This window comes from Octopus bimaculoides, chromosome 2 (genome assembly GCF_046866305.1).
Source record: "Octopus bimaculoides isolate indiv1 chromosome 2, ASM4686630v1, whole genome shotgun sequence".
NCBI lineage: Eukaryota > Metazoa > Mollusca > Cephalopoda > Octopoda > Octopodidae > Octopus > Octopus bimaculoides.
This window is the reverse complement of record NC_142929.1, coordinates 154,010,822-154,155,000: the sequence shown is the minus strand read 5'-3', so window position 1 is coordinate 154,155,000 and position 144,179 is coordinate 154,010,822. Positions and strand designations below refer to the sequence as shown.

General features: G+C 35.3%; 1 protein-coding gene and 1 long non-coding RNA gene across 2 annotated transcripts; one reads left to right on the top strand and one right to left on the bottom strand.

The window, feature by feature from the left end:
- Positions 1-37,508: 37,508 nt before the first annotated feature.
- LOC149137260 (uncharacterized) lies at positions 37,509-38,769 on the bottom strand. The gene is made up of 2 exons (XR_016240796.1): positions 38,429-38,769; positions 37,509-37,756 (listed from the first exon to the last, which is right to left on the bottom strand). It is a non-coding gene; the product is annotated as an uncharacterized LOC149137260 (long non-coding RNA).
- A 4,225-nt stretch (positions 38,770-42,994) lies between these two features.
- On the top strand, positions 42,995-111,479 carry LOC106874332 (zinc finger C3H1 domain-containing protein). The gene is made up of 33 exons (XM_014922023.3): positions 42,995-44,355; positions 57,037-57,395; positions 59,246-59,438; positions 63,858-64,099; positions 64,812-64,979; positions 66,497-66,955; positions 67,743-67,865; positions 68,375-68,515; positions 71,653-71,786; positions 71,909-72,083; positions 73,052-73,222; positions 74,278-74,649; positions 75,562-75,651; positions 77,189-77,298; positions 77,881-78,012; positions 79,129-79,250; positions 80,084-80,185; positions 85,275-85,397; positions 85,489-85,672; positions 86,032-86,224; positions 87,319-87,498; positions 91,542-91,709; positions 92,693-92,874; positions 94,364-94,484; positions 98,086-98,163; positions 98,278-98,378; positions 101,445-101,555; positions 101,669-101,773; positions 104,123-104,380; positions 104,549-104,650; positions 105,432-105,471; positions 109,473-109,535; positions 110,365-111,479. The coding sequence occupies exons 1-33, from the start codon at positions 43,671-43,673 to the stop codon at positions 110,476-110,478; spliced, it is 5,901 nt and encodes a 1,966-aa protein (XP_014777509.1). The 5' UTR covers positions 42,995-43,670; the 3' UTR covers positions 110,479-111,479.
- Positions 111,480-144,179: the final 32,700 nt, after the last annotated feature.

The following is a 144,179-nucleotide window of genomic DNA, read 5'->3' as shown; positions in this document are numbered from 1 at the left end:
GGTAGTTATTGAAGATGAAGTAGTGCAACATTGAGATATTTCGCAACTGCATTAATGATGTAAGAGGAAGAAGACAACTACAGCTGGAAATCGAAGGTATTTCCTGCATTCAACCAACAGGAAGTTTAATATTTATCAATAACATCGGTAGAGGGTCGAACACTAATTTTGGATATTTGGTTACTTGCCTTTTAATTTTCTGAATCTGTAATATCAATACCACTCAAGCGTTAGGGTCCATGCAATACATTACAACTTCCCTCAAGAAGTTGTAGCCTTATACCAAGAAATAATTACTGATTTCTAATATTAATCGAAGGCATCAAACGGCAGGTTCAATTTATTCATATATATATATATATATATGCACATATACGCGTGTGCGCATGCGCGCGCACACACACACACACACACACACACATATATATATATATATATATATATACATATATTGTTGTTGTTGGCACTCCATCACTTACGACGACAAGGGTTCCAGTTGATCCCATCAACGGAACAGCCTGCTCGTGGAATTAGCGTGCAAGTGGCTGAGCACTCCACAGACACGTGTACTCTTAACATAGTTCTCGGGGATATTCAGCGTGACACAGTGTGTGACAAGGCTGACCCTTTGAATTACAGGCACAACAGAAACAGGAAGAAAGAGTGAGAGAAAGTTGTGGTGCACCATCCCCTGCCGGAGCCTCGTGGAGCTTTTAGGTGTTTTCGCTCAATAAACACTCACAACGCCCGGGCTGGGAATCGAAACCGCGATCCTATGACCGTGAGTCCGCTGCCCTAACCACTGGGCCATTGCGCCTCCACATATATATATATATATATATATATATATATATATATATATATATATATATATATATATATATATATATATATATATATATATATATATATATATATATATATATATATATATATATATATATATATATATATATATATATATATATATATATATATATATATATATATATATATATATATATATATATATATATATATATATATATATATATATATATATATATATATATATATATATATATATATATATATATATATATATATATATATATATATATATATATATATATATATATATATATATATATATATATATATATATATATATATATATATATATATATATATATATACATTACAACATTATGACTGGGTGTTGAGGCAGTTACTCAACAACTCAAATGTGGACGTAATATACCTTGATTTTGCAAAAGCTTTTGACAAAGTGGATCATGGTGTGATATGCCACAAACTGCGTGATCTTGGCATAGCTGGAAAACTTGGAGAGTGGTTACATGACTTTCTGAAAGATAGAAGTCAGGCAGTAGTGGGTAATGGAGCCACCTCTATGAAAACACAAATAATGAACGGTGTTCCACAGGGCACTATTACATGGTCCAAACTCGATAAGACCTGAACTAACTATTATAGTCAAAAACAGAATTAAGTTATCGACAAGATTATTTCAAGGTAACATTCTTGTCTGCAATTCTTTTTATTCTAGTAGTGAACCCTTTCTCATCTATGGTGAAGAAATTTAAAAGCTACAAGTTAGGATTTACAGAAGAGAGAAAAACTAATGTTTCCTACAACTTGTGAATGACGCTAAGCTGTATTCAAGTTCTATTTATAACAGCAAGAGACAGTAAGTACTGGTCAGAATATTCTCACGAGACACAGGAATAGATTTGGCCAGAATAGCGTTTCATATTTAGTAGTCAATCGATGAAAGATTGTTGTCCATACTTGGAACATTATTGGGATGTCTGTCTCCCCAATCTCTAATGATGAATGCAACAAATTCTTGGAAGTGACAAGAATATTACATTCATTGATTAGAGAAATAAAGGAATATTTTAACAAGCTACGGAATATATGGAAGTCAGTGCTACGAGCATTCAATAATGATAGTACAAACATTCGAGATAGAATAGACACTTGAAGAGATCTATAACTTTCACATTAAGATAAGGAAGATACTAATCTCTACTGGTAAGCTCAATATCAATATTGACATTGACTGGATGTATTCTAAGCGGTGGGGTGGGGGCTGAAGTAGAGGCATAATGCCAGTTCAAGCGGCCTTTGAAGCTGTATCTTATCACTCAGATAAAACTAGTGAAGAGTAAAGGGGAAAATAATACATCTTATCTGATTCAGTAGTGGTAAAAAAATTACATTATGCGAGTTGGTGAAGAACTCGTGAATTGGCACTCTGTGCACAGCGCTTAAATGTGTACCAAAGGTAACTAGTTTAACTTACTTAAACAGAAACCTAATGAAGAAACACTCAATATATCAGTAGAGAGTTATACAAAGGTGTATGTCCCATAGGTTAGATACCAACTTTGACTGGATGGGAAGCATCTCCTTCACCTGACATAAAAGCATCACACCCAACCTAGAAGGATCAAGGAAAAATCACTATTTTCCTGGTCGATCAGAAGAATAAAATACCTTCAAATCTTCTCGCTGTAATAGAAAATGGTGGTTGTGCCATACCAGTGTAGAGGATATTCACACAGTCGGCAGCCGTCAAATATTATCAGCAAAGTACGACCTTCTTATGAGACATGACATCGTTGCCAAAACAATTTACAGTGCTAAGCTTAACAAGCGCACGAAAGAACTAAACTGTACCCCCAACTTTAAAGGTATATATATATTATTGTTGGAATATTCCTATAAAAACAGCTGTCCTGATATTGTTCTATGGAACAGAGAACAAAATTTATATACTATTTTAGGGGTCAGCTATTCGGTGGGTGTGAATGTCTCAGCTAAAGTCGGGGGCAAAAATAGAATCTCTTAGGTGAAGTTACAAGAAACTGATAGTGCATGTATCCAGGTTACAGATTTTCATTTGTCCTATGTGAAAAAAGATTTGCATTAAAGTTTCTAAATGATGAGATTTTCCAAGACAAAAAAAAAGTAAACTGACTTGTGTCCTTCTAAATCTATCTGATTAGTGATACAGCGAAGGTTTGAAAAATAATGAAAAATAAAAAACATTTTTCATTCCCTTCGAGGTTTATCCCTAATAGTGGTTCGGATTTTGGCTGTTCCTTCTAGCGTGCCAGGAATCCTATGACGGACACCACTTATGTGTTTAAATGTACACTGTATTTATATGAATAATATATAGTCTATTGACTAATTTTTCTACACACTAGGCCACAGGTAGTAGAAATTTCTAAAATTTTTATTTCCCTGATATTATATATATATATATATATATATATATATATATATATATATATATATATATATATATATATATATATATATATATATATATATATACATATATGTATATGCATCATATTAGGAAACGTATATGTACATATGTAGTTATAATCACATACATTTTTGTTTCTATACAACATTCATAAACATTTGCAACACACATATATGTATGCGTGTGCATGAAAATACGTGTGTGTATGCATTATATAAGAGGAAAGTAAATGCAGACTTTTATATTTATCTGTTCTTCTGACCAATTAAGTCAAGTGTAAGATGAAGCAATCTTTATACTTCTGGAGATAAATAACAATCTGTGGTCAGTGCTGCTGACAGGGCTAAATGCGGGAAGTATCGGTTATCGCTGACACTTCCTCTGTCCATCAAATAAGCAAGAATTTCTACACGATTAACTTCAAGTTCATTTGAAATTATGCCTTGAACTTCTCACCATCAAGCAATTTAAATAATTACTTTAAAATGCCGGAGGCTGGAAAGTAAAGCCATCTGCGTCATTTTCCAATATCGTAAATGTAGTTTTTACTGTGGCTCTTCTTCTTCTTCTTCTTCTTCTTCTTCTTCTTCTTCTTTTCCTCCTCTTCTTCTCCTCCTCTTTCTTCTTCTTCTTTTCCTCCTCCTCCTCCTCCTCTTCTTCTTCTTCTTCTTCTCCTCCTTCTTCTTCTTCTTTTCCACCTCTTCTCCTTTTCCTCTTCTTATTCTTCTTTTCCTCCTTCTTCTTTTTTGTCTTCCTCTTTGTCTTCTTTGTCTTCTTTTCTTCTTCTTTCACATTATGTTGTAAATGGTGGTAGTGGTTATTTGCGTTTATGGCGGGGGGATTTATTGTTTAATCTTCTGCTACTTTGAAATAGTCACTAAAATTACTGATTTTGATCAATAGCTTAAACACGCAGGTACGTAGATTAGTGGGAATTCAAAAGAGCCATTTGACGACTTGTCATGTTTTCTACGTACGAACCAGTACTTAAATATTTTAGCATAGTAAAGCCATTTACTGAGGACTCCACTGCAATTACTAATGATTGGCATTACCAACACTACCGAACTGCCACCATTACAAGGTATTCTGGTGCGGTACGAAAATCTCTTGAAAAGTGAAAGTCACGTACACATATACATATATACTTAAGTATAATTGCGATAGCTTTAAATTTATACTGGCAATCGTAGACATCATCTTTTATGATGATTATCTATTTTATATTGACATTCACATAAATCAGAATAACTACTCCTTTCTCATAAGCAAGAAGCAATGTCTTGGTTAATTATAAATATTAAAACACTCGATTTTCTTCGAGACATTTCGTTAAGAGATTTTTAACAACCGATTTCTTTTGCATTTATATTGGCGATGCAGATGGTATCGTTAAATTTGTATCGGCAATGAATTCGGGTGCAAAGAAAACAAACAACACTATCAAAGACCATCAAGCTTTACTTGTTAGTAAATATCGAAATTTGTACAACCATCTCGAAATCCAGTAGAACAAATCTTAAACAACTGTCTTGCTCTTGATTCCAGTAAACTATTCAAAGAACTGATTTTGTATTTAGATTTATATGAATCAAAATTATGGCCATGTACATGAACAAAAGCGGCGAAACAATTCGCCTGGAGATAGGATTATTTCAAATATTCAAATTTAATTTTAAATTAAAGAATTGTAAATAAAACGAACTTGAAAATATTTCATATTTCAATATTTAGACGAGAAGATTCTCACAAAAATACTACAGATAACAAATTATATTCCATACCATAAAATTTTATTTAGCGACAGTTACAGGCAATTTTGTTTTTAATATCATCGACGTCGTTACTCTAGTCATTGTAACAATAACAATAATAATGCTTTCTACTATAGGCACAACGCCTGAAATTTTGGGAAGAAGGAGTACCTGTACTCAACTCGTACTTAGTTTATCGAACCAAAAAAAATGAAAAGCAAAGCCAACCTCAGAGGTATTTAAATAAAGAACGTAATACCAGAAATTCAGCTAAGCATTTTATCCGGCGTGTTAACAATTTAGCCAGCTCGCCCCTTTATTAATAATGATAATTATTTCTAATTTTTGTACAAAGCCAGCATTTTTGATGGGCAGCGAAAATCGATCACATCGATCCCAGTACTTCACTGCTACTCTTTTTATCGAACTTTGAAAAATGAAAGGCAAAGTCAGCCTCGATGGAATTCGAACTCAGAACGTAAAGAGCCGGAAGAAACACCGTTAAGTGGTTTGTCCAATGGTGCTCCAAGATTCAGCCAGCTTGCCGCCTGAAGAAGAAGAAGAAGAAGAAGAAGAAGAAGAAGAAGAAGAAGAAGAAGAAGAAGAAGAAGAAGAAGAAGAAGAAGAAGAAGAAGAAGAAGAAGAAGAAGAAGAAGAAGAAGAAGAAGAAGAAGAAGAAGAAGAAGAAGAAGAAGAAGAAGAAGAAGAAGAAGAAGAAGAAGAAGAAGAAGAAGAAGAAGAAGAAGAAGAAGAAGAAGAAGAAGAAGAAGAAGAAGAAGAAGAAGAAGAAGAAGAAGAAGTCTATTATAGGCACAAGGCCTGGAATTGGAGAGTACTTATTTTATCGATCCCGAAAAGATGAAAGGTAAAGTCGTACACTGATGTTGATTCAAGGATTGCAATCTATCCTTGGCCAGTATGCATTTTATTCAGGTTTGTGTGCTAGTAGCATAGGGCTTGGAATTTTCCAGCATTAAACCGCATATTATTGTCCTCAATCCATCTGTATATTGCGTCCAACTCATGTTGCAGGTGTCCAACATCTCCAAGGCTTTTTATTCTTTGGGAGACTTTTGTATCGTCTGCATAGCTAGCAAGGGTGGGTATCTGTGCAGCTAGCGGCATGTCTGAGAGGGCCATTATAATTAGCAGTGTCCCTGAGATAGTATCCTGTGGACGCCACTTAATTTCTGTATTTCCTGAGAAGTTGCTCCATCGCCTGACTTCTATCTTTTAAAAAGTCGTGTAGCCACTCTCCAAGTTTTCCGATTATGCTGAGATCACGCAGCTTGTAGCAAACCGTACCATGGTCAATTTTACCTAAAGCATTTACAAAGGCGAGATATATCCGTCCACATTTGAGTTGTTGATCAGCTGCTTTAACACTTTGTTGTAGTACTGTAAGAGCTGTGTCTGACAGCTTCTACTTGGTTGAAAATTATGCTATCAGTCAGCATATCATTTTCTTCAAGGAATGCAAAGATATGGATTCAAAGAATCGTGTGGCTAATTCAGTAAGCTCCTCCTACTTAAGGTTTAACTGTTAATGTAACCAAGATATGTTGGTGATCTGATTAGCTACCTTTCTTTGAATATAAAATTGCTTTGTATAATGCCTCGCATTAACGCAAACATGTATGCATAAGTTCTCGCATGCTGAAATTAATATATGAAGATGGTTGCAAAACGGCTGTAACGCTATGGAAGTCATTTGGTTAAGTAAATCTATATTCACCTCTCATAACTCCTACTTTATGCTTTGTGTGTGCGCACGTGTGTGTGCGCGCGCGTGTATGTCTGTGTGTGTGTGTGTGTGTGTGTCTGTGTGTGTGTGTGTGTATTAATGTGAACAGTATTATTATAAAGTAAAATTCAGTTTCTATTACTGTTATAAAGTCAAATATTTCATTGCCATCTTCTAATTGGAAATAATTAATTTAGATTGAAGGTTTCAATAAGACTTCCGTAATTAAAGCCCATGTGCGCTTCTTTCTGGTCAGACATGAAGCGGAGCAAGGCAGGAGGATCAGTTGGTAGTGGATGACCGATGCGATGTAGGCATTTGCCACCTTCGCCCGACCCTTCAGAGTAGTTTACTTTCAGTCCATTTCTGTGTGACTCTAGCCACTCTGTTCGTCACATCTTCTCAATTCTTGTCCACCTAAATGTCTGAACCAAGCCCAATCGCAAGCAATTGAACAGTACTGTCTTTCCGTTAGCTAACGACGTTTGTTGGATGTTTTGGACCTACCTTGCCAGGTGCTGAGTTGCAGACATAACGACTTCTCCTGGTTAATTTTTTGCCCCTGTCACTACTTCGTACTCCTTTAGAGTAGATCACCACGATACATTTGGTGTCCGACACTATTACGGCGACGTCGACCGAATATGCAAACGCGAATCTTCCACATTCTAATTCTCGCGGTATACCCCTCAAAATCTCCAACTTCTGCAGCATTGAATCTAGATTCAGTACATTCAGAAGAGAAGAGATGGAGTACCCTTGACGAGCCAACTGAATGATACTGCGCGATTCCGACAGGTGGCCATTTATTCTGACCACCGAGTAAATGTCACTGTACATTGCAGCGATTCAGTCATAGAAGACGGGACCGAAACCAACCGCCTTCAGGACAGACGCCAAGAATTGATAGCCGATCCTAACCAAAGATTTCAACTGATCTAAATCGATCAAGGACCCACCCATGTCAGGTTCTTTCTATGATGTACAGCGTGAGATGGAGTTTATCGTTGATAGATTTGTTTGCTATGGCACATGTCTGAAGCTAACCCACCAGAGTATCGATGGCGATGTAGGCATTTGCCACCTTCGCCCGACTCTTCAGAGTAATTTCCTTTCAGTCCATTTCTGTGTGACTCTAGCCACCCTGTTCGTCGCATCTTCTCAATTCTTGTCCACCTAAATGTCTGAACCAAGCCCAATCGCAAGCAATTGAACAGTACTGTCTTTCCGTTAGTTAACCCACCAAAGTATCGATGGCAAGAACCAGCCTCTAAGTTGAGCTTTAGTCAAAATCGTCGACTTTGCATTTAGCTAAATTATGAGCCTGAAGTTGTGAAAATCTCCCCACTTCTTTCGGTTCTTTCTTAGCAGTGCATCTTGTCGTCACTTCCCGTATCCATCAGCTGTTGCTTTTCGAAAAACTCCACATCTCCAGTCGAAAGCTATGGCTAACAGTCGAGGTAGACGGTAATGTCCACTACTACCTCCAGACCACTGCCCACCCCGAACAATTGAGCAAAGTTCCTCTGAAAATCCGCGCACATCTACTTGGAAACGAGTAGCACGCATATGTCCCGATCGTTAAAAACCGACTAGTAGCCTTGTTGCAGCGATGCGACTCTGCGACTCTTGCCTTCACTCTAAAAACACAACTTTTGAGCTTAGCGTTAAAGAATTTTTCAAGAAGCAATCTCGTCACTAGCACGTCAATCACAATACCTTCTTGGAGCCCATCTTCTAGGTTCTGAGCTAGCTGTCCCTCTCCTCTAGAACCTTCTATCTCTATTTCCTAACTAAATTTAATTGATTCTAATTTTATAGCTTTTTTCAGCGCAGAGGTTGACTTTGCCTTTCACTTCGGAATGTGCGAAAATTTGAGACTAATATATGAAACACTATAAATGCCATAACTAGTTTCTCCCAATCAACAACAAATCGACAGCTTCCACAGTGCACTACATGCAACCAGCCAGTGTATGTCATTTGCACGATATATTTATTAACGAGATGTAGGTACGGTATATAGGGAACTATGGGAAGCGCAGGATGCACTTTGTCGTCTGGCAGACTACCAACTTAATAAGGGTCTACGCAATATTCATTTCAAATTTTGGCACAAGACCAGCAAGTTCGGAGAAGGGAATGAATCAATTACATAGACCTCAGTGCTCAACTTGTATTTATTTTATCGACCCTGAAAGGATGAAAGGCAAAGTCGACCTCGGTGGAATTTGAACTCAGAACGTAAAGACGGACGAAATGCCGCTTAGTATTTTGCCCCCCCCCCCCCCCCGTGCTAACGATTCTGCCAGTTCGCTGTCTTAGGGACTATGCAATATTAACAAAGAATAGCATTTATAACAATACAGTGTTTGAAATTAACGTGTGTTATTAAAACTGTTTTCCCCCTCTTTCGATTTATGTAAAATTTAGTAATGAAACATTGGAACTGTAAACACGAAGGAATATGAAAAACCAGCCAAGCAACTGAATTCCCACTTGCTTGGGACAGTTTCTAAGTAGTCGAAATCTGGAATTTAACGAGATATCTGTTAGATAGTAATTTCCATTTTTTTTTTTTTAACCCCAGCATAATGAGTAAGGCACTAAAATTGTCACGTTTTACCATCAGCTTTTTAAGAAAAGCGAATATTAAAATTATTTTAAAAGAAAGACAAGCACACACATAGCAGTTTGCTGCAAAGGAAAATACATACACAGGTGTGGTTTAAAAGACTCAAGTTTTCTTAATATCCTGGAATTTTCTGAGTAACCTGAAATAACCGCGATAAACGTGCGGCTGTTACGCGACACACTGTCTGTAAACGTGTTTTATACTATTGTTGCTTACAAAACATCTTTCTCAATACGTGATATAACTGCTCAAGAGAAATATTAGTTATTAAAAGCATTTGATTACTTCGTAAATGAAGTTTTAAAACGTCGATCACTCTTTTGAATATTAATTTGATCGGTCACAGCTTAACTTCAGTGGTCCGTTGTAAACTGTTATTTTCGGCGCCAATTGGCTGTGAGACTATGAAGTAACTAGTCGCCTATTTCATGAATAAATCGATCGATGGGTGATCATTATTTGCTATTTTGACTTGTTCGGTGTCGATGACCTTTGCCAAGAATTTCACCCCAGCCAAAATATACTTGAATCTATTTCTCGAAGAAACTACTAACGTTTATTCGCTGTCATACTAATTTATTTCCGATCACTTGCATCTCTGTGCAACTTAGGTGAAGTCTTAAATTTATGCTATTTCGTTTCAACGGAGCTGAACGTCTGCTGTCGTTTATATTGTTATTAAATAAGAAATGTAGCTGATGTGTCATTACAGATACATAATTCTGTAACTTATCAATTCTTTCCGCTTTTGAGCAGCAAATCTCACTTATGTAGACTCATTAAAAGAAGTTAACCCAGTGGAAATTATTTTAAAATTTTGCATTCGATCTACAGAATTATAAAATTATTCGAGATAACACCACATATTTATAATTTTTTCAGTTATTAATAACTATAAAGCTCCTCTAATATCTCCAGAGAATGTTAAACAGTCTTAACTGTGTGCTTCTAGTGTCAATATCTACTTAAATATCTACTATTTACAGCAATTTATCGAATCGTCAACATAAGTGGAGCGGACATATGCAAATCTGAAATGTCAATGTTTCCAGACGACTGAATGTCATACCTTTTGCAAATATGTTATTTCACAACCCACTTTCGTGAGTTTGACATGTTTCATTATCTAATTTATTTATTCATTTTTATCATTTTGGTTTTTTTTTTTAATTAATGGCTTGTTATGAAAGCATGTTTAAATGAGCGTTTTGAAACTAAACTAATTAGGTTCAATGTTTCCTTAATTAGTTCGGTATAAATGTTTTCATTTTAATTAGACTAATTTTGACACCCACCTTACATTATGAAATATTCAATTATTGGAGATTATATGCATTAAAAGTTATAATGGCATTTATTGAACTATTTATGTAGATAACTTAGTGACTAACTGAAGAGGTTGTTATCATTCTCTCGTCTCATTGTTCATGAGTTCGATCTACACTTAACTTGTTGCTTAGTCTCACATTAGCCTTGATTAAGCAGACCTATAGCCAAAGTACAGCTTTCTACATTTCTACCTTCCCTCGCTGCTATCAACAATAATCCTTTCTATTAAAGACACAAGGCCCGAAATTCAGGGAGAAGGGGCTAGTCAATTGCATAGACCCGAGTGTTTGACTAGTACTTAATTTATCGACCCCGAAAGGATGAAAGTTGACCTCAGAGGAATTTGAACTCAAAACGTAGCGACAGACGAAATACTGTTAAGCATTTCGTGCTGCGTGCTAACGCTTCTGCCAGCTCACCGTTGTACTACCATCAACAATAATATAAACATTATTACTTTCTGCCAAAGTTGGTTGCATTTTCTACGAGAAGGGTTCGTAATTAATAGGTCACGAAACGGAAGGCTCCTTAGACCGGAGCTTATCAGGATTTCCATGGAGTATAGGCGACAGAAAATGTACAATACATACTTTTCCACCCACCCGCGAACTGGACGCCGTTGGGCTTCATTTTCAGCAGAGTGGACGAGAACAACATGAAATATAGTAGGATTTTTTTTTTTGTTTTGCTTTTTCTGAAGAACACAAGGCACTGTCCAGTCTAGAAATCGAAACCAGAAACTTAAGATCGTAGGTTTAACACCCCTAACCACTAGACCATGTGCTCTGTAGTTAATAAGAATTACTATACAAAACATAAGGTGGTATTTCAGAAAAATTATGAAAGTAAATGTGCGCCAATACTCGATTCGTTTAGTAGCAGTTATGGTCGTTGTCCATGATGACGGTTAATATTGACGGAAGGTGACTTGAAAGAATTTAGAATCAAAACTAAAGTTACAAAAACAATCAAAAAACAAACAAAATGATTTACTGAAAAGGGGTTGTAAGGAGCATGCCCAAATTGCGGGACTAAGTTACTATTAGTAGTGCTGCTACTGCAGCTGCTAATAATAATGGTTTCAAACTTTGGCACAAAGCCAGCAGTTTTAGAGAAGGGCTAAGTCGATTGCATTAACCCCTATATTCAGCTGGTATTTATTTTATCGATGAAAGGCGAAGTTGACCTCAGCGACCTCGGCGCAATTTGAACTCAGAATGTAAGACGGACGAAACGCCACTAAGCATTTTAGCCGGCACGGTAACGATTCTGTCAGCTCACCGCCTTAATAATAATAATAATAATAATAATAATAATAATAATAATAATAATAATAATAATAATAATTTGGTGTAAAAGATGGGCTATTTTGCTCAATCCCACTGACTTTTTGTTAGTTGCTTGATATTAACCAATTGAGCATTGCCCCTTGGTGGCCGACAATATGTGCATCTCTGACCATGAGCAGGAGTAACTGGGGTGCATCATATCCATGTGTTGAAAGGGATTCTTTTGGGTTTGAATAATTCACCTCTGGAAACATGGACGTTTCGTTCATCATCCTTAGAGAACCCTTATTCAAGGACGTTTTGAACAGGATGAACTACTCGACCTGAATAAAAATCAAACAGGGTCCCCACTCGCAAGGTCATGCGCTGTTTATCTTGATATGAGATCTCCATGTCCGCACATATGATTGGGATGCATGTTCTTGGTGTACCCTTATCAGACGGGTAGTCGTGATGGGTATATTAGGTTTGGTATATTTGTACCCCAGTGTCACTTTGATGGTATGCGCTACTCTATTACTCAATAATAATAACAATAATAATAATAATAATAATAATAATAATAATAATAATAATAATAATAATAATAATAATAATAATAATAATAATAACTAGAGAGATAATTTATAAGTATAAGTGTAGCAAGTTTACGAAAACCAACTTGCGTATTTATGAATTGATTTCTATTATGTGCGCAGATGACATAATTGCTCTTTTTTAAATTAACACTAGAAAACTTTAATGTACAATTGTGACTTTTCATTACACGTTAGTGTCATTATACAGATGCAGCATTCTTAGTAGTTCATGACAAAGCAATATGTAATTATCCTGTTATCGCGTATGGGTGAATGGAAGCTCTAAGTATTTTTCAAAGTCAAGATGAGCGTGACAAGCAGACAAAGTATTATTTTGATTATAGTGCTATCTCAGCTAAATATATTTCACATTTTCTGGCGATATAATTTTCCTCGTTAAATTAGTATGGTCGTTTAGTGATAAGCTACTCTATAAAATGAGTTCTGGATCCAAGTTTGGTGTCTTAACCGACACCGAAAATTCAAGGAAAATATTATAATTGACATTGTATTTTCTTGTAAGAAATTGTATATCGAACATTGAAATATTGAACTTCTTGACACAAATAAAATGAAAATTATTTTATGGATCAACAAGTTTGTTGTGGGTTAATAATAAAGACTCGAGAAACTAGTAAGTATACTGTCACTTCTACAAAAACAAAAGACTGAAAACTTGTCTTTAGTAATCTTATATATGAAAACTGCATTTATTTACAAATTTGCTTCGAGTTATGAATTAATTGGAAGAATCTTCATTTCGAGTGGACTATATAATGTTTCATTTTACATCAAGCATATTTGGGAAGATCCATTGTATTCTAAGAAGATTATAATCATATCAAGGTTTGTAATCTCGAAGAATCGTGTTAGCTTGAAACAGTAATAGAAAGGTGATTATTTATTTGTTCCCTAGAGATGAAAAGATAATAATTGTAAAGAAGGTGAAAGATTAAACTTCTATTCTAAACTTACTAGAATAGTTAGATTTAAATTAGATTTAATGGTTGTGGGTGCTGATCCGTTTAAGATAGTAAGGGTTATAAGGAGGTGAATAAAATTGTGGCACTGAAGTAGCGGCGAAAGAATAAATGAATATTCATAACATGATAAAATTGATCGTAATGTGTTCTAAGACCAGGGAATTAAGAATGTTTGCTTCAGTAGTTAAAAGTATCAGAAGACGTCAACATGCAACTCGGGTAGTTGTTTAGCCCTACATCAAGCCTGGCTGAGCAGGCCTATGATCAAAGGCAACCAAGCCATGACCATCCCATATGTTTCGAATGTTTCGTCAAGCTGAGATCAAAAGAACAAAGTGCATTAAATTCCGATTTTCTTGCAACTAGTATTTTTTTTTTATAGAACTATATTTTCATATTCGAACACAATAGTAAAATGGAAAACATTCACTGAAAATATTCCTACTGTCTTTGTTACCTATGATAATAAAAACGAAATCTTGTCTGTCCGTCTGGGACATCTCAGTCTACATATGCTCTACATAGACATATACCTTTTTTTCTTTTTTTCATTTTTTCTACTCTAGGCACAAGGCCCGAAATTTCGGGGGAGGGGGCCAGTCTATTAGATCGACCCCAGTACGCAACTGGTACTAAATTTATCGACCCCGAAAGGATGAAAGGCAAAGTCGACCTCGGAGGAATTTGAACTCAGAACGTAAAGACAGACAAAATACCGCTAAGCATTTCGCCCAGCATGCTAACGTTTCTGCCACCTTTTTGGAATCAGGATGATCCTAGGCTTGAAAATCTGCCCTTCATTTGGTTCTTGAACATCCAGCATTGGGATCTGATTTAAAAGCATTTGTGTTGCTATTTCTAGCAGGTAAAGCTTGGCTAATTTGCGCCATCTTTGTTGGCGTTTGTCAGATGACGTCAGAGATCAAGGGGGAGATAAATGACATTTGCTTCGTTAATTTTACGTCACGATGAGAACTTTGGGACAAATTGACCAACAGTTGAAATTCATCGGGGATTTAAACAATAGAATGCCTAGCAAATGCTCTGATGTAGAGATATAGCAGAAGTGCAATAGATTTTAGTGAAACAATATCACGTTTATTATTAAGCTCAAGATTAAAATTAACTCGATAATCAATATATATGAAAACTTAAAGATAGATGAGTCAACAATGTCTCATCTAACAGAAACACTGTCAAGAAAATGAAATTTATATATCAGCAGAAATATGCAATTTATGTCTCGCAGAGAAACATAAGATACAAAGTACATCAGCTTGTATTTTAAATAGAAATAACTATTCATTTTCTTCATGTATACAAAAGAAAATTCAGTCTTTCATCCTTTAAACATACCACTTTATAGGATCCTTTTGAAATACATGTGAAATCATTATTTCTTGAAATAAGCCATTACAATAAGTGGAGAGCTATCTCCGCTATAAAACATTATGGAGAGCTATCTCCGCTATAAAACATTATGGAGAGCTATCTCCGCTATAAAACATTATGGAGAGCTATCTCCGCTATAAAACATTATGGAGAGTTATTTGTTCTGAAATATAAAATTGCAAAACCATCCCAAGCTCTGTGTAAATTGGGAGTTATCTTATTTCGTAAAAACTCTCCTATTAAGTAATGAATATTATTCAGACAACATGACCTGAACTAATCACCAGCTACGTATAAGTAAGTTAATTACACTACACAATATGCATTTAGTACTTCTATCGATTACTAAAAATGTATGTGTTGTGTGTGTATGCGTATTTGAAGTGTATGTGTGTATATGCGTACATATGTATGCGTGTGTGTGTGTATTATACACATGTGGATGTATGTGTGTATGTAGGTATGTATACTATAATCAAGATAAAATTAGCCGAGCAAGCCTTCATTTACTCAACTCCTTAATTGAATGGGTGTTCAAAACACACAATGATCGAGCTGTCAGCTGTAAACGTAGGTCATGCTCGAATAGATATGATAGAATCTCATTGTTTTGACAACCACGTCATCATTATTTAAGCGTGACTAATATAGAAACCATCGCTCTCCAAGCAATATAGTGTAACTGATTAGTTAAAATGCTGATAGATGTCTGGCATTGGCTCCATAAAATTCTTCTGCTGCAATTAATTGGTAATATTTCAAATCAACGTGGAGTCCTAAGTGGTGTCTCGATCAACTAGTAATAACAGCTAAATCTGCTTCAATTGATATCGCATTGTTTTTTTTTAAACTGATAGAAACCATATTAGATTTCTGAGTCTTAAATATATTATGTGTGAAAAAGAAAGTTTTTTGGGGGGGGAGGGGGGGTTATGTCTGGAATGATTTTGATGATAGGTTTGCTGAATCAGAGTTTACTTGTCGTTAATCAGTAACAGAATCAACCCTGCATGCCGAGATCTAGAGGATATTTGTATGTGGGGAAAGTGCTAAAAGTCATAAATAAACATGTTCACACAAAGAGAAGAAAATAATTAGTGGTAAAGTCAAGTAGGAGTCATATTCATATTTTAGTCGGTAGCCAGCGTATAATCACTATTCGAGAGCATAATTCCACAGTCATTAGGATATTCGGCGTAATTAAAGTTATCTTAAGAAAAGAATAGATGTGGCGTTACTAACGTGGCAGTCTTCTCATATCGCCGTCACTGATAATAAGAAAAAAGGAAATGATTCAAGAGATATCTGCAATTCAATTGTAGATGTAAAACATTTCATAAAAAGAAAAATCAGAATAAAAAGATAAATATTATCGCCCATAATGTTTCGTTTCTCAGAATATTGACGACAGCAGACGTTCAAAAATAACTGGCGAATTAACTAATAGTAGACATTTTCAATAATTTGGCTAGCAGACAAAGAGTTAAAAATAAGGCTAGAGAGAAAGTAAAACGTTGGCCATCGGCTGATAAGTTATGTAGAATATTGAAAACTTAGTAAATATCAGCTAAAGCCATTCAAGTCTTGCATCACTACAAATATAAAATTTTCATTCGCCTATAACTTGCCGTTATTCTTTATATCTGTCATTCACTTTATTTGACGTTTCAGTTACAATATATTACCTCTATATCTCTCTACATCTCTCTCCTTCGTGCATACAAACGCACGCACACACACACACACACACACACACACACACACACACACACACACACACACACACAAACACACACAAGTGTTCGCACGATAGAATAATGCACATGACGTTGTATTAATTACACACCCAAACATTCTAAAAGTGCATTCGAAAGACAACCACCTGACGAAATAACAAAAACACCACTCAACAAAACTCCACAATCTCTGACTCAAAGACGTGCTTTTGTCACACGCTGCCGGCTCTATCACAATTACGATAACTTCGGTTCGTCCTTCTGCAGAAGAAACTCTTCCCTCTAGAATTCCCATCTTGCCCACGTTTTCTATATAAACGTTGACAATTATACAAAACCGGATTTATATGACCATTCTTAAAGGGCCTAGGTCTGCCCCATCCACTATTTCAATTCTTTCCAACGATTCTTATGGATTAATCTTACATATATATATACATACATATGTGTGTGTGTGTGTGTGTGTGTGTGTATGCATGTATGTATGTATGTATGTATGTATGTATAATTTTACTAGTTTCAGACATTTGAATGCAGCCATGCTGAAGCACCGGCTTAAAGAGTTTTTTTAGTCAAAGAAATCGACCCCAGAACTTCATCTTTGTAAGCCTTATACTTATTCTATCGCTTCTCTTTTGCCGATCCGCTAAGTTACAGAGATGTAAACACATGAACATCGGTTGTCAAGCGATGGTGGTGGGGGGGGGGGGGGGGGGGGGGGGCAAACAGACACAAAGACACACTCACATGAATATGAATATATACGACGGGCTTCTTTCAGTTCCCGTCTACCAAATCCACTCACAAGGCTTTAGTCAGCCTGAGGCTATAGCAAAAGACACTTGCCCAAAGCTCCATGCAGTTAAACTGAAATCGGAACCATGTGTTTGGGAAGCAAGCTTCTTACCACACAGCCATGCCTGCGGCTATATATATATATATTATGAATGTGTGTGTGTATGTATATATATATATATGTATATATATGTATATATATGTATGTATATATATATATATATATATATATATATATATATATATATATATATATATATATATATATATATATATATATATATATATATATATATATATATATATATATATATATATAGTAATAATAAATCTCTGAACGAGGTATAAACAGTAGCTGCACGACCACGTGAAGTATATTTGCCACTTAAATGCGGCTAACCCCTAAGGATGAATGCTACTGTAGCTTGTAGCCCCAGGAGAACATCTCCTCCAGCTGGCTATTAACACACTGTCTGTGCCTTGTCGGTATTTGCAAAGGGAAGTCACCCTTCCCATCGTCGATCTGACGTAATACGCACGGACCCGGGTTTCTGGGTATTTACCCTTCGTCAGCGTACGACAATCACCGATCTTCCATACCGATACAGTTTGGAACTTGTGTCATTGCAGGTGCTGCTGTCCGAAAACATTTTACCTTACCCTCAAACAGTTCCACCAAATCTACCACTTTGGACATAAATATTTTATCGACCCCGAAATGATGAAATTCGGCGTAGTGTCAAATGCGAGCGCAGACTCAGGACAAATAGCATGAGGCATTTTATCCATCACTCTAAAGAATCTGCCAAATCACCTTGTGTGTGTGAGAGAGAAAGAGGGTGAAAGAGAGGGTGAGTGAGAAAGAGAAAGAGAGAGAAAGAGAAAGAGAGAGAAAGAGAGAGAAAAAGAGAGAAACAGAGAGAGAGGGAGGGTATGTGTGTATGCGCACATCTGGGTGTATGTGTGCGCGCGCGTGTGCATGCGTGCGTTTGTGTGAATATGTGTGTTCATGCGTGCGTGTGCGCGTGTGTGTGCGCATGTGTGCGTGTCTGTGTGTGTGTGTGCATATGTGTGCGTGTGTGTGCGCGCGCGCGTGTAACTTTGCAAGTTTGTACTTTGTTTGAATTCCTGAGGTGAGGAATTATCCTTATTAGGAACTGATATATTCGGCCTCGTCTTCATATCATAGTTTTTAAAATCCCAACGTTTTGGCCGCTGTACCTTTCAGCCCTCTTCAGATGCCTATCGCATTCGATGATACTCCCAAAATTTCGAATCAAACCCTATATTAAATATATATTTGCAATTCACAAGATACAGGAATTCGCACAAACTTTGTATGGACAAGTGAAGGCGCATGGCTCAGTGGTTAGAGCGTCGAGCTTACGATCGTGAGGTTGTGAGTTCGAATCCCGGACTGGGCTGCGTGTTGTGTTCTTCACCAAGACACTTTATTTCACGTTGCTCCAGTTCACTCGGCTGTAGAAATGAGCTGCGATGTCACAGGTGCCAAGCTGTATCGGCCTTTGCCTTTCCTTTGGATAACACTGTTGGCGTGGAGAGGGGAGGCCGGTATGTATGGGCGACTGATGGTTTTCCATAAACAACCTTGCCCGGACTTGTGCCTCGGAGGGTAACTTTCTAGGTGCAACCACATGGTTAGTCATGACCGAAGGAAGTCTCAGTATATGGACAATCACAGACAGACCACCAACAAACGAAAATTTAGTTAAGCTCTGTGACTTCTGCCTCACGGAAAAACTCAATGTCATCGATCACCCCATCCTAGTCATGAACGAAAGATACACAATCATCTTAAATTTTTTACGAACCATCTACAAAGCATACGGATACCTGATGAAAATAACGGACGCTACCATCAACACGACTAATCACAAAATCAATCACGTTATGACTCACATGATTGTCACTAATATAGAATTACCAGCTGATATCTGGCGAAAGGAAACGTCATAGACAATCCTCTCCAGCAAGTGATTAATCTACATGAGCAATCGAAAGACATTGATCAACAGATTGTTCTACTTGAGAGAAAATCACGTGACTCGTAGCGTGACTGGACATGTGATTGGTCACATGACTGGCTGTGTTGATGGTGGCTTCTGCTATCTTAGTTATGTATTTGGAAATATGTGTGCTTTCTCTATAGTTGATCGGCAGAAACTTTGGAGAATTTTGGTGCATTTTGGTATTTTAGTATGAGTTAAGATGAGTGCTGATTTATTATAGCTAAGATGTCACATTAGCGATGATGATCTAGCATAAAAGAAGATAAGATTTTTTTTAAATAAACAAAAACCATTTCAAGAACACTTAAAACACATTTCTCCTTTTTGTGTGAGTGAGTGCGTGCGTGCGTGTGTGTGTGTATGGATGGATGGATGGATGGATGGATGTGTCATTTTTATAACCCTAATTATTCAGTTTTGTAGTTGTCGCTTACATTTTTGCCACCTTTTCTGAAATATCTGTTAACAAAGCGGGATGAAACAACATAACCAATTATACTAGGTCAATACAACGCAGGCGTAGCTATACAGAGCGTAGGTATGGCTGTGCGGTAAGAAGCTTGTTTCGCAATCACGTTTCTACTTTCAGTCTCACTAGGCAAGTGTCTTCTACTATAGCACCGGGTTGATCAAAACCATGTGAGTGGATTTTGTAGGTGAAAACTGAAAGAAGCCTGTCATATAATGTGTTTGTGTGTGTGTGTGTGTGTGTGTGTGTGTGTGTGTGTCCACCACCACTGCTTGACAACCGGTGCTGGTTTGTTTACGGCCCTGTAACTTTGCAGTTCGACAAAAACCAACCCGATAGAGTAAGAACCAGGCTTTAAAAATAATAAGGAGTGGGGTCAATTTGTTCGACTAATCCCTTCAAGGCAATGACTAACGTGGCCGCTCCCCAATGACTGAAACATGTAAAAGATAAAGGAAAAAGAAAAAGCCATGTGAAAGTAACTTATATTTATAAACTTATATTCATAAACTGAAGTGTACAGAAAAAAATTACACAAATACTGATTCGTTAAAAATAATCAACAAGACTTTTCTTAAATATGTTCCGAAACTACGTCCCTACTATGCCATACACGTTAGTAATCGTGTGATTGATGCTGTTAACTTTGCACTGAACTTTCGTTGCCAATTATTCTTAACGTTATGTATAACAAGAATGTCAAACAAGATACATAACTTTGACTTGTAATCGTTAGGGTTACTTCCCTTGATAAAAGCAACGCGTCGTTTATTGTTACATAAATTGATAACTTATTTAATAACGCCAAGCTTTTGCGATTAAATTTTAATAGACAGTGATACTTCGTTAGGCTATCGTATGACCACATTAACTGAATAGCAGACATTCGGGCAAGAGATCAGTTGTTCATGTCTTGTCTGCAGCAGAGAGTCGTCTCACTGTCACAATATTTAACTCTCAATATGGCCTATTCCAAAGGCGGCGAGCTGGCAGAAACGTTAGCATGCCGGGCGAAATGCTTAGCGATATTTCGTCTGCCACTACGTTCTCAGTTCAAATTCCGCCGAGGTCGACTTTGCCTTTCGTCCTTTTGGGGTCGATTAAATAAGTACCAGTTACGCACTGGGGTCGATTAAATAAGTACCAGTTACGCACTGGGGTCGATGTAATCGATTTAATCCCTTTGTCTGTCCCCTCTGTAGGCAATAAAGGAATAAGAAATAAGAATCGTTTGCACGCCGGGCGAAATGCTTAGTGGTATTTCGTCTGCCGTGACGTTCTCAGTTCAAATTCCGCCGAGGTCGACTTTGCCTATCACACACACGCACACATAAACACATACACACACACACACACACACACACAGAGAGAGAGAGGCTAGCATGAACGTGAACAGAGAAAATGATAACAAGGTATACAAGGGAAATATAAACCTAGAAATAATCAGAGAGAGAGAGTGGGGGAGGGATGGAGAGACTGTGTGTTACAGCAAAATCTTAATTTTATGTTGACACGAGAGAAAAATTATAAATTGGACAAAGATTTTTATTTTGTGTGCGAGCATCAAAAAAAAAATGTTACTAACGGAGTTGTTTCCCCTGCATTTTATTTCTCATGGTATTTTCTGTCATGATGGGAATACTCTTTTACTCTTTTATTTGTCCGTCAGTTGAATGCGGCCATGCTGGAGCACCGCCTTTACTCGAACAAATCGACCCCAGAACTTATTCTTTGTAAGCCAAGTACTTATTCTATCGGTGACTTTTTGCCGAACCGCTAAGTTACAAGGACGTAAACACACCAGCATCAGTTGTCAAGCAGTGGGGGAACAAACACAGACACACACACATATATACATATATATATACAAAGGGCTTCTTTCAGTTTCCATCTACCAAATCCACTCACATAACTTTGAGGTGCCACGCAGTGGGACTGAACCCGGGACCATGTGGCTGGAAAGCAACCTACTTACCACACAGCCGATGGTAATTAGTTAAAATATCTTGACTTATTACAGCAATTATATTAGTTTTCTTTTTCTATGTGGTGTAAAATTGATGGTTAGTATGCAAGACAGAAGTTAGTATATAGCACCGACGTAGAATACAATTAATATCCAGCAGAATAACAGGATAACAGCTGGATACATTTTGCTTCAGAATCTTTCTTTTTTTATAATTTACTTGTTTCAGTCACTATATGTTAACGATGCTGATGTACGGTCTTGAAGGATTTAGTCGAACAAATCGACTCCAATATTTACATTTTAAGCTTGGCATTTATTTTATCAGGTCAGTATTTGCTGGACCGCTAGAAGGCGAGGATGTAAACAAACCGACACCGGTCGTAAAGTGATGGTGAGGAGTGTTTGCGCGTGCACGCATGCGTGCGTGTGTGTGTATGTGTGTGTGTGTGTGTATTTGTTTGCGCTTGTCCCTTCACTTTCGCTTCACAAACAAATGGCACTCCGTGGGTTACGACGACGAGGTTTCCAGCCGATGCGATCAACGGAACAGCCTGCAAATGAAATTAACGTGCAAGTGGCTGAGCATTCCACAGACATGAGTTTTCTCCCCTGCATTTCATTTATTTAGCCAATATTCTCTGTTATTTTTTTATGTGTTTTTTTTTTAAGAATTGTCAAAATACCTTGGGTTACAGCCCTCACTTAACTAAAGGTACTCAGAAGAAAAGTGGGATCTTTTTTAAAACGGGGGCCACATCTTTCATTAATGTTTTACGTAGTGTTTTTGGTACCGAAAGACTTTCAAACTTCGTATACTTATTTTGTGTTATAGAACAGAAAAATATTTTTGTATTCGAATTTATTTCATGTAAAAAATTGTCTTATTTCTATAATTTCAACCAATCACTGACAAGTATTCAGTTGTTTATATTTACTCCTTTGGCTGATTAAGTCATAGCTTCATTTTATTTGCTTTTTTCATTTTAAATTTGCTTTTTTCATTTTCTTCGTTTTATTTGCTTTTTTCTTTTTAAATTTGCTGTTTTTCCCTAACCCTAACCCTAACCCTATCACCGATAGAATTGTTTCAGAATCGTTTGTTTATGTAGTCGGCACTTAATGTATATCGGCTAAATGGACGTCAGTGATTGATTGAAATTACAGAAATACGACAACTTTAACATGGAATAACTTGGGGATTTCTTTTTTTTTAAGAAGACTAAGAGAAAAAGATGTTTTATATGACACATTCTACCAGTGTTCCAAGTTTCAAAGTGTTTCGTTAATGAAAAATGTGGACCCCGTTTTAAAAAAGATCCGAAAAGTGTATGAATCAGCTGCATTTCTTGCAGCATATAAATCTTAAGTCTTATTCATAAGTAAGAAATGAATATATACATATTGGCAAGGCTAAGCGGAAGCTTGACTATGTTGCAAGATGTTTGCTTTCCAACCACATAGGTAGTCCCCACACGAGGCATCTTCGGCAAGTATCTTCTAAACCTTGTGAGTTGATTCGGTAGACGAGAAATGAAAGACGACCGTCGCTCTAGAACAAATACCGAGGTTTAAAAAAATAAGTACTGGCGACGATTAGTTCGACTAAAGACCCATTAAAGGTGGTTCCCCAGAATGGCCGCTGACCACTGACTAGAACAAGTGAAAAACAAAATATATGTATCCACCTACCTACTATGTGACCATACACGTGGTTTTCTTGGACTTTTTTCTTTCTTTGGGCCTTTCCTTTCCCCTCTTTCTGACGAAGAACCACGCTCGAAACGTTATACACCCCTTTTATACCATCTTATACTGAGCGCCAAAAGTCAAAAGGATGTATACATGGGATGTATTAGGTTGGCGCTCAGTATAAGATGGTATAAAAAGGGTGTATAACGTATATATATATATATATATATATATATATATATATATATATGGGTGCTACTTTGATATGCGATCTACGTATCATCAAACTGCTTTGGTATGCGATCTACACTTAATATTTTGATTTACAAGAAAAGTTATACTTATTAAGTATAAATGTATTAAATAATAAATGTATTAACGATAAATTAGTAAACTTGTTTCAAATTTGCTTCATTCTAATTTCTTTTAAATAATAAATGTATAAAAAGTTTAATTATTTATCTTTTACTTTTCTGGCTGATGTTTGTTCAATTTGCCCATAATATTTGTAAACTTGTTTCAAATCTGCTTCATTTAAATTTTTTTTTAATAAATTTGTAAAAATGTAAAAATGGCATAATAAATAAATGAAACATGTAGATTACGTTGGCTACGTAGATCACATACCAAAGTAGCACCTACGTATATGTGTGTGTGTGTGTGTGTGTGTGTGTGTGTGTGTGTGTGTGTGTGTGTGTGTGTGTGTGTGTGCGTGCGTGTGTAACTACATGTGGATTGTTGGCGATTTTTTCCTCCATCTTCTTTTTCTCTTGGACTCTCCTCTGTCTCCTGTTTCTGAAGAGGAGCTTTGCTCGAAACGTAAAACACCCTTTCTTTCCTTCTCTGAGCGTCTTTTAATACTTTGCATGTACCACGTCCTTGCGTTGTTGTTTTTTTCTTGTGTTTTTTCTTCATTTTTTTGTGGGGGCGGGATTATATATATATATACATACATATGTATATAATAATATTATTAGGGACAAAATCCAAAATTACAGGTAAAAAACTCAATTAAAATCAATTTATAAAAAATTAAAATTAAATTGAGCCTCATTTATTGTGCTTTTAATTATTAATTTTTCTATATGTGATAGTGGATTTTCATCGATGAGTTCTTGAAAATTGATTATTTTCCCTAAAACTATACATATGTATATATATATATATATATATATATATATATATGATTACGGATTTAAAGCAGCTCTAGTAATGTAAGCATTATTGATCTCACATACACAGATGTATTTTGTTTATTCGCCGTATTTGCTGCAGGACAGCGTTTAAGGAAAACTCCCTAATAACGCTGGGTGTTAAAACACCTGAAAGTCATAAATGAGGCGAATTGTCACGCCTTGGATCGAACCAAGAGTGGTGATACCAATATTTCACCATTACTGTGGCTTATCAACACCACGCATTTGGCTCGAACTGAAGGCAGATTGAATATCTGATCTATAAATGCCTGTTTTTAATTCGTAATTTACTTTACTTCACGTGTACATCGCTGTAACACATCAAATAATTCTTACATGATTTCTATATACACCAGTCATTGGACGGCATATGGAAGTTAAACAAGTGGAAAAGCAACTTCATTTGTTTTCTGACGAAACGCAAAGTGTACAAGTCCCTGATGACTTTGATCCTTTCGTATGTAGGTGACAGCTGGCCTCTTACAGCTGATATGGAAGATTCCAGAAAGCTTATCTGATATGGTCACATATCCCGCCACAACTCCCTGTCCAAAACCATCCTTCAGAGCACAGTTGAGGGAGGTAAAAAGAGGGGCAGACCGAGAAAGTCCTGATCTGACATCAAGAAATGGACAGGTCACAACACCATAACCCTGCTACGCATGACAGAAAACAGAGACCAGCAGTGATGGCTGAGTAACATCCAAGGATTGGTTGCACCAGTTAAGGGAACTTGATGATGATGATGATTGACACTTTGATTGGCTTGAAGCAAGAGAACAGCTGCGGGTACGTGCTTCTGCTCAACAGAAGTCATCAGCACAAATGTTCTACCTTGACTCCAGCAGACGCTAGAGCTAGATATACGTAAAAGGAGTTGAACACATTTGTGTTCTACGCAATTTTGAAAATTTAGATAAAACTGTCTAAATTTCATGTCAGTTACAGTGGATATAAAACAAATGCTGCACTAATGTCATCAATTAAAGCAAAAACACGTGTTCACAGCTGTCCTCTTTTCTCCAAACAATTATACTCTCTTTTCTTTAACGACAATTCAGAAGAATTGTTGATTCTTGAGATTATCTCTCCTCTTCAGTCAGAGTTGGTTGTAATTGCCATGAAGCATTTGTTTACTTTTCTCTCGAATGCAAAACTTATCTCGTATGCTATTTAATATAATTTTTTTATTCATTTTTTTTCTTGTGTGTGTGTGGGGGGGGGGGTCTCAGTTAATGATACAATCAACGGAGAGGTATCAGAATAAAAAAAAAAAAGTATTTAATTTCTACCAAGTTACACTGACAATCCCTTGTGCTTCTCAACGTAAAGAATTCAGTCATTTGACTGTGGCCATACTGGAGCACTGCCTTTAGTCGAGCAAATCAATCCCAGGACTTATTCTTTGGAAGCCTAGTACTTATTCTATCGGTTCTTTTGCCGAACCGCTAAGTTACGGGGACGTAAACACACCAGCATCGGTTGTCAAGCGATGTTGGAAGGACAAACACAGACACACAAACATATACACACACATACATACGTACATATATATATATATATATATATATATATATATATATATATATATATCATCATCATCATCATCATCGTTTAACGTCCGCTTTCCATGCTAGCATGGGTTGGACGATTTGACTGAGGACTGGTGAAACCGGATGGCAACACCAGGCTCCAGTCTGATTTGGCAGAGTTTCTACAGCTGGATGCCCTTCCTAACGCCAACCACTCAGAGAGTGTAGTGGATGCTTTTACGTGTCACCCGCACGAAAACGGCCACGCTCGAAATGGTGTCTTTTATGTGCCACCCGCACAAGCCAGTCCAGGGGCACTGGCAACGATCTCGCTCGAAAATCCTACAGGAGCCAGTCAGGCGGTACTGGCAACGGCCACGCTCAAAATGGTGCATCTCATGTGCCACCCGCACAAGAACCAGTCCAGGGGCACTGGCAACGATCTTACTTGGCTTGCCGGGTCTTCTCACGCACAGCACATTTCCAAAGGTCTCGGTCAGTAGTCATCGCCTCGGTGAGGCCCAATGTACGAAGGTCTTGCCTCACCACCTCAGCCCAGGTCTTCCTGGGCCTACCTCTTCCACGGGTTCCCTCAACTGTTAGGGTGTGGCACTTTTTCACGCAGCTATCCTCATCCATTCTCACCACATGTCCATACCAGCGCAATCGTCTCTCTTGCACGCCACAACTGATGCTTCTAATGTTCAGCTTTTCTCTCAAGATACTTACACTCTGACGGGTATTCACATTGACATTACACATCCAACGGAGCATACTGGCTTCATTCCTTGCGAGCTTACGTATGTCCTCAGCAGTTACAGCCCATGTTTCACTGCCATGTAGCATGGTTGTTCGTACACATGCGTCATACAGTCTGCCTTTTACTCTGAGTGAGAGTCCCTTTGTCGCCAGCAGGGGTAAGAGCTCTCTAAACTTTGCCCAGGCTATTCTTATTCTAGCAGCTACACTTTCAGCGCACCCACCCCCACTACTAACTTGGTCGCCAAGATAGCGGAAGCTATCGACTACCTCTAGTTTTTCACCCTGGAATGAGATAGAAGTTGTTTCCTGTTTGTTTACAGTCTTTATTGCACCTGAACATCTGCCACAAACAAAAACTAACTTGCTAGTTAACCTGCCTTTGATGTTGCTGCACCTCTTATGTGTCCATAGCTTGCACCGGGTACATCTTATAGAGTTACTACCTACTCCCTTTCTACATACTGAGCAGGGCCATCTACCTGAAGGGGTTTGTGTTTTATCTACCTTCCTACTTATTAGGATTTTGGTTTTAGCTAGGTTGACTCTAAGGCCCTTCAATTCTAGACCTTGCTTCCACACCTGAAACTTCTCCTCTAGTTCTGATAGTGACTCCGCAATTAGGGCAAGGTCATCAGCATAGAGGAGCTCCCAGGGGCAACCTGTCTTGAACTCCTCTGTGATTGCCTGGAGGACTATGGTAAATAAGAGTGGGCTGAGGACGGAACCTTGGTGGACCCCTACCTCTACCCGGAATTCATTGCTGTACTCATTTCCAACCCTCACCTTACTGGCAGCATCTCTGTACATGGCTCGCACAGCTCTCACTAACCATTCTTCTATCCCAAGTTTCCTCATTGACCACCAGATAAGGGATCGGGGGACCCTGTCAAAGGCTTTCTCCATGTCAACGAAAGCCAGGTACAGAGGTTTATCCTTAGCTAGGTATTTCTCCTGCAACTGTCTCACTAGAAATAAGGCATCAGTAGTGCTTTTACCTGGCACGAACCCAAACTGCATCTCATCTAAATTGATTCGCTCCCTAATTAGTTGGGCTATGACCCTCTCTGTAACTTTCATAACCTGATCTAACAGCTTGATGCCTCTGTAATTATTTGTATCTAAAGCGTCACCTTTACCTTTGTAGCAGTTGACTATGATGCTGCTACACCAGTCATTGGGTATGACTCCTTCGTGTATCACCTGGTTCGTAATACGGGTGACTAGGCTATAGCCAACACTGCCAGATATTTTGAGCATCTCTGCAGTGATTCCTGATGGGCCGGGGGCTTTCCCGGTCTTCATACTCTTAATTGCTTTATCTACCCTGGTACTATCAACTCGGATAGCTGGTCCCTCTATTGGGTCGACATACGGCAGGCTCTCTTTCTCCCATTCATTCTCTTTATTAAGCAATCTATCGTAGTGGCATCTCCAGACCTCTTTCTTTGCATCCTCATTTAATGCAAGCGTACCATCATCCATGCGAACACATTTCTCTCCTACAACATCACTATTCTCTCTCCTACACTGTTTTGCAACACGAAATACCTCGAGTCTTTGGTCCTCACGGCGCAGAACATTGGCAAATCTTTCCTTATCTGCTTCCCCTCTGGCTAAATAAACCTGTCGCCTAGCCTCCCTTCTGGCACATTGGTACAATTCCCTGCTACCACCGTTCTTCCAGTCCTTCCAAGCCTGTTTCTTTTGTCTAATAGCCCTGTCTACCTCCTTGTTCCACCACCACGTTACTCTGGGTCGGGAGGGGACCTTACACCACCCACAAATCTGGTCGGTGGCTTTCAACAGGTTGTCCCGCAGAAATCTCCAATTGTCTTCCAGGTTGTATGATGCTATATCCCCTTCTATTTCGTTAAATGCTTCAAGTAACTTGTCTCTAAGTCTCTGTCCGTTTGCAGGGTCTTTAAGCTTCCACACCCTTCTCCTCCAAGCCTGTCTAATTCTGGGCACCCATTTTGCCTTGATCCCAAAGTCGCTAACTACTAATCTATGTTGTGGGGTACATTCTTCGCCAGGGTAGGTTTTGGCATTTATAAGCCGCCCTCTTTCCCTATTTCTGGCGAGGATGTAGTCGATTTGGTTAGAGTGTCTGCCGGAGCGGTAGGTGACTAGGTGACTGGCAGGTTTCCTGAAGTTGGTATTGCAGACCATAAGATCGGTTGCATCACAGAACTCCAGCAGTCTGGTTCCCTCCTCGTTGCGAGAACCGAAGCCATAGCCTCCATGTATGCCATGGAAGCCTCCAGCACGACGTCCGACATGACCGTTGAAGTCTCCAGCCACAAAGAGAAGGTCCCTGTCACTCGTCGACGAGGTAGTTTGCAAGAAGGTGTCATAGAATTGGTCTTTCAGACCATCTGGTAGCCCCGGTTGAGGTGCATAGGCTGAGATGACAGTAGCTAATCTATGATGAAGCACTAGTCTGATCTTAAGTACTCTGTCACTTACTCTAACGACCTCGATTACCTTATCCACCCATTTCTCCGCTAGAAGTATTCCTACGCCCCCGACCCCGTCAGTGTTCCCTGCCCAGAAAATCTTGTACCTGTGTTCTTTGCCTGTGAGGAACCTCGCAGAACCTCCTCTCCATCTTACTCCCTGGATGCAGCACATATCTACGCGTCTCCGTTCAAGCATCTCAACAATTTCACCAGATCTACCTTTCAGCGTGCCGACGTTGAGAGTGCCAATCCTAACAGTATGGGTGTTGGGGGTGTGGGCCTGTAGCCTGGGAAGGGGAAAAGCAGTGTCGTGTACCTGAAAAGAAAACTTGCAATTGGAAGAATTCATAAGCAAAACAGTACCTACAACCTGCAAACATTTCTCAAACTTAATGCGCTACCCAAAGGTAGGGGAGAGGATGGCCAAGGCCACTAGATGGGTTCCGGGAGACAGCCGAGGATGACAGGATGACAGAGGAATGAACTTCCGGTGGGGGTGGGAGGGCGGGTTAGGGTCAGCGAGTAGATAGGGCTCTTAATTGTAGATTTTAAATATTTGAGAGACAACAATGCATAAATCGTAATTTTTAAAAGAGCAATGAATTCTAGGTGAATAGAATATAACGTAGCATGAATTTAGGAAGCTTAGAAAATGAATAAGTATGAATTTAAGACAACAACTGAATTCAATTGAATTTCATGGAGAGAAACAAGATAAATAATAGAGGGCAAACTAAAGCGCGAAGGTATGAGATGTTTGAGGCCGTAAATAAATAAAAATCTCTATCTTATCTGCATCTTGGAGATTTCGTCGTAGTATGTCAGCGGAGAGAAGGGATTGAGATAATTTAGAATGGATTTCTCATTTATATATAGCCAGAACCTGAAGACCTTAAGGAAAAACTACGAGAGAGAGAGGATGGAGGGGTAGACCGAGGCATGGCGGGAGAAAAGATCATCATCATCATATATATATATATATATATATATATATAAAGAGAGAGAGAGAGGGGGGACCAGTCAAGCAGCACATCACGCTGTAATTCTTGGGCTGAGAAATCAACACTTAAAAGCCATAATTTTAAGGAGCGATAAGAATTTTTGAATAAAGGAAAATGGGTAGGGGTGGGTAGGTACCGACAGCGAGTAAATAGGGCTCTTAATTGTAGATTTTAAATATTTGAGAGACAACAATGCATAAATCGTAATTTTTAAAAGAGCAATGAATTCTAGGAGAATAGAATATAACGTAGCATGAATTTAGGAAGCTTAGAAAATGAATAAGTATGAATTTAAGACAACAACTGAATTCAATTGAATTTCATGGAGAGAAACAAGATAAATAATAGAGGGCAAACTAAAGCGCAAAGGTATGAGATGTTTGAGGCCGTAAATAAATAAAAATCTCTATCTTATCTGCATCTTGGAGATTTCGTCGTAGTATGTCAGCGGAGAGAAGGGATTGAGATACAGTGGATATAAAACAAATGCTGCACTAATGTCATCAATTAAAGCAAAAACACGTGTTCACAGCTGTCCTCTTTTCTCCAAACAATTATACTCTCTTTTCTTTAACGACAATTCAGAAAAATTGTTGATTCTTGAGATTATCTCTCCTCTTCAGTCAGAGTTGGTTGTAATTGCCATGAAGCATTTGTTTACTTTTCTCTCGAATGCAAAACTTATCTCGTATGCTATTTAATATAATTTGTTTATTCATTTTTTTTCTTGTGTGTGTGGGGGGGGGGTCTCAGTTAATGATACAATCAACGGCGAGGTAACAGAATAAAAAAAAAATAGTATTTAATTTCTACCAAGTTACACTGATAATCCCTTGTGTTTCTCAACGTAAAGAATTCAGTCATTTGTTTCAGTCATTTGACTGTGCCTTTAGTCGAGCAAATCGATCCCAGGACTTATTCTTTGGAAGCCTAGTACTTATTCTATCGGTTCTTTTGCCGAGCCGCTAAGTTCCGGGGACGTAAACACACCAGCATCGGTTGTCAAGCGATGTTGGAAGGACAAACATATACTCACACATACATACGTACATATATACATACATATATATATATATATATATATATATATATATATATATATATATATATATATATAAGGTTTAGATTTAGATTCAAAAATTGAATATGGTACTTATGTTTAGGCACCAGAATATAGTATGGTATGGTATTATATAAAAACCATTCCAAAAAACTAGGTGATCAAATAATCAAAATAAGCAACACGGATTTCGAAGATGGTTGCAGTACGCATGTTTCATGCTACTCCATTTATTTATATTGCTTAAATAAAGAAATCCCGGAACTAAAAGGCGGTCTATATAGGGATGATGCTTTATTCATCATCCCTAGTAATAATAAATCATTCATTGAGAGAATAAGAAAGAAAATTAGGAAATTTTTTTAAAGTTTTAACTTAAATATTACATACGAATATAGTACTAAGATTGTAAATTTTTTAGATACCACTCTTAACATAGAAGCTAGATTATACCACCCATATAGAAAAGAGAATGAGGTTACTAGATATGTAAGTAGATTATCCAATCATCCACCAAATGTATTAAATTTTATAGTTAAAAGTATTTCTGAGAGAATTACTAGATTATCTTCCAACATTGATATATTTAATTCTAATTCAAACTACTATAATGTGGCTTTGTCTAAAGCTGGATATGCCCAAAAAATTTCTTTCCTTAGTCCTGGTAGGACATCTCTCCTTGATGCAGATAATAATAATAATAATAATAATAATAATAATAATAATAATAATAATAATAATAATAATAATAATAATGGTTAATGGCCTCTGGCTTGAAATCAGAAACAGAGGGGTTTATCATAGCAGCCCAAGATCAATGCCTACCTACAAAGAACTACCAGGCCAACATATTAAAGAACGGCAGCTCCCCATTATGTCGTATATGCCAACAACAAAATGAGACCATCGATCATGTTGTCTCCATGTGCAGTCTGCTTGCGCCTACAGAGTATCTCAACAGGCATGATAGAGCTGCACAATATATTCACTGGGTAATATGCAAAAACCTGGACTTGCCCCATGATAAAAACTGGTGGGAACACAAACCACCCCCAGTACTTGAAAATGATCACATTGCACTCCTCTGGAACTTCACCATTCAAACTGACAGAAAGATAGACGCAAATAGGCCAGACATCATACTGAAAGACTTCAGACAAAAATCATGCCTCCTCATTGATATGACTGTCCCAATCGATATAAACGTATCTGTCAAGACCTACCAAAAACTGAGCAAATATAAAGATCTTGAAATAGAAATTAGCAAAATGTGGAATCTGAATGACAGCGAAACGGGCTGATTACTACCTAGCTCAGATACCAGGAAACCCCAAAATGGCTGAAGTTCAAAAGATAGTGCTCATGGGAACTGCCCATATCCTACGTAAAATACTGTCTATGTGATCTCAAATTTTAAAGCAAACACATAATTTTCTTATGGTTTCTTAAACATTCACTTGAACAAAACTGTACAAATCCAAATATATGGTACCCTAGGCATAACACCTACATGAACTTCTAACTTGTTGTCTCTTGAGGTCTCTGGGTGAGACTTGGATCCAACTTGTACAAATGCAAAACAAAAGTCAAACATAAAATAATAATAATAATAATAATAATAATAATAATAATAATAATAATAACAATAATAATGATAATAATAATAATAATAATAATCATAGATGTTATAACAAACCTAATAACTTTAGTAGTAGTAATAATGGACCAAATAAAAAGCAACCCTATATGCATAATAAAAAGCAACCCTATATGCCTAAAAATTTAACTAATAAGAAAAATAATAAAGTACATTTTAATAGTAGACTACTTGCTAACACTAGTAATAAACCAATGTTAGTAGACAGTAACGGCGAAACTAATGATATAAATAAAAAGTATCCCACAACTAAAAGAACCACCGATCATAATAATAATATTGTTCTGGGAAGTAATAGTAATCAAAGTATACCCCATACTCACCCACACAATAAATTCAAGAGAAAAAATAAAAACTCTATCTGGTTAAATATCTCCTTCCACTGTGCAATATCCACAAATATTTACAAAAAATTTATGAATATTTTACAAAAAAATTTCCCTTCTTCCCACAGATATAGTAGAATTTTCTCTTGTCATACAGTCAGAGTTTCTTACTCTACCCTTCCTAATGTAGGTACAATCATAGCTAGGTTAAACAAAAAGAACATTAGGTCAGCTAGAATAAATGAAGTTAAAAATAGTGGATATGGTTATATGAATAGTAATACAAATAATAATCTAGCAAATACCAATAATGATACTACTAATAATTATATAAATAGAAGTGAAAATAACAATGACAATAGAAATTATGAGGATAATAATAATATGCTTAGTCCTGTCAACCATAATTTTAACCAACAAATAGAATACAGCAGTAATGATGTTGTGGTTTTAACTGGAGTTGATGTTGGGCTCAACTCCAATGAAAATAATAGGAATCAGGGACTTGGTTCATATAATATCAATATGCCTAATGCTGGAGGAATAATTCTAACTGATAACACATCAGGAAACGAGCTAAATAATGATGGAAATGATCAATATATACCTAATAGTAGAATTGAGGAAATGAGTAATAATATTAGTGTAAATAATTGTAATAATAATAATATTGTCCCATTGTCCCTTATTAGGAATTTGTTGCACCCGTAACGTAGTGTACAGATGCATTATTAGTACAATAACTGAGAATTTTATTTACATAGGATGTAGTATTAATGTGAAACAGAGAATATATAACCATAGGTCCTCTTTTAGACTAAGACATAAGGCTAATAGTACGACATTAGCAAGTAAAATTTGAGAGTTAAAAGATAATGGTATTAATTTTAGCCTTAAATGGGAAATTATAAGAAAAGCTCAACCTTATAGAAATAATAGATATGGATGTGAATTATGTTCTATGGAAATATATGAAATTTTTAAACTTAAAAATAATCCTAATCTAATCAATAATAGATTAGACCTCAGGGTATCGTGTGTACACTGCTCTACTCGCACTTTTAAATTTTTTAAAAAGTAGTTTATTAAGTAGTTAAAATTATCAAAATATAATATTTTAACTTCTACCATGGTCATCTAGGGCTATTAATTAGCACTTATTTTAAATTGGAAATTGAACCTTTATAACAGATATTCCTGATCTCTCACCTTATCATTTAATCTACTTGTGATAAATAAAATTTCATCTTTACTCCATAGAAGATATTTTTTCACACCACTTCTGCTAATACTGTTAGTTTCTCAATATGTATCTTAACCCTATATAGCTTATAAGAATTGGAAATTTTTCATTTTTCATAAGTTTTTACCTTATTTAATGCTTGATTTTAAAAGAATCATTATTTATTACATTATTCCAGGGCTTACAGCAATAGTGTCTTGTTTTTTTTTTAATTTTTAACTTAAATAAATCTAATCCTTATGCCCAAAATTAATCTAATCCTTATTCAATTAATATTATTTAATTAGCCCATGTTAATCTTAAAACAAACTCATGACTAATGAAACTTTTAATCAATCATCATGTTCCTGTATTGAATGACCTTGTTAATTCCTAATATCATTTTTCTTTTTCTGTCCCTCAAACCTTAGTAAACTATATAAATCCTATACTAATTTTTTCTTCACATTATAAAAATATAGCTTACATTTATGTGTCTTCAAAATAGTATTATTATATTATATATATCAGCTAAAATTTTAAAATCATTTTAAAAATAATTCAAAATAGTTTTCCATGAACCCAATATACTTAATATCCTTAGACCTTACACCTTATAGCCTCTGAATTCAATACTGACATTACTTCATGATTTTTGTATAAATTAACTACATTTCAATGTTAAATCTCTTAACGAGGACATTTCATTTTATTGTTATTAACATACCTCTTATTGTTAAAATATTGTTTAAACTAATATTGATGTCTGTAAAACAATACTGATGCTCTATTCAGACTAAAGAAAAAGCCCTGTTTGACCTACATACCTAGGGTTTAATTCCTCAACATTTTGATAGTAGTAAAAAAAAAACCAACCTATAAGAGTGTTGCCACTCTGACCAGAGGAACCTTTATAACCATATCCTTTTATAGCCATGTCCATGCATAATGCTTACACCTTCCCTTTCATTAGAAGTGATTGTCCCTTATACTATTACTACTAGATAAGAGACAATAAAATCAGAGACAGAATTTTTGCCTAGAACCAATTACTAGCCTGATAGAGTTGGCTATGTCAAGATGGATTTTTATGTAATCTTCCTCCCACTTGGATTTGAAATGTTGCCACAATTATAATATGTCTATTCTACTGTAATTTTCTGCATTTTCGTGCAGCTGAAGATTGCTCTACATATTGCATTTAATGTAATGCTCGCATTACTTAAATAAATGGAGTAGCATGAAATGTGCGTACTGCAACCATCTTCGAAATCCGTGTTGCTTATTTTGATTTTATATATATATATATATATATATATATATATATATATATATATATATATATATATATATATATATATATATATATATATAATCACTTCTAAGGAAAGGGAAGGTGTAAGCATTATGCATGGACATGGCTATAAAAGGATATGGTTATAAAGGTTCCTCTGGTCAGAGTGGCAACTCTTATAGGTTGGGTTTTTTTTACTACTATCAAAATGTTGAGGAATTAAACCCTAGGTATGTAGGTCAAACAGGGCTTTTTCTTTAATCTGAATAGAGCATCAGTATTGTTTTACAGACATCAATATTAAGAGTTCCAACACTGTCTGTTTTTTATGTTTTATTTATATTCCTGCAAAACCAATGTGGGATATAGAATATGGAATATACAATATGTAATATAAAATAAAAATGGATGGTACAATGAAATAAAGTATTGAATGTCTTATTGAATATATGGAATATGTCTTATTGAATAGATGAAATATTGAGTGTTCAATATAAAGGATTAAATATATTGAACACTCAATATTTCATCTATTCAATAAGACATATTCCATATATTCAATAAGACATTCAATACTTTATTTCATTGTACCATCCATTTTTATTTTATATTACATATTGTATATTCCATATTCTATATCCCATATTGGTTTTGCAGGAATATAAATAAAACATAAAAAACAGACAGTGTTGGAACTCTTTTAAACAAAATAACATATTCCTCTATACACAATCATACAAAACCCCTTTTTTTGTATTTATTTTTACTCGCATATATATACATATACATATATATATATATATATATATATATATATATATATATATATATATACGGCGGGCTTCTTTCAGTTTCCGTCTACCAAATCCACTCATAAGGCTTTGGTCGGCAAGGTGTCACGCAGTGAGACTGAACCCAGAACCATGTGGTTCGTAAGCAAGCTACTTACCACACAGCCACTCCTGCCCCTATGTTATTTGTAAATAACGATGATGATGATGTTCACAAAATGCCATGTGAAATAAAATGAAAAAATAAATATCAAAGCATGAAAGCAGACAATCTAGTGATGAGAGTTGTACAAGTCGTTATGTGTGAATGTTAACTATTACGTCATTACTTCCACGTCTGCAGGTCAACGTCCTGTTGCCAGTGGTTGTCACGTTAAGACTACACTTTAGATGGAAAAGCATGATAGAAACATGGTTGTATTTCTTATCTCTGGTAAATGGGGTACCTTATAATTTTATACTTTTTTATTTGCACATATAACATATAAACATGTGCATCTTTTAGAAGATTATCATTTCATAAGATTTTGCTGGCAAACTTTTAAATAAACATAAACATTTATTGGTCAATATACAGTTTTTGCGAGGAGGCGAGCTGGCAGAAACGTTAGCACGCCGGGTGAAATGCTTAACGGTATTTCATCTGCCTTTATGTTCTAAGTTCAAATTGCGCCGAGGTCGACTTTGCCTTTCATCCTTTCGGAGTCGATAAATTAAGTACCAGTTGCATACTGGAGTCGATCTAATCGACTGGGTCCTTCCCTAAAATGTTCGGGCCTTGTGTCTAGAGGAGAAAAGAATATACAGTTTCGGTCACGAAAAAAAAAAAAAAGAAAGACAGCCTACTAGGTAAAAAAAAAATGTGTAGAAAACGAATATGAAAACAAAAATTTGCGCAAACGAAAGGAGTGTGGGAGAAGATTTTTTCCCTCATAACTTTCAGGAAAATGGATATATATTGATGAAATTTTAAAGGAATATCGTTCAAATAGCACAAATTACGATTATGCATTCAAAAAAACTATAACATATTCAGAACATTATTTCAGAAAAATATCACCATTCTCTTTGAGCATATAAAAGATAAGTTTAGATGGGACAAAGTAACTAAGCCAAGATAAGGTTGTCTCCAAAAAATGATGCAACAGTACAAAATAATGACGCAATACTTGCAATGTAATGGTTTTAAACATGAGAGGAGAAATTAACAAGAAATCAGAAATTACTCATTTTGTCTCCTCCACCTCCACCACCACCGTTATACATGACAGACTGAAACTGCAAGCATTTACTCATTTTACCCCGATTACTAATTTCCACTACCACCTTCTCAATACATGACATTAAACTGAAACTGCAAGCATTTCTAAACTCGGAACCTTGAAAAACTTATTTCAGATTTATCAGTATCGTTGCTATTGTTGTTTAATCTTAGATAAACGCATATAAAACTCACCTACGGTCAAAGGTATTTCGGTCCTGGTCATCATTTCATTTTTTTTTTTAGAAATTTGTTCGCTATTTCTAACATGTTGAAAGCTAACTCAAATTTACGTTCATACTAGGTTAAATGAGTAATTTCTGATTTCTTGTTACTTTTTTTCTCAGAGTCAAAATATAGTAAAAACTCCTCACTCCCCCCCCCCCTCTCTCTCTCTCTCTCTCTCTCTCTCTCTTTATAGCTTCCCAACCAGATGGTTCCGGGTTCAAGCCCAGTGTGACACTTTGGGTATCTCCTACTGGTAGCCTCGAGCTGACCAAAACGTTGTGAGTGGATTAGGTAGACGGAAACTGAAAGAAGTCCGTCGTATATGTGTGTGTGTGTGTGTGTGTGTGTGTGTGTGTGCGTGTGCGTGCGTGCGTGCGTGCGTGCGTGCGTGTGTGTGTGTGTACGTTCGTGTGTGTCTGTTGTTTGATATTCAGGAAATAAATTTGATAAATAACACGGTCGGGAAATGCAATTTATGAAACAGGATGAAGTGGGTTTTTTTAAATATTCTATTTATAGAATAGTGAATAAAACGTTGGCTGTTTCAACATCAACATTTCAAATATAATTTTTCACAGACACAAAGCCATACATTTGTAACGGAACGGTAAAGTTATCTGAATTGACCTTAGTAAATGGTTGGTATCTATTTTAGCGTCTGAGAAGAAGGAATTATAGGTTACGCTATGCCCCGTGTCATTTGAACAGGGAACAGAGACAAAACCAATTACTCGAAGACATTTATTGTAATGGCCTGTTATTTTTATCATTCCAGTATTTTTCTAAGTGAATAATCTATCTCTCTCTATATAAAAATGAGAATGTTTGTCACTGTGTCTGTGCGTCCGTGTGTGTGTGTGTTTGTGTGTGTGTGTATGGGTGTGTGTGTGTGTGTGTGTGTGTGTGTGTGTGTCTGCGTGTGTGTGTCTATGTGAATCCCTAAAACTCGAGAACTACACAACCAATTTCATTCAAATTTTACACATGCCTTACTTAGGGTCCCGGTTGTGTTTTAGTCAAAATTTTTTTTTAACTTCTTGCATAGTTCGAGCCCACAGCAACATAATATCCGCTCCACTATTTAATTATTACGTGTCGAACGTGAAACAAAAACACTCATGTCAAATACTTTCACTTTAAAAATGAAACTTTTCCACTATTTCAGTATCAAAACTGAAACAATCACATTTCGATACTGTAATGACAGATACTTTCACTCTAATGGTTTCATTTTCATACTGAATCTACTACAGTGAAAATATACTCTCACATATATACAGGCATACATACATATATACACACATACAAGCATATATATATCTGCACAAATGTATCCATATACATGCATATATATACATGTATGTGTATATATATATATATATATATATATAGAGAGAGAGAGAGAGAGAGAGAGAGAGAGAGAGAGAGAAAGAAAGAGAGAGAGAGAGATGTATATGTATACATGTATGTATAAGTATAGATGTATATGTACACGTATTTGTATAGATATATAGATATACATATATATGCATACATGTATATGTATACATGTATGTATAAATATAGATGTATATGTACACGTATATGTATAGATATATAGATATAGATATACATCTATATGCATACATGTATATGTATACATATGTGTAGATGTATATATATAGATGTAAATGTAATATATACACATATATACATGCATACAGATATCTATACATATATACACCCATACACACACACATACACATGCACACAAACGCACATATAAGTCATTTGTTTTTTGTTTTTTTTTATCCAAAACTACATCAAAAGTACTGAATGGATCTTTATGAAATTTGGAAATTATATTTCATGCATAACGGCCATAACCCACATGAAAATTCGTATATTTTTGATGTTGATGAAATTTTAACCATACATATTACACACAAATAAAGTAATATTTCTAAAATTTCTTCTTAGAAGTTACAAAGACCCCTTCATGGGGACTTCACACCCACAATTTAGTCATTTTTCCTAAGCAAAGACGAATACAGTTGTACTATGGGAAGCTATAGACTCACCCGAACATAACAGATGAGCATTATTTCTAATTCAACAGTACAACAGTGTAAGACTATCCTTTCACATATAGTTACATTGTGATTTCTGCAATGTGGTGCATAAATTGTCAAATAAATGACACGCATCTTTGCCTCCACTGATTCACTTGCAAAGTGTTGAGTAAAATTATTTCGTTGCAGACCTTCTTTGAGTCTTTTTATTATCACTGGGTCATACATAGTCCCCAGTTGGTAACATTGATTTCAAGGCCTTCCCAGATCAGTGACTGGTTGTTCTAAGACATTTATTGATTGTAATTTTTTTCTGCCCAGTTACCTACCGGTATAGTGGTTATTTGCAAACTCCAGAGGCAATACTTTCATTTCCCTTTACTTCAAACATCACACGTTGTTATTTCAACTGGGTCATGTCCTTCCAATTGCTATACATCCGTAATGCATCTTACAGCTGTGTCTGTCACCTGTACGGGGAGGAATCCTACATTGGGGAGTAGTAACCATTAGGCTAGGGTAGCTGACTGATTATCGTGATCATTCGTCTTTTGGTTTCCTGTAGTTTTGCTCTCTTTTACAAATCCAGTGAACATACATATATTTCCTATTTCAAAGAAATTCAAACAATACATATTAGACCCAAGTTAAAAACATTCCCAACAATTCCAAATTAACACATGCCTTACTTAGGGTCCATGTAGTGTCTTAAGCCAAGATAAATTTTAACTTCTTGCATAGTTCGAGCCCACAGCAGTATCATATCTCCTCCACTATTTCAGTATTACGTGTCAAAAGTGAAACAATAACATCACTCTACTGTAATGTCAGATACTTTCACTTTAACACTGAAACTATTCCACTATTTCAGTATTACATGTCAAAAGTGAAACAATAACATGTCGCTACTGTAATTTCAAATACTTTCACTCTAATACTTTCAATTTCATACTGAAACTATTAAAGTGAAACTATACTCTCATATATACAGGCATGCTATAAGACCCAAGTTAAAAACATTCCCAACAATTCAACTTCTCTAGTTGACATTAACACATCCACCCCCAATAGGGGCTTTCATTCCCACATTTTAGAGCTCATGAGTTCCATTTTTCAGGAGCAAAATCCTTTTTACAGGTTCCAGAAGACTGAAATTTTGGAATATGCGCATAAAGATCAATAGTATGGGATACATGTCTCATGATTTTTTTAGGGTGGGTAAAGAGAGAAAAAAACCTCTTACAGCTGTTTCAGACTAGAGGTGACATGCCTCATTCTATCTATATAACTCTAGTAAGCTGGAAACAGCTGTAAGACATTGTTCCTTCTTCGGTCACTAGATGTCCTTTAAAATTTTTATTACTGATATGACATAATATGTCATATGTGTTTGTATATTGGTTTTATTGTCCTGTCCTCTTAGTTGAAAAATAAGCAGGTAAATTGACATAATACAATGTCTGCAAGTTGATGAGTACCACATATTCCCCTCCATTTTCTTATTGCTATGTATGTATGTATGTATGTATGTATGTATGTATGTATGTATGTATGTATATATATATGTATGTTATCAATCAGTTTCATTTCTGTATTTCTTGTCCATAGAGAAAGAGCCGGACTCTAACATAGATTCAAGGCTCCTTCATTGGAACTTTTATCAACATCATCTAGGTATTTGTGCATATGTGTGTGTGTGTGTGTGTGTGTGTGTGTGTGCAGTATTTGGTGTTAGTGTATGCGCAGATTTGTATGTTTGTTTTATAGATGCGTTTTTATGTATATATTTTCATGTCTAGATGCATGCATATGTATTTATGTGCTAAATTTTTGGAAAGTTTTACATATTTTTACAGTTCCATTGATGGCTTGAATCTGTAGTCTTCTAATCAACCTTTTTCTTTCAGGTTTTGAGAACCCTAATTTTTTCAGGTTTTTGTAGAGGCAGTTCATTATGTATGTATGTATGTATGTATGTCGTTGGGCTCACACGCCTGCATACCGAGACATATTACATGTGTCTACAAAATGAAATTTGAAATTTCGAAAAAAAAAAAAAAAATTGTACGTGCCAGAATGTGTGTGTACGTGCTCACGGTTTTTTTTTTCTCTTTTCTTCACTTCAAATTCCGATATAATCGTAACCTTCCCATCCTAAAAGGTATTCGAAGAAAATTTCATTAAAAATACCTGTTTCTGAGTTATGAGGTAACAAAGTCAATTAGCGTGAATTTTCCGAAACTCCTCTCCCCACCCCTTGGAAGATTTTTTTTCACAACAAATTCCTATATAATCGGAATCTACATCATCTGAAGCGTATTTGTGGAGAATTTCATTAGGAAATAACTATTTTTCTGAAAGTTATAAGGAACCAAAGTCGGCGGGGAGATGCACATTTGTGTGAGTATGCCATAAAATTAATATGCATTGCACCAAGGGATACTCATATTCGCAGCTAAAATTTTTTAAAGCATACCGAAACACTCACAGCATTACTGCGGGTGATCGCGATGTTGGGGAGCCGGCACCATCGCGAATATTATTTCATGCATTGATGAATCAAGACGCTAACAAAGTTATGAAGTTCCTTGTCAGCATTCAGCTCAGCAGAACATTGAAATGCCACAGGTCGAAAAATGTGATTTACACACAAATTACCGTATCATAATGAAAATATCAATATGCATTTATATATGAGGATTATAGTATATTTATCGATTTCAAATTTTGGCACAAGGCTACATATTTTGTAGTGGGTGGGGAGAGTTATATTTACTTATAACGAACTAGTATTTGATTAGTTTTTATTTGATCAAATCCGGAAGGATGAAAGGCAAAATTGACTCCGACAGAATATGAACTTAGAAAGCTGAAACTAAATAACACTCTAATGATTCTGTCAGTCCATCGTCACAAAATATATTATGGCACATATATAAATTAATGTGTAAGTGAGAAAATATTGTAATTTTAATAAGTCACCGCAGTGATTTGAAAAAGGGATTGGAAAGCCCAAGTGGTAATTAATGGAACGAAGGGGAGATAATTGACTTGTGCTTAGTCAATCTTTAATAACGAAAGAGGATAAAGTGAAGTAACGCCATATTGTGTTGAGGTGAGACAGAAGAAGAAAGTTCGTGTAAATACACAAAATAAACATGGAAGATATGTTAATTGTTGTGAAAAACCCGAAGTATTATTCAACGAAAGAAGAAGGAGAACTCTCAGATGACGATGAAGATGGAATAGTTCGTAATGAAGGCCGTGGTGAAACAGACGAGAACATGCCAGTAGAAAACAACAACAACAACAAACATTATTGTAGGAAACCTCCATTGTTTAACAATCATTCCAGAGGTATTTTTGATAACTTTGGTAACAATATGAGAGATTCTTCTTGTGGTAATGGTGCTCCTTTCCCATTGTCTCCAAACCGTAGCGGTGAAGACGGCCCAAGTGGGTACTTCAAAAAACGGCGACTACCCCCGCCACCTTCGTTATCTTGTGGTATGATGAATCCGGGTGGCCGTAGAGACAACAACAACCCTATGTCTTCTGACATGTGTGGTAGTAATTCTGGTCCAGGTGTTAGTGGTGGTTACTGGGCACCTCCGCCACCTTTAAGACCACATCACCCGTCACGAATTCCTCAACAACTGCCACCGATGTCTCACCACCCGTATCGTCCTTCGCCTCCAAGGTGTCCAGTTGGACCGGGTGTTGAGAACCTTGGCCCTGGAGGACATGGTCAGTTGCCTTCTGGTAACAGAGATAGTCTTCCTCCGGGACCTTGGCAAGACAATCGTAGATACGGTCCTATGACTCCTCGCAGTAATTTTCAATGTATCCTTTTTTTTCACTCTTATTTTCATTCTTGAGTAATCAACATTAAACTGCTAAACATTTATTGCTGTATTCATTCTCTCTTCAGATAATTGCAGTGTTTTATATACATTTCTATATTGTATAAGTTAACGGCAAGATGTTTGTTTACATTGTGATGTATATGACGAGCGACATATCCGATTATCTTTTAATTCTTTTCAAAATTTTATATCGTTAACATTGTTGATTATCTTAGAGTAAAAAAAAGATAAGATGACAGTAGCCATTTAATGTTAGGTACAAACCATTTTAGAGGGCTTTCATAGGTTAACTTTGTATTGACGCAATAAACATGAAATGTAATTCACATTAAGTATTTGTAGCCGAGTTGTGAAAGCAAAAATTTAAATTTAAATTTTTTTTTTATAACGATCATCAGTTCTCCTTTCCATGTTATATGTATTTTTTCTTCAAGTTATATCTCTGTATGAATAGATATAATAATCATTTTAATAACATTTTCTTGAAGAGTTAGTCGATTTAATCAACTTATAGTACTTTTTTTTTCGACCCTAGAAAGATAAAAGGCAAAGTAGACATGTGGCTGCGTGGTCAAACTGCCACATATTTTATTAGAAAATAAAAAGGACCCGTTGTATTCTATAATACTTTTATATTGTAAGCAGTTTCTCTTGTTCTAATGTAACTTTATAGGTTTCTCTAGAAATGTCTGTTAGTAAGGAAAATTAGTGAATACAAGGAAGTTGTAAACATTTTGGTACCACGGTTATGACCTGTTCTCAGGTCTGTAGGAATCAAAGGGAAAAGATGAAGTGGAAAAAAAAATCACATATTTAAAAATAAAACCTTTAAAAAGATATTGAATAAAATGTGATTTTTTTTTTTCATGCTGTTGCCATTTTGATATTTAAATGTAATGTGAACTTTTCTTGCTCGTTCGCTGTTTTAGAAACTAGGTTTGTTGTTTATCTTCAAGTGAACAGACTTCTGTTGAAAGGCGTTCCAACCGTTACCATCCCATCTTTTTGTATATTTAAGATTTAAATCCTACATTGTAACCTACCTTTCCAAGACAGTAGGGTGTAATTTGAGGGTATTAGGTTGTTATTGCTTGCAGATCGATCGACCGCATATTAAAGGCATTTTTTTTTACTTGAACTATGGTTTCGACAGTTAACAACAGAGAAGTTAATTCTCAATCTCTTGTTTATTCCCATATTACCATGATTTAAATGAAATATTCATTTGTAACTAATTTTACTACTAAAATAATTTTGTAGTTTTCCTCAAGTTTTAATTAAAAGTTGAAGGAATTTAGATACTAAATCGTTACCAGATTATTTCCTTTAATATATTTTTATAGGAATAAACTTTTCAATTCTTATATATAAATTTCATTTAATGTAATCTTTCCTATCCACTTAAATTTTATGTTCAAACAAATTTTTAATCCTTAAAAGCAATGGTTAAATTTAGTCTCTATTTTCTCTTATAGTATTATAGATTCCAACTTTTGTATTAACTTTGTCATTGATAGTTTTTTTTTAACATTAAGTTTGGTTTTATGCTTGCCTGTAAATTTCTTTTATAAAGCGACGACAGCATACAATGGTACCAAAAGGTAGTCTGTTGAATTAGCCATGCATGAAGTGTTTTCAAACAATCTGAGGAATATGTCTTATGACGAATATGAGTCTGTGGTAACAAAAATTGGATTCGAAAATAGTGTGTACCGTCTCCACTGTCGTTCCTTGACGTAGATTTAGTTTCTATTTCTAGCATATTTAAAAACCACTATTTAGTTCCTTTGTTGGTTTGCTGTGATTATTTATGTCTTTCTGAGACTCTCTAACCACTGTTCCTTCTAGTCCTTTTTTAAAATTATTTTTACTGAAAAATACTAGTTTACCACAATGGCAATATTCTGCTCTTTTAAAACAAATTATATTTATTCTGTTCACTACTACATTAAAATTCATATCGATGAGTAATTGACCTGCTTAAAGAAGAAAAGACGCTCCCAAATCACACTATTGTTTTCGAAGGAAAAGGCTGGCTCATGAACTCCCCCGCCAAATCCTGTAGTGGCTTTTGGTCTGTTCACTCGTGATTGACCTGTGGCTAAGCAATAGGAGCAACAACTAGAATAAATTATATATCTCAGATATTTAATTTATAGTATTCAAGTGTTTTAAACTTACTTTGCCCAAACTATAATTTCTTTTCACTCAATGCAGGCTAGCTATTTTAATATTAAATATCTTAGAATTATTCTCTAGAAGGCTAAACATTTTCTATATATTTGTGGCTCATTGGAGACATTTATTAGCATATTGTTTGTAAAACGCCATAATAATAATAATAATAATAATCATTATTATTATACTGATACCAATACCATTTTCATTAATGTAAAACTATTAACTTTTGTCGTGGAATAATTAATTGCGGATGAACCGTTGGAACAGCACTAAATGTTTGGTCTCTAGTCATTCTGATATCGAGTGTAACTTAATCACTGGTCTACCTTATAAGGACAAAATAATTTAACGTAGCTTCGCGTTTACTTTTCCTTACTTTCATTATTTAGACAACCCTCCACTTATTGGTATTCTTTGCTAGCCGCCTAACATCAGCTAGCATTTACCGCTCTCCCTCCCATAATTTCCTTTGTTTTCCATACCCGCAGGATCGCTTTGCCCTTCTTTACCTGTCATCCACCATGCGCATCGCATGTCCGTTCCTACAGTTTTCCCTCAAGCAACCACATTTGATTCCTCTACTCTCTCTTTCTCTCACACGCTGTTTTCGATTTATTTTGAACTGTTACATTCATTTTGATTTGTACACGCCTTCTTTTCCATCTCTAACAGTCACCATTGATAACGTGTGACTCCATCATACCCAATTAAAACAAAAACACTTGCATAATGTTGTAACAGATATATGTATAGTCACTAGTAGACTGCTTATTACTCATATGATGCCTGTTCCATTAGGGCTGACCTGAACAGCAGTATTGATTTTCTAGAAAAAACTTCATAAATTATATGGCTTCTTATATCCACCCCCTCTTTTGACTAATAACATTCTTAAAAAGGGAAATATTTGCTCATAATTTTATCAAAAGTGTTCTTCATTAAATAAAATAGTTTTTATTCTATAATATAAGATATATTGCAATTCTTTTACAGAAATATGTATATGGAAGTTCTAAACCTGTAAAAGTCGTACCAGTGTACTATGCAAATCCCAAATAGATATTTTCAATATCAATTACTTTCATTATCGAATACGTGTTTTAAAAACACGCACTTGTTGATTTATTGGTCGCTGAGGAATGCTTTATGACAACATAAAAATTACCTATCAGTGGATTCAGTTAATTTATATTATGTTGCACCCTTGTGAGCAATAATGTCAACTGACCAGACATTGGTTCACTGCATTTTTGACAGTGAGAATGAAATAGTCTTTATCTCTAACACCAATGTCTTTAGTTAGAAGAGTACCGTTTTTCTCGTATACATTACTGAAAGATATATATACACGTACACCACACACTTTCCATGATCACCTACCCCTGTCGCTTCGTATATATGTCTTACCCTCCTCATACACTATGCTTGCCTCACGCTTCCCCATCCACTCTTGCAACCAAACAACTTATCTCTTTTGTCCTTCTGTTTACTGTATCTTCAATATTATTCTGCTGCTCTGCACTATTAAACATCCCCTATATCCCTACTCATTCCTTCTCTCTATCCCACTCATTCCTTCCTATCACATACCTTGAAGGTCCACTCTGATATGTCATCACCACTATTTTAATTGCTTCTCACCCTTCTAAAATGTAAGTAGTTATGTAGTTTCCTCTACAGCTAGAAATCTGCTTCTTTTCTCATACTTTACCAATCCATGCTCATCTCTTAGCATAAAGTTTCTCCCTTTGGGCCTCCTATTGTAAGCTACAATAGTGCTGGTTGTGTAAAATATAATACCTAGTATATGCTGTAATGTGGTTGGCATAAGGAAGAGCATCCAGCCATGGAAGCCATGCCAAAGCTGACACTCAAGTGCAATGCAGATCTTGGGCCTGTTGGATCCTCATACTGTCCAACACATGCCAGCATGGAACATGGATGTTAAATTATAGATATGTGTGTATATGTATATTTATATTTAGTAGTGATAGGGTTCCAAAGAATCAAACAGATCTATTAAGTCTCTGCCAAGTGCATAGCTTACAAGAATGACTGTTGAGGTTATGTATTTATATATGTATACATGTTTATTTATGTATATATATCCTCATTTAATGTCTGTTTTCCATGCTGGGATGAGTTGGATGGTTTGGCAAGCTGATAATGCCAGGGGCCACTAGGCTACATTGTTCTGGCATGGTTTCTATGGGTGGATGCCCTTCCCAATGCCAACTGCTTGAAGTGTACTGGGTCCTTTTTATGTGTCACCAGGACCAACATATGTATATATATGTTTATATATATATATATATATATATATATAAACATCAACCAATTGTGGCCATTGCCAGCCTCCTCTGGCCCCTGTGCCAGTGGCACCTAAAAAGCACCCACTACACTCAAGGAGTGGTTGGCATTAGGAAGGGCATCCAGCTGTAGAAACATTGCCAGATCAGACTGGAGCCTGGTGCAGCCTCCTGACTTCCCAGTCAGACCATTCAACCCATGCTAGCATGGTAAACGGACGTTAAACGATGATGATGATATGAAATGTGTATGTATGTATACACACACATATAAGTGCAGGCATAGATGTATAGTTAAGAAGTTAGCTTCCTTACCACATGGCTGAGTCCCGTTGCTTGATGCTTTAGGTAAGTCTGCTATAGCGTTGGGCCAACCAAAGCCTTGAGAGTGAATTTGGTAGAGGGAAACTGAAAAAAACTTGTCATGTATATGTTATATCTATCTCTCTTGGATATAAGTATATAAAATGTCTGTGTTTACACCTGTACTTTGAAAATCGTGAGCTAATGGTGTTGTTGCTGTTATATCAGCAAAATCGCCTTTGCTTTATAACTTTAAAGATGTGTGAAGAGATCTCTTCCTTGAAAACAGGTGCAGATTAGTGACCGGAAGGACATCTGGCTGTAAAACAACTCCTCAGTAATATATTCAGATAACCCATGCGGGGAAAGAAAAATGGATGAACAAAAATATATTCACATACATGTTTGTGTACTTATATGTATACATACATCTACATATGTTTATATTTGTATACTTATATGTATACATATATCTACATATGTTTATATTTGTATACTTATATGTATACATACATCTACATATGTTTATATTTGTATAGGGTTAGTTGAAATTTGGGATTGCATTGGACTTTACCAGACACTTAGTAAACTTGCTTTTCCTTGTTTCGACATTCTGTCGCCCCAGCCACTTAGCAGAAAAGTTTCTAGTTTCATGCTGCCGTTTGCCCATTACTATGACCTGAACATTACAATAACACTGGTTTAATTTTTGGTAGATGTTTACTTCAGTACAATCTGTAGTATTGTCCTCTATATTTTAATAAAAATTATCACTAGTTGTTATTTGATGTTCTCTACATGTTGTGGAAGTTATCTGACTTAAGGAGTGACGTTGTCCACTCCTAGTTTTCATAAGTTCTTTGCCATTAAAATAGCTGTGTTATGAATAACATACTATCTAATTTTGTTTTTCTGTGGTCCAGAATTTTTTAAAAAAAGCTTTTGACTTTGATGTGTAATATATCCAGGACTACATTATGCAATGTATAATTTTTAAAACAATTGGGTGTGAGTTTTTGAAGACGTGGCTATTATTTCTAGCAGGTTGAATGACCATGTAGAGGCTCCTTCATTGGATAACATACAGAATAATTTGCCAACAGTATGTGTTAACTCATATCAGAACATTTAGGGCAGAATTCTGTCAGTACAAACAGTGTCCCATTGTCTGTCACCTCAACTGGTTTTTCAGGCCACTTTGTACTGTTCCATAGTAATGCTGCAGGTGAAATAGAAAAGAAAAATAACTTACAATCCTTGATCAAAGTCTCCTATAAATTAATCAGTCTTTGGTTCCTTGTGTTTTCATGCTGAATATCTGTATATGTCAAATAATCATTTAGTTGGAAAGATATTCCAAACCAGAAGTTATCTTGGGTTATTTACTCCATACAATTGTCAGGTGATATTCATGGATAAAATTACCAGTTCTACCCTCACCACCTAAATAATTAGTATTGAATAATCAAGACATTTCTAGTATACTTAGTTCTGCTTTGTATTCCCAAGTTAGGAGGAAAATTTTTTTACCAAAATGTTGAAAATTTTTCAAAATTTATTATGTTAATCTGAGGTTCTGACTTCAAATTGTCAGTGCTTAGAAAACGATGTCTTGCAAACAACTCGCACATGCAAGTGCTACCAGTCAAGAACTCCACATACCGGAAGCCAGCAAGTGTATGGGGTCATCAGGAGAGAATGCCCGCCGTTTCAGGGCCTACCTCTCGACGGCATCAATGCGCACCGGCCCCGCTTGCTAGATCAACTGGTTATTAAAAACAAAGCTCAATATTTCTCTAGCCATCGCTCATCGTCTATTTTTAACCAAATCCAGTGGCTAGCCTTCTCCACTGTATTGTGGATATCACTCGTGGTATTTACCTTACGATGAGTTAGGCCTAACAATAACAGCAGTCGTCTCACACTGTGTCTTACAAACCCTCTACATCCAACTTCGATTGGAAAATGCTCCGCTTTCCATCCTGCGTCTTCACATTTCCCGAGGAGGTTTACATAACTGTCAATCTTTCGAGCCCGCGCGGCGTCCATATTATATTCATGAGGAACCATTAACTCGACTAGATTTACAACTTTCCTTCTTTCACACCACATTAAAATCACTCAGTTTCATATTTTCCTGTTTTGATACTAACAAGTAGGAACAAGTGTTATTCAAAACTGTAGTGTGCATCTTGTGTTTTTAAATTCAATTTCAAATTAGTCTCCTCACCATGCTCGTAACTGAGGCATCTCATGCAATGTCTTCTGTTGTGGTCTGATTTTTGAAAGATTTGATTGCAAACCGGATGTAATAGTGTTTAAAGTTGATAGCTTATGCAAGCTCCGTCTTCAAGTTTCTAACTTGTTAATATGCTGAACTGTCTTCTATGCCTTTCACTGTCCTCTGTTTTTACTTGTGCAATAAACTGAAACTTTACAGTAACTTATTAATTTCTTACTGCATTCACTCTTCTTTGCTAGGTGTATCACAGGTTGAACATGTTAATGGTGTTTTTTTGTTTTAGTACATAACCATGAGTTGTTGAATATTCCTTCATTTCTTGTAGTTTTTGTTTTCAAGTATCCACTATTTCAGCAGCTGATTTGAAAAAACTCAATTTCTTTTGAATCTTCATTAGATATAAATGTTTGCATGCATTATTCCTTGTCCATTTAATACCTTGATAGTTATATAAAACTTGAAGTTCCTACTTTTACTGATATGGCAGCATGTTAACTCTCCCAATAAGCATAATTCTGTGGGCTGCGAACATATTAAAAGATATAAAATCTGTGAAATTAAGTTTCAGATTTAACCTTTTTAATATTATGTTGCATCGTGTCTTGAATTGAGTTGTACTTTTACTTCAGTGTGGTTAATTTTGATGCTTTTCACATTCATGCCCGGAGTTTACTTCCTTTACACATCGCTGAACCATTGAAAACAAAGTCTTCTAAGTTCCGTAGATTCTTTCCATTTGTTTTTGTTTTTCTTTCCATATATCAACATTGAGCCTTTTCTAAAAGGGATAATGGTTCCTGCCCAGTTGATTGTATCCAAATTCATTTTCCTTTTCTGATATTCTTTGAATTACTAATTTCCATTTTCTGTATTTGAGATGACATTTGTCTTCATTAACACTAGAAGGACTGGTCTTTTCACCTGCCTTGAAGGACTAGAGTGCATCAATTGACACAAAGATGTTTTTTTTTAATTTGAAAGTGATAGGGAAGAAAAGGAGAGGTAGAAAACCTTTTATTAAATGTATAAATCTATTGAATTTTATGACTTGATGACATTAGTCACAATATGATATTTTGAAAGAAATTTATCCTTGCAAAATAAAGAAATTTACTGAAATTCTAAACATCCATCGCAATGTTTTAGTGCACATTTGCCACACACAGGTTTTTTACAGACTCTGTACATTTCTGTGGTTCTCTTTCAGCATTTTGTTTTTCACACATACGTCTGACTTTATTCCTAGAGGTAGATGTTTCTTCAATAGCACATGAATGACTGTGAGGTGAATCACCACAAAGTTCTTCAGCAACTTTTTGAATATATATTCCCGTCAACTAATGACTGAGTTGCAAACCCTTCTGTATGTAACCCAGCTGTTTATAAGAACCACATCCAAAATATAAAAAATAAGACGTGCATTGGCGATCGTCTACTGCGTCCTTTGACTGAATAAAGCCTTAGCATTTGATCAAACATGTCCACACCTACCTCATTTTTGTTATAAAAAAGTATGTTGTCAGATTCTTGGCGTTATTTTCAGAAAAAACTTCCACATGTTGCTGTAAAGTACTCAAAAAAACAATAGACTTCGATTTTTTTTTTTGTGCTGGTACAATGTAAGCAGCAGTAGGCCTCTCTCTGGATTTCAAAACCAGTTTTATGGGCTGTTTTCACCTGTTTCACTGCTTCTGGTAAATCACTTCTATTCTGACAAATTGTTCTGATTAAACTGCAGTTTTGTTTTTTGAGCTGAAAAGGCCTTGAAATTACTAAATATCTAAACTGTTGTCACATGTATTTATAAACAGAAGCAGGTGCAAGTTTCAAAAGTTGCCAATGAATTGACACATGTAGTCCTTATAGGTAGTATGTGGTTTATTTTTTCTTTACAGTTGGTGCAAACAACCTGTAATTTATAATATATATAGATATTATAAAACTATGACAAGTCAAGCACCATGATGTCAAAACCTACAAAAGGTTTTGAATTGTTTGCAATTAAGATTTCAGAATGTGTCAGTTGATGCACTTGGTCCTTCTAGTGTTAGTCTTCTGCTACCATATTTAAATCTTAAGTCATTTCATACAATTTCATAACTTCTACCCATTTTCTATATGGTTCTGATCCTTAATGCAACAAAAACTTTATCTGAATTTGTCTATAAGTCTCTAACCACTCACCATCTGAAATGGCACCTATAGTCTTTCACCACTATATTCAATTCTGTAACAAACTGATCAAAGTTCTTAATTTCAACCTGTTTTTTTTTACATTGGTTACTGTTGAAATATTTCAGATCATCAGTCTAAACAATACTCTCTTGCAAAATTGGTGAGAAAACTTATGCTTCTGTTTTAAATATAACACTTTTAAATTTACAGAGATACATTACTAATTGATATGGTGAGGTAGCATAAAGCACTTTCCTTGTAAACATTTTGATATGGGTCCTATTATTTTCAGAGTTTTTCACATAATTCTTTAAGGAATTTCTTCTCTGGCAGCATTGTGTCTAACAAAATGCCATGTGGTATTTACTTATGACTTTTTACAACCTAGGTTCAAATCCAGCTGAGGTCAACTTTGCCTTTCATCCATCCAAGGCTAATAAAATAAGATACAGTCAAATACTGGGATGATAACGGCTAACTCCCTTCCCCTAAATTTCAGGCCTTATGTTTGTGTTAGAAACAATTGTAACTTCCTTTGTGCATTTTACAACTTGGTAGACAAATCTTTAGTTAGACATTCTGTCCTTCCCCTTTTTGTTTTTCATCATTAAAATGAACTAGATATAAAGATTACATGTTATTTAAAACATGCAAGTTAGACATATCTTGACTGCCCCACTCTAATTTTGAGGTACCACCCATTACTACCATGCTTTAGCATTACTTGTTTCTTTGTCTTATTCTTCTTTTAGTTTCAGATTTCTGACAATATTATGTCTCGCTTTACTAAATTTCTATTGCAGTTCAAAAATGTTTAACTTATTCACACACATGGATTTTTATTTATGTGCATACATTGCTGACATTTTTGTAAATCATTACACACGACAATAGTTGTTAAGGTTATAGAAGCAATACAGCAGTAATCCTTTCTACTATAAGCACAAGACCTGAAAATTGACAGGGACTGGTACTGAACTGATGCTTGTTTCATCACTCTTGAAAGATGAAAGGCGAAGTCAATCTCAGCAGAATTTGAACTCAGAACAAAAAGACAAATGAAATGCCTTTAAGCAATTTGGGTAGCATGCTAATGATTCTGCCAGCTTGCTGTTTTAACACTGTCTAGAATAATGGCAGTGTTTCGAAAAATTGAATCAGTTAAGTCTGGACTGGTAGTATATTATTTGTGATAATTCAGATATAATACTGTATTATATATTTATTCGGCTTGAACATAAACAGAACTGCAACATAAATCCCTCAAATTTCATTTCACTATCTTAAAAACAAGGTTAATGTTGTTCCAAATACATAACAGAAAATCCCTCACAAACTTAAGTGATTTTCATTAGAATACTTTTCACCAGATGTTTCCTGAACTGGAGCTGAATTATGGCATATCAACATCTTTACTCATTCCACCTTTTCAGAAACATGATTTAATTTGAAAGGTTATAAGCATGATAATACATGATTTTCATAGATTAACTCTGATTTTTACCTACATACAATGCTAAGTTGTGATGTGAATTTTGTAATAGAATTAGTGACAAAAATGTGATCAAAATGCTTTGTCACAAGTTTTTTTACCATCTCAGCTTATCAATCTGTCATGAACACAACTTTCATTGTTATCAATTTTGTAAGAGACTTTTGATTAGACTTTTCCAGTTGTGACTAATCCTCCTTTTTGACAAACAATGTTGGCTTGTACTACCATATCATATTTTTAAAATTGACTACCCCATTTGTTTTACAGGATTGTCTCCCTTGATGTTCACAACGCACTATTAAACTGGCCTTTTTTGCTTTTATTTTTTTCTTGTGTATTGAGATAAAAATACATAATTACAAATTGTTGACCTCTTCTCTATATTGCCGTTGTTCATACTGACATTGACAGTTTGTTGTTATTTAACCCTAAGTCAACACTAATCCTGTTCAAAGTATTTTCTCTTGAAACCAGGTGTGGCTATGTAGTAAGAAGCTTGCTTCCCAACCACATGGTTCTGGGTTCAGTTCCACTGCATGGCACCATGGGCAAGTGTCGCCCACTATAGCCTCGGACTGACCAAAATCTTGTGAGTGAATTTGGTAGACGGAAAGTGAAAGAGACCAGTCGTATATGTAATATATATATATATATATAATATACACACACACACATGTATGTATTTGTGTGTCTGTTTACGTCCCCATAACTTAGCAGTTCAGCAAAAGACACTTATAGAATAAGTACTAGGCTTAAAAAAGAATAAGTCCTAGAGTCGATTTGTTCAACTAAAGGTGGTGCTCCAGCATGGCCGCAGTCAGATGACTGAAACAAGTAAAAGAACGAAAGAAAAGTGTAACTGACTCTAATTTACCAACCCTTTTGAAGAAATAATCAGCTCATGTTTACATTGATGAATGATGAGTTGTTTTTTTTTTTTTTCTAATTTTAAATGTTCCTATTTATTCCTTGAATTGCATATTTCTGTATATTTCAGCTTCAGGGCTTTATTTAAACCTATGCAGTTGATAATTCATCTGCTGAGTCTATAAAATATTTTTATATAGATACTTTCCCCAATTATCCACATTAACAATATTTAGATCACCTTCATACAGGTCATATTTGAAAGCATTGTGAAGAAAAAGTTATGAACATACTTTAAGTTCAACAATATAATAGTCATTATTATTATTGCCATTATTAAAAACTAAGATCGATCTTTCCATGAAGGTATTTCTAATGAAGTACACTATGCTTCTGTAAAATATTTTTGTGAATTACTAGACTTTAGATGGGTTTAGTAACATAGCTAATTTTATTCATTGAAGTTGGTGTTTGGAATCTAACAAAACCATTTTGCATAAAATTATAAAGTGAAGTTATAGTTTAAATATGAATGCTTAAAAACAAGCACTTTATATTGTAAAACCAGTGGGTTGACATAGTATGTTAAGTAGGCTAAAATAAGTTTTTTTTTCTTTTTCTATTCCTTGATTTCATTGCAGATTCACTACTAAATTTCTGGTTAAGCTGTATCATTTTTACTTTTTATATATATATTTATATATATATATATATATATATATATATATATATACATATATACATATACATACATGTTAGACCTGTTACACTGAGACAAGTTATCGAGATGACTAGCAATGTAGTTAATTGTTCATCAGATAATTTATAATCTCTAAACTGCCATCCATATCAGCTGTCCTGTTGTTAATTCTTACTCATACCAATTTTAGTTTTTCTTACATTGTTCTTATTGTTACAGTCTACATTAACACACAATTGTGTGTTTGTATATATATATATATATATTTATATAAAGGGCATTATTACAGAAAAATAATAACACCACACAGTGGACTTCTCATATATATATATGATGATTTCATATGTATATGAATGTCTGTTGTTACCCTTAACAATTAATTTCAGTATGGGAGAAGAAACGGAGAATGCGTGAGAGTCGTGCATCGCTGTTTTCTGGTGGTGCTCATCAAATGTCGTCTCTCAAGGAAAACAGTGACTATGAAGACCTGTTGAGAAAGTACCGTAGTATTCAGAAACAAATAGCCAATCTTGATGAAGAAGAGAATTTAGCTGTTCAGGATAAATCTACTCAGTCTCCTGGCAACAAGAATTGGGACTCCTATCGAACTATTTCTGTTAGCTCCAAAGGTTCTCAATCTCATGAATCATCTTCAGAGTCTAATAAAAAAACAAAAAGTCGATGGAATCCACCAAAGTCTGGGTCAGAAAGTAATGATAAGAGAGTAGTTTTTGTTAATTCTCATGTAAGTTTTTATTTATCTTTTTTCCAAGTTTTTCCAAAATATAGCTTATGAATTTTCATTTTGGACTGTCAGATTTAATCTAGTAATGATTGTCAACTTGACCACTGTGTACCTATTTTAAATTTTCTTGAGAAAATGATATTACTATACATGACAATGGACCAAGATGTCTGGTGGTATGAGATTCTTGAGAAGACCTACCCACTTAAGTGAAACTGAGTTCTAGAAGTGCTGTATGTTCCACCCACATGTACACCCTACCCCAACAAACCAAACTACATATCTTCCTCACAATTCCTCTTTTTCATGCCCTATGCTTATCTCTTGCTCCCCAATCCTGTGCTCACTGTATCATTGCTATCCTGTTGTCCCCCCACCCCCTTTACGCAGGTTTCACAGTCACTCCATTCCCCACACCAACACTTTGCATTCATGTGAAGTCTCTACTTTTTACTCATGCACCTTTGGCAATGCCCTACTATTTATATTCTAATCCCTGTTCCTTGTTTGTATGCCTTGGCACTTTGCCGCCATCTTTCTCTCTCTTGCTCTATTTGACTATCCCATTTATATTCTGATCCCTGTTACCTATGAGTATGTCCTGGCACTTCGCCACCATCTCTCTCCTGCTCTCTCTTGCACTCTCACATTCTTCTACTCTCTCTTTTTCTCTTGCTCTCTCCCTCTGACTGGGTAACCATGTATTTTCTCTACAGCAACATACCTGTTTCTGTCCTCATTCTTGATCTTTTTGTTTCTCTCTGACTGAGTAACCATATATCTTCTCTACAGCAAGGCACCTGTTTCTGTCACACTAACCGTTCATCACCTGATACAAGGTTGCTTCTTCCATTCTCAAAGGTTCATTGTTTTGAAAACTATTTGGTGATCCTGCCAGTGTTGGTGCCATGTAAAAAAATATCCAGTCCACACTGTAAAATGGTTGGTATTTGGAGGGACATTCAGCTGTAAAAACCATGCCAAAACTGATATTGACTGCTGGTGCCATGTAAAAAGCACTCAGTCCACTTTGCTGGGTGGTTGGCATTAGAAAGAGCATCTGGTCATAAAAGCCATGCCAAAACAGACATTGTAGTCTTCTGCCTAGCCAGCTCCATGGAAAGCAGACATTAATTGATGATGATGATGTTTTATACAGAATTTTTGAAAATTTCTTTTCCTGTGATAGATATTTTATTGATATTAAAAGGTGAATTGTTTGATACTCTTGGAAATACTGACAACATTCATTTATTGGTTCTGCTATTTCATTTTACGTTTTCCTTTTAATACATGATTAGATGGTTGTCAGATATATCTATTTCTAGAAAGGCTGTTGACTGAATACTATGAAATCATAAATGTTTAAATACAAAGTCACTTTAGTAAGCAATAAACTTATTCAAGTTGTATTAGAAAAAATGTTTGTCTGCTTCAGCAGGTCTTAAAATTAAATGTTGTTGATTGTATAGTTTTAGCCCTACTTTTTATATAACTTGAACATTAATAATAGATTCATTATCCCAAATATGGTCCCTATTTTGGTTACCAACTACAGATTTTGTCTCTGTTATTCCTGATCTCATTTCTTCTCACATATGAATGAGAAATATAACTTCTTGAAATTGTAAGATTATGATCCATTTAACTACTTAATGGCCGTGCTCATGAGCTGAAACAAGTAAAAAGATAAAAGAAAACTTAAATATTTGTCATTCTTAATGTGATATGTTACTGTCTTTCTTTGTATTGTCAATTTTATATAAGTACTGAATTTTTGTATATTGTGTTTTTCATTTACTTTCCATTTTCTTTTAGCCATGTTTGTCTTTCCATATTTTGTTTTTCAGAAGGCTGAAGACGAGGATGATGAAATAGAAGAACTGCGACGCATTGCTTTAGCCTCAACATCAGAAAATAACAAACCTAAACCCTCTGTTTCAAAATCCTCTCAGTCAAAGCCTGTTAGTCGGTCAAGATCTGAGACTCTGCGTCGGAAGACAAACTCTTCAAATAGATCGTCATATAAAAGAGAGTCAACAGGTTTGTTCTCAAAACTTATTTTGCATAAAAAAATTGAAATGAATTTTGTCTACTTCTGCATTCCATTGCTACATAGATTTCTTGGATTAGTACAATAAAAATAGCCATATATATGTATATATAAAGTGCTGGCATGGTTGTCTGGTTAAAAAGTTTACTTTGCAAGAGATATATATATATATATATAGTTTTCTTTCCAGTTCCACTCCACCCACTCTTTTATAATGTGAGAAAGCATGTAGCAAAGCTCCCTGGAGAAATTGTGTACATGTAATAGCCTACTCCTCACCCAATTATTACTAAACATTTTCAAGAAAGATAGTATCAAAAAATATTGAGATAAATTGGAAAATAACTTCAAAAGATAAGAGATGTTAATGTTATAAAATAATGAAATATGAAACTACTTCTCTTTGCTGTAAAATAGATGAGTTCAGTGATTTTTACAAAAGCGGGAAGATTTTGCATTTACCATTAAAGAAAGTTATTACAAAGCTAGTAATTAAGAGCACCATTACAAAGTAAATTGCAAAATCATTTTTTGTGATTATCCATCAAAATCAGAAAACGAGTCAGCTATAATAAGGCATGACTAAATAACCAACAGATCTATGATAATTTTCAACAAAAAACTGAAACAACAGTGAGAGCTAGTTATGCTGTGTTATGGAATATAGAATTTTTTTAATGCTAAATTCGACTTTATGATGAATTTGTTCTGAAGAATATACCTGAAGTTATTACATTGTTAAATGTTGACCCCTTCCCCTGGTAAAAAAATAAAAAATAATAATTATAAATTTCAGTGACCAAGCAAACAAACTTTGTTATCACAAAATGATTCTTTCCAATCAGTATTGATGTTGCAGATAAATGCAAAATGAGTTAAAGAATTTCTCGGAATTCAGTTTAGTTCTTGGTGAATCTACAGCAGACAGGGTATCCCACAACTGGTATTTGTTTATCAGGCTTCTTCTGATGTAAGTTGTGATGGAAATAGCATTAGCCTCAAAAACAATTGGTGCCATTGACATGAAAAAATGTGCTTGGTAGAACCTTAAATATTGATATTCCACTGAGTAGACTCATCAGTGCTGCATCAGACAGAGCATTTGCAATAATGAGAGAAATGCAGAATTAATTGCATTAAAGAAAAGAAATCCCTGCTTTCCAAAATTTCTCCATCTACATTCTTCAGTGTGAACAGCTTGCAGCCAAGTATTTTATATATGAAGATGTTAAGCAAACTGATCTTGAAGTTGTTAATTTCTCATACTTAAAAGGAAGACCTGACATTTCAGGAATTCTGAGGATTGAAAGCTCTCATGTAAACTCAGTGATATTTCTTTCTATTGTGATATGCATGGAAAGTGATGAATGGATGCATGATCTGATGTTCCTTATTCACATGATAAAACATGTACAAACTCTCAACTTGGTACTCCATTGGAAGGATAAGGTTGTTTCTGATCTTACTCAGTTGATTTTCAGTTTTTGAAATGTTATCCAAAAAGACATCTTGTCAAGAAACTTCAAACACTTATCCAATCCTTAGTAAAGTAGATACATTCTTTGACATTGAAATAAAAGACCAGAACCTGAAAAATACTAAGGTAAATTACAAAGATTGCTTGATAATTTCCCAGCCATGTTTTATGTCTTGTTGCAGCTGAAGTCTTGCCTCATTTTTTTTTTTTTTTATAAACTCATACATGGTTCATGTAATCAGTGGTGACTGTCCAGTTTTTAAATATCTGGCTACAGAATCATATGTTGAAGATGTGAATCTAAACATGATCCCCAAATTCCAGTTCACAAATGAAGTCTGGAAATAAGTTCTAGATATAAAGTATCTATAATCGAAGGAAATTGTTTACACCCTACCATTTTTAGCATGACATACTGCTGTGAAACATGATGAAGCCAATTTGTACAGCCTTGACAACCTATCAGCCACAGTATTAACCCTTTCGTTACTATATTTCTGACCAAAATACACTCCTCATGAGTTTCAATTAAATTCTAAAATAATCATTAATTTAGACTAGTTTCATTAAACAACTGTAACTTTTTTACTTATCAACATATTAATGTGATATTTGGAACATAATTAAAGAAAGGGTTCTTAATTCTATTGTATAACTTTCGTCTCAATGTGACTTTAATTACAAGTATATCCAGGTAAACTGAGCAAAAATTAAAATTTTGTTTAAACATCACCATAGAAAATGAATCATCAGCTAATATTCAATTGGGTATGCAACAAAATTTTGATATAGAAGAATTGTGCACATCACTAGATTATCAGTTGAATTTAATGCACAACAGAATAGGTGTACCATAAAGGCGAAATAAACTGAAATACTATTTGTTTACATTCTGCGTAACAGTTTGTTTCTGCAGTGATCGCTTCAAACAAGCATACTGAAAAAAATAAAAGTCTAACGGTTTCGCGTCCTAAGAAAGACTATGGATAAGACCCCCTTCTCCAGAAAAGTTGCTAATAAAAACATTTTTAAAGTTTTTACTTCATTTCGATGTAAAATCGTCTTTACTGTCACTATCACTGCTTTCAGTTTTTTCAGAATCGCTGCTTTCGGTTTCAGATACAGAAATATCCTATTCATTCTCGTACACCACGTGCTTTGGTACCTCATTCATTCTCTTTCTTGATATCTCCATATTTTCTGTTGAGAAACCTTTAAATTCGGAATCACTGCTTGATAGCATGAAACTCCTATCCATTTTCAAAGTTGAAAAAAAAATCGATGCTGAAAAAATGTGGAAAAAAATCTCCCAAAATTCACTGAGTTCAGATATCACGTCAAGCAATGTCGGATACTATAACTCAACTATTTGCAAAGTGAAATCACGTATTTTCACAAATGTACTAACAAGATTTGTGCTTAAGTTCACATTTAACTAACAATGGGTACTCTCGGCCGGCTACAGCTGTGTTGGTCTTATGAACCAAAAAATTTTTCGGCCAGGTTAGTATTGAAAGGATTAAAGATTCACTGCCAAGGTGGAGACTCACAAGACCTTTACGAGCTGCAAACAGTGGCTTTAATATCCTGGTACTCATAGCAGTAGCAATCATAAAAATATTAAAGGCTGTAATTTTGCAAGGTGTTATTTGATTAAAACAATTCCACTTTTTAAAAGAATATATGTATACTTTTGATTGTTGAAACAAATTTAGAAGTTGAAAGTCAATAAAAAAGTTTGTAGACATGCATTTGTTAATATTTATATCTAATTTTTGTTACCAAATATTTATGCAATATGTAAATGTCTTGCAACTCTTGAGCATTTGATGTTTAATATATGTGGCTCTTGCATTTAGTGTATTTGGCCACCCCAGGTGTATTGCTTATAGGTTTTCTTTTTGCTTCTTCAGTTGTGATTTCAGAACTAGTAGGGATGTTTGTGATATTTAGTCTTGATTCATATGGTTGGTTGTTCATTGTAGGCTTTGTGAATTGAGATAGATTCATGCCCCTTGAATTGTATATCTTATATGTCTATTTACATATTTCTGCACTCTTATCTATTTTAAAAGTGGAAAACTGTTGTCAGATGTATCGATGCCTTGCCATTTATCAAGTTAGACTCAAATACTTACAAATTTCATCAAAGAAATTTACTTCTTCAGGTTTTCTGAATAATATATTTGTGCTAAAATTAGTCAAGTTGTATAAAGAGTGAAATATTTGTTATTGAAATGCTTTACTATAGAATTATTCCTTTTGTTGTACATACATTAAGTGTAACTTGCTGTAATTGAATGTTGGAAATAAGAATAACAATTACTCTGATAATCTCCAATACAAATTAAATTATTTTATATGAAAATCCTCTCCATTTGGTTGGAAGTGGGGCAGGGCTCATGACATTATGAGGCTTTTTTGACATTCTGTTTGAAATTCGGTAGGGCAATTTTTGCCGGGAAAGAGACTTCCAGACTGTTATAGCTTTTTGAGTTAGGTTTGAGTGAAATGTTTAATGCAGTATCTATATTGGGTTGAAGAAAGGCAATTGAGTAAAGGGTATATACAACGCTGCCAATTGTGCAGTAGAAGAAACACAAGAGAAGCATTTCTTTCAGTTAGTTGTTGAAGTGTGTTGGTATGAGAGTCTTTGTCAAACAGTTGAACACTTTTCTTTTGGAGGGAACTGAAGATGCTTGTAAGGTAGCAGTAATTGTGTCCTATAGAGTTCTCCAATGCAGTTCTTAGTTACTTTTTTCAATAATAAACCTTGAGAAACTTAGGTTTCTTAGTGCTTTCAGGGAGGTAACTGCAGTGACTATACTTTAATTCTTAAATGGTTCCTTGGTAATTACGAGATCATATTGGTGAAAGACATGGGGCTAATTTCAGGACTGTACATAAATACTACAATAATTGTTACTTTCAGTGTTGAGAGAACAATCCTGTAATAAAAGCGGAATCAAACGGAAACTTGGATTCCTGAAGCACCGACCAGCTTACCGTTCATGTCGTAGAAGATTGAGTTCCAGTGAAGATAAGTCAAAATTGGTAAATAACCAACGCAGAGAGATAAATAAAATTCTTGAAGTAGATGACCCAGTTGAACAAATAGAGAGACTAGCAAAGTATCTCAGTGAAAAGAAGAAGGAATTGGCAATTAATAATAAGGTGTGTTTCATTTTCTTTCATTAAAATATACATATCCAACAGAGATAAAATATAGACTTTTATTAATAACTGATCTTTGTTTAAACCACTTGGTTAACAATGTCTTATCCATAGCAGCTTATTACATTTTCAGGAGTACAATACTCTATCCTTTTATTTTTAGCTAAAAATCATTGATATATGTTTTGACTTTAAGTGTAAATTTTAACTAAATTCTAGGACTTAGTTTTGATTTTATACTTTAAGCAATATCTCTTTTCTCTTTTCATGTATGTACTTTTATTACAATGATGTGTACTGAATATTCCTTTCACTACCAGCATACATCAGTAATGTATCTTTCACAATTTAGACTGTAATCTTTTAAATTAAATAACTACTTTTAAAAAATAGTGTATAACCTTATGCCAGCAGCATGCTAATAAATAGAATTAACAATTGCCATTTCTATAGGTAATGAAATATATACATTGTTAGCTGCCTTGGGGCTTCCTCTTTTGGTATCTTCACTTTCACAGGTTGTTTACATTTTTTACTATTCTTGAGTGTAATGCTTCTCCTCCCTCTCTCTCTCTCTCTCTCTCTCCAATTTTGACCTGAATATAAATTTTTGCATTATGTACAAGTAAATATTGTTTGTAAAAAAAAAATTCAGTTAAGTAGTATGAATTTGTCATCATTATTTCTTCAATATCTTTATTTGAACATCTAGCCTCCATCCTGTTTGTCCCAGCTGAATGAAACCAAAAGTGATGGTAAAACAAGTAAGGTGCTCCAAGACAACTATGAAGAGGTAGCAATGGAAATAGATTCTGATGATGGTCTTGTTGCTGTTAATGAAATTGAAGACATTCATATACAAAGAGAGCCATCCCTTATGGCAAGTAAAACATTTATTTACCAAAGCAATTATTTTAGTAAACCAATATTTTACCAAGCAATTGTTTCTGTAGTAAACTAAAATATTTACAAAAGCAATTATATATTTACCTATGCAATTATTTACCAAACCATCTCAAGCACTTTTGCATGCTGGTACCATGTAAAAGCGCTTGTGTAGTGCCATGTAAGAGGACCCAGCACACTCTGTAAAGTGGTTGGTTTTAGGAAGGGCGTTCAGCTGTAGAAACCATGCCAAATCAAATTGTAGCCTGGTGCAGCTCTCTTGCTTGCCAGCCCTTGTCAAACTGTCCAACCTATGCCAGCTTGGACAACAGACATTAAATGATGATGTTCTGTGTTTTAAATATTTGGTTGTTTATTGTAAGTCTTAAAGTAATGTTGACAGTGTTTTTGAGTTGTTGTTGAGGTTTCATCCTAACAGAAAAAATTATCAAACCAGTGAGGGACCTTCTATATGATTAGTAGAAAAACCAACAGCTACTGTTTTAAATGGACACATTGAGTCAGTGTAATCCCAGATATGTACAGGCATGATCATCGTGGCAACAATATCTTTGACCATAGGTCTGCTCAGTTAGAGCTGAAAGCTGATCTATTATTAAGCAATAGTATCAACAATAATGAAATAGAATTTAAAAGAATAAGTCGCTTATAAGTATCTTTCATATTATCTCATTTTCAAATTAACTTTATTTACCTGTTGTCTACAATGTTCAGAGCTGTAATGTAAATGTCTATAATAACATTTAACCTCATTATTAGACATAGTTTTAATGCTACTTAATGTGAGTATGTGCACATCTGTATGCCTGTCTTGAGTGGATGCCGGCATGGAAAAAAGGTAATAAAATTTGCTTTATAATCACATGGGCAAGTGTCCTCTGTCATAAGTTTGCATTGACCCAAGCCTTGTAAATGTAATTCAGTAGAGAGAAACTTTGTGGAAGCCTGTTGATTGAATTGTAGCCATAATCCAAAGAGCAAGCCTTGTCGTGCACTGTTTCATGTATGTGCTTTAGGATTATGTTAATTGTGTAAGTGCTTTGATATTCATCTACTTAAACTATAATTTAGTAAGTAGGTAGTTCCAGCAGACAATCAGTTTACTTTTACATATTAAACTTCTTGCTGTTTAATTCCCTATCAACTGTGATTGAGACTTATGGTCAAAAGCATTTTAACCATAACTATCATATTTTTGTGTTTGTCTGGTTGTTTATTATCTAATGTACCCTTTCCTTATTTAAAATAATGTATGGTTAGGGGGAGATTTCACTGCTATTTCTACAAGCTAGAGCAGTCATGTAAAGACTTCAATTTTGGCTTTGGTCATAAAATTATGATTCTTATAGTTTCTGTAATTATAATTGTTTCTACCACCAAAGCCTACTTTTGCTATTCTTTGTGCAGTAAATTTATTCCCAATATAGCCTTTTGTTCTAACTTGAATTTTTGTCAGATCTTATTCATTATTTTATTTTATTTTATATATAGAGTTCTATATCTGAACTGCCCCCAGCATCTGACAGAAATGGTCAAGATTTGAACTTTGAAAGCAATCCAAAAAATTGGGTAAATCTAATACCACCTCCTCCTCCTCCGCCTCCACTGCCACCTCCACCACCACCGCCACCACCTCCACCTCTTGTTGACAAGTCTGAGAAAGTTAATCCCAATGAACTCTCTCTCCTTGTGTCTAATGTTGATTCCTCATCACAAGTACCATACACTCTTGATCCACTTCTAAGTCCAAATGTACAACCATTGATGTTTCATGGTCTAGTACCACCACTTCCACCCCCTCCACCACTACCTGATGAGAAACCACCAGAGAAACCACCCGAGCCAGACTATGAAGAAGATGAAGAAGAGGAGAAGCTGCTGCGGGCACAGTTGCTACAATCAATGGCCATACGTCGCAAAGAAAGTGTTCAGATCCTACCTAAGGCTATTGTAAGTTGATTTTCCTTCATTATACATTGTTTTGGCTAACATTCACAGATTAGTCAAAATTAAAAAGGTATATGGGTGCATGTTCACTGGTGTGTGTATGTGTTTGTTTATATCTATTTCCAGGTCCCTTAATTTTAGTGCAACTTTTGTCTTTCATTCTTCTGGGGTCATTGAAGTACCAAATGAAGTTAATGCTGGGCTGATTTGACCAGTGGATATTGGTGGTGTTCAGGATATGTCAAGCAAGAGAATATGACTGGAAATCCTCAGTGAATCTTAGTGTTGTTTTGTACTTTAAAGATAGACGAAGGTGTAAATCTCCAATAGCCACAGTATTCCTGCCAGGCATAGCACAACTATAATGATGGAATAGTTCCACTCAGAGCCCATATTTAGCAGTTTATACGACCTATCTATTATCATAATAGCAAGTTAATACAACATACATATTATCCTTTTATTTGAAAAACAAATATGAATTGGTGACAGGATGTGTTTCCAGCTGTAAAAATCCTACTTCAGCAGTCACTTCCATAAGCCATACTAGCATGGAAAACAGTTGTTGAACAAAATGAATGAGATTCAAACACCTGCATGTCATCATTTTAACACCCACTTTTCCATCCTTGCATGGGTCAGCCAAGATTCATTTAAATAGATTTTTCTACATCCAGCTTCTCTTCAGCTGATCTAAATCTGTACTTGTGGTGGAATGTTTTAAATTGATCTGATTAACTGCCAATATAAATGTATTTCAAAGAAGTTACAAGTATATGTATTTTTATAGGTTGATGATACTTCAGGGAAAGAATCACCACTTTCTCCTAGGAGTCAGTCTCCTCACAGCACTGATGCAAACTTACCTGATAAGAAACAGCCACCTCAGCAACAGCCATATTGTGCTCCAAAGGTATGTAATCTTTGAATTTTTAGTTTTCTATCATCTAGTGGCTTGTGATGTTATGTACAATATATATATTTTATTAGGTGGTTACAAAGTATTGACATTATGTCTTAAAAAAAAGATAAATGGTCATAAGTTCATTATTTGTATATATTGTTTTTAAGTAGATCTTTTAATTTGTCCCTAAAATGTCCTCTACGAATGCTCTGAATGACTTTGAAGGAAACGATTTCTTTCATGCCTGCATGTTTGTTATCCACATTAAACTTTGGAAAAAGGTTTATTATTTTATTAATCAATTCAAAGAACAAACAATTAAAAACAAGAAAAAAAAAGTAAAAAATGAACGTGAGGACATGTGCAAGCAATATATTAATTTGATGCTTGGTGAAAGGAGTGAGTTGTTAATGTTTCGAGCATGACTCTTCGTTGGAAAGAGAAAAGTCTAAAGAGATTTCTTTCTCCATTGTCATTTATTAAATATTTTAAAGTTTTAATTTACAATATGTTTGCAGATTCCGAAGCATCCTTCTGTAGTAATAAACTTGGCTGAGGATTCTACTGATAGTGAACATGAGGCAGAACCAGAAACTCAAAAACAGAACATTCTGTCTGGTATTGACCAATTTCTTAAAGATGCTCGCAAATCAGTTGAGGTGAATATTTCACTCTTTCTCTCTTTCTCTCTCTCTCTCTCTCTCTCTCTCTTTCTCTCTCTCTCTCTCTCACTCCCTCCTTCTCTCCTTCACTTCCCATTTTTGTTTCCCTGTAATTGTGTAGAAGTTGTTCTTTGATGCTTTAGAATTGTCCATCTTGCTGTGTAGAGATCACCGGCTATTAGCCTATTGTTTGAAAGCTGATGGAAACGCTCATTAACTCTCTTCCTGATCTGTTCTGGTGTATCTCTAATTGGTGCTTTCACACTGCTGAGAAGTTCGATAAAAATAGTATCAGTGCCTTTGACATCATCTAAATTTCATTTCTTGAATAGGAATGGAGCCTGGTGTTGCCATCCGGTTTCACCGGTCCTCAGTCAAGTCGTCCAACCCATGCTAGCATGGAAAGCGGACATTAAACGATAATAATGATGATGATGATGAGGATGATGAATCTTCCTAGCAGATTGTACTATCACAATAGTTATTGACAGTTCCCTGGTTACAACTTATTAGTTCTAATTGCCTCAAAGTTTTGTTAAATTTACCTCATTTTGTTTGCTGTCACCTTGAACAATGTACTCTCATTCCTGTTTAGATGACTACGGCTTTTCATTCATCTTAATTCACCATACAGAGATGTCATCTACATACAATCTTATCTCATATTAAAACTATTTCTGTGAACAGAAACCTTGAAAATATTCTTCAGTGGCACCATAACAATCTTATCTCTTTCAACAATACAGACACAATCACTTGTTTATATCAAGGAAACAGTCTAGTTCCTCTAATATTGGATGATATGCTCTCAACTTGCTGCTTATTTATGCCCTCAAAATTTACACTCCTCTCTCTTGGGTACTCAACATATATAGCTAAAAATACATTTCAAAGACTAATTTTCCTCTTCCATCACCAAAACGTATTCCTCTCATTAACAGGCCATTACTGATATGCTCTCACCATTAAGGACAATACTACAGCTATGCTACAGCACATTTAAAGAAGGCCTGCCAATTAATTACTAAAATCTCACTAATCAATGTTACTACACATGCACACCAACTGTTGAAGTTGCTAGCCACAAAGAGAAGGTTCCTGTCATTCGTCGATGAGGTAATCTGTAAGAGGGTGTCATAAAATCGGTCTTTATGTGCATCAGGTTGTCCTAGCTGAGAAGCATAGGTCAAGATAATGGTCGCTAATCCATGTTGCAGCATTAGTCTAAGCTTGAATATTTTATCAGACTCTGACTACCTCAATTACCTCATCAGCCCGTTTCTCCACAAGGAATATACCCACATCCCCAGCCCCATCAGTGTTCCCTTCTCAGAAAATCTTATACCTATGTTCTTAGTCTGTGAGGAACCTAGCAGAACTTTCTCTCCACCTTACTTTTTGGATGCAGCACAAATATACTTGTCTCCTTTCAAGCATCTCATTAATCTCGCCAGACCTACCTTTCAATGTGCCAACCCTGAGGGTGTAGAAGGTGTGCGATGGGGGACAGCAGCATTATGCATCTGAAAAGAAAGCTCGCATTTGGCAGATCTCATAAACACACAAACAGCCTTCAACCTGCATACACTACACCGTTTTATTATCACTATTTTCTACAGGAGACGGACACTAGGTAGAGATGTGGGGGCGGGGAGCATTCCATATAGTAAGCCATTAGAGGTGCTGAGGAGAAAGACATCTGGTAGAGGTCAGAGGATAAAAACTTCCGCTATAGGTGGTGGCAGTGGGACGGACGGGCACATCACAAACGGCAAGCACTGTTCGCCCTATTCCTTCGTAGAAGCTGAGACAAAGTTAGCTATTAATTAACTAACAATCATCATGGGCAAAGCAAGTGGTTAACGAAACAGAGAGGGAGAGAAGTGAAAATTTTCCAGAATTAGGACTGATCGAAAACAAACATGAAGAGATGGAATTTTCGAGATTTAGAGTAAGAATAAATGAACATTTGCATTCTTAACGTTAACTATAGCTATGACTATAACCTACAGTATGTAGTAAGCCAAATTTTGTGACAAAAATAGATAAACAAATGATTGAAAACAATAATTATAATAATCGTTAAGGTGAGAGAATTGAATTGAATTGGTGCCAAGCAAATAATTACACTAGTTTATTATGCTCACAACTCTAGTGGTAGATTTTAATTGAAGTCGGTTTAGATTGGTGGGCAATGAGAGTTTATAATTAGAGTAAAATGAGGAGTGACCAGTACTAGAGTAGTGCAATTCTGTTTTCTCTGATAGTAATTGTCATTTTTATATGGCTTCAAGTCAATACTGGCTGAGGTCATGAGATAGTTGAACAAATGACTAGATATAACACAGAATTGTTGTTTATGAAGTGATGTAGTAGGAATAGCTTTTACTGTTGAAATGGAAGTATTAGCTGTTTGTTCAGCCAAATAGCTGAAATTCTTAATAGCAGGCTTTGATAAAAAAAATGTAGCTGATATTTGTATAAACTTGGTAGAAAATTATTTGCTTTCAATGATCATATGTAATATTCTTCTTTTATACCTGAAAACTGCTAGATACAATTAAGTCAGGTATGTGTTGTCAGTATTTACTTAGGGTAGGCAGTTGGTGACCTTTTAATAGTGAAACACAGGCGTGTGACTGAGTTGAAGGCAGATTCACTTCTGCCTTTGTAGCACAAAGAAAACGTAGGAGTGTACACAGCACGTGTACTACAGCAGTACTATGCGTAGCTTAAATACTGATATGCCTAACTAATCTACAAAAAAATAAAATATTTTGCATTTTATGCATAGTAACCAGAGTAACCTTCATAATTTTATTGAATTAGGTGCATATTTTGCCATAAAAGGAAAATGTTTTGGCGTTAGGAAGGGCATCCAGCCGTAGAAACTCTGCCAAATCAGATTGGAGCCTGGTGTAGCCATCTGGTTTCACCAGTCCTCAGTCAAATCGTCCAACCCATGCTAGCATGGAAAGCGGACGTTAAACGATGACAACAACAACAACAACAATCTGTTTTATTCAAGGTTGGCACTGCCTACCTTGCCTACCTAGGTGGCACGTCCCTGAATTAAGTATATTTTGTTTTACTTTAAATCTGAAGAATTAATTAAGTTAAAACTGCTTTTACAGACCAAGAAGAACAGTATGGAATCAAAAGACGTTAGTAACATTAAGAAAAATATCAGCCTGAATAAGCAGGAAGTAGATTTGTATACTGCAGACAGGGGCTTTCGGGAACTCGAAGAGAAATATGTTGCTCAAAGGTAGATATTTTTAAAATCTTTTTTTACTGTTTTGAAATTTTAGTGTCGTAAACTACATTTTCTTTTGGTGAAATAGTGCATATCTTTTGCGTGTTTGTCTGAATATGTATTATTTGTTTCAGAAAACTAATGTTACAAGACCAAAGAGAATTGAAAGCTCTAGTAACCCAAGCATCAAAAGTCCTTACCAAAATCAAATCAACAGAAAAGAAGTGTGAGATTTTCAGGAAAAATCTGAAAAACTCTGATCATTTGGTTGCTATGTATCATAAACAAGATATTAAAATTAAAGACAAGGTAAGATTTTGGGGTTTAGCTTTTTTTTCTTTAATAAAATCTTTAAGGAACTCAAAACAAAACCACAGTTACAAATGTTTTCTTTGTGCTTTGTCTCTCTCCCTTTATATAAATTGTAAAATTAAAGGTTTAGAAAGTGTGTAATGTAACACCATGGAAAGATTTTATTCTCAAACTAGAAAACTTGTTTTAATATCTTAAGATAAATTTGTTAGTTTATATGCTATGGAAATTATATATTTATTGTATGCATGTTAGTATTATTAATTTGTAACACCTAGACATCACAACTCTGTCATACTTGTTTGGTAACTGTAAATCACCAAATGAAAATTAGATACATAATTTTAAGGTTAGTTGGCCAGAATTATGGCCACAGTGCAATAAGTTCAAACCTTGCTATTATTCCCCTCGACAAAACAATGTTGCTCAAACTGCAGGTTTCAAACTGAAGTAGTTGCTATTCTATAAATTTTGAAAATAGCACAATTTTGGTTAAAAAGCAAAAAGAAATATCTATTAGCATTATATTTTAATTATTTTTCATGCCCACATTTCTTATGAAACAACCTACTGTCAGTATATTTCAAATTTGAAAATGATCAAAAATTTAACAGGATACAATTAAATAAATTACATATTTGTTAGCTTATACAGTGTACCTGTTTTTTTAAGAAAAGAGTATCCCAGAAAATTGACCTTTGCTTTATAAACACCAGGTCAGTGTTTGGGTTACTAGCAAGTAGTGGTTTATTTGCTGCAGTGTCTCATAAAATGTACTACAAGCATCTCTCTTACACAGCTATTTCCCAGACTAGTCTAATTGGCCTAATTTTGTCATCTCGCTGTATGAAGAACTCAATTCAGACATGCAATTCATGTAACTTCAATTGTATACAAATGAACCTGGAGCAACAATCATATCTCTTTGATAATTGACATTCCTTTTTTGCCATCTTTTACTTAAGATACAACTTGTGAAAATTCAGCTTGCTCATAATGAGTCCACGGTATTACAGTTAGAAAAGAATCTCCTACAAATTGGAAAACGTCTTTATGGTGCCTGCTACCAACCCCGTACAATTGCTGTTGATAGTGCTGGAAACAAAAGGGTATTGCCCCTTCTTTCACATAATCAGGTAAGTCTATATGTTGTTAAAATTATTACCAACACAATCTGCACAAGTATATCTTGTACCAGTGAAGGATCCTCTCATTCATTGATCAACTTGCTAAAGATAAGGTAAATCTCCCTCAAAATATACATTACTTTTTAAATTGAAAGGCTACTGTATAATGTAGACTGCCCACCGACACAGAGAAAACAAGAAGGCTGTTCCAGTTGAAATGCTAATGATCATAAGTGTTCAGTTTGGCTGCTCTGTGCTATAGCAATAATGCTGCATCTCTTATCACATCTTCAAAGACAAAGTATTACAATATTTACATCTAGGCTGTATTGATAGGTTTGATGTTCTAATCACTCCAGATGAACTTGAACTTGGATTCTTTATTTCAAAAATAACCCATTGAAATGTTGTGTAGGTATAGATATTAAAAATCTTTCAATATGCAGTGGGTATTCTAAAGAATTATTTTATTGAGGATGTTAATCCTTAACTAGATAAGCGTATTCTTTATACTCATTTAGGTTTCTTAATATTCCAAAAACGTTGTAAGAATTTTTTTTTCAGTGGTTTATTTCCAGTTGTGAAGCTGTTACATAAGTGTAACAATATAAGTCTCTAAAAATTACACTCGCTTAAGATCATTGACTGTGTGATAAGAAGCTTGCTTCCCAGCCACATAGTTCCGGTTTCAGTCCCACTGCGTGGCACCTTGGGCAAGTGTCTTCTCCTGTGGCCTTGGGCCAACCAAAGCCTTTTGAGTGGATTTGAAAGAAGTCTCTGTGTGTGTGTGTGTGCCCTTCCACCATCGCTTGACAACCAATATTCCCATAACTCAGCAGTTCGGCAAAAGTGACCAATAGAATAAGTTACCAGGCTGACAAAATAAGTTCTGGGGTGAATTTGTTCTAATAAAGGTAGTGCTCCAGCATGGCCACAGTCAAATGACTGGAAAAAATAAAACATTTTGATACTGATTTTTACTATATTGCTAATTTGGCATTCAATAAATATGTTTATTCTTCAAATTGGGTTGCTACTTATTGCACAAGATAATCTCTTTGCAGCTTAAACCAAAAATTGAGGACATTCCTCATAAAAGACAACAACTTCAACAGATGCAACAACAGTATGCACTAATGTTGCAGAAGCTACAGACTCAAGCCAATAAAAAGATTACCAAATCATCAGTCCTTCAACTGGAGAAAATTTCATTAGACTGTACTGAGGAAGCTGAGACAGCCTCTCAACAAATTGCTGAGAAAATAGATTCTCGACGACGTTCAATGATTTCACTCAACTCCAAAATGAAGCCAGAGATCATCCAGAACAAAGAAAATATTCAACCAGATATACGTGTCCCTCAGCAATTAGATAAGACAGAATATAACTTTGAAATGCCTGAAAATTCACAGCTAGCAAACCTTAAAACGATTTTGGTAAATATCTAATGCTTGCTTTAAAGATCAATAATAAATGTTTTTCTTTTTCATATAAAATTTAATGTATTACTTTCGAAGAATGACTTGTATTGTCAGTCTCCAGATGTTTGTTGTTCTGCGGAAGAAGTAGACCCAGGAAGACATGGGATGAGGTGGTGGTGAACTATGATCTTTAGATATTGGGTTTCACGGAGACGATATCAAATGATCAAGTCCTTTGGTGGTTTGCTGTACTTGCGATGGCTTGTTAGGCCAAGTGAAGTCATAGTCACGGACAGTACCGGTGACACATAAACGGCACCCACTACACTCTTGGAATGGTTGACATTTGGAAGAAACCAAGCCAAATTTAGACTGAAGCCTGGTACAGCTCTCTGGCTTACCAGTTCCAGTCAAACCATCTAACCCATGCCAGCATGAAAAATGGGCGCTAAATGATGATGACAATACACGTATTTTCTAGTTTCACTTGTTTAATTCATATTTATCCATCTTTTTAAACTTCATATGCATAACAAATCTGATAAATAGGTATGGTATTGCACTGAATATTCATACAAGTGTTTTATAGTATCTTTGTTTCTGTCTTCCACCGAGAAACTGAATTCTGTATATCATACTGGAGATAAAGTAGACACTCCCATTACTTGTGATAGCCCATCACTATATTCAGTAGAAAATTTTTGTCAATTTGATACTGTAGAAATAAAGAACCAGAGTTTGCTCTAAAATCTTCTGAGACTTTTTAAAAAATCTACTTCTAAAACTTAGCTGAACTTAACAAAAATATAAAGAGCAGAAATATTGTTTGAATTTTATTTTATTGTAACCAATTCTTCCAAAGTCTTAAATATTAATTTTGAATTAGAAATTTGTTAGATTTTGCTATTTTAATTTTCTAATTTTTAGCATGAAAAGATGCAAAACTTAATAGAGCCAGCACAATCAAAAATTGTTTCTTGGGAAAATTTCTCTCATTTGACTCCACCTTCAAATTCTGTAAGTTGCTTGATTTAATTTTGCTTAAAAATATTTTCTGCCATTTTGTGCATGTGTTTTGACAATTTTTTCTTGTCTTAAATCTCAACTTGTAAACTAATAGATTTCTCACTTTTATGGTAAAATGTGAATTAAAAGCCCAGTAAATCATTGTAACTTGCACTGGTACACTGACATATTTCTACTTGGTTAACCATCTAAATCAGTCTTTCTTAATGAGAACCAATATGGAAACTGAAAAGAATGGCCTTGATATATTGTGGTGAAGGGTCACAGTAGAAAGCTGTAAGAAAGGCAACTGATCTGATGAAATATCTGACATTTTATACAAAGGGTCATCATTAAGTAGTAGTTGATAGGTTGGGAAATGGTTTAGTGTTGGGGCAGAGATGTTCATCCAAAATTGAAACCATGACCTCAAGTTTAACAAATCCAATTCCTCATGTTTGTATAAGTGGTAAGGAAGCCATTGTTTCTTCCATAAAAGATATTTGGTTTATTGGCACAGTATAAGATGAAAATTTATGGTACACCTGTTCTGTGCATTAAATTCTACTGGTAATCTAGTGATGTGCACAATTCTTCTATATCAAAATTTTGTTGCATACCCAATTGAATATTAGCTGATGATTCATTTTCTATGGTGATGTTTAAACAAAATTTTAATATTCTTACCTTTTGCTCTGTTTACCGGGATTTACCTGTAGAGTAACTTTGAAACAAAAGTTATGCAATAAAATTGATTAAGAACCCTTTCTTTAATTATGTTCCAAATATCACATTAATATGTTGATAAGTAAAAAAGTTACAGTTGCTTAATGAAACTAGTCTAAATTCATGATTATTTTAAAATTTAATTGAAACTCATGAGGATGTATTTTGGTCAGAAATATAGTAATAAAAGGGTTAATACTGTGGCTGATAGGTTACAACTCAACTATTTACTAAGGAAATCACATGTTTTCATGAACGTACTAACGAGATTTGTGTTCAAATTCACATTTAAATAACAAAGGGTACTCTCGGCCGGCTACGGCTGGGTTGGTCTTATGAACCAAAATACTTTTTGGCTGGCTTAGGCCAGGTTGGTATTGAAAGGGTTAAACTGCTTCAGGTATTTAATTGATTCTGTGAATAAGTTCCATTCTTGACTTTCATTCTGGAAGGTTGAAAATATGCTAATGAAATAGAATTAGTTTTATTATGGATTGTGCAAACGTTTACATGTAGGCGCTAGGTGGATAAAAAAGCACACTGATTGCAGCAGACGGGAATCATCTGTCATGGGTGCTGGAATTCCTATATCATGTGATTTCATTCTATAGGAGATCATCTGTGAGAGGCATCCAGTCACTGCTTTTACACACATACACACACACACACACACACACAAACACACACACACGTGCAAAACCACTGATCTATATATATATATATATCTATATATATATATATCTATATATATATATATATATATATATATATATATATATAAATACTATCACATTTTTCTTTCAACTTTTTTTTCTTTCTTTAGATTCCTTATCCTAAATCTGATAATCAGTCCCTGAATAATCTCAAAATGTCCCAAGCTTTAAGATTGTATAAGCCATACAAAAGTCCCTTGTTACATTTTCGAGCATATCGGTAAGTATTTATTTAACAGTTGATCTTTCCCATTTGTTATTTATTTAACTATGATAGCGCTAGAATTCAGCATTTACAGATAATCTTATTCATTTGTCTATTTGTCATATCTGTTTGTAGTACATGTAAAATCTTGGTCTTTGCCCAATAATTCTCTATGTCTCATATGGAGAATAACTGTGACAAACGAAATATACACTGCCGATTGTTGTTGTTGACAAACAATGGCAGTAATTTTATTCAGCTGAATACACGTCATTGATTGGTTGAAATTACCGAAATATGACTACTTTAACACGAAATAACTCTGAAAATATAAACTTTTTCTCAACAACAGTAAGAGTAAAAGATGTTTTATATGACACATTCTACCAGTGTCCGAAGTTTGAAAGTGTTTAGTTACAAAAAATTAATTTCTTGATCTGCCGTTCGAAGGGAAAAGATCCCTCAAATCTATTTTCAGATTAACTAAGAAATTATATTGTTATAATACTCTGCTTGTATCAGTATTTAAATTTGACTTATCTATTGATTTTATATCTACTTTAATTATTCCACTTGTTTTTCTTTATTTTCCAACAGTTTCAGTCCTTTTCTTCGCACAAAAGAGAATTTGTCCCTTTCTAGCCAGAGTTTCTCTCATAAACTGAACTGCAAAAATATTCTTTGTCAGTATGATCTTCAAGGAACCTGCAATGACCAACAGTGTAAAAGGTAGGGAATTTTTCAAAATGTGAAAGTTCACCTTGCTCCCAACTTACAATGTTATTATTGTTTTAATCTGCTTAGGGTCCCCATTGGTTTCTTTTGTACAAATTTGTGTTTGTTTTAAAATTTAAACTATTATAATTTTATGCAAGGACCTGTTTCAAACAACAGACTTGTAATGAAAACCTGAATTATTTTACTATATCCATCCAGATTCTTAATTCCCTATCCCCAACTATTTGAAATACAGTGTATTTTCATTAAAAATATTGTGAAAAGGTTAATAGTGTAGTGAGTTGGTTGAAACTATAGAGCATCTTTCTATTGACTTTTTGGAGAGGTTTGAAAAGAAAATGTGAAGTATCAGGAATGCTTTTATATATGAGACACATATGAAGAATGATTAATTGTAGAGGAGAGTAATGACAGCTACCTGATGGATGTCAGTAAAGATTGGTAAGAGGTGGAATATTGGGTAATATAGAATGATTGGAGAAGGAGTAATGGTTGAGAGAGAAATGGATTATGGTAGCTGGGATTGATGAGGGACAGACCTAGTTCACATGATTAGTCATTGTTTTCTGTTTCATAGGTGGCAGATGGAAGAAAGAGCTAGTGTTATGGACTAATGTGTAAAAGAGACCCAGATGTAGATATTTAATGTCCTAACTTTCACAACCAATAGCATTGCTTTTACTACTATTTTTCTATGTTTGTGTTTGATGGATCTCCAGCATAGCGTTTTGCTATAAATTGCAGTCATTTTTCACCTTCATGAGGTTCAGCTACTTGAGATCAATCTTCACCCCTTTTCCCTGTCATCTTTGTCTCCTACTTCCATATGTTCCATCTGTTTGACATTTACACTTCCTTATACATCTGATATCTAGTGTAGTCTTCGCTCTTGTACACTACACTTAATTCCTCTTATTTCCAGTTCGTCTCTTAGCTTATTTGTGCTCTGATGCTAATGTTACTAAAGAGGGAGATATAGAAGATAATTGATGGGAAAGCTTGTGGATAAGAAACAGTTGATTTATTTACAATTTTGTTTAGCTTGTGTTTCATGTAGTTTCATATATTAGCGCATTCCTAACCATTTTGTATTTTTCATTTTTCTAGTCAACATTTGAAGGATTATTCCATGTCAACACAGGAGATTTTACAAGATATTGTATCCTATGCTCCTGCTCTAACTGGTGCTTCTAAGGAACAATCTGGAGAAAAAATAGCCGGCCAAATTTGTAAGTGTTATTATTTGCTTTGTTAAAATGTCAAAGGAGTCACATATTAAAACAATAAACAGTGTCATTAGTCATTATTTAACATCCATTTTCCATGCTGGCATGAGTAGGATGGTTTGACAGGAGCTGGTCAGCTGAAGAGCTGCCCGGGCTCCATGTCTGTTTTGGCATGGTTTCTACAGCTGGATGCCAGCAACTTTACAGTGTACTGGGTGCGTTTACATGGCACCTGTATGGGTGCGTTTTAGGGTTCAAAATGCACTGTTGCATATAAAGGACACTGTTTCACTTACCTGTGTGATTACAGATATTTATAAAATTAAAACTAGTTTACTAATTATGTCTTCTGCAAATGCAGGTTATGTATCTTGAATTTTAGCCAATTTTAAATAAATTTTATGCCTGAAAAATATCAGTATCGCTGAATTTCAGAAGGTTTTTCTAGAGAGGAAGAATTGTAAAAATTGGAACACAGTATGAGTAGCACGAGAAAGATAAATGGATGTGTCAAATAGGCCTAGGTGGAGGTGGTATAGCATTAACTAATTTGGCGAAGCAGAGGCTTTTGTAGTAACAATGGAGGTTATGGTGTCTGTTGGCCAAGGGTTGTGTTGGTGAGTCATTGCTGTCTTCCACATTCAATTTATGTATCTGTACCACATACAATTTGAGAAATACATAAGTGAGTATTAAAAAAAAGTTCTTAAAATCTAGGAATCCAGTATATAAGAACTCATTAAGGAACTTCCTGATATGTCATTCAGTTGTTGTATGTCAAGAAAAATATATTAATTACTACTCATCATTTTGTCTTACATTTTTTTCATTTCTAGGTGATTATGTAGAAAATATAATGAATCAAAACCAAGGTAGAATGACTGTTGATGAATTGTGTTTACTTCAGATCAGCAAAGTAAATGAATTTGTGCATCATGGTATGTTTCTTAGTCTTGATTATTTTTTCACATTCTTGTAATATTCTCTGACTAGTCTTGATAATATTTCTGTAAAAGTTTTATTCATTTTAGCTTATTTCCTTGTTTTAAATTAGACTAACCACTGCTCTTTTCCCCTCCAGCAACTTTTCCAGCTACTTTTATATAAGTAAAAAATGCATCTTTCTCTGAATGCAGTGGAATGGCATGTTAGTTACCAGTTGTAGATGCATTACAAAATATATTGATACCTGGTTTTAATATGTAGTTCTCAGAATCCTAGTGATTTATGATACCTGTATAAAGGCATCGTTGAAAGGAGAATCATTCTAGAAAAAATGGAGAAAATAATAAATGAAAAATTTTTTGGAAGAAATCATTTTTATTGCTTCATTGTAGTCAATATTAAATTAATGAAAAATGTTTCAAATTCTTTTAAAAATTTACTTATTTTTATTTAAATTTAAACGTAAAACATTTTTTTGAAGCATATTAAAGGTAAGTCACATATTTTTAATTGTTGACCTAATGCTTTGAGTCTACTGGCCTGGAATTTCAGTGTCAATGATGTTTTAATTCTATCCTGCCTGCTTAATATTCCAGTTCAGTGTATTCTGTTTGCTATTGTTATTTACACTGCTTTGTACCTCAGGTAGTGATAATGTTACATTGTTGCTTTAGCCAGAGTTTTTCTGGAAAGTATTGTATATTTATGTAAGATTATAACAGTGAATTGTTGGTTTAAAAATAAACTTTAAACATCTTAACCTTCAATTTCATTCTGTGCTGCATTTGAAAGTGACTTGTCAGACTCTGAGAATACTTAATTTGAAAGAAACTTATTCTAATCCCAAGAAACCAAATGAGATTATTCACAGAGTACACAAATATATTTCCCTCGTTTTTATATCTATTAACGATTCATTTTATTATTGTGTTCACGCAGCAAAACATTACTCAATTGGTCCTCTGGTCCCAGTTAAGTTGTGACATCATTTTGAGATTAATCAATTAAATTATAATGGAAAAGAGAGAATTTTTAAAACTTAAATGTGATAACATGTTGAAAGATAAAGATTTTTCTCTATGTCATTTCACACAAATAATTAGAAGAAAAAAAAAAAACCTACAGAAGCTTACATAGAAGTAATACTTAACCTGGAGAAAACACATACAATTAGTAAGATGCTTTTAAAACCTGAAGCAGATATAGGTATCAAATAGCCTCCTATTCAATGAATTAACTGAAGATATATTGATTGGTGATGAGAAATCTTGTATATTTTGTGTTGAGAGAAGGAGAGGAGGAGTGGGAGACAAGATGTATGCTAGAATGGATGATGGGTGAGAAAGTGTTATGAGAGGAAGTAATAAAGTTTAGTCAAAATAAAGATAGCATGAACATTAATCCTTTAGCATTCAGATTACTTTCTCAAATGTAATGTTTGTTTATTCACATTATTTTGAATTAATCATGCATTATCTTGAGCTAAGATATTTCCATGATGTGATTGCTTAGCTTTAGAAAGACATTGTAGGATAGGTGTGAGAGGCCAGATGTGGCTAGTTTTAACATAAAACTGGTAGAATATTTAGGCCAGATATGGCTGGTTTGAATGCTAATAGGTTGATGATGGCCATTAACATAATTCATTGATTTAAAAGCTACTGTCTTAAGCAGTTTGGCAATGTCCAGTCATTGAAATGACCTCTGCATAATTACTGCAAAAGATAGGAATCAAACTCGGAATCTTGGGGTTAGTAGCCTGCACTCTTAACCACTACGCCATATTCCCCTGGGTAGTTATGGAGTGAATTTTTAGGGCTTATAAATCTAATAAGGAAGGATAGGAAAATATTAGATTTATAAGCCCAAAAAATTCACTCCATAATTGCCCACGGACATATGGCGTAGTGGTTAAGAGCACGGGCTACTAATCCCAAGATTCCGAATTTCATTCCAGGCAGTGACCTGAATAATAATAATAATAATAATAACATCGATCGAAAAATACCTTAGGAATGAGAACCCATGTTCGAAATTTTCCCAAGACACCTGATGAAGGCTGGAGAGTATATCAGCGGAAACGTTGTTAACAACAAATAAGATGAGGACAGGTATCTGTCAAATGTAAATAATATATGCTATAATGTAGTTATTGATATACTATACTTGAAAACAAAGCATGATGGTCATGGTTGGAACCCCTTTGATCTTAGGTCTGCTCAGTAAGGGTTGGATTGAGGTTAAATAACTACAAAAGTACTAGATACCTGAATTTGTTTGTCGATGAGGATGATCATCATTGTCATTTAACGTCCGCTTTCCATGCTGGCATGGATTGGATGGTTTGACTGAGGGCTGGCAAGCAGAAGGCTGCACCAGGCTCCAATCTGATCTGGCAGGGTTTCTACAGCTGGATGCCCTTCCTAACACCAACCACTCTGAGAGTGTAGTGGGTGCTTTTTACTTGCCACTGGCATGAGGGCCAGTCAGGCAGTACTGGCATCGACCACACTCAAATGGTGCTTTTTACGTGTCATTGGCACAGGAGCTAGTCAGGCAACACTGGCAACAATCATGCTCAAATGGCACTTTTTACATGTCACCGGCACGGGAGCCAGTCAGGTGGCACTGACAATGATCACACTCAAATGGTGCTTTTAATGTGCCACTGGCATGGGTGCCAATCAAGCGGTACTGTCATCGGCCATGACAGTGATTTCACTTGCCTCAACAGGTCTTTGCAAGTGCAGTTTATCAACCAATGATTGAAGGGTACTCTTAGATGGGCTGTTTATGCTGCACTGGTATAGGCCATGGTTATGGTCTCAATTGGTTATGGCCGGGTTTCCTCAAGTACAGCATATCTCCACATTGCCTCAGTGTGGCCCAATGTTCAAAGGTTGTGCTTCACCACCTCATCCCAGGTCTTCCTGGGTCTACCTCTTCCACAGGTTCCCTCTATTGCTAGGGTGTGACACTTTTTCACACAGCTGTCCTCATCCATTCTCGCCACATGACCATACCAGCGCAGTCGTCTCTCTTGCACACCACATCTGATGCTTTTTAAGTCCAACTTTTCTCTCAGGGCGCTTACACTCTGACATTACACATCCAGCAGAGCATACTGGCTTCATTCCTTGCAAGCTTATGCATCTCCTCAGCAGTCACTGCCCATGTTTCACTGCCACGTATCATGGCTGTTCGCACACATGCATCATAGTGTCAAGAGTGTTGCTTTTATACTATTTTGAATATAAAAAAAATCACTAGCTTATTTATGCCGGCAGTGAAGAATTCTGGAGAGCAAGAGGTGATGAAATCACAAAAGCTGTTTTTGCATCTTCTTCAGATTTGAAGCCTCCTTACAAAAAGTTGTCTAATGCCTGGAAAATGTGATAGTCAGTTGTTGCAAGGTCTGGTGAATATGGTGAATGACAGAGTACTTCCAAGTTCAGTTCCTGTAACTTGAGTAGCGTTCTTTGTGCAACATGTGATCAAGCATTGTCTTGCAAGAGAATTGGCCTGTCTCTGTTGACCAATCTTGGTTGTTTAACTGCAAGTTCATCTCATACAATTGGTTGAAGTATACATCCACTGTAATTGACTTACCAAGTCTCATGAAACTGTAGCAGATGACATCAGCGCTAGACCACCACACAAACACAATTATATTTTTTTGGTGAATATTCTTTTTTGGACTGTGTTTTGTCACTTTGTCTCTATCCAACCACCATGCAGAACGCTTGCTATTGTTGGAAAGAATCCATTTTTCATCACATGTAACAATATGATACAAAAATGGTTCGCTTTTATGCCATAACAGCAAAGACAGCAAGTTTCAAGACAGTTGATGTGTCATTTGATGCTCATTCAGTTTGTGTGGTACTCACTTGTCCAGCTTCTTTACCATGCCAATTTGTTTCAGATGGTCCAAAACAGTTGGAATCAAAACCTCAAACCTTGCTGCTAACTCACGCATAGTTTGAGATGTATCCACTTCCACTACAGTTTCCATCTCATCGTTATTGACTTTTCCTTTCATCCTTTTGGGGTCTATAAATTAAGTACCAGTTGCGTACTGGAGTCAATCAAATCGACTGGCCCCCTCCCCCAAAATTTCAGGTCTTGTGCCTATAGTTGAAAGGATTATCTATCTTGGTCTCAGGTCTACCATGGGGCTAATTTTCAAGAGTAAAGTCACCAGACCGGAACTTCTCACCAAACACCTCATTGATTTTTCAAGCTGTCTGGGATGCATTGGTTCCATGACAGAACTCATATTCATAAACAACACAAATTTTTTTATCTATCCATGGGTTCACAAAAATTGATTTACTGGAGTAAACTCACAATATAATCAGACACCATGAATTGCATTTCGAAAAGTGATGTAACTTTTCAATGTTGTAAAACAAAAAATTGTCAGGATAAAACATTAGTTAACAACTGATAAATCTTGACTGCTTATTGTAGCTTCCTAAGCTGATTCAATTGATTCTAATAACTAGTAATAAATGTGGCTAGTTATGTCAATTCAGTTTGAAGATGAACCAGTTACAGCAACTGGTAAAGCAGTTACATAGTTAATCGACCTGCTAGAAATAGCAGCCAAATCTCCAGCATATCAAGCCCCATTATCTTAAAAAAAAGATTGTCACAACTGAAAGTCTTTTGGTCATATTCTTGTTGGATCAGAGCTGACCTGGGCCAAACAAGTATTGACTGACATTAAAAAAAAAAAGTTTAATCTTTGAGTAAAAAATAAACTATTTAGATAATAATTGGGGTACATTAATAGGCACTTGAAAATATTAACTAAATTATACACTTAAACATGATTTGTACTTTATATGATCAACCCCGGAGGAATGAGAGGCAAAATGACTTTGGTGCGATTTGAACTTAGGATTTAGAGAGCTGGAACAAATACTACATTTCAATTCAGCCAATCCATCCAACCTTCATTGATATAATGTTGAGATCTCTTTGCCAGGAAATCACTATAGATATTAGCTATTATCATTCTTAAATGAATGTCTTCTCACGAGTGTACCATAATATACAATTGGCTTTCTTTTCCAGTTCCTCCACATACCATGTTTTTTGAACCACGATGCTGGAAACCAAATCAAGAAAGTCTGCCTGATACTGTAGTTGACATTGACAAAATTTACACTCAGGAAACTGATCTCAACCCCCTCTTCTGTGAGTATATATATCTTGTCTTATTCTGGATATGTTACTTAATTACCAGACTTCAAATGTAGCTAATTAAATGTATCTTTGTTTTTGACAGTGAGTTCAAAACCAGATGTTTTGTCTGAGTGGGAAGATATAATTGAAGAACAAGATGTACGTTATTTCGATATTGGTAACAATACAGCAGCAATCTTAGATTTAGAGGCTGCTGTACTGGAGAATCCTCAGAATGAGCAACTGTGGTTGAAACTTGCATACAAAAAGTTGTCTAGTCGAAGCAGGTTAGTAGTTTTTCTGGAAAAGTTTAATTTTTTTGTGAAAACAGGACCCCACCCTGCAGTAAAACAATCTTGCCTATTTTAGTTTCCTTATTTTAAATAAAACCTTTTATAATTTTGTCTAAGAATCATTTATTATGTTTCAAATAGCAGATTAATAACAAACAGGTTGGTTATTTTACTAAATTGCTCAATTCCTTTTTTATTTCCAAAATTAATTGGAAGATATTATCTGTACATTTAATTTTATGATCAAAAATGAGTTAAAAATGTTAGTTGTCAGGATTATTCTTCTGATTGATGATTCCATTTGTTTCCATATCGTCATTTTAATTATCTTTTTTTTTTTTTTTCTCTTTCAGTGATGCTGAATCAGGTCACCTAGATCAAGCTTTAAATGTATTAGCACGTGGTCTAGAAAACATGAAACAGTCTCCAGATCTCTGGCAATATTATTTACAGTTGTATAGTCAACATCCAGACAGCAAAAAGGACCTTGTTGATATGTGTTGTGTTGCCATTCAAAATGCTCCTTCATATACTTTATGGTGGCAGGTAAATAAGAGAAATATATTAATTTTTGGTAATGTTTTTTCTGAATATCATTAACAATATAATCTACCAGGAGGGAAGTTCACTCCATTGGTTAATGTCCTGGTTATCCCTGATTCAGTAGTTCTTTGATGAAAGGTGTTCAAACTGGTTCTTTCACACACACAGGGTTGCATTATTCTAATGTGTTCTCCCATTTAAAAAAAAAAATGGTAGTGTGATCTGAGATTTGTTAGCTCTTTCTACCACCTTGAGTGACAACATGGAGGTGAGAAGTTCACTGTTGATTCTAAACAGAAGCCAAATGATAAGTTTAGTTGTTATCAATGTCTGGCAGAATCGCCAGCACACTGGATAATATGCTTAGCAGTATTTCGCCTGTCGATACATTCTCAGTTCAAATTCCGCCAAGATCAACTTCGCCTTTTGTCTTTTCGGGGTCAATAAATTAAGTATCAGTTGAGTACTGGGGTTGATGTAATCGACTTAAAAAGTCCAACACATGCCAGCATGGACAATGGACGTTAAATGTTGATGAATGCCTAAAGTTTGTTTAGAGTTGTGGCTGTGAGGTTAAGAAGGTCACTTTGCAGTTGTGGTTTTACATAGAACCCTGGGTAAATGTCTTTGCCTCTAACCTTAGCCCTGTGAGGGAAACTGGATGCCTGTCAGGTGATTGTTCCTGTTCTTGGGTATGTAGACATAATCTGTCATTTGGTATATCATCACTACCTAGCTCTTTGACTGCTAAAACCCACTCTGTTGTTGCAAGCATCCAGACTGGGTTTCTGTTCTGATGTTTATATATTCTTTGTTCTTTTTGTAAGAACTTGCTGTTTTTTCCTTCCTTTCTTTCCTCTTCCTCCACTGACTAAGCCATATGCAGAAAAGTTAATGTGCATATTGTCCTCTAAATGCAACAAGGCTGAAATTATCCTAAAGATACAGTGAAATATATTAGCTTAAACATGACTTCATTGTATTCACATCATAAGCATGTAATGTTAAAATTTGATGTTTTAGTTATTGAAGAGAAATAATTCACTGGTAATGTCACTTTTGTAAAATCAATAATTGCACTTTGTTATATTTTCTAGTACCTCTGTGCTACGGAGAACTATTTCAGTAAGATTGAAATATGTAAGCAGATGCACCAATATTTAAAGAAGCAGGAGCCCAGTGAAGTAGTATCACAACATATTACTGAAGTTTCACTATACCGATTGGGTATTACAGTTGTTAGTAATCGCTTCAAAACTGGATTGTTGTTTTTCAAGGTAAGAAAAATATTTTTGGAAACATCTACTGTGATTGTGGAATTTTACTGAGTTTAGGGGATGCTTTCACTCTAAGGCTGCGAAGTTATGGTACTTGACTGCTGACCACATTGTCCAAAATAAAAATTTTATTGCCGTCTTTTATGAAACCTAATGCCATTTATTCTAGTTTAGTTTGCCTAACTGATTTAAAAAAAAAAAAAAGAAGGAAATAAAAACAGGTTCCACTTCTATTTCATGGCTAAGTTGTTTAGTGGTATGAATGGCATCAAGCTGGGAAGGCAATTGCTTCAACAAATTTGCTGTTGGATGTCTTTGAAATAATGGTATTGAAAGTGTCTTAATCTTTATAAGGTTTGCTTCATTGTCATCACTACCATGACCTCCACCAACTAGCACCACCATCATGCTTTTGGCTAACTTTTTGCTATTATGATTTGATGCTTTACGAAATGATAACTGTACAAGTAACTTTTACGTTTATTTACCATCCACTAAGGTAACTTGATTCCATCCTACTTTGATTGGTAAAATAGAATACTTGTCAAGTAGTGTGTTGATTTAATCAGCTGCTGATACTGCCTCTCAGATTTCAATGAAGAGATTGTAACTTAGGATCCTGGATGAAATGTCTTAGTATTCTTTATCTTTTAAGAGTATTTCACAGTATTCCTCTGAGGAACTGCAGCCCCAAATATAATCTTTTGAAGACAAGATGATGGAACAATTCTATGCGCAAGTTTGTCATTATGCTCAGTGCAAATTTAAAGTAGAAGTTCTGTGATGAATAAACCTGGAGACAAATAATGGTGAGAGTGATGTTTAAGGGTGATATAAATACTGTTAAGAGATCATTTACCTGTCTGATTAGACTCGGGCATTATTTTCTATTCATTTATATCATCATCATCATCATCATCGTTTAACGTCCGCTTTCCATGCTAGCATGGGTTGGACGATTTGACTGAGGACTGGTGCAACCGGATGGCTACACCAGGCTCCAATCTAATTTGGCAGAGTTTCTACAGCTGGATGCCCTTCCTAACGCCAACCACTCATAAAATAAAAATGAGGTGTGTTGATGTTCTGTAAAATCATACAATCTTTTGACATTTTGTATAATAATGATATTCGACTGGTTTATTTCAATATTATATAAACTGAGTTGAACTTAATTTTAGCAACAAAGTAATGAAGAATAATTCGAGATGAACATTTGTATTATTGATTAAACACCCTTATTTAGACTTGTGAAGATGGAGTTGCTAATAAAATTACTGGTGGCGTTTCTAAGTATTTACATGAGTCCAAGGCTGACTATTAAGGAATGATGCTAAAACTGTGAAATCTTCCATGCATTAGTTTACCAGGAAAGAAATCATGCAGTTATTAATAAGAGTTGAAATTGACATCTGACTGTTCAAAGAAGACTTCAAAAGTAACTTGTATTGAATTTCCTTGAAAATGGAAAAAATTTGGCATTGTGGTGCTATCAAGTAACTGCAGAAAAAGGGTTTGACCCCCAAGGACATTTATGCTGATATGGTTGCTACATTAGGGGATGATGTTCCAGCTTTATCAGCAGTGCAAAAGCGAGGAGGTGAATTTTGAGTGGGAAGGGAAATTCTTGAAGATGACCTCAGGTCTGGCAACTGCCACCACTGATAAAACATTGATCATGTTCATCACTTAATGATGGATGACAGGCAACTGACTTTAAATCAAATAGCTAATGTTTTTAGCATATCCCATGAGAGAATTGAGAATATTCTGCACAATGAACTTGGGTGTCATGTCTTCTCATACCTGATCAAAAGTGCAGGGTTTTGTTTCATCAGTACATTGCTCCAGCATGTGTCCTTTCAGTGGCTGTTGTGCATGACTGGCTATGAACTGGTTGATCAGCTTTCCTATTTTCCTGATTTGGCACCATCTGACTATCGTCTGTTCCCCAATATGACAAACTTGACTGGGAACCAGTATCAACAGTGATGATGAGGTCATGTCTGCTGTTGACTTTTTTTTTAGCAACAGGATGAAAGCTTCTTCTTCACCAATGGATCCAAGCACTGCAACACTGATGGAAGAAATGTGTGGACCACAAGGAGTACTGTGTTAGAAAATAAACCTCATTTGGTTGCATTCCATGAGAGTATCTTGATTAGCCTATGGATTTTCAGCCAACCCCCATAATTACCATTTCTAATTGTTTGATACCATAAATAAACACATCAACTCTTGACGCTTCCTCAATAATTACCAGTAAAAAATTCTTGCAGTGTACAACTTAACATTACTGTTTCCACACATATACCTCTTTTTATCAACTACTTAATATTTCATGACAAACATAAATAGTTAATGGTGGTGCTCCAGCATGACCACAGCTTTAAAACTGAAACATTTTAAAATAGTTAAAATAGTTATTTCAAAGTATCTTAAACTGTTTTTAAAGGGAACCCATTTGCTTCTTGGTTGAATCCTAATGAACAGTCTTCAGACTCTAGTCAAATATGATTGTACATTTGTTTCTTGTTCCATTTAGTACAAATTTGATCCTATTATCTTTGTACAAATTCTTTGTCTCTGCTTTCTACTTCCTGCATAACAAACTGTATTCATGTGCCTCATAATGGTTAGTTATTCTTATCAATGACCTAGGAAAACTCACATCACTAGTAAAGACAGACAGAATTCATTAAGGCATATTTTCTGTTGCTGGATGTCCTTCCTATTGTCTTCTTTGCCTTTTTCCAAGGAAGACTGGAAACGAAACAAATGATGGTGGTATTCACTTCCAACAATCATGTGATATCAAGACATACACACATGGAAAAGATGGAATTCTCTTACTTCCCATCTACCAAATCTACTCTCAAAACTCTAATATAGCCAGGGTCTATATTAGAAGACACTTGTTTAAGATGCCAGGCATCAAGTAAAAAGCACCATTTGAGCGTGGTCAATGCTAGTGCCACCGGCCTGGCTCCCGTGCCAGTGGCACATAAAAAGCACCATACAAGCTGGTCAATGCCAGTGCCACCAGACTGGCCCCTGTGCCGGTGGCACGTAAAAAGCACCCATTACACTCTCAGAGTGGTTGGCGTTGGGAAGGGCATCCAGCTGTAGAAACCTTGCCAGATCAGATTGGAGCCTGGTGCAGCCTCATGGTTTGCCAGTCCTCAGTCAAACCGTCCAACCCATGCCAGCATGGAAAGTGGACGTTAAATGATGATGATGTTTTAGTGTGTATATTGGAAAATGATAGGTCTGAATGATTTTACTTCACTAAATATCTGTTGAGATTGGAATTCTAATTTTTGCCCATCTTCTACATACTAGGAATTTGATAGTGTTGGCATGAATACTTTAGATGTTTGAGTACTGTAATTCAATTATGCCTTAGGGTGTTTCTGGTGCATGTTTGCAATTTTATTTAATGTTGAGTTTCAAGTTTTCCTTTTTCCATAATTGTTAATGAGTATCTGGTGGATTGTTGCCAGTACCGTCTGACTGGCCTTCGTGCCGGTGGCATGTAAAAGCACCCACTACACTCTCGGAGTGGTTGGCGTTAGGAAGGGCATCCAGCTGTAGAAATGCTGCTAAATCAGATTGGAGCCTGGTGTAGCCATCTGGTTCACCAGTCCTCAGTCAAATCGTCCAACCCATGCTAGCATGGAAATCGGACGTTAAACGATGATGATGATGATGAAGAAATCAAAACCATGGCCTAGGTAGAAGGTGCAGCTGGCTTTTGGTACAAAATAAATTTTGGGTTAATATTGTGTTAGCTTGTAGTGTGTGTGCGTATGAGAGAGAGAGAGAGAGAGAGACGTTTTAGTCTCTAAATTTTGAATAAACATTGGATTTAATGAATCTAATCTAAATTTTATGCTAATGAATTGTATAGAGATAAATATTTTGTGAGGTTTCCATGTTTTCTTTTTTTTCTTTTGTGTTGAACTGAAAATCATTCCTGTATGTAATTCAGCATTCACATGATTTTATCCACTAATCTTGTGATCTCATTTCTCATTTCAAAGAATCTACTGCAAACTCCCTCCTCTCATGATGAAGAATTGATGTCAATGCTACGCCCAAGTGATCGAGCTTTGTTATGGCTCTGCTATATCTATTTACATGAATTTCAGCGGTTACCTGACCAACTATATGATTCAACAGGTCATTTTCTTGACCATTTGTTCCCTAAGGTCAGTATTATTAGTTATTGTTGATTTGACTGTAATAATGGCATACTAAAATTATCAAATTTAAAAGCTGTTAGTATTTTTGTGTTAGTTTGACATTTACATAGCTTAGCTAATCCACTATTCTGTAGATAATGTTGATATGTTATGTGGCTATATATATTCATGTATCGGCAATATCTATAAAGGCTCAGCTATACATATATATGTTATGTGAGAGTGTGAAGGTATGCGACCTAGTGTTGGTTTCACAGTCATAAAGTTATGAATATTATTTCTGGTTTGGGCAGCATGTTTTGTCCTTGACTCATACACTTTCATATTTCTTCATTCTACTCAGTTGAAATGTCTAGCAGCTAAATACTTGTTTTGCTCCAGCATGTCCTCTGGGTCATGGGTAGGAGGGATGAGAAAATATATTACCCTGAGGTACTATGCAGTGGGACTGAATCCAAAACCACATAATTAAGAAGCAGACTTCTTAACACATGTCAAAACTTTGTATTAAAATGGTAAATTCCTAAGATGATAATCTGTTATACAAGTAGCAGTGTCATTATAATGTGTAACTGTAGGTCAATAGAAGATTTGCCAAGTTTGCAATGAATGTGATAGTTGATCTCAGACTCCCAATGGTAGCAGCTCATAAACTACTGAACTATTATAAGTGGTTTTTTTTTATGTTCTCTTTCAATATTTTGATTCTATTTTTTAAACAAATTTCTTTAATTGTTATTAAAGCATCTTAAAAGAAATTGTTATACTTGGACTCTTCACCTTGCCATGTAAATATTTGGTAATTTTATTGGGTCTATTGATACAAAACTATTTAGAACTCTTAAACTAGTCAAGAATAATCTGTCATATTTTAAGACCCAGGATTATTTTATATAACTGAAAGTATAGTAACTGCCCTCTTTCTTTCTTATTTTTCTCTCCCCATTTTCTTTTACTCTCTCAAATTTTTTTTTTTGTTGTCTACCCAGTCTCTCCACATAGATTGGTATAGCCATTCCAAGCTGCAGTGTGATATCAAATTCTTACAGAAGCTTTATGAAGATTGTTTGACCTTCTGTTTACAAACTGATGGTGAAAGAACTGATGAGCATGATAAAGTGTCTTCTGAAGTCTACTGTAGCTTTCTAAAACTTCTTCACAGTCAGTCCAGGTATAATTCTTGTCTTTTCTATTCCCTTATAATTACATTTTAGAACAAATGTATATCCTATATATTTGACAAGATCAATAACAAATGAATTAAGCTATTTTACTTTTATAACTGATATTACAGAGTTATCGAAGCTTGAGCTGGCTGCTATTTTGTCTTAAAGAAGGAGGACAAGCTTCCCTGAACTTCTCTGGGAGGAAATTCCAGTGGGTTACATTTCTGGGAAGAATGATCATGAAAGTGTTAAGTGCACAGCACTTATTTTTTTTTTATTATTTTTTTTATGTGTATGACAGCTACTTTGCAGTAGAGGGCCAGTGGATGATCAAGAATATTTCTAGGCATGAAATGTACTGAGTTTGAATTTTCACAATGCTGTATAGATGAAGTCAACATAGGAGATCATAAGGCCTAGCACTTTGAAGATTTTAGACGTTTTCATATCTCTTTTTCAAATCAACACATTATTAGGTTACATGTATGAAGAAGCTCAAGGTGTAAGATGTGGTGGTATCTACAGAGAAGTGTTTGTAGTTAAAATTAACAGCAAAGAAGTGTGTAGGAGTATTTATAACATCTGAGAAGACCTCATTGCTGCAATGTGGTTGTCTTGCAGAAAAGTTTTGATTTTTACTTTAATTAAAGTGATGAGTAATCTTAGGTGGGTTTTCATCTCAAGCACAACTAAAGGACTTTTTGATGTAAAAGACAATGTCGATGGAGAATTGGTGTGTGACTTAAGAGAAATTTTTACTTTATCTACCAAAGCTGTATAAACGGTTACTGAGAGGGGAGATAATCTTCAGGTGATAAGATTGCCATCAACTTTTAAGATATTAGAAGTGAATGAACAGTAAAGTAGTTAGTAAGATTACTCTTATTGAAAATAGGAAGCACTGATTCACATTTCTAGTACATTGAGATAGATCCCAGTAGAGCTGAAAATTGAAGAATTTGGTAGTTATGATCTAATATTCAGTATACTATTTTGGGGTAATAGTAGAGACACTGTCAAGACTGGTTATATTGTTGGATTGGTGTGGCTAGAGTAGTACTCACTTCATGACTGGCTACATGGTGGTGAAACAGGTGGAATGTAGTAACAGTTTTTATCCTGTTCAGTGGAAGTGGTTACATATGATACTATTTTTGTTGCGGAGTGATTGATTGGAGGATTCACGGAGGTGGTTTTAAAGTCTAGCAGTGAAATTATTTTGCATGTTTGGAAATCGTTAAAGTTTGCATCTATTTTGATTGAGGATCACTGACCTTTTCTTAATGCAATATGAAATGGAAATTCAAATATTTAGCCAGTTTATTTCCCCAAGGAATGTGAGTCACCATCATTCCAAAGAATCTGTTTGACTCAAGATAAAAGGTAAGTTTCTATTCTAAGTTACCTTCAGTAGACATATGTCCTGTATATCATTGCTTTTTATTCCAAAGAATGTATTTCATTAATAGATTTGTTTATAAATGTTATTTTCAGAATGGATGAAGCCCTTTCTATAGGGCGTGAAGTGTTAATGAAGTGGCCACACTTGGATGACGTTTGGCTCTCAATGGCTGAATTTTATTCAGCAGACAAGAACGTTACTGCTGTTTGGCAGGTTTGTATTAAGTTACACATATCTATTATACTAGACATTTCTATTCCTCACTATCTATAACCATGCTAAAAATTGTGGTTTTCCTTAAATTTAAAAAGTATATATTGAATAATGTAGGTCTAAACACACTGTCTAAGGATCACGCCTACTGTTGGTTCAAAATTGTAGTTGATGCACATGACAGGAATGGGGAGTTGAGACAGAATATTTCTACAGTACAATTTATGAGGACCACAGATCAGAGCTGTGTTTGATGGAAGATTCTTGCCAGATGGAAAGTAATATGGTGCTGGAGTAGTATTGCAGATAAAGTTATAAAAGCTAAGAAATGGGGCTGGAGAGACTGGAAAAAAGGCTGAAGCAAAGTACATCATTTAGAAAAGAAGCTAGACATTGAATATACTTAACAAGCAGAGAAACGGAAAGTAATAGGTTTGCACAAGTACTCCAGCATGAGGATCAGGTGTGAGATATTCTGAATTGCAAAGCATTGTGCAAGAGAGAATTGAGAAATGTGTACACAAGAATGGTACCCTTGCCTATTGATACCAGAATGAATGAGGTATGGAAGTGCTGTTATAAGCGATTGTACGGAGTCAGTTAGGTTGTATAGAAAAGTGTCATGCCAAATGACTGACATAAGTGTTATCATCACCTATTAGAAAGGAAAAAGAGATGCACTAGAGAAAGGTAACAGCAGAGGCTTTGAATTGTTGGTCCAAGTTATGAAAGTTATGGAAAAAGAGCATTAACCTAGATAAAGTGCAGTTTGGCTTTGTACCAAGAAGAGGTAGTACCATAGCCATTTTCCTAAAGCAATTGCGAGAGAAATGCATAATTAGAAGTAAGCCCTATATTTTAGCATTTGTTAGTCTTGTGAAAGCCTTTGATAGGGTCTGTACTCTGGCATATGGTGGTCTCTGATAGCAAGGAGTAGATGGCTTGTGAAGGCTGCAGAAGCCAAGTGTAAGGTGAAATCAGCAAGTTGAGAGGCAGGAATGAATTCAGATAAATTTAGCAAGCAGGTAGCAGTCTATCAGAGCTAAGATGTCAGCCTCTCCTGTTTATTATTGTCCTCCAGGCTATAACAGTTAATTTTATGACCAGCTGTCCTTGGGAACTTCTATGCTGATGGAAGACAATCCAGATATGGAAGCCAAGCTTAAGATTGAATGGCCTCAGTAAGCAAAGACCAAAGTTTTAATAAGCAGGGAAGGTGTGATGCTGCTACTATCAGGAAAATGGGTGTATGTGACGTGCAGAAAAAGATTAGGTAGAAATCCTTTAAGATGTACCCAGTGTAAGCTATAGACATACAAAAGATGTCCATGAAGTCACAGGCAAGCTGGTAGAGAAAGTTGACTTCGTATATGACATGCACAGGAATGATTAGCAAGACTCACATGGGGTAGCTAATAGCTTCTTTTACCTAAGGGACCTAATTAGCAGTGAAGTTCAGTATTCTGAAAATGTAACTAGAGTAAGAATATGTTGGAAAAAGTTCAGGAGCTATTTCTTCTGCTAGCTACATTGAATTTCTCTCTCTCTCCCCAGAATAAATTGCAGGATGTATGATGCTTTCGTATGTAGTGGGATGCTAAGTGTGGCATGACATGGGCCTTAAAAGTGGAAGATTTGCACCAGCTAGAAAACAAATAAAGTGATCCTTCTCTGCTGCTTCTAAAATCTTGTGTAGGAACAATGAACTTAAGAAACTGGATATAGAAGGAATTGGGTATATTTGTATGAACATGGGATGCATATGGGGGATGCCGTTTGTATAAAAAATGTTCCAACAGCTTGAAGTGGCTAGAGCCTGCAGAAGAGAGAGAAAGCTGCCTTCAAAAACATGGAATTATATAGTGAATGTTCATTTCAAGAAGATAAAACTCACAAAGATAATAAAGAGCGATGATGAATGGTAACATGCAACATTGCAGAAGAACCATTCATCAGTGCAAAGCAATCAAAGTGGCCATTAAAATAAAAGTTGATAAATAGAGTATATTTTTATGTTTAGTCTTTTGCCCATGGTAATCCTGTTGGTTTCCCATTCTTTGGCCTCTTTGTTATCTTATTTTCAGTCACCCTCTGTCTTACTATGCTATGCTTCCTTTATAATGAGGAATGGCATTTCATCTGTCCTTATTCAATCCCTCCACCATCACCCTTTATCACTCTATTACAATATCTGTGTAACAAAGGATGGCATTGAACCTTTCCATATCTGTTACTTCCTGCATCACCAATATTTATTGCTGGCTATCTCTTGCTCCATGTGACTTTACATTGACATCTACCTCCCTCACATCTCTGTCCATCACTTACTGCTAGCATCATTTATCTTTTTTGCAATCCTGTTATGCTGCTCATGCTGGGGGGTTTTTTTCCATTCTGTTTATCAACAACCAACTAGTAGTTATTGTCTCTCTTTCAGTACAACCTCTTTCGCCATCCTCTTACACCGTTTCCTTCATCTCATTCATACAATCTTCTTTCACTCTCTTGGTCTCTACACTGTCTTCCATTCACTTTCTCAATCATTTTTGCTTTGAAAGAACATAGAACTCTTGCAATTGACAAGTTAATCTCTCTAATGCTGGTTCCATAATAACAATGTATCTTACACACATTTTTAAAGTGATAAATGTTAGTAAGGACATCTAGCTGTAGAAACCATGCCAAAAATGAAAAGTATGAGTAAGATGTGGCCCTCTTACTCATCTAGGAGGACAATAACTCTGAATAGCAGCCCATGCCATCATAGAAAATTGACTGAAAACTATGTTCACCAGAACAACTGTCATCATAGATCTGCTTGACCAAGGCTGAACACTGTCTCTCTCTCTCTCTCTCTCTTTCTCTCTCTCTCTCTCTCTCTCTCTCTCTCCCTCCCTCCCTCCCTCCCTCCCTCCCTCCCTCCCTCCCTCCCTCCCTCTCTCCCTCCCCCTCTCTCCCCCTCCCTCTCTCCCCCTCCCTCTCTCCCCATCCCCCTCCCTCTCTCTCACACACACACTGTGATGTTCATTAATTCTGCTAGAAATAGCAGTCAAATTTCAGTCAAATCACATTGTTAGATAAAGATGGCATGGTTATTGCTGAAACACCTTTGATCTTGGGCAACCATATGCTAATTATTGATTATTTGACTTTTGTTGGAGTACTGACTTCAAGCTTTTGATTGAGGTGGCTGATCTCGCATTGCATTTGGTATTGATATGGTAAATAGACATTGAACTATATGCTTTATTTGAATGTTGGGGATGTGTTGATATGTTTAAAATGTGACAGGTGAAACAGCCAGGAAACCCATTGATCAAATGATGAAGTGAAACATCTCAATCCTTTACACAGGTATGCTAATATGAAAGTTTATCTCACTCAGCTAGAAATTGCAACTCCACATTTTAATAGCTCTGCAATAAAATATTTGAATAATTCATAAAAAATATGAAAAATTTGTAGCACTTTTTATTGTGTAAAAGAAAAAAAAATCCAGTTTTCTTGGGGAAAAAAAAAGATTTTTAATTCTACTTCACTGTTTTCTTCTTTATTGTGCATTATTACAACAGTTACTTATATTTCAATAAATATTTTACAGATATTTGATGAGGCACTGAAAACTGGATGTTACTCAGCAAAGCTTTACTTGTATGCATCTCACATGGCATTGAGTTTGGTGAGGACTTCATTTCTGTCCATCTTTTGTTTCATACTTTTCTCTTTATAATTTTGATATTTTTTAAATCTTTTTGTTTTTGTTTTCCTACAGATTTTATTTGTTTAATTTCAGACTGATTCTGAATGTGCATTAAGATATCTGGAGCAGGCATCAATATCTTGTTTCTTGATAGACATTACTGATAGTCGTTGTGATCCAAACATTCTTTATTGGTAAGACATCATCATCATTTTAGGTTACAGGTTTTCCTAAAACCTCATATTAGATCAGTCTATATTACTCTTTGAAAAATTCCTCCTTCTACACAATGTAAGGAAATTATTTCGTAAAATACATTTTTCAACTCCATTTGTTTTTAACATAAACCATCACCTGTTCAATTCTTTTCACAAGTATCGTTTGTAACCTGTAACATTCCATTCTATCACGCATACAAAGTAAAATAATAGCTTCTAACACAGACACAAAGTCACAAATTTGGGCGCTAGGTTTTGTCAAATTGTTCCCAATATTTAACTAGTGTTTCTATTTTATAGACCTTAGAAGGATGAAAGGCAAAGTTGATTTGGCAGGAAACAGTATGAAACTTATTTCATCTGTAAGAGTTAATTATTACTAAGGACAATATGTTGATATAAATAAAGTGTATCAATATTTTGAATTTTGTGCCACTAATTGTCCTGAAATCTCTTCAGTTTTGGAAAACTTTCTTAAGAAAGCATATCCATTGAAATTAAGGAAATGATTTAATATGTTTTTATTTTATTTTTATAGTATTTCTAACCATGTGTTTCAATTAAATTCTAAATTGTTAATATAAGTCTTGTTTGTAAAACAATTGTAACTTTTGGTTTATTATATCAAGTTTGTGTTTGGAACACAAAGGGTTTTCACGTAAATCTGTGATGGAACTTTTATCTCAAAACTACATACAACTGAAAGTGAAATGTGAAATTAATTTTTTTAATATCTTTCTATTAAATGAATTACTAGTAAATTTTCAACTGAAATAAGTAACAAAATTGTAAAGGACATCAAAGATGTCATTAGATTTTCAATTGAACTTGAGTGGGTGCAAAACAAGTACTTAATAACACCAAATAATATTTAATTATTTAATTAAAATATAATTTAAAAAATTTGAAAATGAAATAAGTACTTACAAAAAAAAAATTCCACACACAAACAGCTTAGTGATGAAAATATTTACTAATTATAAACAGGTGGCTTTCCTTTAGGTAACTTGTTGCGGTAAATTATATGAAAAAGAAATTGAAAACAAGTAAATTTGAGAATATTTTGTAAAATTTAATTCTATATACAAATGTTATCTTATATTTTCTTTTGTGGAAAGCTGTAAAACATCCTTTGCTGCAGATGTCAATGTTACTGGATGCACAGTGGAAAGTCAGTTTACTTCATATGCACTGGGAGCTTCCTTTTATTGATATAAGCATTCATGGCATACTCTTTTGTGACTTGATTGTTTCTTTATTATCAAAGAAATAGTCAAATTCAGAGCGCTAACCCTGTTACCAGTTTTTGCTTCTATTCCAAATTATTATTTGAATAACCTGTCTTCAGTAGTGTAGCAAACTATTCAAAACAACAGACAGTCATATTGCTTCTATATTCCTTGAAACTATGCCTCAGTTTCTAATATAATGTGTCCATTTTAAATAATGGATCATAATTTTCTTTCCTTTGTACTGGTGTACTGTTGGTGTATTGTATGTGGAAATTTAATGTTTTAGAGAATGTGTTTAGTCATAATGCTGGAAAAACAAAGTTTCATCAAAGGATTCATTAGTACTCTAGTAATTGATAATCCTGAGTACTTCCCATTATGATGTTTGTTACAAAAAGTCCCTGAATTTCTTCTAGGCATGACTCAATAAGCTGTCACCTTTTTTCCTTTAGTGATTAGTGTGTACAGTTATTTCAAACACTTGAATGGAAATAAACAAAAGTAAACAGTCAATGAATTTTGAGTCCCCAAGAAGACTGATTGGTCCTGGGTCCTTTCAAAATCTATTCTCTTTTTGAAATCAATTTGTTATTACATTCCTTACTGTTGTTTTTTCTATTAGAAATGGAATCATTCGGTACTAATTCCACCATATTATAATTGTATTTTAAAATTTCTTTTGGTCACTTCTGTCCTTGAAAATCCATCACCTTCTTGTCACTGTTGTAACTCTTGTAGATTCAGTATGCTAGAATAGTTCAGAAGTTCACTTTGCAATCAAGAAGCTGCAAGCTTGGTCCTACTGTGTGGCATCTTGAACAAGTGTCCTATACCAACAGCCTGGGGTCAATCCAAATCATTTAAGTGGAGTGGAAAAAACTGGAAACTACAAAGAACCCCTTTGAATGGACTGTACTTGTATTTCAGTGGTTTTGTCACAAACTCTCACATTTATTCTGCCTTAAGATTGCATTAAGACTACATGTGTTTTGTGAAGTAGTCAGCCACTTATTAAGTTAATGAGCAGACAGTCCAGTTGATGGAACAACTGAAATTGACGCCCAGAAATATAACTGAGATCCATTTTTTAATATTTATTCTAACCTTGAAGTTTGTATCCATTGTAAAAGGAGTGGTACGTCGCAGAAGTAAAAAAAAAAATGTGTAAACATAACCAAAATATCTGTTGACCGTTCTATTCACTCTAACAATGTTGGACAGTGTATGTTAAGCATTTGATTAGTCAAATCCCATTATAAATAACATGGTTAAAGAGATTTGTATCTATATGTCAGTGTTTAATTAGGTGATAATTAACCAAAGATGGTCATGGGTGGGCTGGTGTTGAAAGCATAAAAATTCCTGGTTTTTTTTTTCCTTTTGTCTCTTAACCCCCACCACACACATACAAAAATGAAGTAGCAATGTCCACTATTGAATTCTATGGTTACTAAAAGTTTTCCAGTATTCAGAAATATTTGTAAATCTCTTAGAATTCTTGGCTTTCAGCATGGGGTTCTTGAAATCTGGCACTTTCATCTGAAAGCATACTACTCTCAGCTTAAGATGCTAGTCTTCTGCTCTCTACATAGTTCTAAGTCCAAGATTTTTGATGTCCTCATTTTCAGCATCTTGTTTGTGTTTTAGTTAGTCTTCATTGATGTACTGATGGTAACAAAATATATTGTTAGTAATGCATAGTTTGTCATCTTAAAAGAGTTTTCCATATAGCTAATTACTTCTACTTTCTCATGAGAATGTCTTGATTGTTTCTATGTTTTAAATGTCATTTTTCTTTTTAATTCCCTAGCTGTCTACTTCGTCAGACTATCCCACTTGACTATAAAATACCTGATTATTGTGAAAATATTTCTCCAGAAGTTCTTCAAAAGAACCAATTATATTTCTGGCTTACTTATTGGTATGTACTCAGTGATTATGTTTCTCGTGTTTGTTAATTTCTTTCTTTGATGAAATACTTTTTTAAAATAATTTCCAAGTACTACAAAATTTCTCACTCATGTTTTTTGCTAGTTTATTATTGGAGTTACAAAGTGATTATAGTCAAGCAATTGAAGGATATGAAACTGCTTTGTCCACTATGAAATCAACATCTGACATTGCTCAAGTTTGGCTACAGTAAGTTCTCTTCTCTTCTCTTCTCTTTCTGATAATTGATAATTTTTTCTGTATCTTAGAGTTGGAAAGTGCTACATGCCTGTAGCACTTTTCCAATGGTTCTGGGGCAAGTGGTGAGGGAAAAGAAGTAAAAACTACAATTAAATATGAAATGCATCCAAGGACCAAGTTGAAATGTTAAACTGAGTGATTGGTTAGGATTCTAACTTTATTGCTTGTTCATTAGATTATTGAAGACTTCCTATTCTTGTTGGATGGAAATGTAATTTTTATTATTTTAATGTCTTACAAAGTTTCCTTGGGTTGGATAGGTTTGGTGTACAACATATCATTTATCTCAATCTTGCTTCATGTTTGCCTTGTAGCTATGTACCTTGAGATAAAACTTCACTGCTTTCCATCTTTTACAATGAGTACATAGTACACTTTTACTCAACATTCCTTGGCCATATAGAAAATAGGTTGCAGAGAGGTTATATATTTCCCTTATTTTCTATATATCACAGATGTGTGAACCTCTTCCAACCTGGTGGAAGCAATTATGTTTTCTTCAAAAGGTAGACAGCAATGCATTCAAACAAAATGAAGTCTAAGATTACTATATTAGTAAAAATAGGGTTTGCATAAAATTGCTTATACATATATTTGTGAATATAAGTTCAAACATGTAGAAACAGCATCATGCATATGTTCTTGACTTTAAAGGTTTGTGTTATGTGGTGAGAGGAGGTAGCAGCCAAGACAAATGTATAGGTAAAATGCGTTTAAACTGCAGAAAATAGAATTCGTGAATTGACTTCTTGTTGAGCTTTAATGTGAGCGAACAAGTGGTCAATTCTTTAAAATGATGCTGCTCTACTGTACGATGCTTGGAAAACCAAATCAAAGACTTACTACTATCCTGCTAATGTGAGACGAAGTGTTCCACTTCATATATCCAAAATGACTGCCAGAATATTGTAGTCTTTTTTTTTAACACTTATTCTTCTACTTTTGTTGTGGCATCACTTGTAACAATTAGATTAAAGATCACCCAACAGTAGAAATTACTACTTTAATGGTTTCCACATTAGTATCCAACTTAACAGAAATATCTGCACAAGGTGACCTGAACATTTGTATAGTCAAGACCAAGGTTATGAAACTTACCATAGAAAAGCCAGTTTATATTAAGGATGACCCACTTGAGGAAAATGCAAGCTTTACATACTTGGGTAACCTCGACCATTCAGTCAGTGCTGATGCTGACAAGAAAGCCAGGATTGACAAAGTATGAATTCTGTTCCTCGTGTTGAATGACACCTGCAAGTCAAGACTAATTCCCAGGAACACTAAGATCTATGTCTTCAATTCAAATGTGGAGACATGCAGATATATAAAAGCCAGTCTTAAAAGCAACCAGACCTTCAGCTACTGCCACTGAAGATATTAAGAATCTATTAGCCAAAGAAAATCAATGATAAAGCCTTATGAGAGCATATCAAACAGACTATTAACATGGAGATCAAACAAAGAATATAGCACAAGATTACATATACTTTCAGAAGACCCTGGCAGAACATTGCCTGTTAGTTTTTCAAATAGAATCTCCGTAATAAAAGGAAGCAAGGAAACCATGAAATTTTTGTTGATGTGACATTTAGGAGATAAAGATCTGGATGAAGTAGGAAGCAGTTAGCAAGGAAGATCCAGGACGGGGATGACTGGAGAAGCCAAGAACCATAGGGAAGATGAACTGATATAAAACATTGGATCTGAGTTATGTTATAGAAAGTAAATATTTTCTCTCAACACACTCGATGTTATCATTGTTTTAATGTCCACTATTCCATGCTTGCATGGGTCAGACGAAGTTTAAGGCAAATTTTCTACTGCAGGTGGCCTTTTGTGTAGCCAACCGTTTCTTGATTTTAAGCAAGGTAATATAATATGTTCACACAGAATGTCGGAAATGAATAATACTGCTTATTTGACATTGACATGAATCCTGTAATGTCAAGACAAGGAGACAAATATACACATATACAATGGGCTTCCACTCAGTTTCTGTCTATCAAATGCACTTAAGGCTTTTTGGTTGGCCCAGGGCTATAGAAGATATTTGCCCACAGTACTATGCCAGAGGAATGAACCTGAAACCATGTGGTTAGGAAGTAAACTTAGCCATGCAGCCATGCCTGTGCTTATTTCAATATATCTAAACATATTAAACATAAAACTTTTTATTTGTCTCTGAAAGTTGTTAATATCATCTATCATATCTAAGTAGAAGAGAGGAGTTGGTTGCTGCTGATCTGGGGCTAAACAAGCAACTGAGAATGTAAATAAAATTTTACTTCTATTTTTCAGTTACTTGAACTATCAAATTCGCCAAGCAGCTCATGAAGGAAACAGTGCTGCTGATAAACTTCAAAGCCTCGTTATTCGTAGCTTGACTTGCCTTCCAAGTCGAGTGGAGACCTCTACTTCTCGATACTGGCATGACCACCAGCATCATAACAAAATCATTGATCTTTATATTAACTGTCTGGAATCAACTGAACAGAAGATGGCTGCTTATGATAAATTCCTTACTATCATGCCTAACAATATTGAACTCATACTCAGGTAATGTCCATTTCATTTATATTTATATATACATATAAATATGTACACTTTATGAATATACTTGAAAATTCTTTATAGTATACAAGAAATAATATTCATATTCAAAATATTTCTTCTTGATTTTGTAAATTCTTGCAAATTATTCTCTCTTTTTATCCTTTTAACCAGAGCTGTTGACCTGGCTGTGAGCTGTAATGATATGTGGAGAGCTTTATCATTTTGTCAAACTGGGGTCCATGAAAAACTTCCTTGTATCAGTTTGTGGAACAAGTAAGAAACCTATTTAACCATTTATTCACTGGCTATTCCTTATCTATCTATCTATCTATCTATCTATCTATCTATATATATATATATATATATATATATATATATATATATAATTGAGAATGTGTGTGTGTGAATCTCTAAAACTCCAGAACTGCACAACCAATTTCATTCAAATTTTACACATGCCTTACTTAGGGTCCCAGTTGTGTTTTAGTCAAAAAAATTTTTAACTTCTTGCATACTTCCAGCCCACAGCAACATCATATCTCCTCCACTATTTAAGAATTAAATGTCAAAAGTGAAACAAAAACACTCATGTCATTCGAACTGGAATCTCAAAAACATTGTCACCTTACATCTCATTCTCATTTAAGTACCATGACAGGCAAATAAAAATTACTTGTATTGTTATAAAAACAACTGTAATGGTAGTAACCAATGTGAAATGATCACATTTTAACCTCAAGCGAATTGAAAGTCGGGATTTAGTATGAGATTTTTGCTGTAAAGCTGAAGCCAGTTTATAAAGGCTTTGATTGCATTAAGTATTGTATGATTTTTGAATGTATTCTTATAGCCAATTTTTTTAATTTGGATTCGTTTACTGTTTTATCTTACTACTATTGTCAGTAAGGGTGATTTTTGTATGATTTATTTATCCTTTCTCAGTGAAAGACACTTTCTCTAAAGAAATACATTTTGATTGTTATGTAATATGTGATTGAGAATAGACATTTGAAATGTGAATTAGCTTTACTAATGTTGTGCTGTTTGCTTTCAGAGTAACTGCATTGACAGTCCTTAGATGTAGCCAGATTGAGGTTAGTAATTTCTCAATGTAACTCTGTTTCCTTACACTAGTGTAGGTTAGTGCCAAATAAAATTAAAAATTTTTTTTACTGTGATATAGATTTAATATACCTATGTTAATTAATGATAATGAGAATCTGTAATATAGGCACAGTTTTATATTTGTAGAGAGAAAAAGAAGTTGAATAATTACAAAGCAAGTACTTATAATTTTGCTTTACTGGAGCAGACTCCTTGGAGATCTTTTTCATCTATGTCAATATTTTAGATTTCCTCTTTAAATTTATTATTAATTGAATTATCAAAGTAATCGTATATACTTGTATTTTTAGAATATTTATGTGAATATAAAATATGACACTTTTTTTTTTATTAGACTGAATTTTTCAGTAATTTTATGAAGCATTCTTGTTAAATCTTAGTAATATCTGGTCTTGTGTTCTTGATATGCAATCTTCTTGTAGTATTTAAGTTTTTATTGTAATGGTTTCAAATAATTTGATAAAGAAATAGCTAAAGAAATCTCTTTGTTTGGATTCTTTAACTGAAATTTAAATTAGTTTATTATTTCATCTCCACTGAACTCACACTTGCTACTACTTGTACTTCACAAATTTCAATGAGATGAAAATTAAATGTTCAAAAACATGTGGATATTGAATTTGTGTGAGTTTTGTGGCTTCCTTCCTCCTGCTTCAGATCTTATTAATCACAACAGACTGAAGAAAACTGTTTCTAGACACAACTTGCTGTTTTGTTGAATTATCTTTTTTTTTTGTGTGTTTTATGTTTGTTGTTTATTTTATATGTTGATTTATCCCAAGTTTCAAGTGTAATAGGGAATGGAAGCACGATGTCTTACCAATCAGCTGTCACAGCAGATTTTCTCTTCATTGGCTTTGGAAAAATCTACATCCCAAAAGAATAGGCTTCTTCAGAACCAGCTTTGACCTACTTGTTGATTCCTTCTGCTGTTATACATGCAGACTCAAACGCACACATACATTGTATACTGCATTAAAATATATTCCTCCAGATAATCCATACTATATATTAGCAAAGATAAACTCAGCAAGACCTTTTTTTTTTTCTTTGACATGGATGTACTATCACTTTTCTGACCTTTCTACCACAACTGTAACAACCCCTAGTTTTCTGACAAATTATCCCCACCTGCATCCAAACCCGCTTAATTCACCCCCACCCAACTCCAATATGTGTCATCTGTGTGTCACCCATAAATTCTTAGGCTCACTCATCTTCCCAGAATTACAATCAAATGAAGCCACTTCTCAAAATACAGTCAAAACCAACACAAAGTCAGTTAATTCCCCAACTTCCTTATAAAGGTGATAGATATAAGCTATAAAGCTTTTTTAAGTGACTCAAGGGCCTAGAGTTTTGTGCATGATACTTATTAAACTTTAATAAGTGCCTGGCACAGCTGTCTAGTCTTAAGTCATTTATGTAGCTTCACAGCATTAGAAATATGTATGTCCTACTTGGTGTATTGAATTCCATTTCTCCTGTTAAGAACTGTTTTAAAGCATGCTGGTTAGATCATATCAGAGTCACCAGTAGAAAATAATGTATAGGCTGTCAAAGATTACAGCAATTCCTTCATTTTCCACATTTCAGTTGTAGTGTAGACCTTATCTGGTCTTAGTGAGTACAATAATTCAAAGCGATATGATCCCAGTTAAATAACATGTTCTTATAAAGGCCATAAAACTACAGGTTTGAAAATTATAATGTTTGTAAGAGAAAGGTTTATTTAAATCATCATCATCGAATATTTGTTTTCTAAGCTGGCATGGGATGGATGGTTTGACAGACTCTGATGAGCGCAGGTCTGTGTCAGGTTCCAATGTCTACTCTGGCACAGTTTCTATGGCTAGATGCCCTTCTTGATGCTAACCACTTTACAGAATGTACTGGGTACTTTTTTTCATGACTCTGGCACTGAGGTCACCAGGTAACTTAAAAGAAAGGGGAGAAAAAACCTTGATTGAGTGGGAATGTATTTGAGAGGAGTGGAGGTGGCTTTATGCCTGGCATTGAAGGCTGAAGTATGATAGAGAGTGAGTGAGAAGCACAGGTGTGTGCAAAATCAATTGGGCAGTTGTATGTTGTAGAAAAATGTAGTGCTTGTGAATTATAGTTGTTTTTGGGATGTTACACTAATCAGTGACTAATATCTGTGGTGAAAACAGAAAAAATACTTTTTATGGAAAGCTGCAGGAAATGAGATAATACAAATTGCTATTCTTTCAGCTTAAAATGTCTAATATGGCTGACTGAAAAGAGAGTTCTATCTAGTGATGTCAATGGGTCCCATTCCTCTGACACTGACAATCTGATTATAGAACATTATCATCATCATCGTTTTACTGTCCACTTTTCTGTACTAGCACGAGTCAGACATTTGGTTGAGACAGATTTTCTATGGCCAGATACCCTCACTTGTTTCTGTGAAAGTTTATATTTCCCCATAGCCAGGCAATTGAAAGGAATGACATTATTTGGATGGTGACACTCATTTACTATTGTCATGTGGAAGTTAAGACAAGGAGACACAAATATTCATACAAACACACATATACACATTTTATAAAATAGACTCATGACTGTTTTCATCTACAAAATCCTCTCACAAGGCTTTAGCTGGCCTTGGGGTATAGTAGAAGACACTTGCCCAAAGTGCCACCCAGTGAGACTGAATGCAAAACCATGTGGTTGGGAAGCAAATTTCTTGACCACAGGCATGCCTGTGTAGCTGTAATTGTTGCAGTTATCATATCTTGTGGCTGTAAAGGTGTTGATTTCTGATCGCAATGCTTTGCATAATAATTTGTTGGAGGATGTGTCACTTTTAGCAACTGCTGAAGCTGCAAATAGCATGTTGATTGTAAAGCTTTTACATAAAATAAAAATGGCTTGAGTTTTGATAACATTCTTCTCACTGCAAAGGTGAAGTGAACTATATGGCAAGAACGAATGAATGAAAGCTACTGCTTTTAAAGATACTTAAAAGATAACTACTTTTATCTATTTCTTCCCGGAATGAAACTTGGCACATAAGCTTTAATTATTTTACACTGACAACCAACAATTACCAGCACCATATATATAGCTAGCATTTCTTTTATGACTTTGGAAGAGGAGGTGGGCAGCACCAATAACCATAAGGTCAATGTTGGGAAAGGGAAGAAGAAATTACAATTTGATGCTTACTGAAGTAAGATCAAACACCTAACATATGCACATTTAAATAACTGCAACCATTTGGTTAACTTATTTTGCATTACCATCATGTTCCTGCAGAATATGCTGACACTGCACTGCTTCTACTGAGACATTACTAAAGTGAAGGGAAAACTTGGAAAAGAATTAAGAATATAGGAAACCATTTGAACCTGATTTTCAACACAGTTTTATTGATAGCCCTAACAGCATCTAGTACAGTTGGATGATGGAAAGTAGATTGTTAGTATTGCTAAATTATATCCAGATTGGCTGTTCTTGTTTATAACTTGGAATTTTATTAGTCTTTCTTGAATTATAAAATTCTGTTATACACTATAACTTTATCATTGTATATTACATGATCAGTAATGAGATAATGTTATTGTTTTTTGTAAATCTGGTAAACTGTTGTCATATCTGAAATAGTATTAGATATGCTGCACCAAGATTAAGCTGAGTTAGCAAATAATAAATTTTAGTATTTATCTAAATGTATAATAATTGCTTAACAATACACCATTTAAAGATTATTTGCTACTCTTCTGAGTATCTTCCATGTCTCTGTTCTCTACAAATGAGTTCTTGGTAGACTTTTTCTAAAGTGAGTTATTTAGCCTTTTAACTTAAGTCTCTGGTCTAAACATTTATTAAATGAAACCAAATGAGCTCAGACATTATTTTGTCTCTTCTTTCAATATTCATGTATAATATATATTCAATATTTGGATTTTCTCCATGGATCAGTCATTATCCACTCTGCTTGCAGGTGCAACAATTATTTATCAAAGCTGTCCGAGTGCTACCCTATGCTGTATCATTGTGGAAACATGTAACAAAGATTTTTATCAATTTTTAACCCTCTCCCTCCATTCAGTAGTCCACAGTTTAGTTTAGTTGGTTGGTGGGGACATGTATATAGTTATTAAATTATTTTGTCTAGCTAAAAGCTAGTTATTATTGTTACCAATTAGTATTAAATTCTTCATTACTCACCTTTTTTTTTTCTAATAAATTCTTTTGGACAAAAATAAATTAAATTTACAAATGAAATTTTTAAAAGAATGAGCTTATGTATTTCGTTTGTAGAAACCAGTAGCTTTTATTTCCATTTTGATTCTCTTTTAAATAAACCAATCCATTTTTGCAATTTCATTTTCTTTGTATTTTCTCCTTGAAGAATGTTCTTTACCAAGTCTGATTAAGTAATGGCTTTAAGTTACCAATCTTTGTATATATATCTTAGTTATATATGCTTAACACTGTATTACCATTGTATGTTGACATTATTTATTTTTCTTGAATTGTGTATTTTCTCAACTTAAAGTTTGTATATTTATATTTGGCCAACTTCTTTGGTTATTGAAACCAAAACTTTCTTAAGATCAGTGATTTAAAGTACTGTACTTCTTTTTTTACTAGTTAATATGTAAGGTCAAAAGAAAAAGCAGCTACAATGTAGTTTATCTTAGGCCATTCTATTAACAGAGAAAAAATAGTCGTATATATATATATATATTTCTGAACTTAGAGTCCAAGATACTTTAGTAAATATATAATTGTAGATATCTATTGATAACCATTGTTTTAGTTCCTTTTCTTCATCATCTTATTCTCACTTTATATTTTTTTTCATTTTCTGTTTATTTATCTTTATCTAGTTCCTGTTGTTTGAAGTGACTATTGGAGCCAAGTCCAATGTGCTGCAGATTATCCAGCGTTGTCAGCAGCTTGGACTCAATATTGATGGCTTTGTGAAGACAATTTCCAGGTGACAGGCAGTAAATAAATAAAGATAAACTTTTACTTCCTACTTTGAAAACCACAGCAAACTGAGATTAGAGAATCTGGAAGTATTTTAGCTTTCAGCAACATTACTAGTTGGATCTTTGGGCTTTCTTTTCTGGCACTTTACTAATGTGACTGGTTAAGGAAAGCAAGTATATTTGTATAAATTTTGAAAGCAAACCCATTTAGTAATATTTAAAAAGTTAATGTTTGACATCCATCACAGTATTACTGTGTTGGCAAATCTAAACAAATCTCAGTTTTTCTGTTATATGGGTCTATTATGGCCACTGGTATTCACTACAGGCTAGTTACTACTACTGCTACAACAAGCTGAATTCATTCCTGGTCTCTTGCTGTCACTGCTGAATAGTACTGGTAATGTTACTAAACCACAGTAAGTATTATGTTCCTCTACTTCCTTTCCTTCAAAAAGAATAAAAAAGAAACGAAAATGCAAGATGCTGTTTACTCAAAATCCAAGTAGATCTAACAGCATCCATGTATTTCATGTATAGGATTAATTTCTCCCTTCTTTGCAGATTATCTGATGTTGTCTTTTAAACTCTAATGATTAATTGCTCAATGTCTGGAAAGATGAATATTGAATACTTGAAATATTTGGCAATATTTACCAAATTCTGTGTATAAGTATGATTGCAATGCAATGGCAACTACTTAACATAAAAGACAAATTTCACTTGTTAAGTATGAATACACTCTCTTGTGCAAAAGATAAAATGACTGTGTGTGCATGCCTGAGTGTATGTATTTGAAAGTTGGACCTGATGAAGCTGACTTTATGTAAATGGTTGAACTTTCATTATTGAACTTTAGCTGTCTTCTTGCTATATTGTAGTTGCTTCTTGGTTTCATAGTTAACTACTCAATAACCTCATCAAGAGTTTCATGATTTTTTTTTATATATATATTAATGCCCTAATCAAATTTCTATTCTCAGGTTTTAATTAAAAATTTTCACTGTAAATAATCTTTCTGATAAAAAAAAAAAGGCTGTGAATGAACTTACAGGATATATATATAAACATATATATATATATATATATATCATATACATAAATCATTGTTTAGAAATGAAACCATACCTATATTATATTTAAAAAAATTAAAAAATAATACATTGAAACAAATTATGAACCAAAGGAAATGTTATATATTGAGTTTTGAAAAAGAAAGAAAAATTCTAAGAAGAAAAGAAAGAAAACAAAAAGAAACTGGCATTAAATTTCTGAGATTTTTGAGCATTATCAAATGACCAACAGTGCTGATCATTACTGGTTCCAGATTGTTGAATATACTTGGTCATTTCTCTGACTGACTTGATGAAAGAAAGATAAACAAAAACAACCAATATCTGTTTGATGACATAATGCCAATCTACCTCAATGAAGGCCCACTTCACACAGATAACTGTTCTTGAAGCAGAGTAGGAGAAGTACTTGCTCTTTCTTTTACTCTGTCTGCCTGTCTCACTCTCTTCCTCTCCATCTCTCTCTCTACACACACCCACTCACCTCCCTAAGTCAGAATCTTTTCATATACTATATATGGCCCCTAAATTAAGATCTTATTTACTTTGTGAACTTTTGGAGATATCTTTGTCATTGTTGTCCCTCTATATTCTAAATTCATATGGCTATACCTATCTTGGGTCTTATCCCTAGCGTAAATAATATGAAATGGAAAACAATTTAAGTTGTTCTAAGTTTTAACAAATTATGTCAGGTTTTCTTAGAGATATCCTAGCCTTATTATTATTATTATTATTATTATTATTATTGGCAGTTTATCTGCAAATCTTTTTTTTTTCTCCTTATTTTATATTTTTTTAAAAATTTAACTTGTCTTTATCAGTCATTATAATCATTCTCTGACTTATCCCTGCAGTTTATCCCTACATATAGTCTTTATCATCTTATCCATTTCACAACCTTCTACAATGTGGTTTGATATTCTGCCTCACTCTTCTCTGAGTTCATATATGATATTGGTAGTGCAACAATCCCAGTCACACTCATTTTAATAGTATAATGGATACTTTGACATTTTTTTTTCTCAATCTTTATCTATTACTCTCCTACTCTGCATATATGAAGATTCATACATATGTGAGTGTGTGCATATATATATATATATATATATATATATATATGTGTGTGTTTGTGTATGTATACATATGTATATACTTATAACAACCAGTAAAAATATTTGCATCATAAAAAAAAAATGTTGTTTGTTATTATTTACTTATTACATGGTTTGTGTTCATCATCAATATTAATATATTAACCCTTTTAATACCAGCTCAGTTGAGACTGCCGCAACTTGTCTGATGTAAACTTCCTATTAAAAAGAGATCTAAATTAAAATTTTCCATCAAAGTTTGTTCTAAATACCATCTTAATGACAGTTATTTTACTAAATATTTCATTATTTTCAAAATTTATTGAAACAAAGGCAGTGTATTTCAACAAAAATCTGGCAACAAAAAGGGTTATTATTGTTTTGTAAAGGTTTTGTTTCTTAGTCCAACAAATGACTTTTTGGAGCTTTTGAGTGGGTGGGGTGGGGTGGGGGGTCATCATAAATAGATATTTTGTCTTTAGTTTAGATCAGTAAGCTAGTAATCAATCAATCCTAAGAGACACCCCTAAAGCTGACACTCAGTAGCATTGAACCTGAAAGTGACAGTTATGAAATGAACTTCACCCCACAGCCAAGCTTGCATCCATGATTTGAAATAATACCCTTATGGTTCGTCCTGTATTTGTTATAAGAAAGACTCAAACTGAAAGTAATGTAACAAAACAAGTTTATTTTAATTAACAATATTAACATCATAAGTTTCAGATATTTACTCAAATTTTCCTGCTGTAGTATATAAATACTTAGAAAAACAAAGTTTGTACATGAACAAATAATGTGTTCAAGAAGTACTCTTGTTTGATTTAGTTAATCTGCCTAGGATGATGTTCTTAATGGTTGCAATATCTAACATATTACAGTTTACCTAAATGCTATGTTCTATAGAAAGAAATTAGTTGATAAAAATTATTGGCTATAAAATTCCAAAATGCATTAATTTCCTTTCTGAAAAAGATAATGTGCGGACGACACATGAAGTCTTTCGAGCGGGATCGTTGCCAGTGCCCCTGGATTGGCTCATGTGCGGGCGACACATGAAATCTTCCAAGCGGGATTGTTGCCGGTGCCCCTGGGCTGGCTCTTGTGCGGGTGACACATGAGGTTTTTCGAGCGAGATCGTTGCCAGTGCCCCTGGACTGGCTCTTGTGCGGGTGACACATGAGGTTTTTCGAGCGAGATCGTTGCCGGTGCCCCTGAACTGGCTCTTGTGTGGGGTTCTGGGATTTTCGAGCGGGACCGTTGCTGGTGCCCCTGGGCTGGCTCTTGTGCGGGTGACACATGAGGTTTCTCGAGCGAGATGAGCGTGGCCTTTGCCAGTACCGCCTGACTGGCCTTCGTGCGGGTGACACGTAAAAGCACCCACTACACTCTCTGAGTGGTTGGCTTTAGGAAGGGCATTCAGCTGTAGAAACACTGCCAAATCAGATTGGAGCCTGGTGTAGCCATCTGGTTTCACCAGTCCTCAGTCAAATCGTCCAACCCATACTAGCATGGAAAGCGGACGTTAAACGACGACGACAATACGTACAGACATATATATATATATATATATATATACCGCCTGACTGGCCTTGTAGGGTTTTCGAGCGAGATCGTTGCCAGTGCCCCTGGACTGGCTCTTGTGCGGGTGGCACATAAAAGACACCATTTCGAGCGTGGCCGTTTTCGTGCGGGTGACACGTAAAAGCACCCACTACACTCTGAGTGGTTGGCGTTAGGAAGGGCATCCAGCTGTAGAAACTCTGCCAAATTAGATTGGAGCCTGGTGTTGCCATCCGGTTTCACCAGTCCTCAGTCAAATCGTCCAACCCATGCTAGCATGGAAGGCAGACGTTAAACGATGATGATGAAATGCAACTACTTATGTGTTATTATGTTTATTGATTATTTTTAGCTGTTTCTCATTTGATAAATTCAGTGTAACATTTAAGAATATACATAATTCCATGCCTCTCCTAAGAAGCATGGCAGTGCCTCTATTGAAAGGCTGCTAAATGTGGAGAATGCAGGGAAAGAAGAGTGTTCCTAATGTGAACCCATCAGAAGGACAAACTATCCTTGTTGACTGTAACATGATGGATAAACCAATTAAGGATATGAAGACAAGGGAAGCATCTGGCCCGTCAGGAATGACTACTGAAATGCTTAAAATATGTTGTGGAATAGGATACAGCCTGGTTGCCCATAGTCAACTGCTACAATATTGAAGGAGACGCTTTAGACAGGTAATGAAAGGTATCAAATTGCTGGATAAGCCATGAAAATTACAGAAACAGCCATAACTCAACTAATTGAGTAGTGAGTTAATTGAGATGAGATGTAGTTGAGTTTAGTACTAGGGAGGAGCACTACTGATGTTATCTTAGAAAGGCAACTGCAAGAGAAGCATTTAGCCAAAAATTAATTGCTGTATTTGGTATTTTTCAACATGGAGAAAGCCTTTGACAGTTTCTTCTGGTGGTTGCTGTGGAAGCTAGAGGTAGATGAGTGGTTGGCAAGAGCCAGCCAAGTCATGTACTAGAGATGTTGTCAATAAGGTCGAAATTGGCAATGAATTATAGTGTGCAGGTAGTTCACTAAGGCTTGGTTCTTGGAACCCCCTTGTTTATCATAGTCATCTGAGACATAGAAGAGGAATTTAAAACTGGTTGTCCATGGGAGTTCCACTATGGTAGAAATTCTGTACCGTGTATTCAATGCAAGCTCACAGAGAAAGTAGTCTGTGTTTGTGTGTGACATTGTTGTGTCGACGCCCCCAAGCGAAGAAGTAGGATCACCCAAGACATAAATAGTCTAGCCGTGGTAGTCTCATCCTCGTCGCCACTGTTATGTCTCAAGCTACTGCTATCTAGCACCTTCGGATGGTCTCTACTCAATCGCTATACGATGGCTACTCAACTCCTCAACCACGGCTAGACTACCTCTATTTATATGTCTTGGGCAATCTTACTTCTTCGCTTGGGGGCGTTGACACAACAGACATGTACAGGAAAACAAAGCATTAACACATAGGAAATAGATTTCTTTAAATACTCAGGGAAATCCTCTCCAACTGCAGTAGCTACAGATCTCAACTGCAAGACAACTATTTCTGTCCCTCTATTCATACTCTAACCTCTCATCACCTGGCACGAAGCCACTTTCTTCAGTTGAGTGGTCTTGTTGCTTCATGACCTAACTGCTGTTGGTGCCACATAAAAAATACCCAGTACACTCTTTAAAGTGGTTGGTGTTAGGAAGGGTATTCAGCCATAGAAATGATGCCAGAACACAGTCTTCTGACTTGACAGCTCCAACCTGCACTTATTTCCAAACGAGCTAATAACTTCTGAGTCCTCTACAAGCCTGGATTTGATTATGTGAGGAACTGAAAGCAAATGACATTGTAAAAAGCCTTTGTTTACAAAGATGGCATGACATGCCAATGAACCATGTCCACTTTTGTAGTAGACTGCAAGCAAATGACAGCATTAGTGAAGCCATTGTTTACAAACCAGTGAGCAAAACATGAGAATGAAATGCAAAACCATGCATACAGACACACATGAGTTTCAGTTTCCATCTACCAAATTTACTCAAGGCTTTGGTCAGTCTTGGGCTGTAGAAGGTATCATGCAGTGGGATTGAACCCAAAATTATGTGGTTGGGAAGAAAATGGGTAGAAAACTAACCTAAAAGCATGAAATTATATTATAGTACCTGGACATGTAATGTTATTTTGATGAAATGTGGTTGATTTGGCTGCTAAAATTTTTAATGTAAAATATTTATGCAAGTTAAAACAAAAAAGGATACACTCACTAATAATTTAAGTACTTAATTTATGAGAGGATAGTTGGTTCTTTGACAAAATGTGTATTTTTGTAATTTTACATTGTAAAATCACCATTAACAATTACTGTTGTTTTGGTTACAAGTTATGTGGCCTTTGATAAATTGTTCTACTATACAGCTGCTACCAACTTTATATATCACATGCCTACAACCTCCTTCTTTGGTACTTGACCTTCTGGGAGAAGCAGCCAAACTCACCAAGCTGCAATTCACCATTTTAAAAACAAAGATGCATTAGATAATGTAATTCCAGAGACAATCTGAAAATGCCATGGATAGGTCATGACTAGAATTCTTTATTCATAGCGTCCACTTGATCAGAGCTTACCTAGGGTTAAACAACACTATATATATACAAAGTTGATTAAGACTACAAGATGAAATCATGTATATACTCAGATCAGAAATATGTGATTTTTGGTTTTAATTCAGGCCGTGATGTCTAATAGACTTCATCTAAATTATATTCCAACATTAAGCATCAGTCAACCAAACGTATTACTCAGCTGTGAGAAATATTCGCCCTAAGGTCAAACAGACATCTGATGTAGCAGCCCTCAAGATTGGACTATATCTGAACAGAACTCCAAGTTAATTTTGCTTCAGCAACAAAAGACTCACTGGATTAGATCACCCTGTGGTCCCAAGTAATGAGGTTTAAGTACTGAAAGTTAATTGTAGAGTATAAAAAACAAGAAATTTAGGGTTCATGTCTTGTTAATAGTATTGTATAGTGATGTGAACAAAAAGCTGGATTTTATAGTCTTATACTTCTAGCTGTAAATAGCTATCATAGAGCAAAAATAATTTGCTGATATAGTATTAAAAAAAATACAAATTGATAAATGTTTTCATTGGCTTGAACTATGCTTCTGGTGAAGCTACTGTTAGATTCAACTGACTTCATTAATTATTTCAATCTGCTTTTTCATTGGACCAACACAATGATTTTGATTACAGGCTGTGGGGAAATAAGCTGGTATATAACCCATTCTGATTAGAGGCTGTCAAATGATAGCTGCTATGCAGCCTAGTCTTATTACAGGCTGTCATTGATGGTGGTGGATGGCTAAGCAGACAAATTCCTTGATATACAAGAGATTCTCAGCAAAATAACTTAGGTCTAGTTAAGCAAGTCAGGCCCAAAAGAAAAACAGCTGCAGCACATTGTCTTTAGTTTAACATTATAGTGTAATAATAATTCATTTTTGATGCAGTGTGAATGTAAGTTAAACTGGATTTCTAACTTTGATACAAATTTGCATTTCAAACAATTGTTGCATTATTCTGTTTGTTACTGCCATAAACATCAGAACTTTGTATTTTCCCTTAAAATAAGAGACTTCAATGAAAATATAAATGTAGGCAAAATAACTTTGTACAACGAAATAGTAAAATAAGCAAATGATTTGGCATCACTGAAATGTGAATACTACTGTATAAAGGAGAGTAATCGATCATATTCCATTTCTCTGTAGTGTATTGATTTAAATCAGAACTCTCCAAATAGGTTGATACTGACCCCTATGATGCAGTAAATGAAGGTCAGTCAAAAGTTTACATTTAAGAAATATAAATACATAAAGTAACACGATAAACTTTATGCATTACACAGTAAATTGTTTTTCTATTTGATATTGTTTCTTAGCATTAGTTGGAATTTAAAAACTAAAATGCATGTAAAACATGTTTCCACTCAAATGAATTAACATTTTTTCACTTATGCACTTCATTTGTTTATTTATTATTTTTTTTCTCCTCATTCATAACTGCAATGTGTAGAGAGAGAAAACAGGCAAAACATTTAACTTTTTATTTTAATACATGGAGCTAAGGTGGTTTTCAAGAAATGATAGATTGCAATGACTTGGATGACTCAACTATAGTGTTTCTTACCAATATCAAACCATCACTATATGATATGTTGTAAAGGGTAAGAACCATAGCAAGGTAAAAATCTTCCAATTATTCAAGCCTAAACAATCTTAATATGCTTCCTAGTCAAAGAAAGTTTGTGGAGATTTTAAGTTCAACAGCTGGAAGATGATGAAAATTTTTCAAATCAATACCCAGTTTATCAGCAGAATCAATAAATCTTTGAACTTAATACATTGCAATATTTAGTTTTATCTCATTATAAGGTAAGTTCAAGTTCCTCTGGGTTCAACTTTACCAAATAGCATGACTATCTTAACCCTTTGAACCCTAGATACCCATTGTCCTCTGCACTCTCATCTCGGGTTCTCTGGGTAAAAAAGCCAAAAATATAACTTCCCACTTAATACTGTTTCAGTGTGTTTTCTGTCTCACATGTTGAAATTCATTTACACTTCATTATACGTCTTGCAAGAGATTAAATGAAAGCTTAATCTTTTGCAAGACATATATTATTAGGCTTTTAATTAACTGAACATTCATTTTCTAAATCGGAGTTTAATTAACTTTTTAATCATTATTCATAAATATATTCAAAATTTATTAATATACTTGATAGAAGGAACCTGGTGTTGCAAATTTGAATCCTGATAATTTGGCATAAATTTATTTCAAACATATTGTTTGATTTGTATCCCCCACTCTTCTCCTCCTCCTCCTCCTCCTCCTCCTCATCATCATCATCATCATCATTACATCCATTTTTCAAAGCTTACATGGGTTAGGGAAATCTCTAACACAACACCCTGCTACTTGTTGCATTGGTGTCCCTCTTTCTCTAGCTCCTTCTGTATGAACGATTTAGCATGTCTTCATCCACCTGTCATCCTCCATACCAGTATAGCTGTCACACATTTTTTTTATTTCTTAGAATTTTACTTGTATAATAACTCACTGTAAAAGGAAATAACACAAAGGCATTTCAGCTATGAGAATTCAGTCAAATACATACAAATGTTTGTGTGTGTGTGTGTTGTTAAGAATCCATTCATATATATATATATATATATATATATATATATATATACACACATTTAATTAAAAAATAAGAATGAACAGCTTAAAACACTGCTACATGTGTTTCAATGGTGTGGTTATTTATTCAACAATATATAATAATAATGCAATATTACATAACTTCACAATATTACATAACTGCGCCATTTCATCAGGTGATATCCAGCCTTCCATTGGTAAAATCAAATCAAGTTATGAAGGTAAAAATATGTTTATATTAAAGACAAGATTCATTTTAGAAAAGATATTTCGAATTTAATACAATTATATTTAAAAAAATTTTACCCTCATTTGATTTCACTGACAGAAGGCAGTATATTGCTTGATGAAATGGTATGGTTATGCAATAATTTAAAATTATACAATATGTATTTATTATTCATTATTGAAACCATATTATCAAATGTATGTAGCAATGTTTGAGTTGTCCATTCTAATATTTTACAAAGTTAATTGCCAAAATATGGATGCTGAAATCTCAAAGAGGATAAGAGCAGGATGGAAGGCGTTTGACTCAATAAAGTGTGAGCTCAGAACAAAGCTAGACAATACCATACGTGCCAGACTCTTCAACGGCACTATCCTACATGCGCTCTAATATGCAAGTGAGTCATAGACTACTACAAAGAGAATAGAACATTGACTGGCTACGACACAAAGGGCCAAGGAAAGATCCATATTAAGAATATCATTTACAAGAGCATATTCGAAATGAGATAATTCAAGAATGGAGTGGAGTGAATGATGTGATCGCAAAATAACCGAAAGTACAAGTTCCTTTGGGCTGGACATGTCACAAGATTCACAGACAACAGATGAACCTTTGCAGTTGCGAAGTGGTATCTGAGAGATTGGAAAAGGCCACCACAACAATGGGAAGGCAATTTAATTAACTAATTTGGGTCAAGATGGAAAAAAATGATGCAATCAAAATAGAATTGGAAGCGCAATGTGTCCAGCGGTGTATAACATTCATTGATGTCTGGTTGTCATTATAATACTGTGATATATGCAGAAGCGCGCGCGTGCGTGCACACACACATACACACGAAATTAAGTGAAAGGACAAAAATATGTATTGAAAAGGGAGAAATGGAAATTTGTCTAAAGAATTTGAAGCTGATATATATTTTGGATAAACTAATGAATTATAATTATATTAGGTTAATGTTTACTTTAGTACCTGTAGTGAAACCTCTCCCTCGGGTATTTATTTACAAATGCGAACGTAGCGGGTAACAACTAGCCTTCGACCCGCTTGGACCCTGCTACGTCCATCACCCTGATTGGCTCTTATTTGCGCGGCATTTGTCTCCAGTTCTGTTTCACGCCAGGGTGAACATCAACCAATCGTGGCCTTCTGATAAGGTCACGCGAGAGAGTGTTTTTCTGCTGTTTCTGGAGCTCCCTTTTCTCCATAAATAAGCCTGTTTTATCCACGCCAGTTTGTCTCGGCTTTAGACCTCTCACAAGTCTGGTCGTAGACCTCACACAGAACACAGCTCCAGCCAGTTTCCAGCGACGACATCAACACCACCGTTCTACTGTCTTCTACAGTCCCGTCGCCAGCGCCAACACGATGCCACCAGAGTACACACCACCAACAGCGATCGCGGTTCCATCTCAACACTGTTTGTGTGGATTGTTTCCACCTCGAAAGAACAGCCAGAACAACCTGCGAGAATCTTCTGTACCAAGTAACCGGTTCGGCATAGAAGCCTCATCTTCACATGTGACTTAGCTCTGCCTAGAAGCCACAGCCTCTTATGTACAGACATTCTACCTACCGTGTAACTCTTCTATGAACTGATACTTTCTTATCTGTGTTCAGGACGCTTATCGTCTATGTTACAGACTCTCATTCCATGCTTTGTATTTCTCATTCACACTCACACACATATTATTGTATACATACTCTTATTTATACGACGGTCCATCATACCTATTGTGTTATTTATATTGCCGCATGCACACACACACACAGACAGACCGTTGACTACCCTAATAAACTTACTCTTTATATATATCTAACGGTTGTGTCTCTCTCTTTCCTTGCTGGCATTTCCTCGCATCTCATATGCGCGTACTCTTATGTTATATTACATGTTTTGTGTCGACCGTGCGACGCGTTAAAAGGAGCCTCTTCCGTTCGTCCCATCTCCTTTGGTTCGCACGGTCGTTCTTTACACACCTATCAAACATTAACCTTATGTAATAAATGTAACAACGTTATAAATCTTGCATGGTTACTGTTAGGGAGCTTTCTTAAATATTAAAATCTCTCATATCATCAAGAGCTAGTCATATGAGGAGAAAGTAACCAAGTGACTCAACTATAATCAGCAGAACCATGAATGAAGATGTTCCAGTATAAAGCTATATACATGGATGTGTACGTAGAGATACAGTTTTATTTCTACTTAAAATTTTACTTGCATTTTATTTGCTCCCTTATACACAATCACATAAATATGTATTCACTCATTCATTTTTACATTTTCCTATTGTGATAGCCTGAATAGATACTTATTTGAGGCAATATGAATTCGTATTCATTATGCTCTCTCTCTCTCTCTCTCTCTCTCTCTCTCTCTCTCTCTCTCTCCCTCCCCCCCTCTCTCTCTCCCTCTCTCTCTCTCTCTCTCTCTCTATCTCTCAAAACCAAAGCAATAGTCTTTTTTCAATTACTTTTGTATCTTCAAAATTACTTTCATTTCAATTGTTTGCTAAATTACTGTTCATTCACAAAATTCTAGAAGGTTCCCTGAACATCGCCTGGAAACAGTGCCAAAACGCGTCAATTCGCAGTATGTTAGAGACATCGAACCAGAAAGTTGTCTACACTCACGCCATATTCCAGTGTGTTCTTGAGTGCGTTACGAAATACACACTCCTCAGTTATTCTAACGACTATATACAAAACCCGTACGCGACTGTAAGCTTGACGTGACACAACACATATGCATTATGTTAAAACCAGCCTCAATGATAAGCTTTCGATAGTCAGTTTTTTTTTGCATGTTGTATTAATGCTATTTTCATCTTGCTGATTCTAAATGTATATTGTAATGCACGAACACTTTTTTTATGACTAGTGCAGCATAAATCATGTTATGCTCATGTTTAAAGGTTTGCTTGATGTAGTCTAGTTATACGCAACTTTCAGCAACTAACCAACAACACATTCCAGATACATTGGAACCTCTCAACCATGGTCTTGATTGTGCGATGGTGTCGGTCTACAATCTCATTTCCTCGTGACTTAAATGTAGCTCTGAAGAAGCGTCTGATGTTCTATCTTCTGAGCATTTCCTTCAACTGTTCTGAACAAAATGCTGAACTTTTGTCCATAAATAGCTTGTCCAGTGGCTCCCTTTCCAGGAATATCGTATTCAGCATATCTGCAATTTCATCCACAACCCCATCCTGATTTTTTACTCCATATCACCATCCGCCCTGCCCCACAGTCAATCAGGGAGAGGTATGATCTTCCCTGGTAGTATGTCACGTCAACTGCCAGTCTCCTCCCGTTTTCCTCCTCCTGAATCTTTCCTGTTTCATGCAAACTCAGTGCAGGGTCAATAGACTGATACCTGTTGCAGTTCTCTACCACCTTCCAGATACTCTCCCTGGTGACATCAGCATCAACTTTCCTTGCTAAAAATAGGGTCTTGTCTACTCCTATATGACGCATGTTGTACAGCCTTCGCAATCCCGGGCCCTCTAGCCAGCATGCAGCAGCCACTCTACTCCACTCGGTGAATTTTCCGGCGCTTGCAACCAGAGTTTCCTTTTACCCTGGTAAGAGAATTGACTTTAATTTTATTCCGAAGGCACAAAGGCTACCTACAGCTTCCGGACAAAGTCAGTAGCTAGCTCCCTCAAGATTCCCAGATGGCACTTGATTATCATTTCTTTTGTTTGGATTCTCTTCTGATTAGTGATTAGTGATGCTAACCATCCACGTACCGTGGTTGAATCAGTTCGAATCGCGAAGAGTACTATCCATGTCAGTGTCCAGTTCACACCTTCAACACATCGTCCAGTTCAGCTACAATGATGTGATTGCAGTCATCCTTCTTCTTGAGCCACGCTGTATATTCCTCCTCAACCCTTTCATTTCAGGTGTGACTCTTACTGCTATAGAGAACGACCATGCGAACCAAAGGAGAATGGTGACGAATGGAACAGGCTCCTTTTAACGCGTCGCACGGTCGACACAAAATATAACATAAGAGAGCTCACATGTGAAATGCGAGGAAATGCCAGCAAGGAAAGGGAGAGACACAACCGGTAGATATATAAAGAGTAAGTTTTATTAGAATAGTAATCTGTGTGTCTCTGTGTGCGTGAATGCGGCATAATAATAATAACACAATGTATATGACAGGCCGTCGTGTGAACAAGAGTGTGTATACATAAATATGTGTATGTGTGTGAATGAGAAATACAGAGCATGGAAAGGAGTCTGTAACATGGACGATAAGCGTCCTGAACACAAAGATAAGGAAGTACCAGTTCATAGTTGAGTTACACTGTAGATAGAATGTATGTTCATAAGAGGTTGTGGCCGAATAGCAGAGCTAAAGTATCACATGTCGTGAGAAGAAGTTGAGGCTACGATACTGCGACCGGTTACCTGAATACAGAAGATTCTCGCAGGTTGTTCTGGCTGTTATTTTCGTGGTGGAAACAATCCACACAAACAGTGTCAAGAAAGGCTGCGGTTGCTGTTGGTAGTGTGTATGTAGTGGTGTCGTGTTGGCGCTGGCGACGAGACTTAGTAGACAGTTGAACGGTGGTGTTGATGTCATCGCTGGAAACTGTTGCTGGTGCTGGGTGGTCAACGACCAGACCTCAGAGAGGTCTGAAATCGTGACAAACTGGCGTGGATAAAGCAGGCTATTTATAGAGAAAAGGGGGACCCAGAAACATCAGAAGAACACTCTCTCGTCTGACCTTATTAGAAGGCCACGATTGGTCGGTATGCACCTTGGCGCGAAACAGAACCGGTGACAAATGCCGTGCAAATAAGAGCCAAGCAGGGTGATGGACAAAGCAGGGTCCAAGGCCGGCCGAGGGCTAGATGTTACCCGTTACGTTCGCATTTGTAAATATATACCAGAGAGAGAGGTTTCACTACACTGCTATGCTACTCACATCATACCATACAATTCCATTTTTGTTTTGGTCACGTACCAACTTCCCTTCACTGGGTCCTCTCTCTCTCTGAAACATTTCGCATCATGGTAACTGTCTTTTCTCCTACTTTGTTGCCCCAGATCACTTCTTCAGCTTGCTTCTTGATGTAGCTGCATGCCGTTTGGAACCATCTGCAACAGGATAGTAGCCGACCAGTTCCCCTTACTTTGTGAAAGTTCTCGCTAGTTCATGTCCTCGCTCATGTCTGGAATCTCATTTCCTCTCCGAAATCAGGCCTGCTTACCTTGACTCTCTCGACATTGAACCCCAGCGTAATGCCTCCTTCTCTCAGCCCGAACTTTTTCATATTTACTGCAATTTTCTCTGCCGACACCACGGTCTCATATACTAGAATGTCATCAATGTAGCAACTAATAGCCTACTTCACCTTGGCCACCTTCTCTAAGAACCTTCATCATGATTTTTGGTACTGAGTTCAAACTGAATTTCAGCTGAGTCAGATAGTATGTCCTGCTTTTGTATCTCACCAGGTGATACCGCCACAATTTTTCATCCACGTAGAGCTGCAGATATGCAGATTTGAGAACGATAGTCGTAGCCCCACCCCTGGCATATGCCTTCACTCACGCAAGGTTTTCCCTCAGACATCTGCCGCTTCACCGCCCTTATGACATTGTGCGTGATCATTGATATCTCGAAAGTCTAATACCAGCCGGACTTTACTTTTTGTTGGCTCGACGACATTCATCGTCAGTAACACACTACTCTTTCTATGGCATTGAAATACCCTCATTCCATCAGTCGACTAGTCTCTCCAACTCATTCTTGGCTCCTCCTTTAAGGGCGTGCTCGTAGCAGCTCACGTTATTTCTCAACACCAGGAGTTCTTCACTCCAAAAGTACTCCACCGTCCATCACTTACCGTCAGACTCAATCTGGAAGCCCTCATCTTCAAACTTGTCTGCAGTATTTCTTCCCACAGAGTTCGACTCGTCCATTCTACAGCCTTCTTCCTCCATTTCACACCCACAGCACAAGGCACACTGACCCCCACCTCCAAACTCTACTCGCATCTTGCCGTCCACCACGCCTCCCAGCCGGCAAATGACATCCATCCTGACTACTATGTCAACATTATCCATAACCTTGTCGATAACAATTACCTCTACCTTCATCGGCATTCCCTGTACAACCAACTTCACCACACCGACGCCTCTATACCCCACCTTCCTGCCATCCACTTCCCCCAAGCTGGGTTTTCCATTCCATCTTTCAACCTTTTCCTCTGTCACCAGGGCTCGACAAGGGTTCTCGCTTCCCTTGATACTCTCCCTTCCCGCCGCCGAACCCTTATTACAGACAGTGAACATAGGAGCACCGCTAATCGGTTGTCAGAACAGATCTCTTCTGTTTCACTGTTTGCTTTAGATCGCTGTGCCCGAAGTAGTCACACCGGTAGCATACCACTTCGGATTTTGGCTTCTTGCAATCTCTGACCATGTGCAGACCCCGACATCTGAAACACAGCCCCTTAAACGTATCGGCTCCTCTGCCACTCTCCAGTTTTTGCTGTTCACTGCTTGAACCCTCATTCTACTAGGCTCCGCCGTCACCATTGTTACGACTTCACAGTTGTCGTTCTGCGTCAATATTCGCGTTCTATCCACCAAATCACCTACAGTTATTGTGTCATTGCTGCAGCCTCACCGAAATATGGTCAAAGAATCGCTCCGCCGGTAAGCACAGAAAGCCTAGCCAGTCTCCTTACCTTGCTTACATGGTTATCACCTGCTCCCCACCCCATTTCACTACCCCTGGCTTGCTATTCACCTTAAATCACCCTCCATGAACTCATCCTTCAGCTATTCGTCGATCTTCTTCAACTTTAGCTGATCTCCTTCGTCCATTTCTAAATACATATTCAACGCACTTCCCTCTAGGTACAACGACATAAGACTAGCCACGCCTTGTATAGCTTTAAGTGTTGCAACATGCCTCACTTTCTAAATCCAGGTCACGATGTCACCTTCACCAGAAAATGGTCTGTGCACAACAATGCCGATACTTATCTTTGTGTACATCTTAAAATCAGTGATAGAAAATACTCCACAAGATAAACAAAATGCCGAAATAACTTGTAGAAAGGACAGAAAAGATAAAGGCAGAGAGAAAATTATCCTCCATTATGACTGAAAAAATTGTTGCACGAACTTATATGCTTCTTTTACTACCCAACCTTTGATCAGACTATTCTTGAACTCGCTACACACAACCGTTCACTATGGAAGTTTGTTGAATTAAAAGAAGCCGATCAAATCACCCGCTTTCCACGTGACTTGACTTTTTCGTTCGTTTCTGGTCCTGACATCTCTCTTCAATGCAGAGAAGTTATTTTTCCATGCACTAGAGAAACAAGTTCTTTTGTTTTGAGGGTTCCACGATCCAGATATATCTTGAAAGTGATTTAGGCTCTCAGATTTTTCCCGATCTTGAATCACAGCTATCTCCATAAAAGGAAATATGCACCATAAAAGGTATTTAAATCTACGTAAATATGATTCGACCAATGGTCGAAGCGGCAAACCATAAAGAAAGTGTGCGAGTTTTTCCATAAACAGTTTGGTTGAAAATTGTAGCAGGACAGTTTACAGCTATAAAAAGATCCCCAAAAAACTGACAAGCTCAGCCTCAAATCAGAGAAACATAAAGCCGTCTAAGGGAATCAATGTTACTTGTCTCAGCGTGTTGCTCTTTCTCTTCTGTTTTTTTTTTTTTTTTTTTTTTTTTTTTTTCACGCTTACATACTTATGCTCTACTTGACAAAAAATACCAATCTTAACTTGTGATACCAAGCAACATGCATTAATTTATATGCTGTGATTTAAATTCCTTGCGTTACTTTCATAACGTTGTCCAGCAAGTTATATACAGAACATTTTTAACAGTTACGTTCATTGAACAGTGTTCCATTAATTTATTGGATGTATGTTTGTAATTATACCGGTATGGGTTAATAAAATACTTGAAAACTCAATTAAACTTTATTGTTGTCATTGTCTACACACAAGACCTACATTGTGAACAGCCTAAGAAGAACATGTGACTAACTGCAGCACTAAAAATTGGCGACCCGATATGAAATCACACTCAGAAAATTGCTAGCAACAGTTTACGAAATCTTGAAAACAATTTTAACAACATGTGTATGTAATCAGGACAAAGCTACTGGCTCATTGAATTCTTCCTTACAAATTGGGAAAATAGTGAACTTTGAATCGACCTAAAATGCCGATAACTTGCAAATTAATTCGTAGTTATAGAATTGGAAAATCGGAGAGTTATGGTTCAAATCTCAGCCTGGTCCTCTCTATTGTGGTAGTGCGTCATATATTCTTTTGAGGTCACCTTAAAAGGTATTCAAATCTATGTGAATATGGCTTGACCAATCAGCATTATTTGACTTACTATAGTTGTGGTGGCAAATGAACTTTCTGTTTTTTGACAAAATATACAATTTCTATTCAATTGACAAACTTCTCTATTCATATTAAGCCAAATGAAACGAGATGAAATGAGTTTTCTGGTGCTGCAACTCCCAGATAGAAAAAAAAAGTGTGAAGACCAGAAAGAACTGCAAGTCGATGTTTATCAGACACAAAGGGCTGTTCATGGTACATAAGAATATTACACCAAATATGCTTCGTGGAAGCAAACAGAGGAGGACGAAATTCTAAATAAAAAGACTGAGTTCTTTAATTGCAAATAGTTCTTCATCCGATTCTTGGTATATAGCCATTTTTCTTTCCAGATCTATAGAATCTTTAGAGTGCAGAGAACTCACATGAACTCAGGATAAAGTACCAGTTTGTGTCATTATGAGAACTCTTGATATAACGAATATCGGCAACAAACTGTAACAATCAAGGAATTGTATGAGCTTTCCTGCCAAGAAGTTTGGTCGAAGATTCTAGAAGGATGTTTAACAGTTATAAAAAAAAAGCTAGCATATTCAACCTCAGATCAGAGAGTCACTAACCGTTTAGAGGAATCTGTTACTTGTCTCAGTGAGTTATTCTGGCTCTCCGTCTTTCACGTTTCTTATGTAACATACTTATGTCACACTCAACTAAAGGCACCAGCCTTAACTTGTAGTGTCGAATAATGCACATTAATTATATGCTATGATTTAAATTTCTTGCGCTACTTTCATCATATTATCCAGCAAGTTATATTCAGATTTCTAACCGTTATGTTTGTTGCATTTTGTTCCATTGGTTTATTGAATGTACATTTGTAGATATAAACGGTCAGGATTAATAAAATATTTGGAAACTCAAACGTTGGTGTAGTCATTTTCTACACACGTAACCTACCTCATATTGTCAACAGCCAAAGAAGAATAAATGGCTAACCAGAAGACTGAATGTTTGAATTATGTTATGCGCCACTACTTTAGTGTGGTGGTTAGTCATATGTTCTTCCTAGAATGATCACAATGTTGGTCGCGTGTGTAGACAATGACAACAATAAAGTTTGAGTTTTATTAAACTACATTGTTGTATTTACAAACGTATACCCAATAAATTTATGGAACAACTTTCAATAAACATCATGCTTAAGATTCTTCTGTATATAACTTGCTGGATAATGTTATGAAAGTAATACAAGGAATTTTGATCATTACATATATTTTACTTGACATTACAAGTTAAGGTGGGTACCTTTTGTTGAGTATGGCATAATCAGGTTATATAAGAAACGTGAAAGATGAGGAGAGGGATCAACTCCAAGAAATAAACTACACAGATTCCTCTAGACAGCTTAGTGGATCACTGTTTTGTCAGCTTTTTATAGTTGGTAATCATCCTACTCAAATCTTCAACCAAACTATTTGGCAGGGAAAAAGCTTGCACACTTACTTTGTAGTTTGCCACCTCAACCACAAGTCAGCTAGTGCTGATTGGTTGATTCACATTAACGTAGGTCTTAATATCTTTCATGGCAACACTTTTCCTTTTATGGAGATACATTAGTTTTAGATTGGGTAAATCTGAGAGCTATGGTTCAAATCTGAGCCAGGGTCTTGCAATAAAAAGACCACAATTTAAGAATAAAAATCGGTTGATATCTTTATGCAGTACAAGAAACAGGTTTTTCAAAATTTAAAGTACACACAAACAGAAATACTGATGTGAACTTTAATATATAGATATATACACGACCTACATATATATAACCTATTTACATAAAATTCATTACGTAATTAAATGCCTATCCATATAAATTTCTATTTATACATATTCATTATCGATCGACGTACATTGCTTATTTATTTTTTTACAATTTAAACTCCATTCTATATTTCCTACCTATTTTTTTCCATTAGCGTTAATAATTTTGTGAAAGCCAATTTTAAGACAATTACTTTTGAAAATGATTCTGTGTAATATGAACATTTTTTTTTTCCAAGAATATATTTTGAAAGTACATTTACTACACAGCCACGTTGCTGTCTTTTGAAACATTTTGATAAACTATTGTGACTTTTATTCAATAACTTTTAATGTGAATGTCAAGGTGATAGACAAACCTATCTAAAGTTCACATGCTCAAATCTTACTGTGACTTTTAATTTATCTTCAAGCAAATTTCGTTATTGCTTACCTCAGTCAATTTAGCTACAAAATGAGTCAGAATACTATTTTATGGATGAATTAAGAAAAGCATCAAACTGAAAATATACTCCAATGATTTTTAAATCGAATTCATGCTACTTTAAAGAAATATGAGCAAAGCTATTTGAAAACCATTTTCACATTTGATACAAAAACTCTTTCTTTGCAGCCGTTTGTTGCTTGAAAATGTCTTCTTTAAGTCTGTGAAAAATAGCAATTAAATCTTTCTTGAATCTTACTCTACCATTAACAAATGGCAAATTACATCAGGTAAATAGTCATAGTTATAGTATGCTTGGTAAGAAGTGGAATGGTTATAGCTTGAGTGCTTTTGATTATAAGTAGGGCTGATTCGGAGCCAAACAAAATCTTCTATATCTCTCTTTTTCCACCTGTCTCTTTCTCTCATTATGTGTGTGGGGGCCACTTTGGGTTCTTATTCTTACGAGCTACAATGTGACTATCACTAGTGGTGGTGTCACTTCGAAAGAACCTAATACATTTTGTACAGTGGCTGGTGTTAGGAAGGGCATCCAGCTATAGAAGCTATACTAAAGTAGTCATCTGGTGCGTGATGCAATCCTTCAGCTTGTTAGATTTTGTCAAATCGTCCAACGTATCCCAACTTGGAAGCCATACTTAAATGATAATTGTGTGTGTGTGTGCGCGCGCGCGTATGTGTAAAATGTGTACAGGTAAAGAGGTGTCGGTCCCCTGGCACCAACACCACATTACATTATAGCAATTTAACAGCCAAAACTACAACAAAGAAAACCACTCTCCTTGCTTAGCCACCTCCAGAATTTCGTGGTGAACCGTGACCTTTTTTATAAGGAACCATTTCGTTACATTATAAGCACGTACAAAAAATGCTTGCTTGAATTACGCATTACTACTTTCACTATCGTATTCTTATTATAGAAAGTGCATATTTCAGCAACATGGTTAGGAAGCTATTTCTGTTATCTTAGAAGAACCCTAAACATCACTCTGTCAAAGGTTTCTGATAAACTTTACATAATGCAAAAAAAAAAAAAAAAAAAAAAATTAAAAGATTTCGAGGAAGAAGTTAAACATATATGTCTCATTAGAGTATGGAAAAAAATTGTGTGAAAATGTTGTCAAGGAAGACGATCTTTGTATGCGGCATATTTAAATATACGTATGTATGTGCATGTAGATATGTCTACGTCTATGTATATGTAAGCATATATATATATGTGTGTGTGTGTGTGTGTGTGTGTGTGTGTACATATCTATCTATCTATCTATCTATCTATCTATCTATCTATCTATCTATCTATCTATCTATCTCCGGCTCTACGTAGACAACGGTGAACAGGTGTGGTCGCCGTTTGGGCGGCGCGCTTTCCCGCAGCTCGTCTCCATGACCGAACTGCAGTCGTGGATCAAGAAGAGGCCGAGGAAGGGCGAATGGCACCGCGAGTGTCGCGCTGCTCTTCGGCAACTCCAACAACCCGGGTCAACCTTGAGCGACTGCATCACAACTAATGCATTCTATAGTGGATTAGTGGAGGGAAGGTACGACGACGATCTCGGGGCGAACCTGGGCGTCGACGAGGAATACCTGACCCGCCTGTTTAAGACGACCTTCGGACCGGGACCTATGGACAACTTCCAGAGATCCCTGGCCTGGCAGTGCTATCGAGAAGCACTACCCGTTCGGGATAAGCTCTACAGGCATGGCTCGAGAAACACGGGGCCGACCTGTCCGAGATGCCGGCAGAGCGACGAAACCGTTCTGCACGCACTCGTACAGTGTCCCACCATTTCCGAGCTGTGGGCTTACGTCGAACAACTGCTATCGCGTGTGGGACGAGTCGGTCTATCAGCCGAGTCTATCGTGAATATTGTCGCGCCTCCTTCCTTTAAACGGGAAGGAAGAGCTATTTTCATCGTACTTGTGGCTATGGCGAAAGAATGTGTATGGTGGACGCGTCTGAAAGGTCTAGAGACAAAGACTTTCCTCTCTAGGCAATCTCTCATCAACTTCTTCAAGTATCACCTGAAGAGGAAGGTGAGAGTAGAAAGGGAAGTCTTGTCTAGTGAATGCTTAAAAAAAAGATGGGTGAATGTAGCAAGGATGGCGCGTGTGAACGACGGAGCCATCTTGAGCATAACCCTATGAACTAAAAAAAAAAAAAAAAATCCAAGAAAAAAAAAGAAAACAAAAAGGCAAAACAGAGTCACTTACTGTTATAGTTTCTTCAATGAGAATATTGACCAAGGTTACCGTGGTCTTTTCCGTAGGCTTTTCTTTCCACGGCCAAACCTAAACTGTCCTCCCCTCCTTTTACACGAGAACATTACTGTGTGATACACGATCCCTATTGATCGCCCTTTTTTTTTTTTCTTTTTTTTTTTGACCCCTTTTGATCGAACAACCCCCTTTTCCTTCCTACGATCCCTTTTGATCGACCCCCCTTTTTTTTCTTCCCCCTCCCCAAAAGAAAAGCTCTACATTGTATTTGTCCCATCTTCATTGAGCCCTGTGTGGCTAATAAAAGAAATGTATCTATCTATCTATCTATCTATCTGTCTGTCTGTTGTCTGTCTCTGTGTGCGCGCGCGCGTGTATGTATATATACATATCTATCTATCTATCTATCTATCTATCTATCTATCTATCTATCTATCTATCTATCTATCTATCTGTCTGTCTGTCTGTCTGTCTGTCTCTGCGTGCGCGCGCGCGTGTATGTATATATACATATCTATCTATCTATCTATCTATCTATCTATCTATCTATCTATCTGTCTGTCTGCCTGTCTGTCTGCCTGTTTGTGCGTGTGCGCGTGTGCATATATTACTTTTTTTACTCGGCTTTGCTGGTGCACCGCCTTGAGAAGTTTAGTCTAACAAACCAATCCCATTATTCTCTTTCTTTCTAAGCTTGGAACTTATTTTAACGGTTTCTTTTAGATGATCAGCTAAGTTACGGAGACGTAAACGTAAACAAACCAGCATCAGCTGTCAGACGATATTGAGGAGAAACACAAACACATAAGCATTCACATATATAGGTATATATGTATATATATTGGTTACCAACACAGTCACTACTGCTACTACTACAACCAACAAAAAATGCTCCTACGTGGACTGTTGACATCAGTAAGGAACAATTATGAACTTTTCATTTAATTTCATTTTTTTAAATATGTATTTTTGATAAGGTTCGTATTTTCAAGAACCGAAACATGTTAAAAATATCTCTGACAAGATCATAAATTAAAATTCATTTTTTATATATTGGCGTTTTCAAACTTCTTTTTTATAAATATATATATATATATATACACACACATACACACATACATACACACATACACCTTTATATATTTATAGCTATGATAGAAACATATTAGAGTACTTCAATAAATATTTTATTGCGACATAATCTTTTTAATCAGGCCTTTTTAAAAATAACCACTTTAAGATTTCTAACTCTAATTTTGACCAACTTCAACACCAATTTTGACCTCTTGCTGACCCATTCTCTGTGGCAAATTGGACAGGTATTATCTGTAAACATTATTTTCTGGACTCTAACATAGCACAAAGCCATCCTTACATACAAAGAATATTGGTCAGTCTCAAGAAAAACTTAAAATACCGCAAATTGTGACCCTTAAAATGACACATCTGGTTACTCTTTTACTTACACCCATGACTGAACATTAAACAATAATAAACTTCCACTTTCAAGCAAGGAAAACTTTCTCCACAAACCCTTTCTCTTAACACACTCTACAAACATATATTTTCCTCTTGCCTGTTTCTATAATCCTTTCCTACATAACAGCTTCTCATGTCTACCGACCCTATATGTAATTATCATTCATATTACTTCACCTACTAAAGGAAAACTTTGCCAGAGACTATGTATAATCAGAAAGACCAAAGTAAACTACAGAGTAACAATTGCTGGCAAGCTGAAACTTTAAAATTTCTGTCAATCTTTTCCCAATGGAATTAAATATGTACTCTACTGAAAAGAATTGAATGATCATGCAGTTTAATGTTTAATTGTTTATATATATAATTTCACATAAAAACACATGTGCGTGCACACACACACATACACACACACACACACACACACACACATGAGAAAATGTGGCACAGAAGGATGACAAAAAAATTTATAGACAAATGATAAATTTCTCACATATGAACACAAACAAACTCTACCCTTCATCAGTTGCCATGCAAATATCATCACAATTTCAACATACATATACATGCATCAACACATGCATATGGTGAAGGTGCATAGCTTAATGACTAAGCTCATTATCATAAGATCATAGGTCTGATTCTTTGTCTAGGAAGAACATTGCATTGTTAAGCAAAGTACTTAATTTCACAGTTTATTTAAGTGAAACGAGCACCATTTCATTATTGGTGCAGCCGTTTCTCATTCCAGCTGGCACGTACTAAGTATTCCCTGAGTCAATGACAGGAAGGCTGAGAGTGTATGCATTTCTGCTCATAATTACATAAAACAATCAATACCAGCATGATACATGTTACTATGTCATACTGGCTTGGAAGAGAAGAGTATGGTTAATGAATGAATGAATGAATAGAAAAATGTATGTTTGCATGAATGCATACATATATTTACACACACACACACATACATACAATTTATTTCATTAGAAAATTACTATCTGTAAATCTCACAAGAGATATTCAGCAACAGTACTTTGGAGTAAAGATTGTTTGCCAACATAACATGGCAGTCCTGGTTTAGGATGAATGTTGCTGCAATTTAGCTCCAGGAGACATCGTCTCCAGCTGGCTATACAACGCGATCTGTGTCTTTATATTTTTGAACAAGGGAATCTAGCACCCCAACTCAGCTCAAAACAATATCTGTGTATCGCGATTTCTGGGTTATTTCTCTTTATCAGCACAGAATAATTGTTCGGTTAGAGGTGGCGCTGCTAAATTCCCATTCGAAATATGTAGTTTTCAAAGTGACCAGGACTGCCATGTTATGTTGGCAAACAATCTTTACTCCAAAGTACATTCATCCTAAACCAGGAGAGAGAGAGAGAGAGAGAGAGAGAGAGAGAGAGAGGAGGGGAAGGAGGAGGAGGAGGTAAAGCCAATCATTTTCTAATAGCATTAATACTGGTTAATACAGCTAGAAGTGATACTGTCGGTATGTGCTGAAATCATTGTGATCTTCAGTCATTAGCTGATGAAGAGAATGTTCCACATTCTCTTCATCAGCAACCAGTTGAATGTAAAGTATTGATGTGTCACAAAGATAGCCTGGTAATATTCTTTCCTACTCTAGGCACAAGGCCTGAAATTTTTGTGGAGGGGGCCAGTTGTTTAGATCGACCCAGTATGCAACGGGTACTTAATTTATTGACCCCAAAAGGATGAAAGGCAAAGTTGACCGTGGCAGAATTTAAGCTCAGAATGTAAAGAGAGACGAAATACCGCTAAGCATTTCGTCCAGAACGTTAATGTTTCTGCCAGCTCACCACCTTATAGCTTGGTAATATTAATAAAGAAAAGAAGAAATTAATTAAAAAGTAAATTCCTTGTTGAAAAAGAAATGTTTTTTCCTATTTGCAATAATTTCAACACCAGAAATAAATAGAGTAAGCTTAAGTAGAATGATTAATTAAAAGATTTATGGTTAGCAAACATTATTCTCTGCCAGAGCTAGCAAGGATAATGACTTTGAATATTAGTTAAACCCTAATAGTTTTCCTAAACATCAAAATTAACCCTACTTGCATTATTTTTATTGTTGAAAATATTGGGAATTATTTAACCTACACTTTTTAGTTAAATATGTCGTCAATGTCTCTCTATAATTCTTTTCTTCTCTAGGCACAAGGCCTGGAATTTTGGAGTAGGAGGTTAGTCGATTAGATCAACCCCAGTATGCAACTGGCACTTACTTTATCGACTCTGAAAGGATGAAAGGCAAAGTTGACCTCGGTAGAATTTGAACTCAGAAGACAGACGAAATACCGCTAAGCATTTCATCTGGCATGCTAATGTTTCTGCCAGCTCGCCACCTTATGTCTCTCTATAATTAAAAGATTAATTAGTCTTATTGTCTAAGGTCAGCATAATAAATGAGGCATCTGATTTGCAAAGAGCAGATAAATGAGTCACTTAGATATGATGCTAATGGCAGATAACTGGGCTATTGAGATTTGACTGTGATAAAAGAGCATTGAACTGGGTCATTGGTGTGTGACAGAAATGTAAATGACAGCTAATTTGGTCACAAGCACTGACTAAGAGTTAAAGAGCAGATAATTGAGTCACTGAGATGTGTTGCAGATGTAAAGAGCAGACAACTGTTCAATCCAGTTGTTAAGAGTAAATAACTGAGATATTGCCGTGTGACTGAGCTGTAAATGTAGCTGTGTCATTGGGGGTTGTAACTGAAATGTGAAGGACAAATACCTAAGTCACTGCAGTGTGACTGCATTTAGAAAGTATGGTGAGCTTTGTAATAGAAAGCAAATATTTATTTTTTTGTGGTGTAGACAGGATGAAGGGGCAACATTTGAAAACTGTTCAAGCATTTTGAAGCTGGTGAGAAGACAAATATTGGAAAACGCTGGTCACAAAAAAAATTCCACAGAGCTGACATACTAGAGAAGGAAAATTAGATGCTGTAGCTTTTGGTGATGGAGGTTAAGGGTGGAGTTGGTTTCAACAAGATTGTTCTGAGAAACAGAAATTATTTAGTGGTGATAATATAGGCAGAGAGGAGTCAGCATTTCTATGGTCCAGAAGTTGTGTGTTGCCGAGTAAGTAATTGCCAATTAATTTGATGGCTTCTTTAATTGGATGCCAGCCAAGGATATTCATGTGCATAGCAGCAGCACAATCTAAAGTATGGGAGAACATTGTAGATCTTACTATAGGAAGCAGGTGTTGAGTGAATAGTAAGAGTTAGACACAGGTATAAAGACAGAAAAACAAATAAGGAGATAGAAACTAGAAGGGGACAGAAAGAGAGAGAAGGAGGGAGGGAGAGATATGTGTGTTTCTATATTTTTTAATCTATATTTCAGTTATTCAACTGTGACCCTTGAGGGACATCACCTTTAAAACTATAGGTGATTTTTAATCAACACCTTCCTTCAGTATTTTACTGGTACTTGGTTTATTAATTTTGGAATGAAGAAAAGCATGTTTTATTTTACTTCACATTTTTTACTTTACCTTTTGAAGTTTTCAGAAATCAATATATTGTTTTGGCTATTAAAATTAAAGAAAAAAATTCAAAGAAGTTTTAATGTTAGAAGGGAAGATATATTGTAATTTAAATGTTATCAACATCAAATAATATTGTTTTTTTTTTAAAAATTATTAAAAAGCAAAAACAAATAAAAAGATGTCTCACAAGTTTTTTTGTTTAGTTAAGTGTGAATCGAAATAGTTTAGGGGGGAGAGTTTGGTGTGTTTTGAATGGGGGAAGCTTTCTTCTCAATATTGTTTCTTCTCAATATTGGATTCCATTGTTTTTGTTATCAAACACAAAGTAAGATGAAGAAGAAAACATACATACATACATACATAATACATACATACATACATACATACATACATACACACATACATACATATGAAATAAAACTGAACAATGACATACATATGCATGTGTATGTATGTGCATACACATATGTGTACATATATGTATACACATACACACATACATACAATGTGTGTGTGTGTGTGAACATGTACATGTGCATGTGTGTGTATATGTGTGTGTGCATGTGTATAATGGCAGCAAATTTCCAAAGTCGTTAGAGTGTTGGATAGACTACTTTGCAGTGTTTGTTCCAGCTCTCAATGTACTGAGTATAAATCTTGCTGCAGTCAAATTTGCTTTCCATTCACTCAAGATCGATAAAATACCAGTATGGTGGGTTGGATTAGTAGAATTGCGACAGCATCAGATGATGCCTTTTGTAGAATCTATTTTGGCTCTTTGCAAACTGATAGCAAAGCCTGTGATGAGACTTGTGCAAAGCTGTATCAGCCCTTGGCATTCCTTTGGAAAATATTCATGGCATCAAGAAGGAGAACTTCCATGCATAGGGAGCTGGTAGTCTTCCATAAAAATCTTGTCTAAACTTAAGGGTCCTCTCATCCCTATGTTTTCTCCACTCATTCTGCAGCCTCTTTACAGAGTGCACTGACTGCATTTTATCATGGTACCAATACTAGAGAGAGATGACAGTTGATGACATCGCTGATCTCATCAGTTATTTATCCTAGACAGCCTAAAAACAATTCATATAAACAGCCATATCATAGATAAATCCAAGATGAATCTTATAGATATTTTCGAAGAATTCAGTCAAAATATAACTGTTATCACCAACTTGACAAAGATCAACATCTTGGACAGAACCCTAGCTCTCAAGATAGTCAACTGTACAGAAACCAATGAGAAAACTGTTTATATTCATGGATACTCCATCTATCTCCCAGCTGTAATTAGACATTTAATCACAGATATCAATAGAAGAATCTCTAATTTGTCAGCAGACAGAGAGATCTTCAACAATAATGAGATACTAGCAAGAAAGTAAGTGCATATGAAGATACCCCACAACAATTCTGAAGAGAGTCAGCAAAATGAAAAGGTAATCTGGTTTAATCCTCCATGGAGTCTGAAGGTTTCTAAAATATAGCTTGGAACTTCCTAACACTAATTCGAAAACTTTTACCAGGGGCCCTTAGATATCATAAATTCTTTTATTCGCATAATTTCAAGGTTAGATACTCATGCTTAAATAATATTGCTTGTAACATTGCATGCTACAACAAAACAAACACACATCCACAGAATCTTTAGTCTTCACTTCAACATGTAACTACCAAAATTCTGCCAAAAGGAGGATTTTACCTTTTGAAAGCTGTGGTCTGTAGAGCTATCCTCCCACCAAATATGGCATCAAGAAATACCTCACAGCCATGACAACCAATGACATTAAGGAAGGATTCATGCAACACACACACACACACACACACACACACACACACACACACACACACACACACACACACACACACACACACACACACATGCACACACCTTCAAGTATAAGGATAAGGAAAACCTCTCAGTTTCTCTTCAGTTGAAGACCATGAGAATGACTTCCATAACATCACAGAGTGTATACTTTAAGAAAGCCTCCCCTTAATCATCTAAACATGTAATTGCCAACTCTGCATCTGGGAGAAGCACACATACAATATGCTCTCAGTATCTATTAGCAGGAAAATGGATCTATCCTATATTATTGCAATCAGAAGCACACTCTGTAAATGAACTTCAAACCATCAGTCACAGATAACCCAGAAATACTAACATAGGACTAGCTGGTCAATGCACAATTATAGTGTGATAGAGATTACAGCTTACTATTGCTCATGCTAGTCACACCAACTCATATGTAAGCTGACACACTCAAATCAATTAACTTCGTATGTAGGCCAGTCTATGGGATTACCCTGGGTTTCATGTCCATAAAATGCTTAGCTTTGCAGTGTGTCTTCAGACTCTAAAATCTGTTGGCCTATGGCCTCTCTTGCAAATGGTCTCTCTTGCAAATGGCCTCTCTTGCAAATGGCCTCCTCCATTTTCTAGAGAGTCCACTTGCTAGAGAGGCCATAGGACAATAGGTTTTAGGGTCTGAAGAAATGCTGTAAAGCTAAGCGCTTAATGGACATGAAACCCGGGGTAACCCCTTAGACCAGCCATATCTATCTTTATCTATATACTCTACTGCTCTATAACTTAGAGTGTGCTTCCCTTTCGGATTTATGATTATCTGAAAATATGTGTTTGTGTGTGTGTGTGTGTGTTAATATGCATGAATATATATATATATATATATATATATATATATATATATATATATATATATATATATATATATATATATGTATATATATATATATTCCTATATAAAGAGAACAGCTTACTTTTATGCATGTTTAATTAAATACCTGACTATGTTTAAGCTTTATCTTTCTTATTTTATATTCTTTATTAACTTATTCAAAACAAACTGTATAAAGCCAATAAGAAAATATGGAAAACATAAAAGATAAAAGATGAAACTTGAACGTAATCAAGTATTTAATGAAATTTGTATATATATATATATATATATATATATATATATATATATATATGCTTTAGTGAAAACATGTATTCCTGTTCTATCTTATTAAGGCCATTTGTTTTTTTTAATATTTTCTGTGAGTTTCATACAGTTTGTTTGAACAGCAAAGTTTCTAAGCCCACAATCAACTTTTCTTGATTTTTACATCCTCATCTTCTAAATGAAGTGATGTTGCTGCTTATTTGTGGCAGACAAGGTCATGGGGATTAATATTGATATTAGTGCTATAATTTGAAGTTTTGGTTGTTAGATTCATATGTTATCTCGTAGCACAGCATTCTGTTGTCCTATGAGTGTTACTTCTATCTTTAAACATCTATTTTCTTTTTGAGTTTTGTATAGAATCATTGTGTTGTCAACTAATGTTTCCCTCTCTTGATTTGTTATGCTTTATCTTTTGTGATGTAGTGCATTGGTTCATCGTTTAACGTCCGCTTTCCATGCTAGCATGAGTTGGACGATTTGACTGAGGACTGGGGAACCAGATGGCTACACCAGGCCCCAATCTGATTTGGCAGAGTTTCTACAGCTGGATGCCCTTCATAATGCCAACCACTCCGAGAGTGTAGTGGGTGCTTTTACGTGCCACCGGCACGAAGGCCAGTCAGGCAGTACTGTCAATGGCCACGTTCAAAGTGGTGTATTTTATGTGCCACCCACACAGGAGTCAGTCCAGCGGCACTGGCAACGATCTTGCTTGAGTGACTTTTCATGTGCCACAATAAAATAAAAAAATTTCGTTAAAAACAACCCACAACTTTGGAGCTACTAATGACACATACGATTTACAAAGTTGATTGCAAATGTGAGTTATAAACTTTGTAACTAATTATTATATTGACTATGCAAGTATAACACTCCACCACCACCACCACCTTGTCATGCTCCTATAACAAGGAGTAGATGCAATGCAATAGTCTAAATTTTTAGTCCAGCCATGCCAGCCATAATTGTCTCTGAAGGGTAAAGATTTTCTTTTGTTTCTTCGGATATTTTCTGTTGTAAGCTAAATTTTATGGGAAAACTTTGACTGTCCTGAGTTCAAAGCCTTCTCTTTCACCAGGGCTTGGAGTTGGTTGGCATTCTCACCTGAATGATAATGAGATGGAGAACAGCCAACTCACACACATGCACGTATTCTCACCAAAGCACATGCACATTAATGCACAACAAACATATAGTCACACAAACTTATCCACACACATGCTTATGCACACTCATACACACTGACATACATATAAACTCACTCATACACAGACACACCCACATATTCTGTTTGGAGTGCCAATAAAAATCCTTATTGAATCAAATTGACTTAGATAATTGATCAGCATCTATTCAGACCACGTCAGTCATTTTAATTGTTTTTATACTGACTGAATAGATATTGATCAACTATCTGTGTCTATTTGACTTAGTAATTGTTTTGATTGGCATAAAACTATAGCTGCCATGCCAAACGTGATTGCGAAATGTAAAAAATAAAAGTAACTTTTCGACAGATATTGTGTTCTCTCTACACTCACTGCATATGATGCAATTTTGGATATATATAAATATATATTTGATTAGAGGTTGTGTTGACCTCATGAAGGGATGGTTTCATCCAAGGAAATACTGGTTCAATACCTAGTATTTTGGGGGAATTAATTTCCTTAAAATAATAGGTATACACATACACACATACACACACATATATATATATAAACATATAGTTTATATTCATATAAAAGAGGAAAAAGAAAATGGAGATTGGGAAGTTAACAATTGTTTATTATTAACAGCAAATTTATCATCTTCACCTACAGCTGTTTCAATTAATACTCAGTAAATATTAAGCAAATATTAAATTTATATTTATATGACCTGAGCATAATATCTTCAGAGGGAAAAAAAATATACCCTTGGATGTTTTATATGTGTTTATAGATTATATGTTTATGGATTTTATGTTTTAGGAATCCATAAACACATATAAAACATCCAAGGGTATATTTTTTTCCCTCTGAAGATATTATGCTCAGGTCATATAAATATGAATTTAATGTTTATTTAATATTTACTGAGTATTAATTGAAACAGTTGTAAGTGAAGATGATAAATTTGCTGTTACTAATAAACAATTATTAACTTCCCAATCTCCATTTTCTTCTAATATATATATATATATATATATATATATATATTAATTACTGGTGAAGGCCTATGACCATCAGGTCTAAGGGTTCTGAAGATATGCCTTGGCGAGAAACTCAGGATCACCCTATAAACTGGCCTTCACCAGATTTAAGTTTTTCTAGAAAACCGAATATATATATATAAGATACAGAAATAAATAAATTTATTTCTCAAACGCGTGATAATGCTATAAAATAGCGTCATCAGGATAAATTATCCATATATTGCAGAAAATACGTTACCGGCCAGCCATGAGACTCGAACTCACATCTCTGTGATTACGCGTATATATATATATATATATATATATATATATATATATATATATATATATATATATATATATATATATATATATATATATATATATATATATATATATATATATATATATATATATATGTATGTATGTATATATATATATATATATATATATATATATATATATATATGTATATATATATATATATATATATATATATATATATATATATATATATATGTATATATATATATATATATATATATATATATATATGTATATATATATATATATATATATATATATATATATATATATGTATATATATATATATATATATATATATATATATATATATATATATATATATATATATATATATATATATATATATATATATATATATATATATATATATATATATATTGCCATGATTAACCGCTCAATTTGTGGTGGGTAATTTAGCTTAATCGGTCTAGAGCACCGCGACGCGTAATCACGGAGGTGTGAGTTCCGGTCTCATAGCTGGCCGCCTACACTTTTTTCTGCAAAATAGGGGTAGCTTATCCTGTTCAGGCTATATTATTAGCATTATCCTGCGTTTAAGAATTTAAAATCACTTCTGTAATTTTCTAAGACATCTCAATGCTTCTAAAAGCAAACTTCATTTGTTTACATTTATTGTAATTTGAATTTAATATATATATTATAACAAAAATTTAAACATAGAGTTGTCAAAAGTTTCGTATCCACAAAGTCAAAACCTTATATATATATATATATATAAATGGGGTTAAACGCAGGTGTTATTCAAATTCTTTTACTTCCAGCATATGTTTTGAAGACAACATTGGTATTATTCCAATGGCATAAAATAATGTAATTTTCTCATCAGGGAAAGAAAGAGAATCAAACTCAAAAATATGACATTTTAACAAATGTGATGACTGTAAATGATGAACAGGACACTATTGAGTATTTAAAAAAACCGTTAGTATATATGACGCCAAAGGTAGTGCATATGAAGAGAAGGGGTAAAGAAATCAATAAGGAGAGAACTAATAAAGGAGAAATACAGAGCAATATGTGAGTTAAATAAATGTTCAAATGCTTGGAAATAGATATCTCTATTGGGAGTAGAGTGAGAGAAGAACTAAATGCTCAAAATATATAGATTCGCAGAAATCACCTATATGAGCTAAAAGTGTGTTATGCCAATGTTTACATCGATAAGAATGCC

What these genes read in the sequence shown, in the direction of transcription:
- LOC106874332 (XM_014922023.3), top strand. Translation starts at nt 43,671, where the DNA reads ATGGAAGATATGTTAATTGTTGTGAAAAACCCGAAGTATTATTCAACG. An exon ending in AATGACCAACAGTGTAAAAG is followed by an intron (nt 78,013 to 79,128) that starts GTAGGGAATTTT and finishes TCATTTTTCTAG; the next exon opens with TCAACATTTGAAGGATTATT. An exon ending in AAATGAATTTGTGCATCATG is followed by an intron (nt 80,186 to 85,274) that starts GTATGTTTCTTA and finishes TTTCTTTTCCAG; the next exon opens with TTCCTCCACATACCATGTTT.